This window comes from Brachyhypopomus gauderio, chromosome 3 (assembly GCF_052324685.1).
Source record: "Brachyhypopomus gauderio isolate BG-103 chromosome 3, BGAUD_0.2, whole genome shotgun sequence".
Taxonomy (NCBI): domain Eukaryota; kingdom Metazoa; phylum Chordata; class Actinopteri; order Gymnotiformes; family Hypopomidae; genus Brachyhypopomus; species Brachyhypopomus gauderio.
The window spans coordinates 7,118,156-7,228,784 of record NC_135213.1 but is presented as its reverse complement, the minus strand read 5'-3'; the positions used below and the strand labels follow the sequence as shown (position 1 = coordinate 7,228,784).

The following is a 110,629-nucleotide window of genomic DNA, read 5'->3' as shown; positions in this document are numbered from 1 at the left end:
AGATACCAAAAAAAATCTCCAATTCATACATTTGTAAACCCTGCTCTCTATATAGTTGGTTCTGGGGAGATGGTAATAGTATTGTATGTGATATACCATTATAGCATGATGGAAGAGTTTTAATAATTTAGAACAATTCTCTTGCACCAATAGATGTTTCTTTAGTGCATGTCATGCCAATTACTGGAATTTTTTATAGAGGAAAATTCCAGTTGCCATAGTGGAAATTTTGAGGCTTTTCATTAAGCTTAGTTTAATGTATGTATAGATTTCTATTAGCCTCAACATAAGGATTTCAGGTAGGATTTTCTATTTTATGAAACTGTGAATTCTATTTTATTCATAACCCTCATAACATAACCCTCTACAGGTGAGTGAAGGCATTGACAGCAATGAGAATCATAGGAATTTTTATGTTCTTGTCCTCGTGAAATTACTGGGAAGAATAACCATGTTGTTCAGGCAAGCTGAATATGTTTTATTTACTACAAAAAGTGACAGTCATGATCTTTGTTGCTCAGTTGCTCATACACTACAACTACAAAACAGAGCTTGCTATTACTGACCAAAAATGAAAGATATCAAACACTTTTTATAATATATTTATAAGGATATATTTGTATGTATAGGGATATTTTTAATTGCCAGCAGCTCTTTAGCTACCAGTTCCCAAACAATCAGAAGGCTTCCGTTCTTGAACATTTCTTATTCAAATTTAAATCTCAATTTTCTCATTCCAGTTAAGGAAAATACAAAACAGTAAGCCAGCTTTATGAATGACTCCTTAGGTTTATTTTAAACAGACAGAAACACACATATGATCTGTTCTTAAGATGGTGTAGCACTTATGTCAAACCCCAAAGAACTAAACAGTGCTGTTGGTCCTGAGCCTGTCCATGCCTAGTAATCAAGGAAAATGTCAGTGCAAAATCCTGAATGTTCATTTGGGACTGTCAGTCAGACCTTAAGGTAAAAGCACGTCCAATATTCGAGTCCAATCGTTGTTCCCTTTATCTGTATGAATCAATTATTATGTATGTCTACGGTGACAATGTGGAGATTTTATTCTTAATAAATAAAAGTGTACTCGCAATGTTTTCTTGTGTAAATGTAGCACTTGTTTTGTGAGAATATTGAGTTCAGGCTCTTTCCTCCAGCTATGACAAAGGTCCTGTGTTAATGCCAGATCAAACATCACGTCAACTGAAGGAATTTTTTTGCCCTGAGTTTAAATTTTTGAATGTTTGTGCTTGGGCTCCAGACCTCTGAGAGCAAAACCGAGATTGCTGGATTATCCCATCACTTTAAAAAAGCAGAGAATGTTTGAGAGAGAAAGAGAAATGGAAAGATAAAAATATAAATGATTAGGCTATTTTGCTACCATTATGATTAAAAGTGTGCTGGTCCGGCTTACCATTGCTGTTTGGAAATACAGCCAAGCAGTTCTAGAGATGAGAGAGAGAGTTGGACTCATTTTGGAGTGGCTGGCCTTAACCCATCAGGATATGGCTTGCACACAGGTGGGTTGTATTGCAGTAAACTGTGAGGCCTTAGCTGAATGAAATGTCAGTCACTTTTAACACTTATGAATATGATGCGAGTCTGGCCATCCCCGTGTGAGACAGAATGACTTAATCATGATTAAGATTATATAAGGTCATTCATTAACTAGATTTAATTCTCAGATGCTCATACTGACACAAAAATTAGGAGACTTTCCTATCAATATAAATTGATAGGAAAAACATATATGTAAACATATCTACCCTATTTAGCATTAAGGGAAACAATATATGAACATTTTTATACAAGAATATTTCTGATTACTGATTGATATTGCCATTCGACTTTTGGTCTGGTGCGTAATCATCTGGTAACATCAAAATTTCATTCTAGCTTCTTTGATGACACTGGTGTTTCCAGATCACATTCTAGGATATTTTAATTCTTGCACTCCTGGGTTTTTCTAGTAGCTGTCTTAACAAAGATGTGCTCCACAATGACTGAAAATTCTGGCATTTATCTTACCACAGTGCTGGATTTTTTCTAATTACTTTAAGCCATGATGTCATATTCCTGCACACTCATCTGCTGTGCTTCATACTACCATCACTCCTGTGTCAACCTAGACCACTGCCCACAGGACGACTCACTGTAGGACAGCACTGATCACTTTAGTGTTAAGTACCTTTGAGTCTGCGTGTGTGTACAAGTCTTCTCAACAGTAACTACAATCTTTTAGTTACACAGCGAATTGTCCCTCTTTTCTTTTTCCAAAATGGCTGTCCTCGTACCTGAGAAATACTGAGATGAGGAGAGACGAGGAGAGATGAGTTTTTGCTGCTCTCCACCCTGGGCCAGCCACCTCATGCCTAACCAGCTATGGATGAAACACATATATATAAAAAACAAACAAATATGACAATTATTTATCATTCCCATCACTTCTTTGTTTATGTATCTATCTAATTATTCTTGTCTTGGTGACCGGCGTTGGCCAGAGGAGGATGTGTTCACCCCCTGAGTCTTGATTCCTCTCAAGGTTTCTTCCTCATGCTCTTAGAGAGTTTTCCCTTGTCACTATTGCCCTTGGCTTGCTCAGTGGTGTCTTGAATTCAGACATTTGTAAAGCTGCTTTGTGACAACTGTTGTAAAAAGCATTATATAAATCAATTTTGATTGATTTGATTGATTGATTTTCAAAATAAATAATTTAAAAAAATTAAAAAAAGAAAAAAATGAATGAATTGGGTATGCCATATGTACAATGTAACACCATGCTGCCCTCTAGCACTTGAAAGGAGAGAAGTGCGGTTAATGTTGGCATACCACCAACAACCATTTACTCCCTCTGAAGCTGCTTTAAAATGTGCTCAGCCTACAGTCTTGATGCCCATTGCAAATGTATAGAATTTGTTTTTCTGCAGACCAGTATTGTGTGAGAGTTTGAACTCCCTGTAATGCAGCACAATCAGCTGAACACCTGAACATCACATTTATTAATCAAATCTAGGAAACCTTGCAACATGACACATTGCATAAGGTAGACAGGACAACAAATAAAAGTTTGGTGACATCTGCACTGCCAGTAGATGTTCGTGGGGCGGTCGCATTTGGCTACAATTTGAATGTCACCCAACAGATTAAAACCATGTGGGCGTGAGAAAGAAAGGACCAGCTTGAAGGGGTGTTTTTGCATGACTCTAGGTCTCTGCACAGCACAGCAGGTTACTGCTTTCATTAGGAAGATGTACAGTTGTGTCGTCCCTTTGCTGTGTAGATAATTCCCTTTTCAAATCCACTAACAAAATTACTGACTCAGCATGCTACGACGGATCAGATAGAAGAGGAGAGCTGCTCGAAGAGCAATGTCTATTAGTGTGTGAGGTCATCTATTTTTGAATGTTCCTAAAGAAATCAAGCAGATAGACACCAGCGATGCTGGCAGCCGCCTCTAATGGTGCCTCTCTGTGCTGTCCACAACCCCCGGCGCCAGGCACAGTGCCAGGTGCTCTCACTCACTGTTTCAGTGGTTCAAAGCCTACAGCACATAAATTTTCACCAATACTAGGTCACACAGAAGTGACCTAAAGAACTAAGTGTTTAGCTTGGCATTGACTGAGCATTCACAACAGGATACCATCAAGGGAAATGAAGACTGACAGAACAATAATAAATAGTGGTTCTGTGGGAGAATGCAATGTTATGATGCCAGAATGGTAGGAAAATTATCATTACAGCGTCAGCCATGACACAGGCACTTACCTGCATGTACAGTGATTTTTATAGTCACTGGTCTAGGACTGGGTTTGAGCCCAGTTACCTCTGTCTGATTAGTGGTGAGCCCTTGCACTCGGGCAGATCCAGATTCGAGTGAGGAAGGGAGTTGGAATTGTCTGGAATTACAGTCTCCTCTACGTTCGGTACCTGGTTTCCACAAATACTGCTGTGCAAAAATCCTCAGTGCCAATAAATGTAAAATTAACATGAATGCCTACTGCACCATTATTAATAAGGTCCATAAATTATGTTTGTGATGTTTATTAAGTGTCATGCATCACAAATGTTCCCTTTCAATAATTATGTATACTGATCAAAAAACTAAAATGTTGCTCAGAGATTTGAACAACTGAAATATAAATTCTAACGCATTGACGCAAGTCTACAATTCATGTTTACAGTTTAGAATTTTAATCTATACTTTCATTTGGTATAATGTTCATTTGGTAAAAATGTAAATCTGAAGCATTTTGTGATGGTTTAGATGATGATGAAAATACAGTATGTATAACCTGCTGTACTGTGAAATGTCCCAGGCCATCCAAATTAAATAAACTACAGAGAAGATTTAGACTGATGAGAGACTGATGTGAAGGGAGAAACACATCTCAGCCCTCTATCAGGGAAACAGTAAATTCGTCAAATTCCCCAACGCGCTTTCTTTTCTATGCAAGTTGCCTCTATGGGCAACTGAATGGCTGCTATATTGCAGAAGCAAGATTTAGGAAGCTTGTCACGGAAAAAACTCAAAATATTTAATTTATAGAATCAAAAGCTAGCAGCCACTGATGTGAATTATTAAAGTCAGTGAGATTAAGTCAGTGACATGGTGTTAGAGATCCTCCCAGAGGACAGTCATTGTGTGTGCAGCTTTAGCATGTGAAAAAGACTGGGGACTGGGATTTCCTTGGCCCAAAGCCTGAATAAAGCACTGATCCCACTATTGTCTAAACCCACTTAGAGCAGAACATATACACATATTATGCACAATTAAGATGAAAATGAACACTTAAATGACACATCGGATGTCAGTGAAAAAAAGAGTCATGTTGAAAAGCTGCAATAATGTAAATTGTGTACTTTGTTAAGAAAAAAAATACATAATAATGTTCACTGGATCTTGAGTCCACCTACACAGTGCTGGGCTGTGAACCAAAGATTTACTAGAGGATGTTGGATCACTCATGCCAGGTAGGTATTTCACCAAACTTGATCTACGCAGCGACTATAACCTGAGCACACAAACCAGATTCCAAAAAAAGTGGGACACTAAACAAATTGTGAATAAAAACTGAATGCAATGATGTGGAGATGTCAATATGTTATTCATAATACAACACAGATGACAGACCAAAAGTAAATGAGTAAATGTAACATTTTAAAGGAAAAATATGTTGATTCAAAATTCAAAGTGTCAACAAATCCCAAAAAAGTTGGGACAAGTAGCAATAAATGGCAAAAGTCACACAGTGTGACAAAAGCCTCCTTGAGTTTTTGAAACGCCTGTTCAGCCTCATTAGTCCATCTCACTCGTATTGCATTTCCTCTCAGTAAATCCATTAAAGGCTTGTTTCAGGTGTTCATTAACATATATTTATAGGAGTTGTAGCCAACCTACACGGCAGGGCCATATATTTATAGTGGCTTGTACACGTACTAAAGGCCATTCGTTGCCTTCACAGATATGGCTCAGGTTATACACGCTGCGTAGATCAAGTTTGGTGAAATACCTAGCTCCCCTGAGTTGTTCTAGCACTGCCGGTACTAATGGCAGGGGGTAGGGTAATTTCGTCAAGAGGGAATTGAGTCCTCGATAATTAATCTATGCAGAGTTCTTGATAATCTATGGTCTCAGCCTTGTTTTTCTTCACGGAGGAGGAGGGTGGAATGTAGCCTTGTGCCAATGCCTCGCGAATGTACTGTTGCATCACGGTTTCTTCATGCTGGGAAAAGGGGTAAACCCTCACTTAGGGGGGACAGTCCCTTCCTTAAGTGGTATAGCGCAATCCCAATATCTATACAAAGGTAGTTTGGCTGCTTTAGTAAGTTTAAAGACCTCCGCTAGATCTTGGTAGGGAGCAGGAATAGAATATGAACACAAAAAATTAGGTCAACAAGCTCTTTATTCTGTTGGTCTCTCAGTCATCAACTGGGTTGTGGTTCCTAAGCTAGGGTAAACCTAGTGTCAACAGTTGTGCAGGGGAAACAAACACAAAAAGGGGAACCTTCTCAGCGTGAGTGCCTATGGTGAGGTGAATAGCAGGTGTGATGTGAGAAATAAACACTGTGCCCACAAGACCGCCATCCAGTGCCTGCACACAGAGTGAAGGCAATTCCAGTAAGAGTATTTTCATCTTTAATGCAAAGTCTTGATCGATCGGGCTGTTCGCTGCCCCGCGGTTGAAGATGGCTGAAAAACAAGCAGAATGACCCCGTTGTGTGACCTTGACATTTAGTTTGAACAAACTACCACCAGAAGGTGTACTCTCCGAGCCACTCTCTTCTGCTGTGGTATGTATCTGTGGTGATTTGGCGATACCTTGCTGCATAGGCTCTGCTCGGGTTTCTACTGGAACGGCATGCGATGTGTATGTGCGCAAAGACTGCATACACGCGCCAGACCACCATGATAATGTCTATTAAGGCCAGTTTGTTCAAGCAGGTAACTGCCGCAAAAGCACGGAACTCAATGGTGAATTCTTGACCCTTGGTGGAGCCACACTGCCTTCCTTTATGAGGTTTTTATTAAAAACCACTTTTAGTTTGTTTTTGAACTCCTCATAGTCTGTCACTGAAAATGGCAAAGATAATATATTATATATATTGCATAAATATATATTTGGAGGCCATTCGAGTACGGTGAACTCATTGTCGTGTTCAAGAAATCAGTCTGAGATGATTTGCACTTTTTGTTGTAGTGATACATTGATTGATTGATTGATTGATAAAACTTTATTGTCCATTAAAATTACATAAAATGGAAAATTATCTTTGGCAGTCTGGCAGACATATACATACAGTTACACAAGTACATCTTCTGCATAGCTTCTCTGAGATTGTCGGGATTGGTGTTCCTGCGATAGAGAAGCAGAACTTCTCTACCGCTCTGCCTCTCTTCAAGACCAAGGATCTTGATTTGGATGGTTTGAATTACATCCTGGCCCATGTCATCAAACTCTCCAGTCATGCTAAGAGCCATCTGCCTCCATGCAGGTCGTCCATGAAGGCATGAATTGGTGGTTGGCGGACCCCAGACTTGGACTTGGGACCTCTACACTCTGGATCTGCAGCTTTCACAAGCATACTCATTGCCAGGGTAAATAGGATCACTGAGATGGTGCAGCCTGTGATGAATCCCCTCTTCAACCTGTGCTACTCCGATGTAATTGACCCTGCAGAGACCCTCAGACAGAAATCTCCATAGTACTCCAGGATGATGTCTTTTACTCTGCCTGGAACATGGCGCCTCTCCAGAGTCTCAAAAACCAGCTTGTGTTGCATTGAGCCATAGGCATTGTCCAGGTCTATCCAAAGCACCACCAGATTGCCCTTGTTCTCCCTGGCCTCTCTCAGGAGCTGAGTGTGTACTCTAAGCACCCTAGTATACCAGGGATGGCCCCTTTCTGCACAGAGGCGTCGATGTTCTTCAAGAAGAAATCAGCCAGTCGCTTAGCAACAACACTGAAGAAAATCTTCCCTTCAACACTGAGGAGGGAGATTTTCCTGAACTGGCTGATGTATTTGGAGTCTTCCTCTTTTGGTATCCATACACCTTCTGCAAAATGCCACTGGCGAGCTGTTTTGCCCTTCCTCCAGATGACCCTCAAGATTTTCCAGAGGCGATTCTGCAACCTGGGACAGTGCTTGTAGACCTTGTAGGATGTTCCACTCGGTCCAGGTGCTGAACTGGCCCTAGCTTTCCACACCACCTCCTGAACTCCTTTCAGGAGTGGCTCCCTCAGATCGAATGCCTCAGCAGGCTCTGTTGGTGTTATTAGGGCCTTGCACTGACCCAAGTCCTGATCTCGGATAGGGTCGCTGAAGGTGTCGTGGAGGTGTTTGTCAACTTCCTCCTTTGGGCAGTCTAGGCGTCCACTGCAACTTCTGACCAAAGAGTCCCTTCATGAAATGAAATGGGTTGTTGATGAAGGCAGCCCGCTTCCTGGTCCTCTCCCTTTGCCACCTACTGTGCTGTTCTGCTGTATGTAGCACTAGGAGCTTTCTCCTGAGGATGAGACAGAGCTCTACCAGTGGTCAGCGCTCTTCTTGGTCAGCTGCCTTGTGCTGCTTCTTCAAGGCTTTGAGCTCTTTCCTGATGTTGTGGATCTTGGCTGCTCTCTGGTTTCTGGTGTATGGTTGCTTGGCTGCCTTTTCCTGCTCATAACCAAACCTTTCAGCAGCCATGCTCACTATGATGGTTGTCAAAGTTTGAAGCCTTCTCTCTACATCCCTTTTGGCTGTTGCTTCCAGTACTCATCAAACTTCTGCCACTCTGCTGTTTTAGAGGCTTGAGGCCAATCACTGGCACGTGGCATGCTGGACCAGCATCAGCAAAAAAATTATAAATGAATATAAATTATTATATTAATGTATTATACTTTCGCGAGCAGCGGAGGCGTTTATACTTGGCGATCGATCGCAATATAATACTTAATTTGTGTCCATTTACACCTCCCCTCCGCTAACAATTTACACTGCACCCCCCCCCCTTGAAACAATTTAAACTCAATTTAAACAATGAGTCAATCACTACAGACTTCATGTGGCCTTCAGGTTAGCTCAAGAACAGTGTGCAGAGAGCTTCATTGAATTGGTTTGCATGGTTGAGCAGCTGTATCCAAGTCATACATCACCAAATGCAATGCATGGAGTCAGCTGTATAGCACCACTGGACTCCAGAGTAGTGGAGGCATGTTCTCTGGAGTGATGAATCGCGCATGTCCATCTGCAAATGCAATGGAAGAGTCTGGATTTGGCGGTCTGACTGCATTGTGCCAAGTGTAAAGTTTGGTTGAGGGGGGATTATTGTGTGGGCTGTTTTTCAGGAACTCAGCTTGGCCCCTTAGTTCCAGTGAAAGGAACCTTGAATGCTTCAGCATACCAAGACAATTTGGACAATTCCAGTCTCCCAACTTTGTGGGAACAGTTCGGACTTGGCCCCTTACTCTTCCAAAATGACTGTGCACCAGTGCTCAATGCAAGGTCCCTAAAGACATGGATAGCAGAGGCCAGTGTGGATGAACTTGACTGGCCTGCATAGAGTCCTGAACTCAACACGATAGACCACCTTTGGGATGAATTAGAGTGGAGACTAAAAGCCAGGACTTCTCGTCCAACATCAGTATGTGAACTCACAAATGTGCTTCTGGAAGAATGGTCAAATATCCCCATAAAGACAATCTTAAACCTTGTGGACAGCCTACCCAGAAGAGTTGAAGCTGTTTTAGCTGCGAAGGGTGGACCAATGTCATATTGAACCCTATGGATTAGGAATGGAATGTCACTTCAGCTCATATGTGAGTCAAGGAAGGTGACCTTTGGCAATATAGTGTATATAGATAATGATGATTTTTTCTGTCATGTGTGCGTGTGGTTAAGTGGATGTTTAGAAATCCTCTATTGACAAAAGGTTTAGTGTTTATCAGAAGCATCATACTTTCACAGCTAATGATGGACTTCCAAAACATACTTCAATTTTGTTTATCTCTCTCTTCTTATATATATATATATATATATATAAGTTATGCTCATAGTAGGGGTGGGACGTGTAACGGTTACAGCTACGCTGTGCCTTTAAGGGAGAGATAACTCTTGTTCATAGGGGGTGTGTCTTTGGGGAGGATCCTGAAGAGAGAGAGTGAGATATAGTAGAAGTCCCGGGGAAGAAGACGGTATGCTTGTACAACGGCTTTAGTCCGTACCTTCCTATTCTGTATTAGTGGACTCTCTATTACTACAGTAACACTGTTGTGAGGCTCAACGCTGTTTCATCCGTTTATGTGTAATTGGGTAACAGCCGTGTGACCTGGCTTCATATGGTCCGTGTAGCCAATAAACCCTCATGCTGCCCACCTCCGAGTGTATGGTGTCCTGAATGCTGACGGCTAATGCTACACCACACGACTTCCAGGCCTGGAGTTTCATGTTTTCCCCGCACTGAGGGTGAGAGTGTTACAAGTGGCGCCCGAACATCTTGTTAGAAGAACCAAGAACCCTCGGTGAGTGAGTAACGCCGCCTAAAGACTACCGAGGCACCTCCGTGCAGCTAGCGGGAAGCTAACGGCTGGCGCGACGCGAGTTAGCCGGACGAGAGTGATCTGCTGCTGGGGACGAAGAGACTGGCGGCCGCGTGAGCATATCGTGGAGGTATCCGTGTGTGTGGTGAACTTCCTTCATACGAGACTGTCGGTTGAGTTGGAGTGGGAGAAAGGAGACCGTTTCACGGAGTTACGCTGACGGTGAATGGACATAATTTCTTTCCCGCGCAGTGTGCGAGTGAATCGGCGGGAACGCGCGAGACGAGCGGTTTTTCCTCCTGCACCTCTCTCTTATTGTGGGACTTTCGGACTTCGCGTATTATGATTGGAATGGATTTTGACTGACTTTTTAGAGAGAGTTTAGACAGAATTTTGCTGTCTCATTTCACCCTGGTGGAGCAACGTTTTTTTTTCTTTCTTTCTTTCTCACTACTTCCCTCCAACTCTCCCAAGCTACAGCAAACTGAACTTTTCTCCACTATCTTTGCGCATGCGCTGTGTGCAGCACCGGAGTTCCTCCGTGTTGCTGACTTCTCAGAACTGACACACAAGAAGCTAAGTTCCTTATTGTGTTGTGCATCGGTGTCAAACGTAAACTCAGACTGTTGTAATGTTCTGTTTACAGGGCAAGTAATTAACCTAGTTTGCATTTTCAAAAAAAAAAAAATAATAAAAAAAAGTACTATTTTATTATTTTTTTCTACGTTGTTTAGCACTCCTTAACTATACAACATGTTTAGTGACCTCGACCCACAGACTGACCTTCCTGACCCTGAGACTGCCCCCAGACTGAGGTTACCACAGCAGTCCAGCAGAGGTCTAACTGAGCAAGTCCAATCACTGAGGTCTGAGGTAAGACTTTTACAACAATGTTTGTCAGACTCGTTGGAGTTACAGAAAAGCATGCTTGAGCAGTGGGGCCACCCAAGTAGCAGAGTAGAGATTGATCATCATACTGGGTGTGTCACATCCTCAACACCTTATACAGTGCCTGTACCAACGCATTCCCCCACGGATAGATGTGCCGCCCAAGACCCCCAGTCTAGTGGCGCTTCTTACACTTCTCCACAGTGTCTTGCAGAAATGAATAACACTTCTAGGATCCTGGCGTCTGTTCTACACCAGTCGAAGCTGGAGCCCACTGTGTTCGCAGCCGATGGTAAAGTCCAGCCAGACGACTGGCTTCAGTCCATGAACGCCTATCGGATGTCTTTCGACCTGACTAATACACAGGTTTTCCTGGAACTTCCACGCTTTCTGGCCAAAGAGCCACTAAAATGGTTCACTGTCCTTAGAGCACATATAGTCACTTGGACACAGTTCTGTGACCTGTTTAAGAAGGTCTTTCTTCCAACTGACTTTCAAGAGCTAGTCATGAGAGGGATTCTTGACCGAATTCAGGCAACCGATGAGCCACTTCCCACGTTTGTAGCCCACATGCTGAGCGAGTTTAGCAAACTGCGAAGCCCCCCCCCAGAGCGGGAACAGATTGACCTTATATGTAAGCACACTCTGGAGAGATACAGAGTGGCACTTCACGGTACACCTATTGCATCAGTTATGGACCTTCTCTTGCAAGCCCATGAACTTCATTCTACTCTGGGATCCAGTGGACATCACTGCCGGCGTGCTCAGGAAAGGGTTAAACCCTCAGATGATACACATTGCTTCAAGTGCTCTCTGCCTGGCTTCACATCACGTACCTGTCCACGCTGTAATTCCTTCTCCAAGAGTCATAAAAGCAGTCCCAGTATACCATCTGATGCTATAAACTGCCCCTCCAACTCGGTCACTCCTATTCCTGTCGTGGATATCGACAACTTTTCTGGTGGCAGAAGGTCTTCAGGCAGGCCGCAGGGAAACTTCAGAGGGGGGAGGGTGTTTCACAGAGGCACCCCTCCCCCCAAACAATAGACCTGCCTCACTCAGCTCAGCCATATCTAGGGCATGTGGAAGACATCACCTCTGAAGCCTTCTGGAACACTCCTTTTAAAACTAAAGTCAACTTTAGAGGGGAAGCGATTCCTGCCACCTTGGACACAGGCGCCTCGCTGTCAGCCGTGCGATCCAATCTGGTCCCACCTAACAACTCGGGCAGCCTCAAAACTCAACCATGGGCTGGTCCACCTTTACAGTTAGCTGACGGTGCTGCCTGTGAACCTTCAGGAATAACATGGCTCTCAATAGGTTTCCAGGGCAAACGCTTCTACCACAGGTTTGTCATTATTCCCTACTTGTCCTCACCAATGATTTTGGGAATGGACTTCATGCAACGCGCCTCACTGAGTATCCACATCCCATCCAGAACTGTAACGTTCAGTGATGAACTTGACCCCACTCCTGATTCTGATGACACATGTACCTCAGCTGACCTAAATGACTACATAATGGGCATTGAAGCCTCAGCTCCTGCTCTTAGTGACAAGGTGGAGGCGGCTGCACTGGGTCCAGAACAAAAAGTAAAGCTAAAAGAACTACTGGAGCAGTTCTATGATTTCTTTGATGGCCACCTTGGTCACACATCTTTGGCCGAGCATGTCATCGAAACAGGTGATTGTAGACCCATCAGTCTCCCGCCTTACCGCACATCACCTGCAAAAAAAATAATAATTGAGGACCAGATACGGAAGATGCTTGGGGAGGACATCATTGAGCCCTCTTTCAGTCCATGGGCCGCCCCAGTGGTCATTGTGAAAAAACCTTGTGGTGAACCAAGGTTCTGTGTTGACTACAGGGGACTTAACCAGCTCACAGTAAGAGACTCTTATCCTCTCCCAAGGATTGATGAATCTCTGGATTTCTTAGCCAGGGGGAAATTTCTTTCTACTATTGATCTGGCACGTGGATACTGGCAGGTGGCAGTTCAGGAGAGTTCAAGACCCAAGACTGCTTTCATTTCACATCAGGGTTTATACCAGTTCAAGGTGCTTCCTTTTGGCCTCAGTAACGCACCAGCAACATTCCAGAGGCTCATGAACACAGTTCTGGCTGGCCTCACGTACAAGATTTGCGCAGTATACCTGGATGACGTGGTTGTGGCTTCCCCAACCTTTGACCAGCACCTGAAAGACCTGAGCGAAGTTCTCTCCCGTCTCCAGTCAGCTGGCCTGTCTCTTAAACTAAACAAGTGTCAGTTTTGCCTCAGCGAACTTTCTTTCTTGGGCTACTGTGTCACACCGAGTGGCATTATGCCTGATCCTTCTAAGGTAAGCGGCGTGATGGAGTTCAAACCTCCGAAGAACGTGAAGGAGGTTAGACAGTTCCTAGGATTGACGAGCTACTACAGGCGGTTTATCTCCGGTTATGCCAAGCTTGCCGAACCACTGTTCAACCTCACAAAGAATGATGTGTCTTTCTCTTGGGGCAGCAGCTGCCAAACTGCCATGGATACCTTGAAGAACTGCCTAACATCCGCACCTATCTTGAGATTTCCTGACTTCTCAACCCCTTTTTTCATACACACTGATGCTTGCGATGCGGGATTGGGTGCTGCGCTAATGCAGAGAGACCTGGACGGTCGAGACGTCGCTGTAGCGTTTGCAAGCCGTACACTGCACAAGGCAGAAAAGCCATATTCCACACCTGAAAAGGAATGCCTAGCAGTCATCTGGGCCCTGGAGCACTTCAGGCCCTACGTCGAAGGTCTCCACGTGACCGTTATCACTGACCAAAGTAGCCTGAGATGGCTGATGTCCCGTCCTAACCCTTCCGGCAGACTAGCAAGGTGGTCCCTCCGGCTCCAAGACTTCGATTTCAGCATCGTCCACAAGCCAGGAGTTCAGAATAGGGTTCCCGATGCGCTGTCCCGCAACCCCCTGCCTAGCGTTGATGCACCTTTAGACATCCTTCCAGACTATGCCACCATAGCGGGACTTGACCTTCGTTCCCTCCCTCCAGTGCTACTGCAAGACCGCTCCCACCTGAGACAACTACAGCTAAATGACCACGAGACTGGCACCCTGCTGCGCGACTTGGAGAACGCTCCTGGAGGCAGTACGAGTGAGTCGAGCACTCCATACATTGAGCAAGATGGGCTGTTATACTTCCTTGACCCCAAATTGCGCTGTGGCCTGCATCCTTTGAGACAGCTCAAGCTGTATGCGCCTACTGCTATTAGGGGCACACTGCTCAAGTACTATCACGACCATCCCACAGCGGGCCACCTGGGAGTCACCAAGACTCTAGCACGACTGAGGCTCAGGTTCTTTTGGCCTAAGATGGCCTCTGATGTGAAAAAGTATGTGGTATCCTGTGCCGTCTGCCAACTCACAAAGCCAAGTCAGAGGAAGCCTGCTGGTCTCATGGTACCCATTACACCTGGAAAACCTTGGGAGTATGTCGGAGTTGATTTTGTGGGACCTCTGCCACGTACGTCTTGTGGGAACGTGCACATCATTGTCTTCATAGACTATTTCTCAAAATGGGTGGAGATTAATGCAGTGAGGGAGGCAACATCTCAGGTTGCGGCCAGTAAGTTTGTGAGTGAAGTTTTTGCTCGGCATGGTACCCCCAAATACCTCATCTCCGATCGAGGTACACCCTTTATTAGTGATCTTTTTGAACGTGTGCTGGTCGCCCTTGGGTCTGAACACAGACTTACAACGGCATACCACCCACAAACAAACGCAACTGAGCGTGTTAATCGCACCCTGAAGACAGCCATTCGTGCGTACGTGGGCGACAAACACTCTTCATGGGATAAGTATATCCCTCAGATCTGTTTTGCCCTGAGAACTGCCCCACATGAAAGTACTGGACTCAGCCCATCAGTGATGCTCTATGGAAGAGAACTGGAAACGCCGCTCGACCTCATCACACAGCCTTCCGGTGAGGGTGCAGAAGAACTTGAGGTCTCATACCCCGAGGGCCTAAGATCCTCGCTGAGGGAAGCACATGATCATGCTAGAGAAGCATTGGAGATGAGCCAGAAAAGGCGCAAACACTACTATGACCAGAAACGTAGACCTGTGTCATATCAGCTGGATGAGCTCGTCAGAGTCAAGACTCACCCTAGGTCAGACGCTGTCGCAAATTTAACAGCCAAGCTAGCCCCAGTGTACTGCGGACCATTTCGTGTAACCCAAAAACTTTCTGACGTGACATACAGGCTGGAAAAGGTGGATACAGGCCGAGACGCTGGTGTCTTTCATGTTGTCAACTTACAGCCCTTCCATACATGGGACACAGCTGCTCCTAACAAGCTTACACAGCCTCTCGTTGAGTGCCCAGATTTGGAGAGAGAAGAGGACTCGTCGGACCCTGACTGCAGTCAGCCAGACCAAGCCTTTCCGGAAAACATGCCTACTGAGTCCTCTAGGGACATTTTTGACTCATTCTGCACTCAACCACAGGACATACCTGACTATGACTCTGCCAATACTGAGCTGACCTTAACTGACCCGGTCATGACAACTGAAAGCCCATACCTTGAACAAAACCCACTGACTGACTGTGAGGTTGACCCTGACGCCTTTAGTTCATACAACCTTAGGCCTAGAAGGGTTCCCAGGGTAACATCAGGTTGGTCATCGTCTAGGTGGACCAACCCTTACCATACTGACAGAAAGAACATTTAGTCAAGTGATGCTCTAGGTAGAGCTCAAGGGCTGTTGATATTGTTACCATTCACTAATGTTCACTTATCAAAAAAAGCACGTTCTAATGTGGTTTACATCTGTTCTAACTGTTCGACATTTGATTGGGCATTACACAGAGAGGGTTTACTTGAGCGCTTGCATGTTTTTTGTTTAGTTTGTGGCATTTACTGACATGTATGCCAGTTGAGTATGCTTTAACGTGTATATTCTCTCAATATTGCTTTGACAATTCTCACCCTGTCCATGTATGAAAATTTTTGTTGGTCTGTTCCCCACTGTGTACGGCTGGGGTCAGCCTCTTTCTTGTAGAAAAATGTAGGAGGAGAAAATGTAACGGTTACAGCTACGCTGTGCCTTTAAGGGAGAGATAACTCTTGTTCATAGGGGGTGTGTCTTTGGGGAGGATCCTGAAGAGAGAGAGTGAGATATAGTAGAAGTCCCGGGGAAGAAGACGGTATGCTTGTACAACGGCTTTAGTCCGTACCTTCCTATTCTGTATTAGTGGACTCTCTATTACTACAGTAACACTGTTGTGAGGCTCAACGCTGTTTCATCCGTTTATGTGTAATTGGGTAACAGCCGTGTGACCTGGCTTCGTATGGTCCGTGTAGCCAATAAACCCTCATGCTGCCCACCTCCGAGTGTATGGTGTCCTGAATGCTGACGGCTAATGCTACACCACATGACTTCCAGGCCTGGAGTTTCATGTTTTCCCCGCACTGAGGGTGAGAGTGTTACAGACGCGATCAAAAAAATTAATCGAATTAATGAGTTGCTTTGTAATTAATCAAAATTAATCGCATTTTAATCGCATTTCAGTATTTAACATGAGAAATATTAATTTAAGTTTGATGAATGAATCAATGAACATAATCATAAACTTTAACATCTTGTTTATTTTTCCACCAGTCTACTACACAGACCAATAGATGAGTGCAGAAAACAGAGCAAACAGTTTTCAGAACACTGGAAATTCTGACCAAAAAATTAGTTTTGCTCAGGATTTTGGAAGAATAAGAAGAACTGAAGTAAATCAGAAGATGTTTTTAATACCATTTTAGACTTTCTTTAATTTCCCAGGCCTCTGCCACAGGCATCTCCATAGTGCCTAGAAGTGGTCTTTTGCATGCTCAAAGTAAATGACTGGATCTTCCATTCATCATCTATAATATGAGCTGTCACACCAAGATAATTCTTGTTACTAACAGAGGTCCAGTGATCCCCAATCAGAGCCGCATTTGTGGCGCTCTTCACAATAACTTGTTTTACTTCCCTTCCCTCATCATACAGCTGCTGGATTTTGTTCGACATTGTCTTTCTGGGGTGAGTTTCCCAAAACGTTCTTAGCGCTAAGTACTTTGTAACCTCGTTCTTACGTACGAGGTTAAGAAGTACTTAGCGCTAAGAACGTTTTGGGAAACTCACCCCTGGATGGCAGTTCGTAACTTGCATCAGCTGACGCAATTTGCAGCACTTCTTGTAAAGCCTGGATTATACTTTCGCGAGTGACCGTAGCGCGCGACTCCGCCCACTTCGCGCGAACCTCCGCGAACGGCGGAAACGTTTAAACTTGCCGCGTCTTACTTAAGCCTTCGAGCACAGAGAGCGGTCTACAGTCTACAGCAATCCATCTCGCCAGTGAATTGGTCAATTTGTCTAACGTGGACTTTGACATTTTGTTTCGTAATTTGAACCCCGACGTGTGGTCGAGTGTTGACTGGCGACACTGTTTGCTCGTACTAGGAATACATTTAGCAGCTAAGTTATAATTTCTGCGCGTTAGCCCCAACATGTTTTGCGTTGAGGAGGTAACGAAGGGTGGAAGTGCTCCTGTGATAAGCGAACTCCTTCCTAAATAAAGTGCAAATAACACTATTTTTGTTTGTACTTCCATCTGGAAGTTTCTTATATTTAAATTTCCCATCCACCACAGTAGCCTCTTCAGTCATCTCCATGGCTCTGTTCGAATTAGCCTACTACATACTGGATACTGCATACTGGACTCAGTATATACTGGATACTGCATACTGGTCCTCGTAGTAGTATGCAGTACAGTTTCCAGTATGCGACAAAAGCAAAGCATACTATGGGGTTACGTGAACGTAGCGTTGCATGATGGGATGCAGTACACCACGAAGATAGCTCTGTTCGCGTACTGGAATATTTTGCGGAAGTAGTAGGTCATCCGGGTATGTTTCGCGTACTGGAAAATTTCATTTTGGTCACATACTGCATATGGCATACTGATTTGGGGCTCGATCAGTACGCCAGTAGTATGTAGTAGGCTATTTCGAACAGAGCCCATGATGCTCATCTTATTGTGCGTCCATATAATCTGTCTGCCTGGAACTCGTGCACTGAGAAACATTCCACGGTGCAAATGTGTCTCATGCGTTAAATGCATTAAAATGCATTAATTTTTTTTGTTAGTTAATTTTCCTGTAATTAATTAATCGAAATTTACGCGTTAAAGTCCCCCCACTAGCTCATAAAGAAAAGTTATGCCCATAGAGAGCAAGAGAAAGAAAGAGAGAGAGGAAGAAGAGGACAACTTGTCAAAATTGTAAATCAAATTGTAGTGAAGTACACAAGGTTTGCAGAGGAACAGTATGTTTCAGACAGAGGTTCATCATCAGCTGTGTGAGAAGCACTTTGCTTGCTCAGCTGATAAACTTTGCGCAGTAACTGACTGACCTATGACCTACCTGGATTCATCTTTGTGAGTGCATGCATATATATATATATATATATATATATATATATATATATATATATATATAATCATGGCCTTTTTTGTGGCAGCTAAACATATTCATATTATGCATGAAAATATAATTGGGTGACTTGTCTACATATGTGTCATCATGCATGAAAGGTGTGCAGAATTTGTGCTTCTTCCTGATAGCTTTGCGATTATCTTGGGTGAATGAAGAATATTTTTAGAATAAGAGATGGAGCCTATTAGCTGGTCTTAGTGTTTTCACAAGGATGGAGACACCATATCTGAGGATGCAGAGCTGTGTTATGTCAATCTGTTTTATTTACACATTTCCTTTTTTTTGTATGCCTGAGAGTGCATATTGATGATTTTATGGGGATCAAACTAGTATGTTGCTTGAATACCCAAGAACAGTCTTATTATCTGAGTGTAGATAAACCCTGAAGTGCATTTTAAACCAGTTTCGTATCATGAATATAATACCTACAGTGCAGCCTCTAAATATTTGAGCAGTGCCACAAATGTTCTTGTTTTGACTGTTGTTTTACACTAGAACATCTACATTTGAGATATGAAAAAAGTGACAATTGACAGCTTTGGTTTAAGCTATATACATAAATATTAGAATGTATTGGAAGTTTTATTGTAGTCCTCCTATTCTAGAGTACCAAAAATAACTGCTCTTGTTGGTAAGTGAAAGCATACCATCCTGTGATAGATCCACACAAATGAAGATTTTTTCTCTTTGCATGCATGTGTGTGTATGTATATATATATATATATATATATATATATATATATATATATATATATATATATATATATATATATATATATATATATGTGTGTGTGTGTGTGTGTGTGTGTGTGTGTGTGTGTGCGTGTGTGTGTGTGTGTGTGTGTGTGTGTGCATGTATGGAGAGTAGTGTAGTGAAGTATACAAGGTTTCCAGAGAAACAAGACATTTCAGAAAGCGGTCCTTCATCAGCTATGCAAACAAAGTGCTTCACAGACAGCTGGCACAGGTGATGAAGTCCGTATTTGCTATTTACTGTTGACAGTTCTGACGTCTTGTGAGAAAAAACTGGTCAAGAAATGGGTGGTGTGTGCTGTGTTGCTTCCGAAATATTTTCCAGAGGGAAGAGGAGAGAAAAGGGCATGAGTTGGGAAATGTCTGTATGATCAGGCATTGCACTAAATGGACATGGTGGAGTTGAGAGAGGTCAGCATTTCGAGACAGTCCTAACTGTCCTTTGTTGGAGTTTAAATTCTGCGAGTCTGATTGATAAACCAGACAAATCAGACAACATGCTCTGTGGTAAAAGCCCATCCTAGATGTGTTCATTCTAAACCCCTTTAGCACACCTAAGAACAGTCCTTGTTGTGTATGTGTGTGTGTGTGTGTGTGTGAGTGTGTGTGTGTGTGTGTGTGTGTGTGTGTGTGTGTGTGTGTGTGTGTGTGTGTGTGTGTGTGTGGTGGGGGATACAGGAACTGTGTGTGTGTGTTTGTGGTTTTTCAACTTCTTTTTGAGAATCCTGTTTGTGTTCAGGCACCAAGGGAGGGAATCTCAGAATTGTAGTCATAAGAACAGACAACTATTGACAAGGAATAATTGCTTCAAGGCTAGTCTGTTGTTATGGCACCAAAAGAATAGTTCCTGTATCCCCCCCCCCCCCCCACACACACACACACACACACACATGCGGATCTGTGGATCATTATTGCTGATTAGTCTGATCACCATGTTATTGCCCAAAATTTGTGGATCATCGAATTCTTAGGCTCAGCGTGACTAAACATCCATTTTCAATGCTCCCTTTTTACAAAAGATTATAAAGATTATAAAGATTATCTTAAACATCTGTTGGCCTACCTTAAAGATGCATGCTCTGTCCAGTTATCCTTTGCCCTGATGCCTGTTTTCTGGGTTTGTTTTCTCTGATATGTGGTGGCTTTAAATTGTTGTAGGGTGGTGTGATATGTTTTTATGGTGAAGTAATCGACAGAGTGAACTGTTTTTGATTTTAAATGAAAATTTGAGGACATCAAACCAACATTTAAATATCTTTCTCTTTAAATCAATCTATTTTAGTTTTTTCTGCTGTTTTGCTCTTTTATTTTTGCTTGTTCAATTCTCCAGAATATAATACCACCTGAACCAAAGTGATCAGATCTTCTCTTAACTTGTTGGCTGCATCCTTCGAGCAATTAACACTGAAAAAGCAAGGCCCATTAGCAGTGATCCCATGTGACCTTTCCTCAGCCTGTGAACTGTTGCTGCTTAGTCATTGTTATCTCTGCCCTACATGCTAAACTTTCAGCATGAGACTGTCAGACTATGTAATTACCAGTTCTTCTCAGTGAAGGGTTTGAAATTAAGTTGACTGTGGAAAGAAATTAACTTCCCTAGAGAGGTTTTTCAGTTCAACAGATTGCTTTCATGGCACAGCAATTACAAGACCACAACTACAAGGGTACTGAAATTATAACAAATAAGATCCAAAGCTATACATTACTTAATACTTTTTTTCAAAATGAATTACACTCTCACAATAAAGGAAAACAGGCAACAATTCTATACAAACACTTAAACAACAGGTTCCGTCACATTAATGTAACACAGTTAAAAAAAAACACATAAATAAGACATAATTGTGATGAAATCTCACCAAATCCTAATTATATATGTATGCTGCACTAGTTTATATTCTTATGGATTTTGGTTGTCTTGTTTGGAGTTGTGTAATATTTGTACTGTCCCTTTAAGAGGCTGCTAAGACTGACATAATTTCTGCTAGCCTCAGTCCACCATTTGCGAACCGAGAGGAACTTGGTATTTTTCATATTCCTTATTAAAACTACTTTTGTAAAGTCTGAAAATGACTTTGATACAGCATTATGATGTTAAGAGAAGTTATAAAACTGTACAGAGTGAAGTATTTAGTTATTTGTGTCAAAGTAGTTTGAGTGGATGTTATTTTTAGAGATTTATGCGAGACGTGCTCAGCATGATTTCCACATGTGTTCTCTTCTGCTCGGGAGCTGTAGGCCCCCCTACGAGCATATCTGCAGACCGCCTGTGCATATGGAACAAATCTGCTGTGCACAACCTCTACAACAACTGTTCATTTATTTATTTGTATACATTAAACCGCCATTGCCAGTACCAGTGTATTCCCAGAGCGTCTTTATCCTCTCATCAATCTCAGGCTGCAGAACACAGCACAACATGGAAAGGGAGAACAAGGTAACGGTTGAGCAGACTGAGTACAATGAGACAGATGCACAACCTTGGAGGAGTGACACAGATCGACGCCAGGTCGTTCACCACGGTTTGCTGAATCTGGGCACATTCAATCTTTCAACCAGCTGGGCATGAGGAGGGTTTTTTTTCAATAGGTCCTGTGGTCCTGGGACACCAGGGCAGAGAGTCGAGTTAGGCACACCAGTATTAAGTTCCACACGTTATGTTGACCGAGATATGTCAGGACAGACTGATCAGTGCCCAGTTATGAGCGCTCTCATTACTCAGTTAGCTGAGAAATTAGGAGAATCTGAGCTCAGCGTAGCACTCAGCACAGTGGCAGTAACAGAGGTAGTGATGATGTGAAATAGGACTCAGAAGTCACACTCTATAATATTAAGCTTGTGATGCAGCCTGACGCAAAAGAGCCCCCGATATTCAGAGGTGACATTTCACACAAATGTTCAGTTCATGAATGGGAAAATCTCATGTCACTGTGAGAAAGTGTGCCGTTCCATTGCATGAGTATTCTCAAGAAATCTTGGCGAGGCTAATGGGTAAAGAAGGCTAGTGTTATGAAGATTAAGCTATGTCACACAGACACCGATCATCTTCACAATCCCACAATTTTCTTTGATATCCTGAAAGAGCATTTCAGCGACCTGACCTATTCTAATATGCCCTTGGCTGATTTCTACAATACACTGCTTCATCCAGGAGAGGATGCTATGGAATATTGGATACGACTTAATAAGATTGTAGATGTGACAGATGAGTGCCTGAAAGGGCAGGGACGCAGTACTGATGATCTGAGTCATGCAGTCAGCATGATGTTCCTCAAGCCCTGATGTGTCGCTTTCTAGGATTTTCAAATTCGAAGCTACAGCGAAATTGCTTGATGAGTATATGCAGGAAATGAAAACATGCACTGCTGCTCAGTTGCAGAAACACAGAATTTTGGAGCCTGCGGTCCACTCCCAGTCCTTTTTGCCACCATCTAGCACTTTCAGCTCTGGTGCTCCCTGTTCAGACGCAGCCAATTCAAAATACAACGAACAGTGAGTGCACGGGAAGTGTAGTGAGGTTGTTGGACAAACTAGTCACACAGCACACTCAGATACAGTCTCAGTTTCCCAGACATGATTATTCCTCACAGACACTTCCTTGTAAAACTTGTAGAGCATGCCGTGTCTATAACCATTTAACTCTTTCCTGACAATCTTTGTTTAAGGTGCTTGTCTCCAGGACATTGGAAGAAGAACTGACCATTGCAAAGTGCTCCACAGAGTCCAGCACCTAATAATGGTCATGTAGCTCAAAGTCAGCAGTTAAACTGATTTTCCTGCATCTTGAGAGGCGTGGTGTGGATGACGTTCATGAAGCCCTCACTCATGATGTGGATGTGGAAGCTTTGTTTGGTCAGAGCCATGCTGACATGCCCAATGGATGCAATTAAAAATTAGTTTTCCAGTCCAGTCAAAAAGTTTTCCAGTCCAGTCAAAAAAGTCCATGCTTTCAGTGAGCTGTTTTATTGTCCAGTATTAGTCAATGGGTTAGTTCAGCTTAGAGGAATGCTGGATTCAGGATCGATGGGGGCTACTATTAGCACAATTACAGAGCAGAGGCTTCCTGAATGTGGTGCACTGCCTAAAGAGATGCATTTAGTAAGTGACATTGTGTTGGTCAGTTGTTGTGGTGCACAAGCCCAACCAGAGGGTTTGTATGATCTGGAACTACAGCTGTATGACACCACTTGGCTTGTTCCAAACCTTCTCGTGCCAGGCCAATGTGATGACCTCATCTTGGGTTCAGATGTGCTCAAACATTTGCTCCATGTGTTGAAGGGTAACAATGACTACTGGAACATTGCTTCAAAGAACACGTATGGATGTGGTGTGGACGATGAACATTTCCTGTCTATGTTTGTGGGTGTGGAGAGGTTGAGGGGTGCTGTTATGCCCTATAGGATTGGGACCGTCAAGCTTATCCAAGCAGTCACTCTCACGCCCAGATGTGAACATGTACTTTGGGGGAAACTTCCACATAATGTGACCCCATGCAGCACAGTCATTGTGGAACCCACTAGTTTTAAGGTTTTACCCCGTAATATTCTTGTGGGCCGTGTCATTACCCCAACGTGGGGAGATAGGTGGATCCCCATGACCATTGTGAACCCAACATCGGAATCAATAACGCTTAAATGCAACTGCAATCTAGCAAATGTGTCACCATGTTTGGCAGCTGAGGATTTTGAAATATCCCAGGGTCTCCAGACCCTTATCAACAGACACCCCATTCAGCAGTTCTCCTGTGCATTCGGCACCCCTGAAATGCATGGCAGATGTGGGTTACAGGGATATTGACGATTCCAGCCAGCTCAGAGAGTCTTTTATGACAGAATTGATGGATTTACTTTGAGTTCCAAGACATTTTTCAAGACAAGCATTCATTGGACTGTGGTAAGGCCAAAGGTTTCACTCATTGGTTCCACCTTACTGACAATCGGCATTTCCGTTTGCCACACTGGAGAGTTCCTCTGGCACACTAACAGAAACTAAGGCAGGTTTTGTCAGAGATGGAGGAGAAGGGCATTAACAGGAAGTCTGTGTCACAGGGCCCAAAACTACATGCATTTCATTTTGTCTGGAGTCATTTTTTTACATCCAGCAGCCAGCCCCATACATGCATAAGACTAGGGATGGGGTTTAGGCGCGAAAAGATTTTGAAGCTATCCTAATAAATGCAATGCCATGTTGTCACAATGCCCAAAACTAGATGAGGTGATGCATTTAATGTCATCCTGATATCTGGTTGCAATGCTATACATGCCTGTATATGGTGGTTGTATGATAAGGCTAGGGTTGGAGTTTTCGTGAGCAAAAATCTCAAGCACTCCGGCTCCCAAAGTGGTCGGGAATAGGAAGTAGCTCAACTCTGGTTGTAGGTTCATGCCCGAGCCCTGATCTACAAAGTGGTCAGCAATAGGAAATAGCTCACTTTTTGTTATTATATAGTTGTTACATTGTAATTAGTTATTGTTATAAGCTCAGCTTTGGTCCTATGGTCACCATATTTGACAGGAGTCTTACGGAAGGCACCGGGAGCAACATACCCAAGCCCCGACCCCCAAAGTGGTTGGGAATAGCAAGTAGCTCAACTTTGGTTGTAGGTTAATGATATTTGATGGAAGTGTTGCGGGAGGCACCAGGAACGACATGCCTGAGCTCTGGGCCCCAAATTGGTTGGAAATAGGAAATAGCTCATTTTTTAATTATTTAGTTAATACAATGTAATCTCATTGTTATTACATAGTTATTGTAATAGGTTTAGTGGGTGTGTTCATTGAGTGTGGTTGGTTGTGGGTGTGTTTACTGAGTGTGGTTGGTTGTGGGTGTTCTGGTTGTGGGGTATGTTGATTTTATGTCGACAGGTTGTGGTTTCTGCTATAATCCTTCAGGCTTTGTCAGATATTCGGGGCCTGACTCTACTAACCCTTAAATACGGATATGAGGGAGTGTTCCTAAAATATCAGTTTGTAAGCCTAACCCACTCACATACCCACCAACACACACACACCCTCCCCTCCTCTGTGGTACAGGAGTATTAAAGGTGCCCCCTCCTTCTCCCAGACCAGACACACAGACACACTCCTGAGCACACGCCTGAGCACCAGCCTTCACTCTCCACTGCACACTCTTTCTGCAGGTAAAACCACTCTTACACATGGGCTTGGTAGGACCTTTTCTTCTAATGTAATGCATTTGAGGGTGGATGGGTAATTTTGCTTTTGAATTCAGCTCGTTATTATACATCAGTTTATTCATATCAGTTTAATTGTATCAGTTTGATTCTATCAGTTTTATCGGTTCAAATAATTTGCAAGGATAGTTAATGACTCAGTTTAGTCTAATCAACATTTTAATACACTCTTAAACAAACAGTACTGCTTTCTGTATATGTTCACAGACACTGTGTGTGTTTGGGTGTGTGTGTGTGTGTGTGTGTGTGTGTGTGTGTTGTCACTAAGCAGAATTATGAGCACATACACAGTGGAGTTACTGGGTCCTGCACCCTGGGGTTTCAGACTACAGGGGGGCAAAGACTTTAACATGCCCCTTGCCATCTCACGGGTGAGATACACACACTCACACACATACACTTTAATATGACCCTCACCATGTCATGGGTGAGACTGACACACAGACACACACACACTGACACACACACACACACACACACACACACTTTCACATGCTCCTCACCATCCCATGGGTGAGACACATAACACACACTGATGCATACACAAACATATCCACATATGCTTTAACATGTTAATATGTCACCATCTAACAGGTGAGGTAAATATGCACACATGTGTGTGAACACACACACAAAAACAAATAAACAAAATATGTAATTTCTTATGTAACTGCTCTCTGTTTTACTCTTTCCTGTCTCTTGCTCTCTGTCTCGCTCCATCTTGTGTTACTGTAAGTGTATCACTTACACTCACAGACTGATATACATACACTTATGTCACACACCCTTCTGGTCGTTTCTGGCATGGATGTTGTTCCCATGATGCCATCTGGCAGAGGGTCCATGAAAAAAGCTCCCTGATTGGTTTTCCTGATTCTGCTTTCCTTCCTCATCTTACCCCACGCTCAACACTGTTCATGTGTGTGTGTGTGTGTGTGTGTGTGTGTGTGTGTGTGTGTGTGTGTGTGTGTGTGTGTGTGTGTGTGTGTGTGTGTGTGTGTGTGTGTGTGAGTGGTGTGTATGGTGTGCATGCATACATGTTTGTCATTGGGTTTTCCAGTATACTAGTATTTTCAGAGGGAGGTGCTTTCAGAGAAAGCAGAGAGAAATGCAGAGAAACATGGGTTATAAATGAAGCATTTCAACCCTAAACCCAGTCCTAAACTCAGTCTTAAACCCAGTCCCCTCTGTCAGCTGAGACTGATCTACTGAAACCCAGTAGCCTTGGTCCATAACCAGCCACACACACTCAACACACCTACAGTGAAGATAGACACTCGCACAGGTTCCCCAGATGAAAAAATAGCACTTCTACATAGAAACAGACACTTACACATAAATACTGCTCTAATTTAACTAGACACATGAATACTGCTGTTTTGTTTATATTTTTTATGTTTAATCATGAATGATTGTGTGTAATCTAAGTGTTTGTGTGGGTCTTTCATGAGGCTGAATGGAGTCTATACTCTTCTACACACACCTGAATTATGTTTCTATTTCTGCACACCCCTCTGTATCACTTTTGAACAAAGCCACAAGCTGGAAATAGACCACTGGACATGCTACCTGTGAACCACAGTGTGTGTAGTTGTACTTATATGAGGATAGATGATGAAATGCCTGGCTGTATTGGATGGGCTTTTAATGCTAAGATAAGAGTGATCTGTAAGAATCAAGACTGTGGACTTCCACAATGCCCAATATTAATTCAGTTCAATTCAACCAATACCGAGTTGTACAATATAACAAAATATCTCCTTGCCATTCTCCAGTGTAATTGTATGAACAGGCAATACTACATTAGGGCAAGATAGTAGATATAAAGACACATACAAAGACATACGTAGGGTGTGGTTGATAGTTACAGAGTATGTGCAGGATTAGGATTTAGAGTGAGTTAAGGTTAGGGTGCAGACTATGGTACCCATAAATATGTAAGAATATATTAACAGTACATTGAAGGAATGAACAGTACATTGAGGTAGACAGGTCAAGTGTCCAGTTATAGTTGTAAACTAATGGATCACTGATGTTATATTAAAGTGCAGAGTAAAGTGACGATGTCAGGAGCAATGATGATGATGATGAAGGAGGGTGAGGATAGATTTGTGAGGGCCTGTGATAATGTTAATGTTCTTTGTGTTGGGTTTATTGTGATAATTTCTGGAATCTGGTTGTCCTGGGTAGTGGTGACCATCCTCTCCTTGTGTTCACCATCCTCTCCTTGTGTTCACCATCTTCTCCTTGTGTTCACAATCCTCTCCTTGTGTTCACCATCCTTTCCTTGTGTTCACTATCTTCTCCTTGTGCTCACCATCCTCTCCTTGTGTTCACCATCTTCTCCTTGTGTTCACCATCTTCTCCTTGTGTTCACCATTCTCTCCTTGTGGTGATCCAGGTGTGGAGAGGAGTTTTTATTTGGAACAGGGTTTCACCATTAACTCCCAGACTCCACACAGGGTGGTCTGTCGTTTAGGGAGCCATGCTAGTGAAAGGAGGAGACAGAGGCAACCAGGAAAGCAGAGTCCGGTCCAAATCCTAAGGGCAGGCTGGCGGCAAGGTCTAGGAGGGAAGCAGAAGTCGGTGCACAGGAAGACAGTCAGAAGGCTCAAGGGGCTGATGAGACACAGGTGTTCGGGTTAGAATTCAGGCGAACGGGACCACGGCCGTAGAGACAGGTTGCTAGGTGGCGGTGTTGAGTTCTGGGACGGAGTTGTAGGTGTGCGAAACGTGACACTCATCTTCTTGTGTGCACCATCATCTCCTTTTGTTCACCATAAGTTCCTTGTGTTCACCATCATCTCCTTGTGTTCACCATCATCTCCTTGTGTTCACCATCATCTCCTTGTGTTAACAGGTGTAAGCAACAGTTTTATATGTTCTATTAGTGTTCATTGGTGTAACTCCACTGTTCAAATTCAGCTTTTACTCGAATGATACAGTGACTGGAATCAGTAGTCAGAGATAATGACCAGTGACAGCAAATGAAGGTCTTCAACAGGGTAGTAGATGGGGTAGATGGGGTCTTTTACAGGGTAGTAGATGTGGTAGATGGGGTCTTTTACAGGGTAGTAGATGGGGTAGATGGGGTCTTTTACAGGGTAGTAGATGGGGTAGATGGGGTCTTTTACAGGGTAGTAGATGGGGTAGATGGGGTCTTTTACAGGGTAGTAGATGTGGTAGATGGGGTCTTTTACAGGGTAGTAGATGGGGTCTTTTACAGGGTAGTAGATGTGGTAGATGGGGTCTTTTACAGGGTAGTAGACGTGGTAGATGGGGTCTTTTACAGGGTAGTAGATGTGGTAGATGGGGTCTTTTACAGGGTAGTAGATGGGGTAGATGGGCTCTTTTACAGGGTAGTAGATGTGGTAGATGGGCTCTTTTACAGGGTAGTAGATGTGGTAGATGGGGTCTTTTACAGGGTAGTAGATGTGGTAGAAGGGGTCTTTTACAGGGTAGTAGATGGGGTAGATGGGGTCTTTTACAGGGTAGTAGATGTGGTAGATGGGGTCTTTTACAGGGTAGTAGATGGGGTAGATGGGGTCTTTTACAGGGTAGTAGATGGGGTAGATGGGGTCTTTTACAGGGTAGTAGATGTGGTAGATGGGGTCTTTTACAGGGTAGTAGATGGGGTAGATGGGGTCTTTTACAGGGTAGTAGATGGGGTAGATGGGGTCTTTTACAGGGTAGTAGATGGGGTAGATGGGGTCTTTTACAGGGTAGTAGATGGGGTAGATGGGGTCTTTTACAGGGTAGTAGATGTGGTAGATGGGGTCTTTTACAGGGTAGTAGATGGGATAGATGGGGTCTTTTACAGGGTAGTAGATGTGGTAGATGGGGTCTTTTACAGGGTAGTAGATGGGATAGATGGGCTCTTTTACAGGGTAGTAGATGGGGTAGATGGGGTCTTTTACAGGGTAGTGGATGGGGTAGCAGTTTTCTCTGTATTCTTAACACACATGTACATACACAAAACTATGTACACAAACACCTGGCCAGAGGTTTTTTTTTATAAAATGTCTGTATTATAAAGGGTCTCAGAGATTCAGCTGAGGCTTTTATTGCTATATGAGCACACAGGGACTGCATAACCAACAACCACTTTACATACAACGCAAAAATCTAGCTTTCTTTCTTCTGTGTGTGTACATGTGTATAAATGTGTTCATATGCATACATGTATAGTAATGTATTGTGTGTGTGTGTGTGTGTGTGTGTGTGTGTGTGTGTGTGTGTGTGTGTGTGTGTGTGTGTGTGTGTGTGTGTGTGTGTGTGTGTTTTAGGAAGTGTTTTAGGAAGATCCTTGAAGAAGTTGAGAAGGTTTAAACATTCTTGTAACCCAAACCCTCCTGGACAAAAGCCACAAACCTTCCTCACTTATCTCTAAACTGTGTATGTGTATGTGTGTGTTTGTGTGTATTGTCTAGCTGACAGATATTGGTAAGGCAGCTAAAGCAGGAGTTGCCGTGGGCGATCTGGTTCTGTCCATTGATGGTGTCAATACAGAAGAAATGAATCACCTAGAAGCTCAGAACAAGATCAAAGCCTGTGCAGGGAACCTACATCTAACGATGCAGAGGTATATGCACATACACAAACACACACACACTCTGTGAAGCAAACACACTGACGTTACTCGCATAATGAATAGGACAATCACTGTGTGTTTGGGGGTTTTGGTTGTGTGTATTTGTAAGTGAATGTGTGAGTCTGTATATGTGTGTTTGTGAGAGTGTATAATAGGTCAGAGTGCTTCTTTGATATTTACTCATGTTGAACAAATAAATTTCTCTTGGATTTAGTGTCAGTCTGTATTATTAGAACATATATTTCAGTGTCAGCACCATCTGATATGTGTGTGTGTGTGTTTGGGTGTGTGTGTGCTGAAGAAGATGCAAGGCAGAGAGAGAGCGAGAGAGCGAGAGATATGTAATGATATGTAAACTGAACTGTTCTTCTGGGGTGAGCTACTAGTCTTAAACGCACACACACCACAAACTCACTCACATTACTACACACACACATACACACACACACACACACACACACACATACAAGTAATATAATATAATATACACCTAAACACACAGAGACCCACCCACAAGTATACACATATATACAAATATACACTCTCCCACACAAACATATGCCCACCTACACACACACACACACACACACACACACCAACCCGCTCACAAGTCAATTTCATTTATATATATATATATATATATATATATATATATATATATATATATATATATATATATATATATATATATATATATATATACAGTGGTGGGACAATGAAACTGTTTAGACACAATAATTTATTACTAATGACACAATAATTTATTAGTATGGTGTAGGGCCTCCTTTTGCTTCCAATACAGCATCCTGCATACAGTTCCTCTTGTGAATGACATATACAAGTTCTGCACAGTGATCAGAATGATTTTACGTAAGTCATTCTACTTGCAGGATAGTGGCCAGGTCACTTCATGATGCTGGTGGAAGAAAACATTTCCTGACTCGGTCCTCCAAAACACCCCAAAGTGTCTCAATAATATATAGATCCAGTGACTGTGCAGGCCATGGGAGATGTTGAACTTCACTTTCATGTTCAGCAAGTCAATCATTCACCAGTCTTGCTGTGTGATTTGGTGCATGGTCATCCTGATACACGGCACCACCTTCAGGATACAATGTTTGAACCATTGGATGCACATGGTCCCCCAGAATGCTTTGGTAGTCCTTGGCAGTGATGCGCCCATCTAGCACAAGTATTGGACTAAGGCAGGGGTGCTCATTACGTCGATCGCGATCGACAGGTCGATTGCGAAGGAAGTGTCGGTCGATCGCGAAGGAATGTGCGTAGATCGCGTGACATTAAAAAGTAGTAGATGAATCGCCCATCTGCACTGACGGTTGTATTTTGATTGACATTCATGGTAGCCAATCTGCAATCCGCTCAACAAATTACATTCGCCACCCCCCCCCCCCCCCCCCCCCCCCCCTTCGCTCAACAAATTACAAGCTGAAATTTGTGGCCACCAAACAAATTTGCAAGCTGAAAACTTGTGGCCACCCCTGGGCTAAGGGAATGCCATGATATGGCAGCCCAAACCATCACTGATCCACCCCCATGCTTCTTTGGGGCTTCTCCACACTGTAACTATCCCGGATGTGGGGAAAACAGTAAAGGTGGGCTCATCAGAGAACAATACATGTTGTCCATAGCCCAAGATTTGCGCTCCTTGCACCATTGAAACCAACATTTGGCATTGGCACGAGGGACCAAAGGTTTGGCTATAGCAGTCCGGCCATGAATATAGACCCTGTTGAGCTCCTGACGGACAGTTTTGGTGGAAACAGGAGAGTTGAGGTGCACATTTAATTCTGCCATGATTTGGGCAGCCGTGGTTTTATGTTTTTTGGATACAATCCGGGTTAGCACCGAACATCCCTTTCAGACAGCTTCCTCTTGCATCCACAGTTAATCCTGTTGGATGTGGTTCGTCCTTCTTGGTGGTATGCTGACATTACCCTGGGTAACGTGGCTCTTGATACATCACAAAGACTTGCTATATTGGTCACAGATGCACCAGCAAGACGTGCACCAACAATTTGTCCTCTTTTGAACTCTGGTATTTCACCCATAATGTTGTGTGCATTGCAATATATTGAGCAAAACTGTGCTCTTACCCTGCTAAATTGAACCTTCACTCTGCTCTTACTGGTGCAATGTGCAATTAATGAAGAACCCATCCTCTATTGGACAACCCATCTAGTAACAGTCCATATTTATAGTTCTATATCTAGGCTGAGCAGTCTCGATCCCTCCAGTGTGGATGATGGGCCTCAGGTAGGGGAGAGCATCGCCACGTCCACTAGTGGCATCAACACATCCGTTTTTATGGAATTATACATCCATATATACAGTGCCCTCCATAATTGGCATACCTGGTTAAAGTGTGTTAAGCAGGGCTTAATTTGAGCCGGATCCTGCCGGAACAGGATCCGGGAACTCTTTCATTTTGAAGCGTGCGTTCTGGGAACTGTCTGCCTCGATCCGGCAAAATAATAAACCGCCAGTGTAACAATTTACGCTTTCGTTCCGGCAACGTTTGATTTACAAATTAAGCCCTGGTGTTAAGAGCCTTAAAAACTATTTATTATTGCAGAAGCATAATCTCACTCTGAAAAAAATGTTTTAAAAGCAACCTTCGACTCAAGTAAAAAAAAAAAAAGAAAAAATCCTTACTAAGAAATTATTAATTATAATAATTATATTTAATTATTTCCCATAAAATAACCTGTTCCACAATTAATGGCACTCTTAACAATTTCTTGGAAAATAAATGTACTTTTATGTCATACTGTAGTTTATAAATTGGATCAAAGTATCTATGAACTTTTAATTAGTAATTCATCACTTCCTGTTTCCCTGGGGTATAAATATGGCATTACAAAGAGGCCTATTTCTCTTACTCTTAAACATGGGAAAGACAAGGGAACACACTACTCAAGTAAGGCAGATGTGTGTCGACCTTCATAGGGCAATGGCTACGAGCAAATAACCACTCACCTGCAGATGCCCTCATCTACAGTCAGAGCAATCATCAAAAAGTTCAAAACAAATCTGGAACTGTGACAAACAAGCCTGGAAGAAGATGCAAGTGTATCTTGCCACCTTCTCACTAGTCACCAGTGAGAAGGATGGTAAGAGAAGTAAAAAGTTCTCCAAACCTCATTGTAAAAGTTTTGAATCAAATGGTAGCAACTCCCCCCCTTCTTCTTCGGCGGTCACTCGAAACAAGTATGACTGCCCTCCATAAACCCATCTAATTGTGGGTCCTAAGATGGCTGTAAGGTCCAATCCGGGACTTGCATATTTTGGTGCAGTGAGGGCCGGGGAAGTTGTTGGTGGTGGAGGGAGGCGATGGAGCCTTTTTGAGAGGTTCTTTACGGAATTGCCGCTTTGCCTCTGCAACACTCCGGAGGTCCCTCTCATGAGCTGCTACACCTTCAAGAACAGTTTTTCTCCACGTGCTCCTATCCATTGCCATATGCTCCCAGTTGTCCAGTGGTATATGAAACATCTTTAGGTTGAACTTGATGTTGTCTTTATAGCGCTTCTTTTGCCCGCCAGGGGTTCGCTGGCCTTCCTTCAGCTGGGAGTAGAAGATCTGTTTGGGGAGATGTGTACTAGGCATACGGATGACGTGGCCAGTCCATCTGAGCTGGTGCTGCCTTATGGTGGTAATGCTGCTCATGTCGGCCTCCTCCAGAATACTGATGTTAGTGCGTCTGTCCTGCCAGCTAATCCTCAGTATCTGTCGTAAGGCTCTTTGGTGGTACTGTTCCAGGACCCTCAGGTGTCTGCTGTATGTGGTCCATGACTCTGCTCCATAAAGCAGGATGGGGAGAATAACGACTTTGTAAACCAGGAGCTTGGTTTGGGCCTTTAAGTCACGATCTTCAAAAACTCTTCTCCTGAGTCTGGCGTATGCTGCACTTGCACTGACGAGACGATGGTTAACCTCAAAGTCGATGTCAGCATTGGAGGAAAGAAAACTACCAACTACCATCAGACACTATCTACATGCCAAAAAGCATGCACGAACAAAGCCTTTTCTGAGTTATACTCATTAACGTAAACAGGTGGAGTTAGCCAAGCAGTACTGGGATTTTAACTAGGACCATGTGCTTTAGTCAGATGAGACCAAGATAGAGCTTTTTGGCAACAAACACTCTAAGTGGGTCTGGCATAACACTAAGGATGAGTATGCAGAAAAACACCTCATGCCCACTGTTAAGTATGGGGAAGGATGGATGATGCTGTTGGCCTTTTTCTCCTCCAAATGATCTGGGAACCTTGTAAGGATACAGGGGATCAGAAACTCAGAAATATCAGGACATTTTTAATCAAAAGCTGGTGGCCTCTGCTGAAGATGGGTCATCACTAAACACGTGGCCAAATCTAATAACAAATGGTTCACAAGGCACAAAATCAAGCCCCTCTCATGGCCCCAGGCCTCAACCCATTAGAAAACCTGTGGTGTGAGCTGAAGAAGAGAGAGCATAGGGGAAGACCCTGGACTCTGGACAATTTAGAGAGGTTGTGCAAAGAGGAATGGGTGAAGATCCCTCTTTCAGTATTCTCACATCTTGTGAAGAGTTATAGGAGAAGATTAAATGCTGTCTTGTTGGCAAAAGGAGGTTGTAAAAAGTACTATCATCAGGGGTGCCAAGAATTCATTCAAAAGATTTATGTCTTAACGTGTGATTTTTCCCCACCAAATAAAGGCATTTGAATTAAAGCTCTATTTTTTTGCATTGTTATCCTATATTATTTAAATAAATAATTTATTAGAAGACAAAGAACACTTCTTAAACAGGGGTGCCAATAATTATGGAAGGCGCTGTATAGCACACGTGCCATTTATTAGCATGTGGCTCCAGCAGACAACAAGATGTTACTTTACAAAAAATACGGTCACAAAGAACAATGACTCTCAAAAACACTGACATAACAAACTCAATACTAACCACACACAGATGGGAATAATAATCTTGGGGTGGGATTACAAATGGCTTGGGAGTGGCAGGAGAAACACATGGGAAACCAAAACATAGACACATGGAGAACCACAACAAAGATGTGAGTGACATGTGGAGGCAGGGCTAGGCATGACAGCTCGATTAAATATGTGAATCTTAAGTCTAGATTTAAAGATTGGAACTGTGTGAGAATCTTGGATTGGAGTTGAAAGAATTTTCCATAATTGATGGGCTTTAAAGGAGAAGGATCTGCTTCCGGCTGTAGTCTTTCGAATTTTTGGAACTAAAATTTTGAGAATGCAGGTGAGATGGATTATGGTATGCAATGATTTCACTCAGATATTATGAGGCAAGACCATTTAATGCCGTATAGGTCAACAGAAGAATTTTTTAATCCAGCCAATATTTAACCGGGAGCCAGTGCAATGCCGAGAGAGTAGGACTAATGTGATCAAATTGTCTAGCCCTTGTTAGTGTAACGTCCGGGTGTAGGAGGCAGGCACCAAGACGATTACGGTGAACATATAACATTTTTTACAAAATAGACGTATAAGCTCCGGATGGAGCGCGAGCAGCACTAAATCACACTCACGCAGACACGTAGCTTTAGACAAAGACGAACACAAGACACTGCGCGAACGCACATTATATAGGTGAGTTACACAGACCCACGTGACCTCGAGACAAGGCACAGGTGTAACAAACGAACACGCTCACAAACAACCCACACCCACGGAAGTACAAACATGGACATAACCGCACGCAGACGACGATATGACACGCCCACAGGGAAGGGTCCGGAGCTGTTCCGTGACAGTTAGGCCTCTAGCATTCTGTGTTGAAGTTTCTTTAGGGACTTAGAAGAAACTTAGATAATCCAATTAAGGGACGATTACAGTATCTAATCTTGATGAGACAAAAGCGTGGACCAGTTTTTCTGCATCTGATAACCAAAGTAAATGTCTCAGATTAGCAATATTATATAAGCGGAAAGCCTAGCCTTAGGCAGCCTTAATGACATTACATGTGTGTGTACCATATGTAGGTAGGATGAATATTAGACCAATTGCATCTTGCAGTTTTGGGTTCAAGAAGTAACACCTCAGCCTTATCAGAATTTAGAAGAAGAAAATCAGGTAGTTTGATGAAACCCAAATTTGAATATAGGTAATTTCCTTTTGGTGTGGACCCAGTGAGAATTGACACCACCAGTCACAGACAACTGGCAGAGAAATTCATGTATTTTTCTTGGAAAAGGCTCGTGGCTACACAGTATATAAATGTACATCCCACCTCGCCTAGAATAGGGGCTCAATATAAGTGAGATTTGAATGAGAGTGAGCTTTGGATGAGAGTGAGGTTTAGATGAGAGTGAGTTTTGGATGAGTAAGGTTTAGATGAGAGTGAGGTTTGGATGAGAGTGATGTTTGGATGAGGGTGAGGTTTGGATGAGGGCAGGCTTGGAACAGGATTTGCAGTTCTGGATTGTTCTAGAATGTGCAGGGGTATCTGGCAGTACAGATAAAATATCAGTGTGTGTGTGTGTGTGTGTGTGTGTGTGTGTGTGTGTGTGTGTGTGTGTGTGTGAGAGAGAGAGAGAGAGAGAGAGAGAGAGAGAGAGAGAGAGAGAGAGTTAGGCATGGATTTCATGTGTCAGATTGGACTTCTCGGTGATTCAGTAACATATACTGTTACATTCTTCCAGCATTAAACACACACACACACACACTTTATGTGTACTTTGTGTTTGTGCATTTATGTATGTGTGCATGTGTGTGTGAGTGTGTGTGTTTACATGGGTGTGTGTGTGTATATGGATGTGTGTGTGTGGGGGTATGTCAATCAATCAAAACATATTTATATGGTGCATTTTACAACAGTTTGAGTCCAACAAGTGTTAGAGTTCAAGCCCCCAGTGAGCAAGCCAAGGGCGACAGTGGCAAGGAAAAACTCCCTAAGAGCATGAGGAAGAAACAATAAATCGAGAAATTGTTCAGTTCAATGTGTGTTTGTGTGTGTGTGTGTGTGTGTGTGTGTGTGTGTGTGTGTGTGTGTGTGTGTGAGTGAGTGGTGTGTGTGTGTGTGTGTGAGTGGTGTGTATGGTGTGCATGTTTGTCATTGGGTTCTCCAGTATACTAGTATTTTCAGAGGGAGGTTCTTTCAGAGAAAGCAGAGAGAAATGCAGAGAAACATGGGTTATATATATATGGGTTTAGGGTTGAAATGCTTCATTTATAACGTGAATGATATAATGTATAATGTGTGTGTGTGTGTGTGTGTGTGTGTGTGTGTGTGTGTGTGTGTGTGTGTGTGTGTGTGTGTGTGTGTGTGTGTGTGTGTGTGTGTGTGTGTGTGTGTGTGTGTGTGTATAAAATCTTTTTTGCTTGTTTGTTTTTATAGAGCCCCCAGTGTTCCAAAACCTGCAGAGACACCACAGGTATGCATGCACTTCTATCTCACACACACACACACACACACACACACGCGCGCACATTGAAGTGTGCAAATTTGTCATTTTTGTGAGCTTGTATGAAGCCTGTAGAGAAATTATCCATTAAGAGAGGGCTACTCATGACCCTCCTATACCTGTGTGACACCACACACCTGTATTAGACAGACACCACTCTTTGATACCACACCCCTGTGTGAAGCAGACACACCCCTGGGTGAAGCAAACATCCAACCTTCCAGTTGAAAAGTACACAGTCCTTTGACATTTTGGATAAACTTTAGCGAAATGGGAAATGATTAATACTATACTAAAATCAAAAGAATTCGACCCTAGTATGGTTATCCGTAGGGTTAAGGTTATCCCTGGTATTAGGTGAATCCCTAGGATTAGGGCTATCCCTGGGATTAGATGAATTATGTTTAGTATTACGTTTAGTATGTGCATTTGAGCATTTTGAGTGGTTGTGTATGTTTGAGTGTGTATTGCGTGTTTTTGTGTGTAATGTACATGTTTGAATGTGTCTTGTGTTTCATTGTTTTGTTTGTGCATACTTGTGCGTTGAAACGTTTTTTGTGTTAGTGTTTTTGTGTGCATGTTGAACTGTGTTTTGCTAAAGTCTTTGTAGTGTTAATGGTACTACCCTAAGGTTTTAATGTAGTCGGTTCCTCTGAGTACCCTTCTCACTTCCCCTTGAGACCACAAACCCCTCCACCACTAAGAGTGTGCACCTTTTAAGGGGGCGGAGCAATCCTACTCTTCTCTCTTTTCTCTTCCCGCCCCTCCATTCTACACTATAGCCACTATGCCCTACTCCCTCCATCAAGACTGACAGATGACTCAAAATATCAGCTACTTGCAGTGCATTAGCCCTCAGTCTATAACACTCCCATCAAGCTCTACTCTAATCAGAATGCCCGTGATGTGTCTCTGGGCCAGAGGCGGAGCCTGCTGAGGTCACAGGCTGAGACCTGGCAGCTGAATGGGTAAGAGATTTAATCCCATCAATCACAAAAGTGCAGGCTCAAGCAGTAACTCACCTTATTAATTTAGCTGAGCAGTGTTGTGAGGTTTATAAATATCACCGGACACAGAATTATTGTCAACTAGTCTTTAAAGTGATCAGTTAGGTTAGGGTTAGGATCAGGGTCAATGTTAGGAATTGGGGTAGGGTTCCGGTCAGAGTTAGGATCAGGGTTACAATGTAACAGGTTTGGGTTCAACCCAAAATGTAAGGTTTGGGTTCAGATCAGGGTTCGGGTTCGAATGTAATAGAAGGGTTAGGGTTTGATTAGGGTTAGGGTTCAGGTCAGGGTTAGGATGTAACAGAAGGGTCAAGGTTAGAACGTAACAGAAGGTAACAGATAGGTCAGGGTTAGAATGTAACAGAAGGGTCAGGATTAGGTTAGGGTTAGGGTTCAGATCAGGGTTAGAATGTAACAGAAGGATCAGGGTTAGATTATGGTTGGGGTTCAGGTCAGGGTTAGAATGTAACAGAAGGGTCAGGGATAGGATGTAACAGAAGGGTCAGGGATAGGATGTAACAGAAGGGTCAGGGATAGGACGTATCAGAAGGTTTCCCATATGTGGAGATACAAAACAGGAGGCTCAGACCCTGGCCCTTTAAATTAATCTTCTGTCTGTCTCTGTATGTCTAAGTCACTTTATTTCTGTATATGTCTCACTCTACATATACATGTGCATATAATTATGTGTGTGTGTGTGTGTGTGTGTGTGTGTGTGTGTGTGTGTGTGTGTGTGTGTGTGTGTGTGTGTGTGTGTGTATGTGTGTTTGAATGAGAGATATTGCTTTTGACGTATGTGTGTATATATAGAACTAAGTAAAATGATCTGTGGTGTGTGTGTGTCACTTTAAATGGGAGGTTTATGGAGGGATATTACTGGGCAACTGCACACACACACATTCTGAGATCTCAGACTACACACACAGACACGTTCTCACACACACATTCTCATACATATGCACATGCTAACTCATGCAAATAAAGAGAACACATCCTTCTTTTGGATCTCTCTTAATAGTTAAACATATTCAAGAGACTAGAGTATTGCCAGCCTAACCCTAACCTTAGAGTATTGCCCACCTAACACTAACCCAAGAGTAGTGCCAGCGTGGTGAATCTGGTGAACAAGACATTAGTTTGAAAACATGGTAATTCAGTTGGGTATGAGTATAAGAAAGGTTTACAGGTGAAAATTTTATATCTGTGTTGCCATCCAGCTATTTATAAAACCAATAAAGATGTGAGGCTCTCTGGAGAATGTAAGTGAGTCTGCAGTAGGTGAGTCTGCAGTAGGTGGGTCAGTAGTAGGTGAGTCTGTAGTAAGTGAGTCTGCAGTACATTACTGTAGTAGGTGAGTCTGCAGTACATTACTGTAGTAGGTGAGTCTGCAGTAGGCAAGTCAGTAGTTGGTGAGTCTGTAATTAGCGAGTCTGCAGTAAAACAGTATGTAGTAGGTGATTGCAGTAGGTGAATCTGCAGTAGGTGAGTCTGCAGTAGGTGAGTCTGAAGAAGGTGAGTGTTGAAGGTGAGTCTGAAGAAGGTGAGTCTGCAGTAGCTGAGTTTGTAATATGTTACTATAGGCAGTTGGTCTCCAGAAGATGAGTCTGTAGTAGGTAACTATTAGGTGAGTCTGCAGTAGGTAAATCTGCAGTAGGTGACTGTGTAGTAGCTGAGTGTGTAGTAGGTGAGTGTGTAGTAAGTGACTATAGTAGGTGAATCTGCAGTAGATGACTGTAGAAAGTGAGTCTGAAGTAGGTGACTGTAGTAGGTGAATCTGCAGTTGGAGAGTCTGCAATAGGGCAAACTGTAGTAGGTGAGTCTACAGTAGATGACTGAAGTAAGAGAATCTGCAGTAGGTGACTGTAGTAGGTGAGTCTGCAGTAGGTAAGTCTGTAGTAGGTAAGTCTGCAGTAGGTCAGTCTGCAGTTGGTGAGTCTGCAGTAGTGCAGTGTGTAGTAGGTGAGTCTGCAGTAGGTCACTCTGTAGTAGGTGAATCTGCAGTCGGTGACTGTAGTAGGTGACTGTAGTAGGAGACTGTAATAGGTGAGTCTGTAATTGGAGAGTCTGCAGTAGATGAGTCTGCAGTAGGGCGCTCTGTAGTAGGTGAGTCTGTAGTAGGTAAGTCTGCTGTAGGTGAGTCTGCAATAGATGAATCTGCAGTAGGTGAATGCAGTAGGTGAGTCTGAAGTAGGTGACTGCAGTAGGTGAGTGTAGTAACTGAGTCTGAAGTAGGTTAGTCTGCAGTAGGTGAGTCTGTAGTAGGTGACTGTAGTAGGTTAGTTTGCTGTAGGTGAGTCTGTAGTAGGTGACTAGGTGAGTGTGTAGTACATGAGTCTGTAGTAAGTGACTGTAGTAGGTGAGTCTGCAGTAGGTGAGTCTGTAGTAGGTGACTGCAGCAGATGAGTCTGAAGTAAGTGAGTCTGTAGTAGGTGAGTGTGTAGTAGGTGAGTCTGCAGTATGTAAGTCTGTAGTAGGTGAGTCTGTAGTAGGTGAGTGTGTAGTAGTTGAGTCTGCAGTATGTAAGTCTGTAGTAGGTGAGTCTGAAGTAGGTGAGACTGCAGTGAGTCTGTTATAGGTGAGTCTGAAGTAGTTGAGACTGTAGTGAGTCTGTAGTAGATGATTCTGTAGTGGATCTGCAGTAGGTGACTAGTAGGGAGAGTCTGTATTAGGTGAGTACAGTAGATGAGTACAGCAACCATAGTATATTTTAGTAACCACAGCATATCCTAGGAAAATGTAGGTTGTGTGGGATAGGAGGGGTAGTGTTATCACCTGTGAACGTGTGTAATGTTGTAGGCAGTGTTGTATAAAGTATTCGAGACCCATACTTGAGTAAAAGTACAAGTACTCTATCAAAACATTTACTTGAGTAGAAGTTGAAGTGTTCTTTAAAAACTTTACTTAAGTAGAAGTACAGAAGTATTCAGCATTTTTTGTACTTGAGTATTGCAAGTAGTTTAGTCTAAAATTTATTACTCAAGTACTGAAAGTAAAAAGTACAAGTATTGTGTTTTGAATTAATTAAAGAAAGCCATCAAAGTTTGATTATCAATTGTTTTTATATATCACTTACAAATCAAAGATGTCAAAGATCACAAATACAAGTGTTCTGTATGTACTTAAAAAACTGGGGTTAACACTTCGTACACAAAAAACAGATAACCTATGTCCCGCTACGTTGTAGGTTTGACGCAAAAGTACAAATTCTCCATAATTTAGCTGAGAAAACGAGGAAAACACTACACTATAAAATGGGCACATGATTAGTCAGCACGTCGCCTTTATTGCCAGCTAATGTTAAGTGAATTCTGCAGCACGCCATGAACATAATTAGGTTAGTTAGCTAAGATATCTAACCTACCTAGTGCTTACTGCGATCTTCTGCTGTTACCAAACACGGTACCATCTCTTTTAATGAGATAAAAAGCGAATTATTTGGAATAATTTCGAATATATGTGTATTTGTATAAATATGTAAATGAAGCTGAAGGTGCTGGAAAATACTGAAAATGGACCTTCAAAGTGCCGTACAAGTGCATGAATTCCACCTTGTAACTTCACACGCACAAAAATCGAGAGGTGCACGACCTCGCGACGCGACTGCGCGGAGCCACCGCGATTGCGTCATTTTTGCCGCGCGGACCCTTGCCGCAGTAACAGCGTGTCAAGTGAACCTAGATTACGAAGCTCAAGTGTTCAGTGAAGGCAGCAGCAGAGTTAACGAGACGCGACCGGAGCATGCGCAGTTTTCATAAGACAGCCTGATCGCTTGACCTGGTGACAGCGCCAGCTAACATGTTTATAATTGTAACGAGTAACTATACAGCACGTAAAAAATATATCGGAGTAAAAGTATTAAACTGATGGAAAATATGTAGTGAAGTAAAAGTGGAAGTAGGAGAAAAAAATAATACTCCAGTAAAGTACAGATACAGCATTTTAGTACTTAAGTACAGTATCGAAGTAGTTCTACTTCGTTACTATACAACTCTGGTTGTAGGTGTGTGTAACGTAGGAGAGCTGGTGTTATGATATGTGAAATGTTGTAGGATGTGTAGGTTGCAGGGGTGGTTAAGGTGTGTAGAGTGGTGTCATGTATTTTTGATTTCCTGGATAAGGGAAAGGTCACAGGGTCGTGGTTCAAAAGTCATGGTTCACTACTGAGTCATGTTTCATTCATGGGACTATTTGATTCTATTTTCTTCTGCAGTGACCTACATATGCTCCATACAGTCATTTGCCAAATGAGTTAGGGTTAGCAAAATGATTCATTAGTCACAGGGTGTTCATACCTGCACTTGATGTCATTAAAATCTAATAAAATAAAATAAAAAACACTGTAATATTCTCAGCTACCATCTGTCAAAATTATTATGAGCTAATTAAAGCTCCTTAAAGTTGAGTTTGGTTAACGTTAAGGTTAATGTTTAGTCATTTGTGCATTACGTTTCATAATAAGATGAATGTTTAATAAGGTATGTATCTGGTAAGGTAATGTTTAATAACTTGTGTTTGATAAGTTAATGTTTAATAACTAATTCTCTTCTTTTTGCTACTACACAGACTACCACAGAGACGATAAAGTTAGTATGCCAGGATGGCTGGTTGTTTGAATAAATGTTGCATGTTTGTATTAATTTTGTTGTGTTATTTTTGTACAGTTAAATTCTGATCCTCAGCGTGAACGCATGCTTAACTGCCTTGACATTAAACAAAAACAAAAGTAGATTTCAGATCCCAGACCTCATTCTTCCTTTAAGATTATTATTATTATTAGTAGTAGTAGTAGTAGTATCCAAACAATTTAATTAAAAAAAACACTAGCTCAAACATTACAACGCACCTTCTTCTGATGACACTCATACTTAACCATACCCCTTCTCCTGATGACACTCATACTTAACCACACCCCTTCTCCTGATAACACTCATGCTTAACCACGCCCCTTCTTCTGATGACACTAATACTTAACCACACCCCTTCTCCTATTGACACTCAAACATTACCACACCCCTTCTTCTGATGACACTCATGCTTAACCACACCCCTTTTTCTACTGACATTGGTAGTTAGCCACACCCCTTCTTCTACCTTCTACTGACACTGCCACCCCCCCAAATCCCAGTGAGTTGAATCAGCTGCATCAGCTGGTATCTGTGCATCAGTGACTTTCCACATTTCACATACAAAGACCTCATGTGCTTGCAAACACATACCGAGAATTTAAATGAAATCTGCTAAGTACGTTGCCAAAATGCCGCTTTTGATGTTGAATTGCTCAGTATGTTCCCGACTTTGGCATGATCAGAATGCTCTGCATGGGTTGTTAATATACACTACTCAAAAAAGTTAGGGATATTTGGCTTACTGGTGAAACTTGAGGATAGTTAACTTAATGTGACCTTCTCTAAACCTTTGTACATGTCCGATGTTCAAAACTTCAGTACATTTTGCAGAACTCGCTGTTCTCTAACAAGGAGTTTAACGGCAAAATTCACAACAGGTTTTTGATCCATGAATCGAGTAATGAATTCCTTAATTTCCTACTGCAGGTACAGTGGGAAAAATAAGTATTTAGTCAGTCACCAATTGTGCAAGTTCTCCCACTTAAAAAGATGAGAGAGGCCTGTAATTGACATCATAGGTAGACCTCAACTATGAGAGACAAAATGTGAAAAAGAATTTGAGAAAATCATTTTGTCTGACTTTTAAAGAATTTATTTGCAAATAATGGTGGAAAATAAGTATTTGGTCAATAACAAAAGTTCATCTCAATACTTTGTTGTATATCCTCTGTTGGCAATGACAGAGGTCAAACTTCTTCACAAGGTAGGCACACACTGTTGCTGGTATGTTGGCCCATTCCTCCATGCAGATCTCCTCTAGAGCAGTGATGTTTTGGGGCTGTCGGCGGGCAACACGGACTTTTAACTCCCTCCAAAGGTTTTCGATGGGGTTGAGATCGGGAGACTGGCTAGGCCACTCCAGGACTTTGAAATGTTTCTTATGAAGCCACTCCTTTGTTGCCCTGACAGTGTGCTTGGGATCATTGTCATGCTGAAAGACCCAGCCACGTTTCATCTTCATTGCCCTTGCTGATGGAAGGAGGTTTGCACCCAAAATCTCACAATACATGGCCCCATTCATTCTTTCATGTACACGGACCAGTCGTCCTGGTCCCTTTGCAGAGAAACAGCCCCAAAGCATGATGTTGCCACCCTCATGTTTGACAGTTGGTATGGTGTTCTTTGGATGCAACTCAGCATTCACTGTCCTCCAAACACAACGAGTTGTGTTTTTACCAAATAGTTCTACTTTGGTTTCATCTGACCATATGACATTCTCCCAATACTCTTCTGGAACATCCAAATGCTCTCTAGCAAACTTCAGACGTGCCTGGATATGGACTGTCTTAAGCAGGGGGACACGTCTGGCACTGCAAGATCTGAGTCCCTGGCGTCGTAGAGTGTTGCTAATGGTAGCCTTTGTAACGTTGGTCCCAGCTTTCTGCAGGTCATTCACTAGATCCCCCCTTGTGGTTCTGGGATTTTTCCTCACCGTTCTTGTGATCATTTTGACCCCACGGGCTGAGATCTTGCGTGGAGCCCCAGATCGAGGGAGATTAGTAGTGGTCTTGTAGGTCTTCCATTTTCTGATTATTGCTCCCACAGTAGATTTCTTCACACCAAGCTGCTTGCCTATTGCAGATTCAGTCTTCCCAGCCTGGTGCAGGTCTACAATTCTGTTTCTGGTGTCCTCCGACAGCTCTTTCGTCTTCACCATAGTGGAGTTTGGAGTGTGACTGTTTGAGGTTGTGGGCAGGTGTCTTTTATACTGTTAACGACTTCAAACAGATGCCATTAATACAGGTAATGAGTGGGGGAAAGAGGAGCCTCTTAAAAAAGAAGTTACAGGTCTGTGACAGCCAGAAATCTTGCTTGTTTGTAGGCAGTGATGGCTAAGTTACCTTGAGAAAGTAATCCGATTACTGATTACTGATTACTCCTTTTAAAAGTAACTTAGTTACGTTACATATTACTTGATTTTAAAAGTAACTACGTTAGATTACAAGTTACTTTAGTAGTTACATTCAGCAGCAAAATAAATTTTTCCAATACTCACTTTATTGGAAGTGCATTTTTAACAGTAACAATGTATTGAAGCAGGTTCGGTAACCGAGGCAGAAACTGCTTAATCCAAAAATCCCGAGGAGGGAAACTTTATTGATAACGCAACCCTGGCGCGCGCAGGCTCCGCCCCCCCAGTGTCACTTAAAGGGCAAGACTCGCCGTGAGGAGTAGGAGTCGCTACAGTATCTCCTGACATTACGTTTGTGTAGCTGCGCGGTATTATTTGTAAATTTATTTGTAAACGTAATACAAGCGAACTGGGGTGGGTTTCCCGAAACGTTCGTAGCGCCAAGTACTTCGTAACCTCGTATGAAACGTACGAGGTTAAGAAGTACTTAGCGCTACGAACGTTTCGGGAAACCCACCCCTGTTCAGTCAGACAGCTTGTGAAACGAAATACCATTACAATTTCAAGCATTTTAAAGTAGGCGACGTTAGTCAAAATTCCAGCACTTTTCAAACGTGGAACACAAAGCAACATTAAAATTGGTCAGGTAAATGTTCCTTCCCCTGTTTTTGAGGGGTGTTTCTTTACACTACCACATATCGTTACGGGAGGACACTGCACAGAATGACTTGTAAAACGTGCTCGCGCTCTCACAAGGTCGCGCGCAGCGTGCGGAGTCGAGCGCTATGGTCAGACGCAAAAGTAGAACTGAGCCAAGAAGAAAGCAAAAATATATATTTTACTAGGGAAAATATAAATAGTAACGCACAGTTATTTGGATAAGTAACTTTAATCTGATTACTGGACTGGAAATAGTAGCGCGTTATATTACTCGTTACCGAAAAAAGTGGTAAGAGTAACGCGTTACTGACATCACTGTTTGTAGGTGACCAAATACTTATTTTCCACCATTATTTGCAAATAAATTCTTTAAAAGTCAGACAAAATGATTTTCTCAATTTTTTTTTCACATTTTGTCTCTCATAGTTGAGGTCTACCTATGATGTCAATTACAGGCCTCTCTCATCTTTTTAAGTGGGAGAACTTGCACAATTGGTGACTGACTAAATACTTATTTTCCCAACTGTATTTAAACAGTCCTCCTCACATTATAACATCATGAGACCCTGATTACACCAAACAATTGATCTACAGTAACTCGTCATTGCGAGGCTTCAAACAGGATGTTCTCAGGCGGAAGTGACCATTGAGCATAGAGTGTCACAGAGTGTCATAAGCTTGTTGCAACAGAGATACAGAGAGACTGGAAGAATCACAGAAAAGCATAGAAGTGGACGTCCTTTCACCACATCTCACACATTTAAGGGAGATGAGAGGCACGCAAGTGTCATGTCAGACCATTCAAAACCATTTACATCCGAGTGGTCTGTGTGCTGGACAACCTGCAAAGGTACCTGACAACACCATCAGGGGTCATTGTCTTGCATGGGCCAGAGAGCATTTACGCTGAGCGAGGGACCAGTGGGCCTCAGTGCTGTTCACTGATGAAAGTCCACTCATGTTGAGCAGAAATTATGGCTGACAACGGTGTTGGAGACGTCAAGGAGAGTGCTATGCATCTGCCACTATTATCACAAGAAGAGCCTTTGGTGATGGTGGTGTTAGTTTGAGCAGGTGTGTCTAGCCAATACAGAACTGCTCTACACTTTGTGACAAGCTCACACTACATGAATATCATCATTAATCCAGTCATTGTGCCTCTACATGACAACATCTTCATGGACAACAATGCTCCAGGTAATTGAGGTTACGGAACGGCTGCTGGAGACAGGGGTACCTCAGATGGAGTGACCTGCACTTTCTCTAGACCTGAATGCCATAGAAAACCTGCAAGATCAGCTGAGTCACTGTGTAGAGCCTCATAACTCTGTTCCCTAGAACCTCAATGACCTGAGGGTCCTTCAAGAAGAGTAGGATGCTATGACTCAGCAGACAATAAGTCAACTTGTGAACAGCATGAGACATCGTTGTCAAGCTGTAATTGATGCTCAAGGGCACATGACAATTTACTGAGACATTAACATGTTTGTTGGGGTAAACCCACCGCTCTTGTTAGCTTTTGTTTCATAAATTGTTTGACATGAAGAAATACCCATTGCTTGCTTCTACTTAAATTCCCCACTTTCATGATATATCACTGTGGCATGATCCTTTTACATTTTTCCATAAATATCACCTGAAAGCCAAATATTCCTAACTTTTTGTGAGTGGTGTATGTGTAGTGTGAGGAAGTCTACCATTTAGAAGTGTAATACCACCCTCTAGTGTCCAAACGTGCATATTTAATTTGCTATGGCAGGGAAAAAGTCCTGTGAAAATCAAGGTCTTGTCCTTTTCTGTGTTTTCTCTTTATAGACCTTCTCTGAGTTTTAGGAAGCCTCCAGTGAACAGGTAAAAAACACTGCAAAATGTATAGACATGTTTTACAGTTTTTCTCGATTGTTTACACACATTGTCTGAAAGCATGCCTCATACTCTCAAAACTCTACACACAAATCAGAAAAACACACACACAATGGGCAAAACCCCTCAGTTCTCTTTCAAAATGAAACTTTACAGTCAGAACAATATTATATCTTCTCAAAATGGTATTTTGTTCTCAGATGACACACACAAACCATCATATGAATAGACATTTATAACAACTGGTTGAACACTGATGTGCTCAATGTAAAACACTATGATGAATGGAAAACACTTCTTCTCCATTCATCATAATGACTTAGGCCTTTTTTGTGCAGTGTTACACTTACTACAGACAGGAAATACATAAGTGCATTGTAAAATATTTTAGAATAGTGTTTTTATACTCAGAACACACATATACAGTAACAAATATATTTTATTTTTTCCCACAAAAGCAATGTACACAGTGTACATCCCACCCAACACAAAGTTGCACATACAGTGGTCTACATACACAACAACAGAAGAGTTTACTATATACAGTTACAATTACAGTAAAAAAAAACTATGTTGCATACAATGGCACGCTGGCCAATGATATTCCTTCCCCTCCTTCGTCCGTCTTTTTGTGAGGTTGAATCCAACCTCATCAATGAAGATGAATTGGTGCTCCACTGCATCTACCTCTAGCTCAAAGATTCTCTGAAACACACATGACAGTATCAGAAATAGACATGGAGGAGTCACTATTGTGAAGCACAATCATTATGATTACAATATTGAAATATGTATAATTTATACAGTGTTGAGGGGATACATCAGTTGTGAGATTGTATAGGGCTTACTTGCACATAGTTATATTTCAGTTCTTTGACTCTTTCTGAATTGCGTTCAAAAGGCACCCTGTAGACCTGCTTCATCCACAGATTATTTCTGCGCAAGACACGGTCCAGCGTTGATAATCTCACCCTATCAATATTTTGAAATATCTCGTTGTTTTCTATTATTTTTCTTTGTATTTTCCATAATGTTATGGCATTATTTTCTAGGACCATGTTCAGGATTTCAGTTTCCTATTCAGGAGACAAAAGACGTTTCCGTCCACCTCATGTTGGTAACCTTTCAGTTCTGCAATACAAATAGTAAAATACTGTAAATACTGTGTAGGAACACAAAGTAGGAATACATTTCCCAAATACTTGAAACATACTTTATATTTACAGTCCTACAGAACAGTCCACAGGCAATACTGTACTCATTGAGTACTGTATTGATATGCAGTACTGCAGTTTCCTACTGAGAGTTGATTTCTTACCTGTTCTCATTACGGAAAGTCCGGATGATGGATGCTACAGTGTACCTACTCACATTTGGCTGTACTCTTTGCCCAGCCTCCCTCATTGTTAGACCATAGACCACATGGTCAACCAAAGTGGCTGGGATCTCATCAGAGATTACGGTCCTTGGCCTTCCTCATCCTCGTCCTCCTCCTCTTGCTCTCACTCCTCTGGCTCTCCCTCTGTTTCCGCTGTTGGCATCCATTGCTCCAAAACAGAAGAGCTCACCACCAACAGAAGAGCTTTTGCCATTTTATGCTAAAGCTCTGATTGCTGGTTGTACACATGTGTGACAGGTGTTTGCTGATATGATGAGTCAGTGTGCATAGTAGGACAATTAACTTTAGAATTTTGAATAACAGTGTGTTCCTTGTGAAAACAAGAGATTTTCTTCATGAAAATTATGCCAAATGCAGAAAATTGTGTGTAGTGTTTTGAAAAAAGTGTGTTTTAGAACTGCAATTTGAGTGTAAAGCAGGAATTGTGCTTGTAGTTTAGTAGAATTGGTTCAGGGGGTTGGTGCAATAGTTACATGTTGTGGTCATTGTGTCTCAATTACCAGCATTAGTGTGTTAACAATCGAGAAAAACTGTAATTATCCTGACTCAGCTATTTAATTTTCACTTACCTGTTGAACACATTAAACATTTCTGTTTATTAGTAGTTACTCATACTCTTAAATCCTAATCTGTCTATCTGTCCTACATCATCTTTAATTCCTATCTCATCCATCAACTCTAATCCATTTTTCCATTCTAACTTGTTCACTTTATGTGTGAGTTCATTACATACGTTCATGTGCGTGTTGTTATGTGTGTGTTCAAATGTGTGTGTCTGTTAATGTATGTGCAGGCTTCCCCGTAAACCCATTCAGGAGACAGACATTGGCTTCTACCATGTGGCGACTCATGCCGATGCCAGCAGAAAACGCATTATGGAAGATACAGAGGACTGGCGACCACGAACAGGAACCTCACAGTCACGCTCCTTCCGAATCCTCGCCCAGATCACAGGCACTGAGTCTGAGGAAGGTTTGTGTCATCATCATCGTCATCATCATCGATGTTGCTGTTGGGTTCTGTTGCTGTGTTGTTGGTGTCTTTGTTGTAGCTGGTACTTGTTTGTGGTGGTGTGGTAGTGTGTTGAAATTGATATTTGTTGTGGTTGCTTGTGATGTTTTAGTTGTTGGTGGTGTTGTAGTTGGTGTTTGTGGTGGTATGTGTTAGTAGTGTTGTAGTTGGTGTTTGTGGTGTTGTAGTTGGTGTTTGTGGTGGTATGTGTTAGTAGTGTTGTAGTTGGTGTTTGTGGTGTTGTAGTTGGTGTTTGTGGTGGTATGTGTTAGTAGTGTTGTAGTTGGTGTTTGTGGTGTTGTAGTTGGTGTTTGTGGTGGTATGTGTTAGTAGTGTTGTAGTTGGTGTTTGTGGTGTTGTAGTTGGTGTTTGTGGTGGTATGTGTTAATAGTGTTGTTGGTGGTGTTGTAGTTGGTGTTTGTGGTGGTATGTGTTAGTAGTGTTGTAGTTGGTGTTTGTGGTGGTGGTGTTGGTGGTATTGTTTTACATGCTGATGCTGCTGTGGCTGTCTCACTCCCCAGACCTGACAGAGCCTCAGGAAGTAGATTCTGCCAGGAAGACAGGGTAAGAATTTCTGTTGCCACACTGTCTGGCTTTTTTGTTAAGAAAAAAAAACTTTTTTGAGGGCTTTAATTGTTGTTGCTTGTGCTTTCATTGAGCCAGATATTTGTATTACACAGTATATAAACACGTGTGTGTGTGTGTGTGTGTGTGTGTGTGTGTGTGTGTGTGTGTGTGTGTGTGTGTGTGTGTGTATTCTACTGTAGTGTGTTAACATAGCTTGAAAAATATATGTGTATAACAAGTAAACACATAAGATGAGAGAGGATCCAATTGTAACAAGTATTTACTCTGAGTCGGAATGAGTTCATTAGACTGGGAGTGCAAGAACCCAAGATATGAAGGATGGCAGTGTGACCTCCACAGGGGTAGATATAATAACAGGTATCCCAAGTTGCAAAAGTTGATTTCAGGGAGGTTACCCCCCCCCCCCCCCCCCCCCCCCCCGAGTGTAAGATGTTGGGGGGGGGGCGATGGCGAATGTAAGTTGTTGAGCGGGGGGATTCCCACTTGCGATTAGAGAAAAAAATGTCTGTCGCCTGTGTGCGCGTTTGTGTGGGTCACTCGTTCTGAATTCCGGGAGATTATATGTGACTCGCGGATATCAGGGAGCCACTTCCGAAATGCGGGAGACTCTCGCAGCTTCCAGGAGACTTGGGATGTCTGTAATAAGTTCCTTGAGATAATCATCATTCTGGCCTTACTCATAATAAAATAAGAAAAGTTAAAGTATTAATCTTGGATATGGCTGCAGAATTATGAGAAGGAACCTTTTATGTACCATGCCAACTGATAAGAGGAAACATATTTAGCAAAAGCAATGGAGCCAAGAACCAATATCGATGGTATTCTAGAGTATTCAGGGCATGTTGAAGACCTGAAGAACAAACTGAGTCCTTCCAGACATAACCCATCTCAAAGCAGATAGAGAAGAGTAGACCCAGCTCAAAGCAGACAGTTAAGACATGACTCAGCTCAAAGCAGATAGATAAGACACAACCCAGCAGTCTTATAAAGCACAACAGTGCCCTGTAGGTGCTTGAATGTTTTCATCCACAGTATCAAATGGAGAGCTGATGTCCAATGGGGTTTATAAACAGGGAGGACTGAGGACTATAGATGACCATAAATGTTCTTAAAACTTATCTCTAGGGTTAGGGGTTAGATTAGAGTTATGGGGTTAGGTTAGGGTCTAGGGGTTGAGTTAGGGGTTAGGCTTAGGTTTAGGGTTAGGTTATGGTTAGAGTTAGTGTTCTCTGTCTCCTCAAACTATGATAGTGCAGAGTGGCTCTATCTTGATGCTGTTAGATTCTTTCATTTATCTGCCACTTATCACTTCCTGTCCTGATTCATCCCCCACTGATTAATCATTTCCTGTCCTTAAACAATAGAAATGTATTTATATAGTGCTTTTTACAACAGTTGTTACAAAGCAGCTTTACAAGTGTCAGAGTTCAAGCCCACAATGAGCAAGCCAAGGGTGAAAGTGGTAAGGAAAAAACTCCCTAAGAGCATGAGGAAGAAACCTTGAGAGGAACCAAGACTCAGCGGGGGAAACCCATCCTCCTCTGGCTGAGGGGGGGGGGGGGGGGGGGGGGGGGGGGATCGGGATAGTGAGAGGGGCAGTGTGTACAATACAGTGTGTTGATCCTTCATCATAACTGGTTAGGCAGGAGGTGGCTGGACCAGGGTGGATAGCAGAAAAAGCTCGTCTCACCATATTTCTTAGGTTGGAGGGCAGCCATTTGGAAAAGAAAGAGGGACAATTATCTCTGTATGGAACAATATGTGGGACAAAGGAAATTTAAACATATCTGGAGTGTGGCAGCAACTCCGACAAAAAATTATTACAGCCTAGCTAAAAGGACAGAACCCAAAGATAACACAGACTTGGGAGCATCCTGAGAATGTCAATCAACTTGACTGATCACGTGCAATGACAGGATAACAGCACCAGCACCCCAGTTTACTATAAAACCTTTTGCCCATGAACCCCTGAATCTGTACCTTTATCTAAGGGGGCATATTAATTTCCAAATGCTAAATAAAAGAAGTAAGTTTTCAACCTAGACTTAAAGAGTCCCGGACAAATGCTGGAAGTGTGACGGGCAGGGTGAGCGAAAATAAATGGAAGCGATCACGCCAAGTCTCAGGGAAAAAGGATGGTTTAATATGTAAAGTGTGCAAACCAAAACCTGTGAACTGATCCGAATTAAGGATATAATAACCAGCGGTCAACTGGTACAAAGAAAAGACATATATAGACAAACAAACGACCCTCAGGTGAGACGGATCACGGGCTCCGCCCACCCGAGGGACGAGCACAACGCCATGATTGACAGGACATCTGCCGCTGTGAACGGGGGCGACCAGTAGGGGGCCCGCCGTATCGTGACAGGAAGGTTATTCCATAGTTGGGGGGCCATATTATTATTAGTTATGGTAATCTTATTAATTACCATAACTAATAATAAGACATCCTGTGATTTTAGGAGACATGGGAGCAGCCCCGTCGACAGGGGGGGACAACCGGGTCTGTTGTCCCGGGCCCTAGGGCCAGGGGGGCCCATCAAAGAGCCCAGCAATTTATTTTTTATTTAAAGTCTATAATTTTTTAATAATCTTGAATCTTTAATTAATATAAAATTCTGTACTCATAATAAGCTCAATGTCTAAAATATATATATGTTTTTTACCTATCTGCATATTTTGCATTAAGTGCATACACCCCCGCCTCCCTCTGAAAAATGGTTTGATCCAGCACCGACCGTAACCGGCTGGTACCCGCCCAACAGCGGGAAATACAGTGGTGGATAGTTAAAGTAAACAGGAATCTGTAGTGCAGAAAAGAAAGGAAAAACATTTACTTGACGAATTGTAAAGTTGCATGTTCCAGGTTTGAAAAGTGCTGGAATTTAGGCTAAAGTACTTGAAAATGCTTGAAATTGTAACTACTTCGTTTCACAACAAATAGCTGTCTGACTGAACAGTTCTCGTGAAGACGTTAAGATTGGGCGTTTTGAAAATAAACAACCATTAAATAATGTGATAAAAAGCGAATTATTTCGAATCATTTCGAGTATATGTATAAATATTTAACTTAATTAAGTTTAACGTGCTGGGAAATATTGAACTGGACCTTGAAAGTGACGTACAAGTGCTTTAATTCCACCTTATAAAGGTGTATGAACCCTGCAAACAGACTTTGCTCCTTGCGCTGAAGCGCGGCGCGCGAAGTTACAAAATTCGAGAGATGCACGACCTCGCGAATCGACAGCGCGTGAGGTCCTCGTACACGGGCGGTGCCACTGCGTTTACGTCATTTTCGCGCGAACCTTCGCGCCGCTCGCGACGTGTCAAGTATAAACCAGTCAGCTGTCAGAAACAGCTTTGATGTGTGGCTATATTATATACTATATGACCTAACCAATGACTGTATATATACAGTCAATGGACCTAACACAAGGATTGTCTGCTACAGAGGAAATTCAAATATGACGTGCGGGGGGGCACATGAAACTTTCTTGTCCCGGGCCCCAGCAAGACTGTCAACGGGCCTGCATGGGAGTTCATAATAGGAAATAATTTCTTGGAGGAAATCAGGTGTAAGCCCATGTAGTGCTTTATAGGTCAATAGAAGGATTTAAAAATTGATATGGATTTTAACTGGAAGCCAGTGCAGGGCTGATAAGACTGGGCTGATATGATAAAAATTTTTAGTTCTAGTTAGAACTCTGGCAGCGGCCAGTCTCTGCTTTCTTTGTGGTTGCTTCTCGTTTGAAGGTGTCTCGCCACCTCTCTCTGTTATGCTTTCTCTTTACTTATTCGAGTATCTATCTCCTGCGTCGCTTCCTGACCCATCTCAAGTTTTCCCAATCCTGTATTTCTTTCTATCCGTTTTGCCTTTATTTTTGGGAAGGGTTTTATTTTGCTGCGGCGGTTTTTTGCCTGCTGCCACTTACTTCCTCTGGCATCCTTACTTACTTCCTCTGGTTTCGTTTTCGCGTTGTATTTTTCTGCGCTGTTTTTTAGTTACTGTTGTTATTTTGTTTCTTTCTCCAATCTCTCTAAGGTTGAGTGTTATTTTTCACATGTATTTTCCACGTTGTTTTTTTGTTTCTATTTACTCCATGCCCTCATGGTTTGGGTTTGGTTGAGTCTTCCGTGTTGTTTTGTTTGTTCGTTCTGGGTCACTGTGCGCGTTTCCCTCTCACTAATACATTTGACAAGTGTCAAACGTCTTGCTCTTGCGAGCCGGTACTTGGGTCCACCCTTCTCTATATTATTTCACTTGGGTCCACCCTTCTCTATATTATTTCACGCGGTGTGTACATTCCAGTGCTCACCGCATTACACAAGCCTTGCACACGAGCTACACTGTGTCAAGTTCGGTCTTCCCTGGCATTCGGTAAAAACCAAAATGAACCCATATTTTTTGCCTTAAACGAAGACGGGACAGGTTGAATATCTCTTTCCTCCATTTGTTTTTGTCAGGGCTGGCCCTAGGGCGGCTCCTCCAGTTGCCACCAGGAGGAGCCCACGAGTCAGACCACAGGCTAATCAGCGATGATGGCATTCACCTGTCATCCTGTGTTTTTAAGGACGACAGACGCAGTGCCTCATTGCTGAGTTTTCTGCTTCATGTCGTCAACCTCACGCCATTTCCCTGTTGTCTCTGCTTGGTGTCTCGCCACCCTGCCTCTTGCTCGTTTCAGTTGTTTTGTTTGTTTCTCTGTCCATTCAAGTTCTTACCTCCTGCGCCGCTCCCTGGCCTCTCTCAAGTTATCCTCCCACTGTTATTCTTCCTGTCCGTTTGGTTTTGGTTTTTGGGAAGGGTTTTTTGTAGTGATGGGAAGATGATACCTCAAGGAGTGTATCGACACACTACACAAACTGTGTTTACACAGTATTGACACGGTGTTGGTCACTCAATAGTGACCCCTGCAGTATTTATAATATCATTGCAGGTAAACAAAATGAAAAGGTGAAAAAGCATCCTGAAAACACATCAACTCGTGAAATATTTAATCGACATTCGTTTACTTAAAATATCTCATCATTTTAAAATTTCATTTGCTCAATTTGTTGTGTCCAGAAGAGTCCAAATTTTGCTTAAAACCTTGTGTAAATGCTAAACCAACTCTGCAAAAGATAGCAAATTTGTCTTAATAAAATTCAGCTAAAATGTGCAACTTATGTAAGGATTTTCATTAATGAAAGAGTAAAATAATATAAAACACAAAAAATGACAAGAAAATGCATTCATTTATGTATTTTTATTGAGAAACAAAAGTTTTTGAAGTGTGTTAGCTCCAAGGCGATTTCTCCTCTTGGATACAAGTTCTCCTGCCTTAGAAAAAACTCTTTCACAGGGTACAGATGAAGATGGTGTGCATAAATATCTAAGTGCGAGTACATAAAGGTGTGGATATGTTTTGTGGTTATCTTTCCAATATTGTAATGGATCTTGTGTTCTGGGTGTGTTGCTTTCAGTCAGGTAGCGTTGGACCTCAATTATGGAATCTGCTGTAACATTAGTCATCTTCTGGTTCTCCTCAACCTCCATATCAAGAGGTTTCCATAGACTGTGCCCTAAAAACATTACAGAAATAAATCTTTAACAATAATGTGTTTATTAGGACATGCCAAACTGCTACAGAAATATACAAATAAACACAAAGAAATTTGATTTCATACCTGAACTGGGTTCTGGTCCACGTGACGTGCTAGGTTCTTCTTCTGCTGGGTCAGGCTCATGGCTCCTCATTTCAGCAGCACACTCGGACTTCAGTCTCTTGACAGCTTCAGCTGCTTTTGATGGGCTAAGAAAGCCAACAGTTTTAAACCTGGGGTCTAACAGTGTTGCCAGTGTCATCACACTGAGTGATTCCATATTGCAGATAGACTCAATTAGCCGGTTTCTCAAATTTTCAGCCAGTTGTTGAGCAGCTGCTTTTGTCACCTTTGAAGCTTGATGTTGAAGCTCAATGTGGATCATTTTCATCAATGGTATAACCTTTGACCCGGAGACTCTTTTTTTCCTCAGAGAGTTCTCTTGTAGCTTGGAAAAAAGGAGCAAGCACCCTGAGCATCTCTTCAATCATTTCAAATTCTTCTGGAGTCAGTGGAGTTATATCAGTTTTTAATGAGGCCAGTGACACCCAGACTGCCTCCTTCTGCTCATTCATTCTTTCCAGCATGTGGTAGGTGCTGTTCCATCGTGTCGGCACCTCATTTATTAATTTGTGGAACGGTGTTCCCAGCTGTTGCTGCATTTGAGTGAGCTTTTCTTTGGCTGTGGTGCTTGAACGAAAGTATGTTACAATTTGCAGTGTTTTGTTACGTATTTCTGTTAGTGTTGTGATCACATGACTTTCTTACAATTAAGTTCATGGAATGGGCAATACAAATAGTTTGGCGTATTTGCAGCATTCGAGCACATCATGTTTGCTGCTGCATCAGTGACGAGACACCTGACCTTGCCCACGATGCCCCATTCCTCCATGAGGCTCCTTTTAACGGTGGCTATGTTTTCTGCAGTGTGTTGCTGAAAAAAGTGCTGCACTCCCAAGACTGATGAATGGAGTTCATGGCTTTCTTTGTCTACATAGTGGCAGCTACCAGCAAGATATGCCTCCATATTAATGGATGTCCACATATCAGCTGTTAAACTGACAGCAACGGTGCTCTGGAGGTCCTTTATAGTTTTCTCTTTTTCCTCCTGATATTTCTGGCTCAGCAAGTCCTTGATGGCCTAAAAATAATCACACACACACACACACACACACACAAACACACACACACACATATATATATATATATACATACATGTATACAAATACACACACAATAAATATATAATAATGTTATAGTATATAATAATAATAATAATAATAATAATAATACATACCTTCCTGCTTGGCAGAACATATGAGGGTAGAATAAGCTTCAGGAGCTCCCTGAATCCCTCATTTTCAACAATGGAGAGGGGCTGACAGTCTTTGATGATCATGTTGATCACAGCCTTATCCACAGCTTGCTTGTTAGGAACTGTAAGGAAATGTTTTTTGGCCTTATTAAAGTACTGACAAGTTTACAAACAATATTACATATAGTTACACAAAGCATTTTGTGTGTAATAAACCATTTTAAATTAAAACATTTTCATTTTATTTGAGAATTTTAACACACCTGGGGTACTCTCAGCAGTATGTGCTGATTCTTCATTGCCATGCCGAGCTCTATAATGCCTCTGTCACGGTGAGGCGGCCCCCTACCGGCCGCCTCTGTCCACAGCGGCTGTGTTGTTGTTGTTGTTTTGTGACGTCGTGTACGCCCCTCAGGTGGGCGGAGCCCGTGATCCGTTCCCACCTGATGGTCGTTTGTCTGTCTATATATGCCTTGTCTTTGTACCAGTTGACCGCTGGTCATTATATCCTTAATTCGGATCTATTGCACGGGTTTTAGGTTTGCACACTTTATATTAAACCACCCTTTTTCCCTGAGACTTGGCGTGATCGCTTCCTTTTTGTTGCTCACACCTGCCCGTCACAGAATGACCAGCCACCCTTCGGAAGCCGCCGAGTCTCTTTTTCTTTCTCCTTCGTTCGTGGTCATGTCTCGTGGTAAGTGTTTGTCTGCGTGGTGTTTTGTTTGAAGAGCTCCGCCGTGCTTTTGTGTTTTGTGTGTGTGTGTGTGTGTAGCACGGCGAGGACCAGGGCAGTCTGCCCTGAGACAGCTCTTCGTGTCCGTTGTATGTTGCGGGAGTTTCGCCGTGCGCTTGTGTGTATGTGGCACGGCGAACACCAGGGTGTCTGCCTGGTGGACTCTCGTGTGTTTTGTATGTGTGTATGCGTGAACGGACGTGTCGATCGATATGCGCGCTCGTTGTGTTATATGTTACATGTGGTGTGTGACGCTGGTGCCGCTCCTCACCGTCGCCTCGCTCCCCTGTTGTCTTGTGTTTCATGTGGGGAGCGACTGCGAACGTGAGCGGCGCGTCACTGTGTCTGTTTATGGAGAGCGCGCGTTTGTGGGTCCCGTCTGTTTGTGTGTACGCCGTTTTTTGTTTGCTTGTCTAGTCTTTGCGTGTGTGTTGTGTCCTAACGTGTTGTCTAAGGTTTGCGTGTAATTCCACGCATGCTCCTCCCCCTGAATGTGTGTTTGGGGGGGGGGGGGACCGGCTGTGGTCCCGTGCCATGGGGTGTGGCACGGAGGGCGTCTCTCCCAAGGGAGGCCCTGAATAGGGTAAGGCGCGTTTGTGTTTTGTGTTTGTATGTGTGTGTGTGTGTGTGTGTGTGTGTGTGTGTGTGTGTGTGTGAGGGTGTGTTCTTTGTGCAGGTGCTTCTCCTTGGCAGTGTTCCTGGACCTTGTGGGGGTCTCCACCTGGCAGGAGCCCCCTTGTGTTGTGGGGTGACCGGAGCCCGGTCGTGAAGAGCCCCTCCCTAGAGGGCTGGGGCCCCCGGATGTTTGGGGACCATGGGGCTCCGGTCTGAAAAGCTCCTGCTGAGGATGGAGATCCTCCCTCCTGCCCGGGGTGACCAGGAGGCCCTTGGGGCTGCTCCCTAGCCCGCGTCGGGGGTGCTCTGGGCCTCGGTCTCTGGCGCTCCTGGGTTGGGTGGAGGAGTCCACCTTGAGATGAGAGGCCCCGGGAGGGGTTGGCTCCCCAGGAGGCTGGGGTGACCCCTAGCAGAAGGCAGGGGTCAGCTCTGGGAGGAGGTAGGTCCAGGAGGTGAAGTAGCCACGCCTTGGAGAGGTAGCCTGCACACCCACACACACACAAGGGACGAGAGAGGAGCCGTAGCCCCTCGTCCTCACACCCATGGGGCTTACCAGCTGAATGCCGGTTAGGGCGTGAGGGCCCTGTGACCGACTGGGGCGTGGTTTTGTGGTGTTAACGGCCCGGTCGGTCCAGGGTCCCGCCCAGGGAGGTGAGCTGACTAATGTTATGTGTTTTGTGTTTCAGCTCGTGGACTGCAGGAGGTGTGTCCCTGCCTGTCCTTGCCTTCCTGCCCCTTCGTGTTGTTGTGCAGCCGCTGTGTGCCACACACCCAGTGGAGGGGAGTGCGGCTTGGTGGGGGGGTCTGTCACGGTGAGGCGGCCCCCTACCGGCCGCCTCTGTCCACAGCGGCTGTGTTGTTGTTGTTGTTTTGTGACGTCGTGTACGCCCCTCAGGTGGGCGGAGCCCGTGATCCGTTCCCACCTGATGGTCGTTTGTCTGTCTATATATGCCTTGTCTTTGTACCAGTTGACCGCTGGTCATTATATCCTTAATTCGGATCTATTGCACGGGTTTTAGGTTTGCACACTTTATATTAAACCACCCTTTTTCCCTGAGACTTGGCGTGATCGCTTCCTTTTTGTTGCTCACACCTGCCCGTCACAGCCTCAGCATTGATGAAGTGCTCTTGTTGATGTAAGAAAGCTCCGTGGAGCAGAGTCGACACTTCACCTACAATAAAATCAAAAGTGACTTCATCTGAATACAATTAAAACCCTTACCAGAAAAGAGTACAAACATATTTAATAAAATAATGTCCAAAGGAGAAACAATACCTTATTTGGCGTCAAAAGATCAAAATGATTCCAGACAGTGGAAAACTTCCTGGTTCGATCCATGATACGTGAGGGCAAGCAAAAATGCATAATCCAAACGCAACAGCAAAACTCCATCCAACAAACCCGCGACATGCTGATACAGTTCGCTTCCTTATAAACACAATTTGGCGCGACACATCCAAACGATACACTTCCTGTATCGGTCACGTGATTTTTGTTTAAAGCAATACACGTATCGATACGGGGTTTCACTCTTGTGCGCTCGGCACAGTGTTGATGCACCAGTATCGTTCGTCCCATCACTAGTTTTTTGTTCCTCGCGGCGTTTGCCAGCTAGCCAGCTACCTCCCCTGGCGTCCTTGGTTTTCTTTTTGGTTTTCTGTTTTCCCCTGTTACACGCGTTGAGTATTCCGCAATTGTTTTCTGTTTTCCCCCTTTATACACGTCGAGTTTCTCCGCGATTACTTTCAGTTTCACCCTCTACGTCAGCACTGAATACCCAGCGCACCGAGTCTTTGTTCCCTCGCGCTTGTGCAATTATTCAGAGTACGGACAAGGCGCTTGGGTTCGCCATCATGAAACATCTGCGGGAGGTTCTGTCCCCTACATCTCCCGTTCTGACAGTTTTGGCTACTGTACCAGGTGTAATGGGGTAGTCTGCGAGATTTAGCATTAGATCTGGTATTTTTGGTCTTGCCACTTTTGGTCCCAGAATAAGAACCTCTGTTTTGTCACCATTATGTTGTAGCAAGTTTTGCTACATCCAGCATTTAACATCTCTTACGCAAGCCTCAATGTTCCCTAATCTGGATTTGTCATCAGGGTTGGCTGATATGTAAAGTTGGGTGTCATCTGCATAGAAGTGAAAGTTGACACCATGTTTGTTTATAACTATGCCCAATATATAATGTATATATGTATGTATATATAATGTAAATAATAGTGGAACTAAGATGGAGCCTTGCAGGACTCCATATTTTGGAGGGAATATTAATGAGCTCTACAAACTGATCATTTAAGTAAGAATTAAACCATGTTCCTGAGATTCCAACACAGTTTTCTAACCTTTCAAGAAGGATCCTGTGAACCAAATCACATACAACATCCTGACACTCTCCCTCGCTAAACAACTGGTCGTCTCGACTACTAATCCTAACCCCCCCCCCCCCCCAGATTCAGGGACTTGATCACATACCCGGGATACTTCTTCCTCAGCCTGCACTGCATCAGTGTTGGAACTTACCTCAGGCCCTCCCTGCCCATGACCCATCCATCTGGCCGGATACCAAGATGATTGCAACGAACAGTTCAGAAAGGGCTATCTTTACCTTTAGGGTGGATGACATAAGCCGTGGGGTGTCTAGAAAGTTGTTTTACCACCACATAGGTGCGGGTCTCCATCGACCACCCAACTTTCCTTGGGCCCGACGACAGAAGTCCCAAACTGAGTGCTGATTGTTTATTTCAGCATCAAAAAGGCTGTGACTGGCATAGGCAATAACCCACTCCTTCCCATCCTGGACCTGGGCCAGCACTATTATTAACCCTGGAAATAATTGTTCACACTCAGTAGTCCACTAGACTTTCCGCTGATTCCCTCTTACCCCTCGAAGCAAAGCTTGGAGTGGAACAGCCTTCTTGGAGAATGCCAGAATAAAACATCGGTAATACCCTACAAACCTCAAGAATGAAAGTACTTCTCGCACAGTGATTGGTACTGGCCATTCTCGTACTGCTTCTTTTGAGGGTCCATAGCTATGCCACCATAACTTACTACATGGCCCAGATACTTGACTGACTTCTGAAATAAACACTTCTGTGATTGTAACTTTAGCCCATGGTCTTGCAATTTCCCCCAAATCTGTCCCAAATGCCCCAGGTGGGTCTCAAAGTCTGCACAATAAATGATATCTAAATAAATCAACAAGAAATCATGTACCTGTCCTCCAAGACAGTGCTGCATCAATCTCTGAGAAGTGGCAGGTGCATTACACAACCCAAATGGCATTCTGTCAAATTGATATCGTACCACAAGGGTCACATATGCAGTCTTATGTGCCGGATGTACTACCACTTGCCAGTACCCACTGGCCAGATCCAATGTAGAGTGTCATGCAGCCTGCTTCAAACAGGTCAAAGACTCCTCAATCCTAGGAAGGGTATAGGCATATTTATGGGTTATTGCATTTAGCTTCTGGTAGTCTACACAGAACCGCCAGAAGCCATGCTTTTTCTTGACTAAAACTACAGGGACTGCCCATGGGTTCAAACTATCTCTAATAACTCCACCATCCAACATGCTCTGAAGCAAAGCCCTCAGTTCAGCATACAGACTAGGAGGTACTGGTCGATACCACTCATGAACAGGTGCAGCATCTCCTGTAGGAATAGTATGCTAAACAAATTAGTCAAACCATAATCTCCTTCCACTACTCCAGCAACTCTTGCAACTTCTGTGCTTGCCCCATCATCAATCCTTCAGCTTGATGGGACAAAGAGCTCAACTGAGTGGGGAGAGCACTACATACCAGTTGCACCTCCACTTCCACTACATTTTCATCCCTCTGATTTAGCACTTGATAAGGTGGGTGTACATAGTCAGGGTTAAGTCAACTTACTTGGGTCAGAGGGTGTCTTGGGGGTAGAGACACAGGGTAGGAATGTGGGTTACAAACCCTCAAGAGAACCCTACCTCCCTGAACCTCAGTAATTGCATGGCCCACACACCACTCTTGGTTGCCCCCATAGCCATCTTCCAATAACACACTCTCCTGTCCGGACCTTGAGGCTTGTGGAGCATGGGCCCATACTGCAGTCTTGGCCTGTGGAACCAGTATAACTGAACCCAGCTGTTGAAGTCTTGCTACACCAAGGCATACTTGACCTCTGCCTTCAATCGTCTACAGGCCACAAATGCTCGATCCCATGCCACTCTAGCTGCTTTGGGAAGAGAAGATTTAAGTAAATTATGGTCTCCCCTTTTAAAATCATTCCAGCAATGTTGTACAACATTCATGCCTAGAATCCCATAGGCCAGTGGGAGGTAGCAATCTTGTACAATCAGTGTGCCTTTTCCCTGTACCACAATACCACCTACCTCAAAATCCAATAAAACAACCCACATAAGGAAGTGCCAAACCATTTGCGGCTTTAAGGGCTAACCAGAGGACTTCAATAGCCTCCTTTGTCTCTGCCCCTTGCAAGTGGCGCTGAAACAAACTCTGACTAAACAAAGTCACTTGAGAGCCAGTGTCAATGGGAGGTAGCAATCTTCTGCAATTACTGTGCCCTTTTATGGGGAAAAAAGTGCCACAATACCACCTACCTCAAAATCCAATAAAACATGGCTATCTCCGGGTGCTTACATGGCCGCAACAGTTATCTGTGTTCAAATTTCTTTTACCAATTCTACCCACAGTGCTTCTTTTACTTCACACCAACCCTGTGAGTCAGCTTAAGGCACCCCTTGAGTTCAGCAGGTTTCACCTCTAATTCTTTTACCAATTCTATCTCTCTCTTAATGACTTAATAGCTTCTTTTACAACATCCTGAAATATCAACACTGGCTCCTGTCAGACTCACCGTTGCAGTTCCAGCTGTATACTGTAGGACCTGGATGTAGCCCCAACACCAACTGACTCCTCAGCATTTCATCTTCTGCTCCGACTGCTGGCTCCTTAATATACCACCTGAAATAAGCCTCATGGAGACGCAGTATGAATGGCACCACTGCCTTCCCAACATGCCGTTGACCAGAGGTGGGGACTCGAGTCACATGACTTGGACTCGAGTCAGACTCGAGACATTAATATTAAGACTTTTGACTTGACTTGAAAAAATATTCAGAGACTTAGACTTGACTTGGACTTTTACCAGAGGTGGGGACTCGAGTCACATGACTTGGACTCGAGTCAGACTCGAGTCATTAATATTAAGACTTTTGACTTGACTTGAAAAAATATTCAGAGACTTAGACTTGACTTGGACTTTTACACCAATAACTTGGGACTTGAATTGGACTTGAACCTGTTTACTTGCAAAGACTTGATTTTTTTACCCCAAATCAAAATTTTAAAACGCATCTTAATATTTATAAAGTGCGCCCCATTAATTTCATTTCCGTCCTTCTGACGCAGACCGGTCCTCTGCTTTTCCACACTCTGTACGTGTGTGTGTGTGTGTGTGTGTGTGTGTATGCATGAGCTGCAGCACAACCAATCAAATGGGGGGGGTCAGCGAACGTGAATTGTTACCGGGCGGGGTGTAAAATGGATACAAATTAAGTATTATATCGCGATCGAATCGTAACGTAATGAGCGTAACTCATTGAATCATAGATAAGGATCAGAGGTAAATAAACTAGATTTTTTTCCGGCATGAGAAATCGGATGTGTGGCGTGAGAGCGTGTGAAGACGGTCAAATGCGTGTGTCTCACGCTCAATGCGTGAGAGTTGGCAACCCTGGATTCTGTATCTGAACTCGGGGAAGAGAGCCTCTCTCTGTCACCATCATAATATCCAGTTCTATCTCAGCATGGATTGAGTATTTGAAGACATCTACGTCGAGAAAAAAATATATTGACAAAAGTGGAGCGAGTTTTCAGCTATGGGGACATCATTCATCGTGCACAAATGACATACAGACTTTTGGCCAGCAAATGCAATGCAGAATAGTTTACTGAAATGTCTAAAGTTGCAGATTCCTGTTAATTGTTCAGTTCTTATATTTGTTTGTCTTGTGTCACTCACACATGTTCTCCAAGAAACCAGATAAGAGAAGAGAGGGAAAATGCTGTTATGGTTCTTTGTATTGTACTGTGAAAATATCAGCACTTTTTATTTGAACATGGAGTTCTACTTATGACTTTTTCACAGAATATTTATTTCTGGAAAATTGTAGTTTAAAGTATGAATATTTTTGCAGCTAAGTTTAACAAATTGAACTGTGCAATAAAGAGGTGTAATTTTAATTTTTTTTTATACTTCGTGTTTTCAGTTGCACATGTTTTATCAAGATTTGAGGAGAATACAGATTTAAAAAAGAACGCATGTCTATTATTTACATTTAAAATATACCTGCAACATTGGTAAAAAAAAAAAAAGACTCGAAAGGACTTGAAATTCCAAGTTTCAGACTTGGGACTTGACTTGACTATTGCCTGTCTTGACTCGAGACTTGACTTGACTTGAGTGTCTTTGCTTGAGACTTGACTCGGGACTTGAGGTATAAAGACATGGACTTACTTGAGACTTGCAAAACACTGACTTGGTCCCACCTCTGCCGTTGACACTTAAAAAATTGTGCCTTCACCTTCACCAATTCTGACGGCTGCCATCAGAATATGTGACCCCACTGAATCTCCATGAACTATTAAAAAACAACCACATATTTCCAAGAGACTTACCATCCCTTAACCATTGCAGCCAACAAAAAATCATGAATGGGATAGACAGGTGAGCCTTTTAACAGGGGTCACCAATTCTGACGGCAGCCATCAGAATATGTGAAATATTCTTCTTTAAGTACATTTATGTAATTAAGAGACGATAAAATGTACATACAAGCATCTGTCATCTTTTGGCTCGCGGACAGCAGCAAAACTAGAAAAAAGAAAGTGCATCAGCAAAGTGTACGTAGCATTTGTAAAGCGTTCGTGCCTGTGAACAGAAACTGCGAAATAACGCCCTCTGTGGTCACAAAACTCGATGGTGTAACACTGGATTTACCCCTTGAGCCTCTTCAGAAATGGTGTGGTGTCTTAAGTTAAGAGAGATCCTGCAAAACTACACCAAATTGTTGTCGTGACCACTAAGCCACTGCCAAGATCTTAAATTTATTTCAATCTCTCAGAAACACAAAACACACAACTCTGGGTATTACTTCATTTATTAGGGTAATTTCATAAAGACACAATATATGCCTAAACTCCATAGGTAGGTTTTCCTTACCACTGTCGCCTCTGGCTTGCTCATGAGGGATCTGGACCCATACAATTGTAAAACTGCTTTGTGACAACATGTTTTGTAAAAAGTGCTATATAAATAAATTTGACTTTGACTTTGACTTAAAAGGGGGAATGCATAAAAAATGAGAAATGTTTTGGAGATGTCACAGGCCAAATGGTTTCACACACCCCAATCATTTGAGTTCTTCAACGAGATAACAATAACACGTAATTTGGCCTGTACCTTTATACATAAAATACCTCATAAAGTCACCATCCACCAAGGGTAAAACCACACAATAAGAACTGCTGGACCTTATCTCACTCACCCAACCCTTCCTTGACACACCCCTTTTTACTAGTAACTCTAAAACACAGGAGACACACAGGGAAGAAGTGAAAAAGAAACATTCGATCAGATTCCCCACAACGATAAAAGAAAACACATTAACAGAATAACTCACGGAGTCCCAAAAAGCAACCTGGCCCGGATCACTTTGAATAAACAAGTCTGCACTTTACTGAATGCTTTACCTGGATATAAATGATAGGTTTGAAATGGGTCAATAACTAGATAGTACAATTGGATCAAGATTTGGTTTCTTGATTAGAGGTTTAATGCCCACTAGTTTACAAGTTTTGGTAATGGATGAGTTAACTGCCATTAGAAGATGTTCAATTTGAATAATTTTGAGGGAATTGAGTCTAATGTGCAAGTAGTACAATTTAGCAATGAAATTACTTTATCTAATTTTAGTTGTGAGAGTGGGTGTTAAGCTTCAATCATTTCTCCTAATGCAAAATTTTGTTCAAAATCAACCAAACAAGATGTCGGACCAGTTGGATTACCTATAAAAGGTTTTATATTTAGTCTAATATTCTCTATTTTATGATCAAAGAAATCCATAAAGACATTACTTGGATTTACATTACAAGTTTCTTGGAATCTGAGGTTCATTAGAAATAGTACTAAAGAGAAATCTAGGATTGTTTTATTATTCTCAATCAATGAGGCTAAGTATGCTCAGTGTGCTTTAGTGAGTGCTCAATAAGACTTTTGTACTCAATAAGACTATCCTTCCAGGCACAGTGGAATACTTCCACTGCGGTTTGTGGGAGCACATTTAAGTTATCTACGTTGATACCAAGCGTCAAAATTAAATCTAGGGTATGATTGCAATAAATGAGTAGGTCCCGGTACATTTTGTGTAATGTCGACAGAGTTCAATATAGACGTAAAGGCCTTTTTCAGTGGATCATCAGCCTTCTCAAAATTTATTTTAAGGCTCCTTATTATTTTGTTACTACATCCCTCTAAACTTGCTGCAAAATCACTGAAATTGTTTAGAAAGTCTGAGTAGGGCCCTGGCAGTCTGTAAACATTAGTTACTCAGAATGTGTTCATATTTGTAGCCAAATTAGTTATATTAATAGATAGCATCTCAAAAAAATTGGAGATATAGTGTTTCTAATGAATTTCTAAAGAATTTTGGTAGATTACACATATTCCTCCTCCAATTGTTTCCTACAGTGGTGGCTTCATTTAGAGTTCACCAGATCGAATCCAAGTTTCTGTGAAACACAGAACATCAATTTTCCGATCGCTTATAATTTCGTTGACAATAGTTGCTTTAGAATTAAGCGATCAAATATTTTTAAGTAAGATTTTTTAGACTATTTGAATTTTCCTATAATTCAATTTAACCCAGGGCACTGACACATTCTCAATTCTGTTGGAACTAGGTGATGCCTCTTGGCAGTCGGTTTAGCCTGTTTGTCTGTGGCCTGGTCGCTGGTCGTGAGTCTGGATTGTCAGCAGCTCCTAGTACTACTCTGCCAACTAACTTACAGGCTATGGGCTATGCTGAAGGAAAGCAAGGCGTCACCATCTTGTGTGGGGTGGACACCATACCTACCTAAGAGACCAGGCTTGCCCTCGAACATTTTCCAATGATCAATGTAGCCCACTTGATTTTCAGAACCGCACTTGGACATCCAGCAATTTAATGCCATGAACCTGCAGAATTGCTCATTGCCGTGCCGCATTGGGATGGGACCAGAGCAGATTACAGCATGAGATATTGTCTGAGCCAATTTAACTATGAAAATTTAATATTTGCCTTAGTTACTTCAGACTGCCGTAAACATATATTGTTGGCCCCTACATGTATCACTGTTCTCGAATGTCTCCTATTATCTAACAGTCTAAGTTTGCCACTAATGTTGTGTACTCTGGCTCCTGGTAAACAGCTAACTAATCGCTGGAGCCAGGATTAGCTAATTTCACATGCCGAACGAATCACCTATGACCAAAATAGTTTTGTGTCGTTCGCGAACGGTTTGTTCAAATGAACGAATCATTTGAGTGAACATACTGAACCGAATAACTTCCTCAGCTGATTTGTTCCTTTCTCAGTCCAGTGGCAGCAGCAACCATGCAGGCTGGCAGGGGAATTGCTATCTGTTAACTGCTATCTAAATCTTTTGAAAGAATCTTTTTAGTGAACTGATTCTAATGATTCAGTTCATCTAAAAGAGCTGCTGTGCCCACTAGACCAAAGTCCATAAGACAGGTTCCTCAACGGTGCTTCACTAAGGGCGTACTCACACTAGGGTCTGTGATCCGGGCCCGGGCACGGTTCCCTGCCGAAGCACGGTTCGTTTGACTAGTGTGATCGCTCCGAACCGTGCCCGGGCCCGCTTGAAGAGGTCGGCCAGGGCACAATTCGCGTGGACTCGGGCACAGTTCGCTTCTAGTGTGAGCGCTATCCGTGCCCGGGCCCGCTTGGTGCCTCGTCTGATTGGTTCATTTTGCCCGAACTCAAACATGATGTCAGTGATGCGACGCTCACGTTAAACAGTCATGGCGGCAAATGACAAATGATCAATAAATCTGTGCTTGCACCGTGTTTCTGCACTCCCAAAACGACTCCAAAAATACAATAAAAAAATAATTGGAAACTCCATAGTGTTGTGCGAGCGCGCTTTTTTTTCCAAATAAAGCGGCGTTGTGATGACTTAAGCGTGCTCGGGTCGGCTTGATGAAGGCAGTGTGAGTGCAGGCCAGAGGGGGAGTGGGGAGGGGGGATAACCGGGCCCCAGCACGAAACGAGCAAACTGTGCCTAGTGTGAGTACGCCCTAAGTGGAGCAAACCTGTTAGACATGTAACAAGGAGTGATGTTTTGGTGGGCTAGCATTGGCGTTAGCATTAGCTGCAGCCCTCGCTCTCTGACTACACCACTGAGACGTCACCCATGTGCCCCGCTATGAGGGCTCTAACACTGGAGTCGCACCATGTTACTGATTCTTGCTTTCTATCCCATAATAATGAGTGGACTCAGCACTCTAAACTTTCCACTTTCCATGAGAGAAGTGGAAGTTTCCACGAGAGAAGTAAATAACTGGCACCTCTCACAAATACTATCGCTATTAGTGTCAGTAGCGAAAGGGTCTAAGCTAAACATGCCACACTCAGAACAGGAAAACAAACTAACACCAGCCATAGATTAATTAAAAACTTTTAATTTTAGCCAATATTAGGGACTTATGCTAGCAGACGTTTTCGGTAACAGATAGTCTGTGGCAGAACAGGTAACTGCTCGTCTCGACTATGGTAAAGCTACCTGTGAAAATAGTCTAGGAAGGCAATCAGTTATGAATAATACAAAAATGGTACAAAAATACAAAAAAACTGCAGCAGCATCAGCAGGTTGCTTTCTGTCAAGTTCTTTCTTTGTATTTATCTGTCATTTTGTATCTTTCTCTTTTTTCATGTTTCTCTCCCCCCCCCCCCCCCCCCCCCCTCTTTTCTTCTGGGAGAACAGGACGATGAAAATTAAGGTGGGCCCGCGGTATCATAAATTACGAGACTGGCACCATGGAGTGTCTGCTCAAACCCTAAATGTCCTCAGCCTGGTTTAGCTTAGCCATTGTGTGTATTTGATTGTATTTATTGCATTTGATTGTGTGTGTGTGTGTGTGTGTGTGTGTGTGTGTGTGTGTGTGTGTGTGTGTGTGTGTGTGTGTATTTATTGCATTTGATGTGTGTGTGTGTGTGTGTATTTATTGCATTTGATGTGTGTGTGTATGTGTGTGTGTGTGTGTGTGTGTGTGTGTGTGTGTGTGTGTGTATTTATTGCATTTGATTGTGTGTGTGTGTGTGTGTGTGTGTGTATTTATTGCATTTGATGTGTGTGTGTATGTGTGTGTGTGTGTGTGTGTGTGTGAGTGTATTTATTGCATTTGATGTGTGTGTTTTTGTGTGTGTGTGTGTGTGTGTGTGTGTGTGTGTGTGTGTGTGTGTGTGTGTGTGTGTGTGTGTGTGTGTGTGTGTGTGTGCATGTGTGTGTGTGAGATGCCCGGTGGTTAAGTGACAGATAGGCTGTTAGTGTGGCTGTAGTGTTGGTCCTGTAGTGTGTTAGTACAGTATTATATTAGAAATGTTTAAATACTGAAGCTGAAATGAGGACACACCTCTTGAGTTTGGCTTTCACATTTAAACTGTTAGTAGCCCATTGATACATTATGAAGCTGTTATTGCTTATGACTCTGGTTGTTGTGTATTAATCTGTTTTAGATTAATCTGTTAATTAATTAATATTGCATCACCAATAAAGTGATTACTTTAGATTTCTTTCACATTAACCTTCTAGAAATGTCCAGTTTTTGATTTCTTTTGTGTGAATATTTTTTTCTCTGATATTCTAATAAAGGGTTAAAGTCACTGTAGTGTTTTTCCTGGTCTTTACTTCCACAAAGACCCATTGTATAAAAATAAATATTAGTATTGGTCAAGCTAGTATCATGTGGAACTCTCTCTCTCTCTCTCAATGTTCACAAGAGTGTAATACACTCCCTACCGGCTCACAACTGTTCACAAATAATACTCCAGTGTTGCCAACTCTCACGCATTGAGCATGAGACACACGCATTTGACAGTTTTCACATGCTCTCATGCCACACTTCCGATATCTCACGCCGGAAAAAAAAAATCTAGTTTATTTTCCTCTGATCCACATCTATGATTCAATGAGTTACTAGTTCGCTCTGGCACCAACCACCGGCGATCGATAGATTGCGATATAACACTTAATTTGTGTCCATTTTACATTTTCCATCCCTGAACACATTAGTCATGGCCTGGTGGTAGGGAACTGGTCTTGTGACCGGGGGGTCATGGGTTCGATTCCCAGACCTGAGGCCATGACTGAGGTGCCCTTGAGCAAGGCACCTAACCCCAACTGCTCCCCGGGCGCCGGGCTAGGGCTGCCCACAGCTATGGGCACATGTGATCCATAACCCCCTAGTAATCACTAGTGTGTGTGTTTGTGTGTGTGTGTGTGTGTGTGTGTGTGTGTTCTAACTGCACAGGTGGGTAAAAAACGGAGGACAAATTTTGATTACGGTGAAAAAAATCACAATTGACAAAAATATGGCATATTTACATTTTAGTGTTATACAGATGGCTTCACTAGTGTCATACTACAGTGTAAGAAGGTTGCACTAGGGTCACACTGAAGTGTAAGATGGTTTCATTGGTGTCACTCTACAACAGGGGTAATCAATTAAATCTTTCCGCGGTCCATTTTTGGCAGATAGCTCAGACCTTAGGTCCGGGTCGAAAGTTGTTGAGCGGGGGGGCGAACGTAACACTCAAATGGGTGGTGAACGTAACACTCGTCTAAAAATAAATTCTCCGGTTTAAAATATAGTCTCCCGTTAAAAAAATTTTGGCATTTGGGTCCGTATCCAGTTAATCAGGAATGTGATTGGGTCCGGACAGGACGGCGTTCGGGTCCGGATCCGGACCGCAGTCCGCCATTTGGTGATACCTGCTCTACAATGTTAAATGTTTTCACTGGTGTCATACTGCAGTGTAAGACGGCTTCACTGGTATCACACTGATCAAACAGCAGTGTAAGATGGTGGCACTGGTGAAATACTGCAGTGTAATATGGTAGCACTGATGTTAATGAACCAACTCGGAATACCCAAGCCAAGCCTAACCCAAATAATCAAACCTAACCCAGACAACTTTACAGTCTGTCAGGGCTGGCTCGGATGCCACGCTTTCTACCTCCACAAGAGGCACCCGAGTCAGTCCTGTGTTCGAAATAGCCTACTACAGGGATGGGCAACTTCCATGATAAAGAGGGCCAAAATTTTTTCAGCACTATTATTGGAGGGCCACATGACCACACACTTATGAAAGACACTACAAATTATTCTCAATTAGAACACATTTTAAATGAATTCAGATCTGTATGTTTATTGCACCAACATACATCTATTTTCTGCATATAAATGCATTAACATGTCCTTAATAAGCAACAAAGACAAAACATTTGCTTAATAAAAAAGTGCAAAAAGGAATTTGGACTCCTTCATATCAAAGAACTGTAACACGTAGCGCGCTGCGGAGCGAGGAGGCGGACACAAACGCTGAGAAGAGCGAGATTTAATAAGGGGAATCCCATAGGCGAAGTAGTTTGTACAGGCATGGGTCAAAACAGGAGAGCCGTCCAAGTGGTCAACAGGACAGGCAGGAGTCCTAACAGGAGAACAACGGAGAAACACAACGGAGACGGAAAATACCAGAACATCGATGACAGAGATAATCCACAAAACCGAACAAACCACAAATAACCGACAACGGGCGAAACACAGAGATACAAGTACACAGGACTAAACTAGACACAACTGAACACAATGACGACACGGGCGTGGCAGACAGAATGAAACCAGCGCAACAGACACACAGGACGGGATAACCGGGCAAGGAACAACACCGACACGGGAGAGGGGGGCATAGCACTACGTGACAAGAACAAAAAAGTCCTGCTTTATCGGTTTTTTTTCTTTTAATTATTAAATTATTATCGATCTATTTGCGGGCTGCCAGTTGCCCATCCCTTGCCTACTACATACTACTGGCGTACTTCTTGGGCCCCAAATCAGTATGCAGTATGCGAATAAAATTTATTTTTCCAGTACACGAAACATCCCTGGATGACATACTACTTCTGCAAAATATTCCAGTACGCGAACAGAGCGATCTTCGTGGTGTACTGCATCCCATCATGCAACGCTATGTTCACGTGACCCTTTAGTATGCTTTGCTTTTGTCACCTACTGGAAACTGTACTGCATACTACGAAGACCAGTATGGAGTATCCAGTATGTAGTAGGCTATTTCGAACACAGTTCTTGACAAGCTGGGCGCAATCAGCGGTGATCCGTTTCAGCCGTTTCTAGGGCTTCTTAAGGAAGCTTGGTGAAACGGATCACTGCTAATTCGTTTTGGTCTCATGCCGTCACACTCTCAGCCTTTTCTCTTGTCTTCTCCCAAGTTGTGTTCCTGTGTTGTGGTGTCTCGCCACCTTACTCTCTCTTTCTCTAACTCTCTCTTGTCCTCTCTCTCTTCTCTTCGCTACCTTTTACTTTGACTTATTCGAGTATCTACCTCCTGTGCTTTATTTTTATGCGTTGAGTTTTCCGTGTCCTTTTTAGTTTCGTTTTGCTACCGTGTGTATGCAGAGTGGTTTTCTGCTGTTCTTTCTGTTTGTTCTCATGTGTTATTTCATACACACACACCTTGTTATAAGCATTTATCCCTATTGGTTTCTAACGGCATTTGGGTTCAGTTCTCCCTTCATTTTCTTACGCGGTGTGTACCGGTCTGTACACTCCGCGTTACATTTCTAAATGTTTTTTTGTTATCTCAACATTTAAAATGATCTTTATGCAAATGTTTTTTTCCATACCGTGCATGATATAGTTAAACTAGTTTCTCTAGTCATCATACGTTTGCATGGTCCTCATAGTTTAAATCATTAATGTATTTATTTGTTTCGATGCATTGTAATGTTGTGCATTCTAACTCCGGCAGATACTGGGCTGGAGTCCAAGTATTCATTGCCTTTCCCTTCCTTGACTATCATACCTTTACACGGTACCATCCCTGCCGGGATTAATATGTAGCATTCCCTGTGCGAGGCGTGGTGTTCTACTAATTTTGATCTTTCTATTTGATGGAGTCCTGATTTGCATTTTGCATTTACAAACATTTCAGAGCTTGGCATCCAAAACCTCAAACCCAATAAATATGTCTCTTTAAAGAGGTCATTCAAATGACTATACACTGTTGATTTTTGTAGAATGACACATTTAATATACACAACAATGTGTGTGCGTGCATGTGTAACCAGGATGATCTGTCAGTTGTGTATAATTACACAAAATGTACTGTATTTGTTTATCTGTTTATCTAGTTGTGAATATGTGGGATCCAGACTCCTCCCCTTTCTGTTTTCTTCTTTTGTGGTGTTTCCCCCCCAAGTATAAATAGCGACCACCCATCTTAACTCCCCCCTTTTCATTTTAATATCGTGGGAGAGAGTGCTGGAGTGAGTTTGTCAGCATTGTTCAATGCACTTGTTATGTATCAACAGGAGTGGCTGATCGAATAAAAAGAAGATCGCCCTACAAAGATTGCATGTGGCACATAATTTTTACACAACGCAGAAACACACCGGTCACACATGCATGAAGCACACTCAGGGAAATAAAATTATAACATCATACCACAAAACCCAATAACAGTTCATATATGTATACAGAAGTCCAGATACACATACTTACACACTTACTCAAGCTGACTCATAAAAATGAGTTTTTATATAAATAATTCTGATCATTTACAGTTGATTAACAGTATTAGGTTTTTAATCAAAAACAAGCTCCCATAATGACATGAACATTTTGTGGACAAGTTCCAAGTTCCACTGGAAGATATAATCACCCAATGAAAGAGACTGGGGGACCTTTAATCAACCATTAATTTACATGTATTAGACGTGTTTTCAATGCATAGCACAATAACTTGTTTGTGTGTTCACAAACTTCATCTTCTTTATAACTGCTCTGTGATTGTGTGTGTGTGTGTGTGTGTGTGTGTGTGTGTGTGTGTGTTATACAGTATACATATAATAATGGCGTATGTTATTGTGTAACATTCCCCGTTGAAGAACAAAGTACTCCTTGAGAATGCCAGGAATTATGCATGTCGAGGGTCAGGTACAGAGTACGAGGTTCATCAGATCAAGGGCACAGGATACCTCCATTGTGTTATTTAGTGTTCAATTTATTAATAAACAAAGTGAAAGTAAAAAGAGAAAAATCCAAGTATAAAACAATTGAGTAAGCTCTTATGTCTACTAGACATGAATCAGCAATTGTACAGCTCACAACCTTACTGGACTAACTTCAGTCAGCAGGTCACTTAACATTCTCTTACCGTGGCGTCCCCCTTCTAGCCTACACCATCCTTAAATACACTGAGCCCCGCCCTGGGCTAAACCAATATACTGGGTAGGTGTGTTGTACAGAGGAATAATACAACACTGCAGCGAGGAATAATACAGTCTTAATGATTTGTTCAAATGGCCATTGTCAATCTCTTTTACCGGTAAGTATATTTAATGTCCAGTTCTCTTTTAATCCTGGGTGTCCTTCTGCAGCTCCCCCTACCCTTACATGGTCATGGGCCCTTCTGACCTGTATAAGGGCTGGAGCTGTTCCACCCCAAGCTCTTTGGTAGGTGTACTTGGTAAGTCCAGTCTCTAAGATGACATATAGTGTGGGGCAGATGTCTGACCTCATCACATATTGTGACTTCTAGCCAGTAAATGCTGCTGGGTATGAGGAAGCAAGCCCGGTGCTAAGCTTATACTGTAGTCATTGCCAGACAAGTTGGACCAGTTCTGAAAGATAATAGTGAAGTCTTGTCTCTGGCTTTGAAGTCTTCTTTCCATTTCCACAACAGGTTTCTAAGAAGAGTGGTTTCATTTTAGATTTCAGGGCATTGTACAAAAGTCAAGTAAATCTCTGTAAAGTTTACCTCAGGATGACAATAGTGGGAATACCCTTGTGCCATTGTAATTGAGATATTGTTCAGTAGTTTGTAGTTAGTCTCTGTTTTTACCTCAAGATTTTACACAATTTATAAGACAGTATTCCTCCATTACAGCTCTCTCTTTTCAGAAACTTATCACGTTTAACATTTATCATGTATTTGATGGGCTTTTGCAATGCACAATATTGTGTCACCATAATTATTCCTTTAGCTTAAAAGAAATCTTATCTTTTTGTTAGATTAAATAAATATTTTAAATATTTACTGATGTAAATAGTATGAGTGGTGGTATGTATCTAAAAAAAGAACAACACGGAAAACTTGTGAAACTGGAGTGTGCGGGGTTGCACTCACTCTATGTGCAGGTGTGCGTCACCTTCGTTGGGAGTTCCTCTTGCAATCTCCATCCTGCACATAAGCAATTAACAAATGAAGAATCTAATTTGCATTGGTTAGTCCCTTGACTCCTCACTGACATTTTGAGGAGTAATGCAAAAAAGTATTTTTTACTTATATGTCTAATGCAAATGAATAAATCAATATTCATAACATGGATGGTGATTGGTGTACTGCAGCCATGACAAGCTTACACTTTTCCCATGTCCATGTAGCAGCTGGAGTCTGTCTCTTCACTTATATCCTTCTTCACTTCTTTTTCATCCACCTGCTCTTCCTCCTCGTCATCCTCATCTTCACTTTTCGGAGAGTTCTAGGATGACGTTTGTGGTTTATTTTGGAATGCATGATTTTTTAAAGTTAGTATCATTGGTGATAGTTTGTGGGTGCGTGTGTGTTTGAAGTATAACCTACTGGTAATGCTGCTGCTTTGTAGCTCCTGGGATAATCATAGTGCGAGTACAGGATGTTGAAGGACTCTGAAGCAGATTGCCTAGCTATGGATGATGATGATGATGGGCTGTGATCATCTGTTTCCTGCAGATGAGAAACATGCCATGTCTTTAGGACTCGCGCTAAGAGCTGGCTGTAAGATGGTAGATCAGACTGCACTAATATCTGGTTGTCCAATGCTAATGACTCACTTTTGGGTTTCCTCCAAATTTTTGAACGTATGTTGACATGTTCAGAGGCTCAATTATTGAACTTGATTTTTTGTTTTCCTATGAAAAGTGAACCATTTCATTTGAGCGTATGGATTTCCTCTGTAAGATGGCAGATCAGATTGCACTAATATCTGGTTGTCCAATGCTAATGACTCACTTTTGGGTTTCCTCCAAATATTTGAATGTATGTTGATGATTCGTTCAGAGGCTCAGATGCTGACCTTGGATTTTTGTTTTCCTATGAAACATAGGAAACAAAATAAGTGAACCATTTCATTTGAGCGTACAGATTTCGTCTTATTGCATGAACAAGCAGATGATTTTGAACAGCTAGGTTATTTGTCTACACAGTGACGTTACCTCCAGGGTGAGCCGGGGCAGTGAGCATGAATTCAGGGCTTTGAATATGGCTTTAAACCAGCTGTCCATTTCACCACTGAAAACAGGACAAACAAGCAAAATGACACATTGCTGCTGTTGCCTGCAGAAAGGAGTGATTCTTTTCTTTTAGCTCAGTGAAACATGGCAGCTGAATTTATTTTATGCTAATTATGATATTATGATAACAACTGATATTATGCTAATATCAGTTGATCAAGTGTTTGGGTGTATGTTAAAGAACACTGTTTAAATGCACAGAGGTTAGTGTAAATGCAAAAGATTTGAGCTGCATGGTTATATAATTTCATCAACTCCAGATAAAGGAAAACTTTCATGAGGGCTTTTGCCAAATAACATGACTAACCTGTTTTCTCCAATGAGGAAATAGTCTCTGTCTGGAACTCTCAGGTACAAAACACAGGATGGAGAGCACTTGAGGTTCCTGTGGATCCATTCCCAAGAAGGGTGTGTTTCTGGGTGCAGGAAAAGTAAGGAGATCCTAGAAAATGATGTTTTAGCAAAACCATGAATTATGAAGCAGAGTACACAAAGGTATAAGTAAACCATTGATCAAATAATGTGATGACCTGTCTCAGTGGAAAGTTCCAGTTTCATGGTATTAGATCTTAAGAACAAACAGTTCTAACCAGAGTGTGGAGATTGTGCACATACTTATATAAGTTGATTTCTCCCACAATTTTGTCTTTCTTAGTTTCATCCTTGAAGTATTTCAGCTCATATTTCAGCTCATTTCCACCAGCCTTACTGAGCACAAAGAACCTCCGCTTCCAAAATTTCTGTAGTAGCAGAGAAAATCAAGATTTCATGTCACAAAAGTCCCCAAATGCAGATTTCTTCATAATTAATATATCTCTTAATTGTTGACGTACCGAGGATTTGAACAGGATGTATGATGTGGGGGACTTGAAGAGGTAACCAGACCGCACCTCATCCACCGTCACTGGTGGTCTGTAAAACTTCGCATTTTGAACATCTAGAGCAAGAAAATAATCACATTTGTTTGTTTTTTCCTCCCTCCTAAGCAGATGAAACTCTGGTGTGAAGTAAACACCCTGAGCAAATGCCCAAGATTTTTCTCCATGGGAAAGTACTGTGATGCGTCTCTGCTGTTCTCAAAGCTGTCAGACGTACCTGAATTCCTCCGGCCAAACATTTGGATATTGTGAAGCCTGTGCTGAAAAAAAACACATCACTGCTGTTATTTCACTGCTCATAGACATTTGAGAAATTGTATTCTGAGAAATGTTGTCCAAGCAATTAAAAAACACAGCAGAAATGAAACCTTTCTGCCTTTTGCTGGTTTTTATTTAGCCATAAAGGCTTTAATTAGCAGTGAAGCACGAATATCCTGAATATTTGAAAACATAGAGAAGACAGCAACCCAGGTGCCATGGCTGCACCTGCGAAGCTCTGCGCTTTGAGGACCAGACACTAAGAAGCAGAACGAGAGCCCTTCTGCTGTACAGCACACACACATCCAGCTACCGCACAAAGTAACATGTGCAATTAACACCACCACATGAGCAAGCTCCCTCTTCTCAGCAAACATAGAAACACTACATGGTCTCAAAAGACCCAGTGATAATCGTGCATAATATATTCACAAATGCAAATGAGGCACGTTTGTATTTAGCATATGCTCTCGCATAGATTACCTGACGTGAGAGGTGCTGCGTGTCTGACTGCGTTCATCAGGCTGTGGGAACTGAGCAGTGCTTGGCCTTTTGTCACCATGTGACATCATTAGGGCGTGGGGGTTGTTTTGGTTTTTTTATTGACTCTGGAAAAACGCCAAGCCCTTTGGTCAAAATTCTGTCTCTAATATCTGTGTGTGAGGCAAAAACATATCTGGAAATGAGTCTAAAACGTATAGTCTTGAGGAAGAATAACTAGAGTAATACATAATGAAGATTCTCCTCTTACATCTATGCAATGATTTTCCAACAAACCGTTCAAATTTAGTGACCCATTTTACAGTAGATGTCCTCTGCACACTTATGTGCATGAACTTGATGTTGCTCTATTAAGTGGCTACAGTCCTGCAGAGGGTCCTGACTCTCATTCCACTGTTGTAACTACAACTGTTGTGTTTTAGATGAGTTGTTACTGAAGAACTCACAGCACATACTGAATATTGACATTTTGAAATATAAAAGGGCTAATAAATTAGTAAACTAAGACAGGGTTGTTTTAATCTTGTAACTCACCGCTCTGATTGATATGTAAACACAGGTATAAATGTGCTCTTTTCCAAATGTGAGTTGCACTGAATCACTGTCTTATATGTTTTTGTATTAAATTACAGAACAATCTAAGGAATGTCCTCCTTCCTCCTGCCAGTAAGAAATAAGGCTTGAGTGTCGTGTCCGCAAAGCCCATTCTGAACTCGGTCTGATGCAACCACAGAACATTCATTGGGGATTTCAGCATCAGATTGGAAAGGTACCATGGTTTCTAGCATACTTTCACTGTTTCCTGTCAGGGCTGGCTCGGATGCCACAAGAGGCACCCGAGTCAGTCCTGTGTTCGAAATAGCTACATACTACTGGCGTACTTCTTGGGCCCCAAATCAGTATCCAGTATGCAGTATGCGAATAAGATTTATTTTTCCAGTACACGAAACATCCCTGGATGACATACTACTTCTGCAAAATATTCCAGTACGCGAACAGAGTTATCTTCGTGGTGTACTGCATCCCATCATGCAACGCAATGTTCACGTGACCATTTAGTATGCTTTGTTTTTGTCACCTACTGGAAAATGTACTGCATACTACTACGAGGACCAGTATGCTGTATCCAGTATATACAGAGTGCAGTATGCAGTATCCAGTATGTAGTAGGCTATTTCGAACACAGTTCTTGACAAGCTGGGCGCAATCAGCGGTGACCCGTTTCAGCTGTTTCTAGGGCTTCTTAAGGAAGCTTGGTGAAACGGATCACTGCTGATTCGTTTTGGTCTCATGCCGTCACGCTCTCAGCCTTCTCTCGTCTTCTCCCAAGTTGCGTTCACCTTACTCTCTCTTTCTCTAACACTCTCTTGTCCTCTCTCTCTTCTCTACCTTTTTCTTTTACTTATTCGAGTATCTACCTTAGGGGTGCACGATATGGACTAGAATTGCGATGTGCGATAACATTGTTGGATATCCCGATATCGATGTGAACCACGATAAATTAAGATTAAAATACAGAAATGTAGTGTCTCTCTGAACAGCAACACGTTAATTTGTTTTGTTTTTTACTGTGTAATGAATCCAGAATAATTCCAAATATTTTGCAGGTTTATTCAACAACAGATTCAATCTAGGTTTATACTTTCACGAGTGAGCGACTCCGCACACCTCGTTAACCTCCGCGAACGGCGGAAGCGTTTAATCTTGCCGTGTCACATTCTTTGCAGTGTTGTCCGAAACGATATGTAGGCCTAGTAGTATAAAAAAACACCCCTCAAATACAGGGGAATGAACTTTTACCTGACCAATTTTAATGTTGCTTTGTGTTTCAGGTTTGAAAAGTGCTGGAATTTAGGCTAAAGTACTTGAAAATGCTTGAAATTGTAACTACTTCGTTTCACAACAAATATCTGTCTGTCTGAACAATTCTCTTGTATTACGTTAACAAATACGAGCCTCTTGTAATTCCAGGACGAAACATGAGAGAACGTGAAGACGTTAAGATTGGGCGTTTTGAAAATAAATATCCATTAAATAATGTGATAAAAAAGCGAATTATTTCGAATCATTTAGAGTATATGTATAAATATTTAATTCAATTAAGTTTAACGTGCTGGGAATTATTGAAATGGACCTTGAAAGTGACGTACAAGTGCTTGAATTCCACCTTGTATAGGTGTATGAACCCTGCAAACATGACTGTTCTCATTGCGCTGAGACGCGGCGTGCGCGAACTTACAAAATTCGAGAGGTGCACGACCTCGTGAATCGACAGCGCGCGAGGCCATTGCACACGGGCGAAGCCACCGTGATTACGTTATTTTCGGCTCCCGGACCCTCGCGCCGCATCAAGTGTAAAGCCTGGTTTATACTTTCGCGAGCCACCGTAGCACGCGACTCCGCCCACCTCGCGCGAGGACGTACAAGTGCTTTAATTCCACCTTATAAAGGTGTATGAACCCGGCAAACATTACTTTGTCCATCGCGCTGAAGCGCGGCGTGCGCGCAAAGTTACAAAATTCGAGAGGTGCACGACCTCGCGCTGCGACAGCGCGCGAGGCCCTCGAGCACGGGCGGAGCCTCAGCGATTACGTCATTTTCGCCGCGCGGACCCTCAAGTATAAACCAGGCTTTCACCAGGCTTAAACCAAATCGCGTGTCTGATGAGCGTGTTCACCTCACTCCAGGGTTGCCAGGTCCTACAAAAATTTTCCGCACAAAATCTGCGAGTGTAAGTTGTCGGCGGGGGGTGGGGGGAGGGGGGGGGGGGGCGGTGGCAAGTGTGAAATGGAGACAAATTATGTATTATATCGCGATCGATTCTTAGTGTTGACTTGTAACTTCCGCAGTAGCCCAACTCAAAAGTAGCCCTAAAAACCGCACCCCGCGGCCCCAGAATTTTTACCCGCGGCTGGATTTTCAAACAAGCCCAATTTGGCGTGAAAACCGTGAACCTGGCAACTCTGCCTCACTCTGCCTCTTGCCTACTTACGTCACGTGATCATAGTCTGCAGCGCGAATAGCTCCCTCTATTGCTGGACGAGGATAATGCAATTTGAGTTTGCTGTTATTCAAGGAGTTATCGTGGCTCTTTCGATGTGTTTATCGTGAAACTTCACATCGCGATAACGATAAAAATACGATTCATCGTGCAGCCCTAATCTACCTCCTGCGCCACTTCTGGTCCTTCTCAAGTCCTAAAGTCTGGTCCTTCTTTCTTCCTGTCAGTTACTATTTTATTTTTGGGAAGGGTTACTATTTTTTATGGCGTTTGTCTATGGCCAGCCTCTTCCCCTGGCGTCCTTTGTTCCATTTTACGCGTCAAGTTTTGTCCGCGTTCTTTTTTTTGTCGTTGTTTTCCTCCCGTGTCTATTCAGTTTAGATTAGCCTTTTTACGTGTTGAGTATTCCACGTTGTTTTCTGTTGTTTTTTTTTCCGTGTTCTACGATTGTGCTTCATTTTTCCATGTTTTCCGCGTCATTTTTGAGTTTCCTTTTGCTACGGTGAGTGTATGCAGAGTGATTTTCTGCTGTGCTTTCCGTTTGTTCGTGTGTGCTTATATCATACACACAGTCTTAATTATAAGCATTTATCCCAATTGGTTTTTTTTGGTTACCCCCCCCCCCCCCCCCCCCATCTTTGGAGGACAACTTTGTTTTTATATCAAATAATGGATCAAATAATAACAATTTTATATAATATAGTGTGAAGTGATAATTATTGGGATTAGGTGGACCATAAGAGGATAGAGTATAGAAAAGAGGGGAAAAGAAAAGAGAGGGAGAGAGAGAATAAAAAGGGAAAAGACATAAGGGCGGGGAGAAAAAATAAATAAATTATATACACACACACATACTGTACATATATTCAAATATACACACACACGTACACATATATATATGTATATAAAAAAATGACCACTGCAAAGAGCAGAAAGTGTACCCAAGACATATGGCACAAATGACTGATGTATATGTAATATAATAATAATAATCTTTATTTGTATAGCACCTTTCATACATACATGCAACTCAAAGTGCTTTACAGTATAAATAAAATAAACATTAAAAGGAGATAAGACAAAAAGACAAAAAGAAAATGTTAAAAGAAATTAAAGATAAAAATATTAAAATAACATAAAAAGTAAAAAAGTAAAGTAAATAAGATAAAACTATTAAGATAATTGGATTTAGAAAATAATAGACAACATAATGTAATAAAGTAAATAAGATTGAGAATTTCTTAACTAAAAGCGGATCTAAACAGGAATGTTTTGAGACTGTTCTTAAAACTATGCAGGGATGAAATGCCTCTGAGCTCTTCAGGAAGAGAATTCCAGAGCTTTGGGCCATAGTGGCTAAAAGCACCCTCGCCAATCTTTAATCGGCTTTTAGGAATCACCAGTAGATTACTGTTTGAAGACCTGTGAGACCTGACTGGAACATATCTAACCATCATTTCACTGAGGTAAAGAGGGGCAGGACCATGAAGACATTTAAAAACCATGACTAGAACCTTAAAATCTATTCTAAAGCTGACAGGTAACCAGTGCAGTGAGTGGAGTGCAGGTATAATATGATCTCTCTTTCTCCTGCGGGTCAGAACCCTTGCAGCCGCGTTCTGAACTCGCTGTAGGTGCGAAATAGAGCTCTTTGGAAGAGCAGATAGAACAGCGTTACAATAATCTTGTCCATTCATTTATGTGATAAATGCATGGACAAGTTTTTCACTGTCAGCAGGAGAGAGCATATCTCGTACCTTAGCGATGTTTCGAAGGTGAAAGTAAGCTGTCTTGCATGTAGTCATGATGTGTGATTTGAAGTTGAGCTCATTATCAAAGGTGACGCCCAAGTTCTTAACACATTGTCTGGCATTCAGATTCATTTGATTTAAATAAGTCTGGACATCATTCCTTTGTGAATCACTGCCAAGAATAAGATCCTCTGTCTTCATTTTATTTAACTGTAGAAAATTGTGTCAGTATATCAACTCTATATCATCTATGCAGTCAAAGAGTGAGCAAATTGATTTTAGGGCTTTAGGTTCTAGCGAGATATAAAGTTGAGTGTCATCTGCATATTGATGATAACTAATACCATGTTTATTAATGATGTGTGGTAATGGAAGCATATATAGGTTGAATAGTAACGGCCCAAGAATTGATCCTTGGGGGACGCCACAAGTTATTTTTTGACGTGTGGAGGAAGAGGTACCTAATGCTACATAGTAATCACGCCCAGTTAGATACGATCTAAACCAGTCTAAGACTAAGCCACTAAGGCCTACCCAGCTCTGTAGTCGATCAAGAAGTATTTCATGATCAACGGTGTCAAAAGCGGCACTTAAATCTAGCAGAAAAAGGACTGAGAGTTTGCCTGCATCCTTATTCAATCTCAAGTCATTTACTACCTTAACTAGGGCTGTTTCAGTGCTGTGGAGAGCTCTGAAACCAGATTGAAAAGTGTCATTTATTTGATTTACTTTGACATAGTCATTCAACTGGATTGACACTACTTTTTCAATTATTATTCTGTTCTTTAATACTGGTTTAACCATTGCAGTTTTAAAAATTTTAGGGAATTCACCCAATTGCAGAGACTGATTAACAATCGTTAGAACTTCATTTGCTAATGAGCTCAGAACCTGCTTGAAAAAGCTTGTTGGTAAAGGGTCCAGTTCACAAGTAGAGCATTTTAGTGATGAGATCACATCAAGTAGTGTTACCATGTCAACTTCTTGGAAATAAGACATATTAAAGTTAGGCTGAGTAACTGATGTAAGGGTTGATGGTCTATTAGTGCTTGTTGTTATGTTCTGCCTTATACTAGTAATCCTAAAAAATATAGCAAACTCCTCACATTTTTCAACTGAAACAGTCTCAGGGAAGCCACAGGAGGTGGGGTTTACTAGCTGATCTATGCTTCTGAACAAGACAGCTGAGTTATTATTGGATGAATTGATTAAGGTAGAGAAATAGTTTTTCCTTGCTGATTTCACTTCACTGTTGTAATTCTGCAATGTTGTTTTATAAATATCAAAATGTACTTGCAATTTTGACTTTCGCCATCGTCTCTCAGCCTGCCTACAATCTTGCCTAAATTTTACAATAGATGGAGTGTTTCTCCAGGGCATCTTAATTTTACCAGAGATTATTTTAGTTACCTTTGGTGCCACAGCATCAATACAGTTCCTAACTCTGTGTGTGAATGTTTCAACTAGCTCATTCCCATTTTCTGAGAGGGGAGGGAGGGACTGTATCATGTCTGTGAAGGCCATGGCACTGCCAGCACTAAGATAACGCTTGGTTATTGTGCGCTTTTCACTGAGTGTTCTAGTAGATAATGACATATTGAAAAATACACCAAAATGATCAGAGATTGCAACATCATAAAATGTGGCCATGCTTATGAGTTGGGCCTGATACATGCTGTATGAGATCGAAAGAGTTAAGCATCCTCATGAATTCTGAAGTGATTGGATTTGTGGATATATCCATGTGAATATTTAAATCCCCAGCAATTAAAACATAATCAAAATCAATTAAAATCCTTGAAAGCATTTCTTCAAAATCTTCAAGAAAATCTGCATGTAGTCTGGGAGGATGATAGATAACAATCAAAAGAACTGAATAAGTACTGTTGAGTTGTACTGCCAGATATTCAAACGTAGGATGTTCCCCTAATGAGATCTGTTTACAGCGGAATGCTTTATGGTAAAAACATGCAACACCACCACCTCTCTTATTTACTCTGCAGACATTAAAATAGTTAAAGTCGGGAGGCGAAGCTTCATTTAGCACTATTGCTCCATTGCTATCAAGCCAAGTCTCTGTTAGAAAAAGAAAGTCCAGACAATAATCTTCAATTAATTTAGCTATTATAAAAGACTTGTTTGTGAGTGAGCGGACGTTTAGTAAGGAGACTTTGAAGACTTGATGTGTTTGATCAGCATCGCCTACATCACTTGTGCATTTCACTGGGATCAAATTTAGTTTGTTACAATGTTTTGTACCCTTATGTTTTCTTCTGATTACATTTTTATTTTGATTCTGAGAGCCATGCCACCGGCTATTTAAAAGTACTGGAATGTAGCACTGACTAGGAGCATGGGTTCCAGTGTGTCAGACCTGAGAAATCACTGAGTGTGCAGGAGAAGTAGGTGAGTTCCTACAAGACTGCAGACTGTAGTGTTGCAGAACCTCTTCAATCTCCTGGAGTTTACCTCTGAGACTGTGGACAGATTCTCTGACAGGAGATGGTGGGCTCCTTTGACTGACATTACTGACGTTACTGCTGGCGGTTGGGTGCAGATTCCGCATGTGAGTGATTCCATACATTAGATTATCCACAAGCATTTGAGTCCCAGCCCTGTTAGGGTGAAGCTGATAAGGTTTAAAAAGCTCAGGACGCCTCCAAAAGATGTTGAAATTGTCAATGAAGTTTACCTTCCGATGAGCACAGGCTGTAGTGAGCCAGCTGTTTAGAGCCAGCAGTCTGGTAAAGTGACCACTGCCTCAACGTGCAGTTGGTATCAGTCCAGAAATGAACACTTCACACTGGGAAAACTCCAGAATGTCGAGCAGACTGTTAGCATGCTTGTTAGCATGCTGCTGGCTAACACAGTTGGCAGCCTGGTGGTTGGTCCGCAAATGGCCAAAGTTATTTGCATGCTTAGCAGCCAGACTGGAGTCGGATCTCTGATGCTGATTGGGGTGTGCTTGATGTCCTTGATGTCCTGGAGAGGGAGGCAGTATGTTGTGATGAGACTGCTCAGTTTCTGCTACTTCTGTTGAGGCAAGAGCTTCATATCTGTTATCGAGAAGAATGTTCTGTTCTGAAGATTGCTGCTTGCCGCCGCTGCTGTGCTGGTTTCTGCTACGTTCCTTCCCCCGAACAAGAGTCCAGCCCTTATCATTGTTGTTGTTAACGGGATTAGGAGTTGAGGCTAAGATGAGCTTAGGCTTTGCCCCCAGTACATCCCAGCGACAATGGAGAGAAACGTCTTTTTCTTTGCCAGTCACAGGGACGGTTTTGTCAGCGGTTTGTGTGGCAAGAATCGAGTCCAGATATTCTTCCTCTTCCCTTATAGAATGTAAGGTATGGATTCTTTCCTGAAGTTCTGCAACCCTCTGAGACAGTTTAATACACTCAGAGCAAATAGATGATGTGAAAGCATAAGCCATAATCGCAAAAGCACCGGGCACACAAGGCTCAAATATCCAAGTTAAAAATCCAAAGTGCAAAATTTAACACCCAAGAAGTTCTGGCAGGTATTTCACAGCTGAAAACAATATTAGCTGCTGATAAAACAGTGGACAAAAACCACTCACAAGGTTGAGGCGCAAAAAACAGCTCACTCGCAGTGTCGGACTGTCTGAATGTAAAAAATGCTAAATTATCCTTTATAGATGAATGTAAAAAAGCTTACTAAGTGAAGTAAAGAGTAATGGATCCTTTTAACTTGTAAAAATAACTTTAACTTGTAGATATAACTCAAATAAATGAAAGGACAGGCAGAGCTGACAGAAAAGCGTCTGCACAGGAGGAAAGCAGGAAGTAGAGTCGGTGTATGTGTGAATGTGTGTTTATGTGCAACACAAAAGTGCAACATAGATAAATGTACAGAATGTACTTGCCAGCGAGGGTAGAAAGCTGCGACAACATTCCCCCAGAGGCAAGCAGAGAAAGACCCAGGAATCCCACCCGCCCTCGGCCCCCCCAAGAGCTGTGGAGCCCCAGGGCAGCACTTCCCAGTGACCCTCGCATGCCCGCCCCCACAGGCGGGAGAGGGAGACCCCGGACAGCGCCCCCCCCCCCCAGCCAAGGAGCGCAGGACCAGGGGAACCAGACAAAACAGAGCCCCCCCCGCCATGGGCCCCCGGGAACCTCCCCCCACCCGGCAGGGCCCCCCTCCCGTCGAGGAGTCCCGAGCCGCCCCGGACCACAACCGCCCAGGGGAGCGGGCCAACCGCCGCGCCGGAGCACCAAGCCGGGCCCCGAAACCCCAAGGCACCCCTCCTCTGGAGTAGAGCAGTAATCACAGGGGAGAAGCCGGGAGTGGACCAGGCACGACTAGCCCCCGACCCAGAACCAGCTGTCCTCATACATACACTCAAACTAATATTTACATTCACCCCCATATCTACACCCCTACATACATATACACACACCCTTACCATGTATACACCTACACCTATCCTTATACACATACATACACACACACACCCCCAAACTCACACTCTTTTAGATCCTCACATATATACACCTGCATGTACATCCACTCCAACATACATCCCCACACACATTCACCCACACCAATATACACTCTTGCGGACATATATACCCCCATACCCCCCCTCCCCCCCCCCCCCCCCCCCCCAACACATACTCATTCATCTACCTATACAAATAGTGACAAAGACAAAAACACACATTCATCCAAACTAACACACTCTCCGCGGTGGGGGCAAATGGCTGGACCAGCAAGGATCAACAGCAGCCCAAGGACGCCCCCAGCCCAGCCACGCGCTAGCGACCCACCCCTGCCCCAGCAGGGAGCAGTAAACGGGTGAAGGAAGGCCTTCCCACCCCTCCACCCCCAGTGCAGTGTTGTGTGTAGGTGTTGGTGTATATGCATGTGTGGTAGTGTGTGATACTATGGTGCAGTTAAAATTGAGAGGACAGGTGCTAGGACAGACGTGGACAAAGCCTCGGGCCACTGGCCAGTGTTTGTCCACACCGTCCCCTCAAAGGCCCTCAATGTCTAAAGTGCAGTAAAAACTGAGGGACAGACAGTGGTGAGGAGACGGGTGAACCATGGTAGCAGGCCCACCTCGTCAACCTCTGGGTACTTGCCTGCCCCCAGGATCCTAAATGTAAAAGAACTGTGTGTGTGTGGGGGGGGGGGATGCTTAGGTCCAGAGGAAAGGGTCCTCTGGAAGAGGAGAGCCTGCTTGCTAGCTGGCTCATTGGGCACCGAGCTTCGCTGCCCCCCCCCCCCCGCTCGAGGCAGGGAGTGGGAGACCAGGGGGACACCCCACTCCGCCACCGCATCCAAGCCCAGAACCCCACCACCCCCGCCGCAGAGTAGCCGGTCCGGACATCCACATACACCTAAACACATATTCTCTCTCACGCACGTACACACCCACACACATTCATCCCATATGTACACCCACACACATATACACCCACACACCTTCTGCTATATGTACATCGCACCCATGTAGGCACCCACTACCATACCAATCTCGCAATAATCATACAACAATAGACATCAACACGGTGAAGATATGCTGGTCTGAGTCCGGAACCCAGCGCCCCCCTGGCCCACCCCAGATCCCCCCAACAGTCACCACCCCACCCCCACCACCCAGGCACCTCAGAGCCCCAAGGCCCAAACCCGACGCCCCGACACAGGGCAAACGACCCACCCCACCCAGCGGTGCGCCCGCAGCGGCACAGGTCCCCCCATGCGGGCAGAGCCCCAGCACGAGATCGGGTGGCCCCAGGTCACGCCACCTGGCCCTGCAGGGGAGGCCAGCCACCCCCATAGGGGGGCAGCACCTGCTCCCCCCGCACCCCCGGCCCCACACCACAGAGACCAGAGGCAACGCCACCCGAGCCCCACCCCACCGCCGCCAGCCAGGGCAAACACACAAACATCCCAGGTCGGCAACCCCGGCCCCCCAGCCCAGAAAGAGGCCGGCACGAGCAGTCCCCCCAGAGTTGACCCCCAGCCACCCACTAGGTCACCCGGGAGCTGATCCCCCAGCCCACCACCTCAACTAGCTAATGGAACTGATCAGTGGGAACCAAAGGGAATTTAATTCCTCCAACTGGTCTTTAGAGGAAGCAGACATTCTCTCCAGACATATGTGATCGAGTAATAAATTTTTGTAATGATTAATATGCCAATTCATGAGAATGGTTTTCTTGGCGATGCATAGAGCAGTAGGAACTATGTGTGATGTGTTTGCCTCTGTAGTCAGTTCACTGACATCTCCTAGGATGCACAGTCTGGGTGAAGTTGGGATGCAGCATTTAAACTACGTGGATAGGTTTACACATACCTTCTTCCAGAATTCCTGAACAGGCCTACAGTCCCATATAGCATGCATGTGTCGTCTCGTCTCGTCGCGGTGCGTCTCGGCAAGTAGGCCTATAAACATTTTTTGTTGTTGTTTGCTTTTAAACCCCGTTACTTGAAACTTTCCTTATATTTTTTGCTGTTGTGTGGCAATTTTTTTATATTTTCAGGTAGGCATATTTTATTTAAAATATTTTTGAGATTTTGCACAGTTCGATATGCGCAATGCACACTGACGGTTAATGTTCTCTAACGTTTCATAAAAAAATTAATAAGTAAATAAATAAAAGCTGAATAAACCAACCTACCGTGTTTATTCATTTATCTGAGTGTTTTAGGTTTTTACTTTCAAGAGGAAAAAAAGTCCTAATTTGTTAACTGTGCAGTAATCTATTATGTTTATTAGTCTGCGTGTATTGTTGGCAGATTGTCTACCCTTGATAAAACCTGTTTGGTCTGGATGTATTATAAGTGGGGTGATTTTCACTAATCTTCTGGCAAGTGTTTTGCAAATAATTTTAAGATCTACATTTATGAGTGAAATGGGGCGATAGCTGGAAGGAAGTGTAGGGTCTGTGCCTGGCTTTAGAAGTACACTAATGTTAGCAGAATTCATGTCTGGGGACAGTACGTGATCATTTTGAATTTGATTTACCATTCTAAAAAAGGTTGGTTCTAGCACAGACCATAATTATTTGTAGAATTCTACCGGAAATCCATCTGGTCTTGGAGCTTTGTTATTTGGTAGCTGCTGTAGGGCTTCATGTAATTCGGGCAGATCAAGTGGTGAATCCAGTGCATCAACTTGTTCATTTTCCAGCTTTGGGAGATTTATATTATTAATAAATTCTTCAATAGCTGAATGAGATGGACTAATCTGTGATGCATATAAAGCTTTATAAAACTCTTTAAAAGCTTTATTTCTTTGTTGTGGGTCGTGAATAATGTTACCTGTTGAGTTCTTAATAGAGGAGATAGTTGTTTTTTCCTTATTAAGCTTTAACTGATTGGCAAGGAATTTTCCGGATTTATTGCCATGTTCAAAATTCTGCCAACGCAGTCTTTGCAGTAAAAATTGTGTCTTTTTTATCTATTATTTCATTTAATTGCAGTTTGAGTTTCCTCAGCTTGTCCAGTGTGTGTTCTTGAGGTGAAGCAGCATGGGCAACTTCTAAAGATTTTATTTTTTCTTCCAATTCTACCTTTGTTTTTTTTTTTAGAATAGACAGGTTAAGTATTATAAATCTACCATCTGGATCTGCTATATTGTTGCTAATGGAGAATTTTATCCTTCTGTTAATTAATATGGCCACCCCCCTTTGTTTTGAATTGTAACAGGCGTATAAATGTGGGAACTGAGGAGAGGTCAGTGTGTATGTGGGTGTCTTGGACATATGTGTTTCCTGTAGAAAGACAATATCTGCTTGTAACTTGTTTAGCCGATTAAAAATTTTCAATCTCTTTTCCCTCGAACCAGTTCCATGTACATTCCATGTTACGAACTTCAGTGAACTCATGTTAAAACTACTTGTTTGAGTGTTGGATGGTTGCTAAAGGTGTGTGTTGCACATCTGTGTTGTATGCCTGTGTTGTATGTGTAGGTACCATGCTAAACCAGCAGGTGGCAGTACCACTGGCAACACATGGAACAAGCTTGCTTTGACGGAAGTAAGGGTGTGTCTACAGTTCAGGTGTTTAAATACCCTGAACAGCCATTCATCTCTCTCTCTCTGGTTTGACTGACACCGAGGTTAGACCTATCAAAGAGAGGCTCCGTCATTTCTCCCTCTCTCCGGTTTTTCTTTGAGAACACGCGAACTTTGCAACGACTAACAGCAAACAGCTGAAAGTCGTATTACTTCATTAACGAGCCCGAGTTACGGTGTAATCTAACCAGCAACCGATCAACGTTACCGCGACAACAGATTCACCGAACTACTTCAATCAAGCTTGTTAACGCGGCCACACGGACTGAAACAAAGGCGATCAACTCCCTGTTGTTAAACCGTGAACGAGACTCGCGTTCCTGGACGATTCCCCAGCACACCTGGACGACGTCGTTTAATCAACGAGGAGCCTGCGGTGGAAATTCCCTCCCAATTCCAGGAGAATTCAGGGAGGACGACAAAACCCCAAATCCTCAACACGTGAGACTCTTAACGCTGGGCATAGTTCATCAAAGGGCATAGTTATTTGAACTACAGAGTTAACTAAGTTTTCTGTAAATACATTCTGAATGTGTTTAACTTTATTTTCATAATCCTCATTGATTTGTACACACAAAGTCCATGTTTTTATTTATCTAATTAATGAACAACTTGTAGTCTTCCCCATTTTCAGACGCACCACATTAATTTTTAGTTAGTAAGCCAGCGCCATTACTCTTTGTTCTGACCACGTTGGAATAAACCAGCTGAGCTCATTAACATAGTCGCGCTGCTCTACTGTTAAAGTCGGCGCCATTTTAGTTGCTTTGTTCTCCATAGGAGAACTGAGATTACAACTCCGCCTCCTCACACGCGCACAAGCGCGCACACTTACTCCTCCCCTTTTTTTTTACACACACACACACACACACTACATGCTGAGTCTTCACTGTAAATATACTGATCCATGTTGATGCTCTTTGTGTTTTAGAATAGTTGGTTTTAAATAAATGTATCATTTATTTTCACCAAATTGTCTGTGTTGATGTCATTCAAAAGTGGTTGTTGCCAAAACCTCCAAAGAATTCATTGTTAAATCCTTCAGATACCAAACCATTCATTACCTTTAGTTGATAACTAAACTTGTGGTTCTGGTATAATTAGAATATGAGACTGATTCTAAAATTAATGAGACTGATTAATAATTAAGGTAAAACAAATTATATCTACTTTAAAGGATTAGTAGGTGAAACCCCTACATAATTGGTGCCCCGTGTGAGGGAGATTTCTGGCTCAACCATATTTGTTTGATATCAACCATATTTTCATATCACAGGCTTTCAAGCCATTAGAATAGGACCATCTCCAAATTCGCCAGAAGAGGGCGCCAGAGCGCTTCCCAAGTCTTCCTATAGAGGAAAGCTAGTACTTGGTAACTACAGTTTGGTGATAGTGTTCTAATTTGATTACCATTTGGTTACTATTCACATTCATTGAGCAATCAACTGAAGATCAGCATATTTATTTTACTCATTTAATTTCTGATTACTTCAATAGTAATTCAGTTGCTTTAATTTGTGTGGCATCCCACTGATTTCCCCTGTACTGCAGAAGTATTAGGATAATTATTTAGCACAGTTATCAGACTTCACTGTCTTTGTATAACTTCACTGTTGCAGTCTTTGGTCCAGTGTGCTAGTGTTTAGTTTCAGAGACCATAATCACCTTTGGCACAATTCTTTTTACCCCAGTTTCAATTTGGCTTGTCCACCTAGGTAATTACCCTTTTTACCTGCCCAGACACAAGGTCCTGGCACAATAGCTAAGCCAGATTGTACTGAAGCTGACTTGATTTTGTCCCTTTTTTTTGAGCTAGTCTATAAGTACATTTAGACTAACCATGGCTTTTCTAAAGCAGAATACTTGTCCATCTCTGGTTGTTCAGCTCTTTCAGATGCTTGAACAAGGTAGAAAGGAAGTTGACAAACCTCTAAAGGACTCCTTTGAGGAGACCTGTCACGTAGGGCAACGCCCCCTCTCGTAGCTGTCACTCTGGGTTCCCTCATGTCCGTGTTTCCTGCCTGTTTGTCCCGCCCTGCTCGTTTATTTTGATGATTCCTTGTTTGTTGCCACGCCCCAGTGTCATTGCCATCACCTGTCCCTCGTTAAATGTCATTGTATAAAAGTCCCAGTATTCCCCCTGTCTAGTATCCATGGTTTTGTTTGTCTACCAGTCGGCCTATGCTTTGTTCATTCTGTATCGTGTTCCTGTTACCCATGCTTTCGTGGTTCTCCGTTCATGCCAGTCATCCTGTTGTTCGTGAGTACTCCCCGTTTGCTGCCCAGTGTTATCTGTTTGTTTTAGTTATTCTACGTTTTACCCGTGTTTTGTTTTCCTAGTCCTGAGTTATGTCAAGTCGTGTTTCGTGTTCGGATTGCCCCTACGTTATGACCCCTGCCTGTTCTTTCGACTCCGGTTTTGGTATTCCCTGTATTAAATCTCGCTCATCTCTGCATTTGTGTCCGTCTCCTCGCTCCGTTGCTTCTGCAACGTTACATAACCATGGATCTAACCAGGACACAGCGAGAGAGCGAGACTCCGGTGAGTTTAGTCGCTGTAACGAGTTGTTGGCTGCTTCCGTGCAGTTTAACTCTCATGTGTTACAGCGCGAACGAGCCGGAGACAGGAATACCCCTGGCGCTGTGGGAACAAGGAAGTCTCGTCGCTCACAGAAGAAAGTGCAGTCACTTTTAACTGGCTTTCGCGACGAGACTCCTATCGAGCGCTACGTGTCTGCCCGGCTTGGCGAACACCACAGGCGTGAGCAACCTGTGGTGCAAGCAGCGGGCAGACGGAATGAGCGCACAGACGAGCGTTGGCTTAACCCTCGGTTTGCTCTCGGTGGCCACTGCGAGCTCCCGACGCCTCGGAGGAGGCGGAGCCGTCGCAGAGAGAGCAACCGAGAGGCTTCTGTGTCTGTGTGTTCTTCCAGGCTCAACCCGGACACTGAGGAGGAGGACCTACCGCCGCTGATCCAGCCAGCTACACATCACAACACCCCCAAGTATTTTTTGGGGGGGAGTACAAGCCACGTCGGCTTGGCGGTCCCGCCCCCCGATGACGTCAGTATGGCGGCTCCGCCCCCCGAGGACGTCGGCTTGGTGGCTCCGCCCCCCGAGGACGTCAGTATGGCGGCTCCGCCCCCCGAGGACGTCGGCTTGGTGGCTCCGCCCCCCGAGGACGTCGGCTTGGTGGCTCCGCCCCCCGAGGACGTCGGCTTGGCGTACACGCCCCCCGAGGACGTCGGCTTGGCGTACACGCCCCCCGAGGACGTCGGCTTGGCGTACACGCCCCCCGAGCGCATCTCCTCACCCCAGGTTCCTGTCCCCGCTGCCCGTCGGCAGTCCACGCCGGTTCCTGTCCCCGCGACCCTGGAGAGGTCGTCCACGCCGGTTCCTGTCCCCGCGACCCTGGAGAGGTCGTCCACGCCGGCTCCTGTTCCCGCTGCCCGCCAGCGGACCCTGCCTGTTCCCGCTGCCCGCCAGCGGACCCTGCCTGTTCCCGCTGCCCGCCAGCGGACCCTGCCTGTTCCCGCTGCCCGCCGCCCGGCTCCGCCTGTGCCCGCTGCCCGCCGCCCCGCTCCGCCTGTGCCCGCTGTCCGCCGCCCGGCCGCGCCTATGTCCCCAGAGACTGTGCTGCCCTCTATTGGGCCCAGACATTATGTGCCCTCTGCTCTGCCCTGTACACCTGCCTCTGTACCCGTGTTCCCCTTGCTCCCGTGTTCTGTCCCTGGATTTGTGTTGGTCCCAGTTCCTGTGTGTGTGCCTGTTCGTGTCCTTGTACCCGTCCCTGTGTTTGCGTCTGGTCAGTTCCTCCAGGTCCCTGTCCCCGTGTCTGTTCCCCAAGTCACGACCCGCTTTGTGCCCGTGCCTGTCTCTGTGGTCCATGCTGTCTTCACCTCAGTGTTTACCTCTGCCCTGTCCCCGCTCCAGTGTCTGTCCCCGGTCCTGTCCTGTCCAGCCCTGCTCCTGTGCCTCGCCCTGGCCCTATCCGGTCTCCCTGTGTCCCGTGTCATGCCGTGTCCCAGGTCCCTCGTCCTATTTTGTCTGGTCCTGTCCCTCCGGTCTGTCCTGTGTCCGCTGTCCCGGTCCTGTCTGCCCTTGCGTGCCCCGGAGTGGCACGCTTTGAGGGGGGGTTATGTCACGTAGGGCAACGCCCCCTCTCGTAGCTGTCACTCTGGGTTCCCTCATGTCCGTGTTCCCTGCCTGTTTGTCCCGCCCTGCTCGTTTATTTTGATGATTCCTTGTTTGTTGCCACGCCCCAGTGTCATTGCCATCACCTGTCCCTCGTTAAATGTCATTGTATAAAAGTCCCAGTATTCCCCCTGTCTAGTATCCATGGTTTTGTTTGTCTACCAGTCGGCCTATGCTTTGTTCATTCTGTATCGTGTTCCTGTTACCCATGCTTTCGTGGTTCTCCGTTCATGCCAGTCATCCTGTTGTTCGTGAGTACTCCCCGTTTGCTGCCCAGTGTTATCTGTTTGTTTTAGTTATTCTACGTTTTACCCGTGTTTTGTTTTCCTAGTCCTGAGTTATGTCAAGTCGTGTTTCGTGTTCGGATTGCCCCTACGTTATGACCCCTGCCTGTTCTTTCGACTCCGGTTTTGGTATTCCCTGTATTAAATCTCGCTCATCTCTGCATTTGTGTCCGTCTCCTCGCTCCGTTGCTTCTGCAACGTTACAAGACCCCTACCGTTCCAGATGTAGTTTTTAAAATGTTCCTTCTATGTCAGCAGCAGGCTCGCTTAGAAGTAGAGGCACTAAGCAAGGAAAATAGACTCCTCAAACAGGATACTGCTAAGCTCAGTTCTGAGGTTGAGAGCCTTCGCCACAACCTCCAACTGACCACTCATGCGCTGAATGACGTGCTCACCGTAAGTGAACGTCACACGGGCTTAACAGAAACTGCCCGCCTCCAAAGGGAGAGTGAACTTGCCCGTGCAAGAGCGCAGGATTTCCTTGTAACTAGGTCCGACACCTCTAGACCTTCTAAATTAGTTACAGTAGAAAGCCAATATAGTCAGCACTCCACAGGTGATGATGCACCTGTTGTACGTCCTAAGGCCCCGGCTCCAGTCCCCATGAGCCTTAGGTTAGATGTAACTAGTTCTTCCTCAGAGTATCCATATGATACTACTGACTGTTCAACTTCTGAAGCTCAAAGTGAAGCCTCTGTGGAGAATCACCCTCCTAGAGCAGATGCCCTGTCTGCATCATCTTGCTACGAGTCAGCAGAGCCCTTTTACTCGTCCCTAGCTTCTGCCCCCTTACTCTTGAGTAACAAAGAGAGTAATACTAATCCTGCTATGTCTTTTGGCCCTCCTTATTCTCTGCATGATGTCCAGACCAGGGACAACCCGTCAGGTACAACAGCTAGGAAGCCTTACTTAAATGCTGAGCATCATTCCACTGACCCACGCACAGGCTGGCGCAGTGACGTACATGTTCCAGCTTCTTCCTCAAGGAGAAATGCAGGTATTTCTCAACTTGAGATGCGCAAAGGCTCACTGTTGCCCCCTATGGACAGAGACCAGGAAGGTAGAAAGCATGCTGGTGACCATTATCCTCCGCATGATGTCCAGACCAGGGACATCTCATTAGGTACCACAGTTAAGAAGCCTTGTATGAATGCTGAGCATCATTCCACTGACCCACGCACAGGCTGGCACAGTGACGTACATGCTCCAGCTGTTTCCTCAAGAGGAAATGCAGAAATTTCCCAACTTGAGATGCACAAAGGCTCACTGTTGCCCCCTATAGACACAGAGCAGGACGGCAGAAGGCATGCTGATGTACACCACTGGCAGAACGTACAGACAAGGGACGTCTCACCAGGTAGAGCAGATAACAGGCCTTACTTAAACGCTGAGCATCATTCCACTGACCCACGCACAGGCTGGCACAGTGACGTACATGCTACAGCTTTTTCCTCAAGGAGAAATACAGATATTTCTCAACTTGAGATGCATAAAGGCTCATTACTGCCACCTAGGCACAGAGAGACAGGAGGCAGTAGGCATCCTATTGACCAAGAGTTAGACCACTTGGATAGTGAAGGTCCACCTTCCTATTCTAATAGACATGTCCTTGAACATTTCCCTCGGTTAAAGTTACTAGATTCACTAGCCAAGGACATGGAGCCATTCGACCCAGCAAGGTCAAACTACCATGTTGAAGACTACCTCAAAGAAATTGAGTGTAGCCTCTCGGACTTGCCTTATGCAACAGAACGAGAGAAAGTGAAGCTGATTTGGAAAACCACCTCTAGATCAGTTCGCACATTCATAGAATCACAGCCGTTTTCCATTAGGGACAGTTACACTCAGCTATGCAAAGCCCTCGCTGAGGAGTATTCCCCTTTCTTTGACGAAGCGTCAGCATTCATGTCGGCCATTAAAATTAAGCACAAGCGTTCAGAGCATCCCAGAGATTACTTTAATCGCTTGAAACAAACATTTTTCCAGGGAAGAAATGGACCAGGTCTCACAGAAGACCGAACCTTCAAATCCCTATTTTTGCATAATCTCCACCCTTGTGTGAGAACCCATGTCACACTTTTAGCACGCCAAGGTGACCTGTCGATGCGTGAGATCAGAAAGACCACGCAGACAGTTTGGGAGACTGTTTTGCAGCCCAGTCTGCCTGAAGGAGACTCCAAAGAGCTCCAAGATCCTCCCTATGCTTTCCCTGTAAATTCAGAAACTGTTCTTTCTGCAGGCCCCTCTCACTACTCTCGCCACAGGGACAGAGCCAAGAGGTGGAAAGAGAGGCAGAACCAGTGGAAGGGGGGACAGCCATAGATAAAGATCAGTTAGTGGACCTCCAGCCTGAGCCAGGGGGGAGGTAGAACTGACTTTATATGAAGTTACATGTAAACCTTCAGCCTGTAAACATGTAGCTATGTTTCCAGATCTCTAACCCTTTAAAGGGAGATGTTCCTGGCATCATCTCTGCTCACAGTTCTGCATTCTCAATGCAATAGGTTCTTTACTAAGGGGGGTGTACCCGGCGTTACCTCCTAACTTCTACATTTTACCCCTCACACAGATCTTATTCTCTCCTCTACCAGTATAGCAAGTGTGAGATACTTAAATACTTGTCTATCATGGGATAGGATGAGGCATTACACCTCAGTTAAACCCCCATTTACATTTTACTAGATCTCACAAGAAGCCACACTCTAACTGGACATTAACCCAAATGTTTTAGTCCAGCAAGATCTTTCCTTTAAAGCATTGTTAGGTTTGTTCCAGCCAACAGACTAACACCAACATGTGCTAACTCCACACCTTTCTCCATGCCTGATGTATTTCCTCTTTTCCATCAAAGGCATTTAATCCTGCATGTGACCTTGTTTTCTTATTGTAAAGCCAAGAGAAATCTAAGCCATGCATTAGTATCCTTTCATTGTTTTTCTTGATTTGGTTAACCTTAGTTACTGTTCAAGAACTGCCCAGTAGTGAACTTGTTGCCCAGATGTGTCTCTACAGCGTCTCCCAGCCATCTCATGGATTATGCTATGAGCGGGATGGACAACTTGACTCATGGAATTGATCACCTTCCAGTGGATGCTACAGGGAACATGGACTGCAGGGATAACCTTTTGTGCTCTTCAGGACTGTGACATTGGCCCCAGTCTGAAGACCAAGGGGGGAATGTAGGTACCATGCTAAACCAGCAGGTGGCAGTACCACTGGCAACACATGGAACAAGCTTGCTTTGACGGAAGTAAGGGTGTGTCTACAGTTCAGGTGTTTAAATACCCTGAACAGCCATTCATCTCTCTCTCTCTGGTTTGACTGACACCGAGGTTAGACCTATCAAAGAGAGGCTCCGTCATTTCTCCCTCTCTCCGGTTTTTCTTTGAGAACACGCGAACTTTGCAACGACTAACAGCAAACAGCTGAAAGTCGTATTACTTCATTAACGAGCCCGAGTTACGGTGTAATCTAACCAGCAACCGATCAACGTTACCGCGACAACAGATTCACCGAACTACTTCAATCAAGCTTGTTAACGCGGCCACACGGACTGAAACAAAGGCGATCAACTCCCTGTTGTTAAACCGTGAACGAGACTCGCGTTCCTGGACGATTCCCCAGCACACCTGGACGACGTCGTTTAATCAACGAGGAGCCTGCGGTGGAAATTCCCTCCCAATTCCAGGAGAATTCAGGGAGGACGACAAAACCCCAAATCCTCAACACGTGAGACTCTTAACGCTGGGCATAGTTCATCAAAGGGCATAGTTATTTGAACTACAGAGTTAACTAAGTTTTCTGTAAATACATTCTGAATGTGTTTAACTTTATTTTCATAATCCTCATTGATTTGTACACACAAAGTCCATGTTTTTATTTATCTAATTAATGAACAACTTGTAGTCTTCCCCATTTTCAGACGCACCACATTAATTTTTAGTTAGTAAGCCAGCGCCATTACTCTTTGTTCTGACCACGTTGGAATAAACCAGCTGAGCTCATTAACATAGTCGCGCTGCTCTACTGTTAAAGTCGGCGCCATTTTAGTTGCTTTGTTCTCCATAGGAGAACTGAGATTACAACTCCGCCTCCTCACACGCGCACAAGCGCGCACACTTACTCCTCCCCTTTTTTTTTACACACACACACACACACACTACATGCTGAGTCTTCACTGTAAATATACTGATCCATGTTGATGCTCTTTGTGTTTTAGAATAGTTGGTTTTAAATAAATGTATCATTTATTTTCACCAAATTGTCTGTGTTGATGTCATTCAAAAGTGGTTGTTGCCAAAACCTCCAAAGAATTCATTGTTAAATCCTTCAGATACCAAACCATTCATTACCTTTAGTTGATAACTAAACTTGTGGTTCTGGTATAATTAGAATATGAGACTGATTCTAAAATTAATGAGACTGATTAATAATTAAGGTAAAACAAATTATATCTACTTTAAAGGATTAGTAGGTGAAACCCCTACATAATTGGTGCCCCGTGTGAGGGAGATTTCTGGCTCAACCATATTTGTTTGATATCAACCATATTTTCATATCACAGGCTTTCAAGCCATTAGAATAGGACCATCTCCAAATTCGCCAGAAGAGGGCGCCAGAGCGCTTCCCAAGTCTTCCTATAGAGGAAAGCTAGTACTTGGTAACTACAGTTTGGTGATAGTGTTCTAATTTGATTACCATTTGGTTACTATTCACATTCATTGAGCAATCAACTGAAGATCAGCATATTTATTTTACTCATTTAATTTCTGATTACTTCAATAGTAATTCAGTTGCTTTAATTTGTGTGGCATCCCACTGATTTCCCCTGTACTGCAGAAGTATTAGGATAATTATTTAGCACAGTTATCAGACTTCACTGTCTTTGTATAACTTCACTGTTGCAGTCTTTGGTCCAGTGTGCTAGTGTTTAGTTTCAGAGACCATAATCACCTTTGGCACAATTCTTTTTACCCCAGTTTCAATTTGGCTTGTCCACCTAGGTAATTACCCTTTTTACCTGCCCAGACACAAGGTCCTGGCACAATAGCTAAGCCAGATTGTACTGAAGCTGACTTGATTTTGTCCCTTTTTTTTGAGCTAGTCTATAAGTACATTTAGACTAACCATGGCTTTTCTAAAGCAGAATACTTGTCCATCTCTGGTTGTTCAGCTCTTTCAGATGCTTGAACAAGGTAGAAAGGAAGTTGACAAACCTCTAAAGGACTCCTTTGAGGAGACCTGTCACGTAGGGCAACGCCCCCTCTCGTAGCTGTCACTCTGGGTTCCCTCATGTCCGTGTTTCCTGCCTGTTTGTCCCGCCCTGCTCGTTTATTTTGATGATTCCTTGTTTGTTGCCACGCCCCAGTGTCATTGCCATCACCTGTCCCTCGTTAAATGTCATTGTATAAAAGTCCCAGTATTCCCCCTGTCTAGTATCCATGGTTTTGTTTGTCTACCAGTCGGCCTATGCTTTGTTCATTCTGTATCGTGTTCCTGTTACCCATGCTTTCGTGGTTCTCCGTTCATGCCAGTCATCCTGTTGTTCGTGAGTACTCCCCGTTTGCTGCCCAGTGTTATCTGTTTGTTTTAGTTATTCTACGTTTTACCCGTGTTTTGTTTTCCTAGTCCTGAGTTATGTCAAGTCGTGTTTCGTGTTCGGATTGCCCCTACGTTATGACCCCTGCCTGTTCTTTCGACTCCGGTTTTGGTATTCCCTGTATTAAATCTCGCTCATCTCTGCATTTGTGTCCGTCTCCTCGCTCCGTTGCTTCTGCAACGTTACATAACCATGGATCTAACCAGGACACAGCGAGAGAGCGAGACTCCGGTGAGTTTAGTCGCTGTAACGAGTTGTTGGCTGCTTCCGTGCAGTTTAACTCTCATGTGTTACAGCGCGAACGAGCCGGAGACAGGAATACCCCTGGCGCTGTGGGAACAAGGAAGTCTCGTCGCTCACAGAAGAAAGTGCAGTCACTTTTAACTGGCTTTCGCGACGAGACTCCTATCGAGCGCTACGTGTCTGCCCGGCTTGGCGAACACCACAGGCGTGAGCAACCTGTGGTGCAAGCAGCGGGCAGACGGAATGAGCGCACAGACGAGCGTTGGCTTAACCCTCGGTTTGCTCTCGGTGGCCACTGCGAGCTCCCGACGCCTCGGAGGAGGCGGAGCCGTCGCAGAGAGAGCAACCGAGAGGCTTCTGTGTCTGTGTGTTCTTCCAGGCTCAACCCGGACACTGAGGAGGAGGACCTACCGCCGCTGATCCAGCCAGCTACACATCACAACACCCCCAAGTATTTTTTGGGGGGGAGTACAAGCCACGTCGGCTTGGCGGTCCCGCCCCCCGATGACGTCAGTATGGCGGCTCCGCCCCCCGAGGACGTCGGCTTGGTGGCTCCGCCCCCCGAGGACGTCAGTATGGCGGCTCCGCCCCCCGAGGACGTCGGCTTGGTGGCTCCGCCCCCCGAGGACGTCGGCTTGGTGGCTCCGCCCCCCGAGGACGTCGGCTTGGCGTACACGCCCCCCGAGGACGTCGGCTTGGCGTACACGCCCCCCGAGGACGTCGGCTTGGCGTACACGCCCCCCGAGCGCATCTCCTCACCCCAGGTTCCTGTCCCCGCTGCCCGTCGGCAGTCCACGCCGGTTCCTGTCCCCGCGACCCTGGAGAGGTCGTCCACGCCGGTTCCTGTCCCCGCGACCCTGGAGAGGTCGTCCACGCCGGCTCCTGTTCCCGCTGCCCGCCAGCGGACCCTGCCTGTTCCCGCTGCCCGCCAGCGGACCCTGCCTGTTCCCGCTGCCCGCCAGCGGACCCTGCCTGTTCCCGCTGCCCGCCGCCCGGCTCCGCCTGTGCCCGCTGCCCGCCGCCCCGCTCCGCCTGTGCCCGCTGTCCGCCGCCCGGCCGCGCCTATGTCCCCAGAGACTGTGCTGCCCTCTATTGGGCCCAGACATTATGTGCCCTCTGCTCTGCCCTGTACACCTGCCTCTGTACCCGTGTTCCCCTTGCTCCCGTGTTCTGTCCCTGGATTTGTGTTGGTCCCAGTTCCTGTGTGTGTGCCTGTTCGTGTCCTTGTACCCGTCCCTGTGTTTGCGTCTGGTCAGTTCCTCCAGGTCCCTGTCCCCGTGTCTGTTCCCCAAGTCACGACCCGCTTTGTGCCCGTGCCTGTCTCTGTGGTCCATGCTGTCTTCACCTCAGTGTTTACCTCTGCCCTGTCCCCGCTCCAGTGTCTGTCCCCGGTCCTGTCCTGTCCAGCCCTGCTCCTGTGCCTCGCCCTGGCCCTATCCGGTCTCCCTGTGTCCCGTGTCATGCCGTGTCCCAGGTCCCTCGTCCTATTTTGTCTGGTCCTGTCCCTCCGGTCTGTCCTGTGTCCGCTGTCCCGGTCCTGTCTGCCCTTGCGTGCCCCGGAGTGGCACGCTTTGAGGGGGGGTTATGTCACGTAGGGCAACGCCCCCTCTCGTAGCTGTCACTCTGGGTTCCCTCATGTCCGTGTTCCCTGCCTGTTTGTCCCGCCCTGCTCGTTTATTTTGATGATTCCTTGTTTGTTGCCACGCCCCAGTGTCATTGCCATCACCTGTCCCTCGTTAAATGTCATTGTATAAAAGTCCCAGTATTCCCCCTGTCTAGTATCCATGGTTTTGTTTGTCTACCAGTCGGCCTATGCTTTGTTCATTCTGTATCGTGTTCCTGTTACCCATGCTTTCGTGGTTCTCCGTTCATGCCAGTCATCCTGTTGTTCGTGAGTACTCCCCGTTTGCTGCCCAGTGTTATCTGTTTGTTTTAGTTATTCTACGTTTTACCCGTGTTTTGTTTTCCTAGTCCTGAGTTATGTCAAGTCGTGTTTCGTGTTCGGATTGCCCCTACGTTATGACCCCTGCCTGTTCTTTCGACTCCGGTTTTGGTATTCCCTGTATTAAATCTCGCTCATCTCTGCATTTGTGTCCGTCTCCTCGCTCCGTTGCTTCTGCAACGTTACAAGACCCCTACCGTTCCAGATGTAGTTTTTAAAATGTTCCTTCTATGTCAGCAGCAGGCTCGCTTAGAAGTAGAGGCACTAAGCAAGGAAAATAGACTCCTCAAACAGGATACTGCTAAGCTCAGTTCTGAGGTTGAGAGCCTTCGCCACAACCTCCAACTGACCACTCATGCGCTGAATGACGTGCTCACCGTAAGTGAACGTCACACGGGCTTAACAGAAACTGCCCGCCTCCAAAGGGAGAGTGAACTTGCCCGTGCAAGAGCGCAGGATTTCCTTGTAACTAGGTCCGACACCTCTAGACCTTCTAAATTAGTTACAGTAGAAAGCCAATATAGTCAGCACTCCACAGGTGATGATGCACCTGTTGTACGTCCTAAGGCCCCGGCTCCAGTCCCCATGAGCCTTAGGTTAGATGTAACTAGTTCTTCCTCAGAGTATCCATATGATACTACTGACTGTTCAACTTCTGAAGCTCAAAGTGAAGCCTCTGTGGAGAATCACCCTCCTAGAGCAGATGCCCTGTCTGCATCATCTTGCTACGAGTCAGCAGAGCCCTTTTACTCGTCCCTAGCTTCTGCCCCCTTACTCTTGAGTAACAAAGAGAGTAATACTAATCCTGCTATGTCTTTTGGCCCTCCTTATTCTCTGCATGATGTCCAGACCAGGGACAACCCGTCAGGTACAACAGCTAGGAAGCCTTACTTAAATGCTGAGCATCATTCCACTGACCCACGCACAGGCTGGCGCAGTGACGTACATGTTCCAGCTTCTTCCTCAAGGAGAAATGCAGGTATTTCTCAACTTGAGATGCGCAAAGGCTCACTGTTGCCCCCTATGGACAGAGACCAGGAAGGTAGAAAGCATGCTGGTGACCATTATCCTCCGCATGATGTCCAGACCAGGGACATCTCATTAGGTACCACAGTTAAGAAGCCTTGTATGAATGCTGAGCATCATTCCACTGACCCACGCACAGGCTGGCACAGTGACGTACATGCTCCAGCTGTTTCCTCAAGAGGAAATGCAGAAATTTCCCAACTTGAGATGCACAAAGGCTCACTGTTGCCCCCTATAGACACAGAGCAGGACGGCAGAAGGCATGCTGATGTACACCACTGGCAGAACGTACAGACAAGGGACGTCTCACCAGGTAGAGCAGATAACAGGCCTTACTTAAACGCTGAGCATCATTCCACTGACCCACGCACAGGCTGGCACAGTGACGTACATGCTACAGCTTTTTCCTCAAGGAGAAATACAGATATTTCTCAACTTGAGATGCATAAAGGCTCATTACTGCCACCTAGGCACAGAGAGACAGGAGGCAGTAGGCATCCTATTGACCAAGAGTTAGACCACTTGGATAGTGAAGGTCCACCTTCCTATTCTAATAGACATGTCCTTGAACATTTCCCTCGGTTAAAGTTACTAGATTCACTAGCCAAGGACATGGAGCCATTCGACCCAGCAAGGTCAAACTACCATGTTGAAGACTACCTCAAAGAAATTGAGTGTAGCCTCTCGGACTTGCCTTATGCAACAGAACGAGAGAAAGTGAAGCTGATTTGGAAAACCACCTCTAGATCAGTTCGCACATTCATAGAATCACAGCCGTTTTCCATTAGGGACAGTTACACTCAGCTATGCAAAGCCCTCGCTGAGGAGTATTCCCCTTTCTTTGACGAAGCGTCAGCATTCATGTCGGCCATTAAAATTAAGCACAAGCGTTCAGAGCATCCCAGAGATTACTTTAATCGCTTGAAACAAACATTTTTCCAGGGAAGAAATGGACCAGGTCTCACAGAAGACCGAACCTTCAAATCCCTATTTTTGCATAATCTCCACCCTTGTGTGAGAACCCATGTCACACTTTTAGCACGCCAAGGTGACCTGTCGATGCGTGAGATCAGAAAGACCACGCAGACAGTTTGGGAGACTGTTTTGCAGCCCAGTCTGCCTGAAGGAGACTCCAAAGAGCTCCAAGATCCTCCCTATGCTTTCCCTGTAAATTCAGAAACTGTTCTTTCTGCAGGCCCCTCTCACTACTCTCGCCACAGGGACAGAGCCAAGAGGTGGAAAGAGAGGCAGAACCAGTGGAAGGGGGGACAGCCATAGATAAAGATCAGTTAGTGGACCTCCAGCCTGAGCCAGGGGGGAGGTAGAACTGACTTTATATGAAGTTACATGTAAACCTTCAGCCTGTAAACATGTAGCTATGTTTCCAGATCTCTAACCCTTTAAAGGGAGATGTTCCTGGCATCATCTCTGCTCACAGTTCTGCATTCTCAATGCAATAGGTTCTTTACTAAGGGGGGTGTACCCGGCGTTACCTCCTAACTTCTACATTTTACCCCTCACACAGATCTTATTCTCTCCTCTACCAGTATAGCAAGTGTGAGATACTTAAATACTTGTCTATCATGGGATAGGATGAGGCATTACACCTCAGTTAAACCCCCATTTACATTTTACTAGATCTCACAAGAAGCCACACTCTAACTGGACATTAACCCAAATGTTTTAGTCCAGCAAGATCTTTCCTTTAAAGCATTGTTAGGTTTGTTCCAGCCAACAGACTAACACCAACATGTGCTAACTCCACACCTTTCTCCATGCCTGATGTATTTCCTCTTTTCCATCAAAGGCATTTAATCCTGCATGTGACCTTGTTTTCTTATTGTAAAGCCAAGAGAAATCTAAGCCATGCATTAGTATCCTTTCATTGTTTTTCTTGATTTGGTTAACCTTAGTTACTGTTCAAGAACTGCCCAGTAGTGAACTTGTTGCCCAGATGTGTCTCTACAGCGTCTCCCAGCCATCTCATGGATTATGCTATGAGCGGGATGGACAACTTGACTCATGGAATTGATCACCTTCCAGTGGATGCTACAGGGAACATGGACTGCAGGGATAACCTTTTGTGCTCTTCAGGACTGTGACATCGGCCCCAGTCTGAAGACCAAGGGGGGAATGTAGGTACCATGCTAAACCAGCAGGTGGCAGTACCACTGGCAACACATGGAACAAGCTTGCTTTGACGGAAGTAAGGGTGTGTCTACAGTTCAGGTGTTTAAATACCCTGAACAGCCATTCATCTCTCTCTCTCTGGTTTGACTGACACCGAGGTTAGACCTATCAAAGAGAGGCTCCGTCATTTCTCCCTCTCTCCGGTTTTTCTTTGAGAACACGCGAACTTTGCAACGACTAACAGCAAACAGCTGAAAGTCGTATTACTTCATTAACGAGCCCGAGTTACGGTGTAATCTAACCAGCAACCGATCAACGTTACCGCGACAACAGATTCACCGAACTACTTCAATCAAGCTTGTTAACGCGGCCACACGGACTGAAACAAAGGCGATCAACTCCCTGTTGTTAAACCGTGAACGAGACTCGCGTTCCTGGACGATTCCCCAGCACACCTGGACGACGTCGTTTAATCAACGAGGAGCCTGCGGTGGAAATTCCCTCCCAATTCCAGGAGAATTCAGGGAGGACGACAAAACCCCAAATCCTCAACACGTGAGACTCTTAACGCTGGGCATAGTTCATCAAAGGGCATAGTTATTTGAACTACAGAGTTAACTAAGTTTTCTGTAAATACATTCTGAATGTGTTTAACTTTATTTTCATAATCCTCATTGATTTGTACACACAAAGTCCATGTTTTTATTTATCTAATTAATGAACAACTTGTAGTCTTCCCCATTTTCAGACGCACCACATTAATTTTTAGTTAGTAAGCCAGCGCCATTACTCTTTGTTCTGACCACGTTGGAATAAACCAGCTGAGCTCATTAACATAGTCGCGCTGCTCTACTGTTAAAGTCGGCGCCATTTTAGTTGCTTTGTTCTCCATAGGAGAACTGAGATTACAACTCCGCCTCCTCACACGCGCACAAGCGCGCACACTTACTCCTCCCCTTTTTTTTTACACACACACACACACACACTACATGCTGAGTCTTCACTGTAAATATACTGATCCATGTTGATGCTCTTTGTGTTTTAGAATAGTTGGTTTTAAATAAATGTATCATTTATTTTCACCAAATTGTCTGTGTTGATGTCATTCAAAAGTGGTTGTTGCCAAAACCTCCAAAGAATTCATTGTTAAATCCTTCAGATACCAAACCATTCATTACCTTTAGTTGATAACTAAACTTGTGGTTCTGGTATAATTAGAATATGAGACTGATTCTAAAATTAATGAGACTGATTAATAATTAAGGTAAAACAAATTATATCTACTTTAAAGGATTAGTAGGTGAAACCCCTACATATGTTTCGTGTATGTGTCTGCGCTATATGTCTGTGTGTGTGTGTGTCTGCATGAATCGGTCGTGTTTGTGTGTCTCCTGTGTGTTAGTGTGATATTGTGCTGTATATGTCTATGTGTGTCTGTTTTGTATATCTGTGTATGTGTGTGTGTGTGCATCAAGGTTATAATCGTTAACGAAAATGAACGAAAAAACGAAAACTAATATTGAAAAAACATTTTCGTTAACTGAAATAAATAATAATGGTAATTAATACAAAAAAAACGATAACTAACTATAACTATATTACATGTTTAGAAAACTAACTAAAACGTACTGAAATTATAGATAGGATACCCTTCGTTTTCGTGTTTGTCAGTTTATTTATAAGTCTTGTGAACTGATATGAGATCGATCTTTTTCAGTAGTAGTTTTACATTAGCTGGCAGAAGCGCACGACACCTCAAGCCTGGTTTATACTCGACGCGCCGCGAGCGGCGCGAGGGTCCGCGCGGCGAAAATGACGTAATCGCTGTGGCTCCGCCCGTGCGCGAGGGCCTCGCGCGCTGTCGCGGCGCGAGGTCGTGCACCTCTCGAATTTTGTAACTTCGCGCGCGCGCCGCGCTTCAGCGCGATGGACAAAGTCATGTTTGCCGGGTTCATACACCTATACAAGGTGGAATTAAAGCACTTGTACGTCACTTTAAAGGTCCATTTCAATATTTCCCAGCACGTTAAACTTAATTAAGTTAAATATTTATACATATACTCGAAATGAATCGAAATAATTCGCTTTTTTTATCACATTATTTAACACTAGAACTACCAAGCCGCCTGCTTTCGACAGTACCCCACTAGAACTACCAAGCCGCCTGCTTTCGACAGTGTCCCAACTAGACTCTTGGTCTCTTGGCAGGTGTGATAAGCCCTTCTTACCTCCAGTGTTATGTAAATGAGGTGTGTGTCAGCTGTGGGTGGTTGCTGTTGACACACCTTTCAATACACACCTTCGGCTGCCTCATGAGACTGCAACCTCTCTTGCAAGAAGTTTGCTCATCTACAGGACCATATGTTTGAGATTTGATTTGTGGAAGGTTGAAATAATGTGAAATTGACACAAACATAATATTTGAATTATAGCGGCACATTGATTATTCAAAATGGCTCTGATTTTTTAACCTTATTTTAAGTAGTTAAAACTGTCAATAGGTATAGGTAAAGATATTTTTACATAAATTTATAAAACCCTCAGCTACTTGAAATAGAATAATATTCTTGAGCAATTTTAACTTATCAAGATGGTACTTTTTGCAGTGTGTCTCAAAAACACAACAGCCATAACTGGCAAACAAAAATAGAAAATTTACTTTTCTCTCCCTACTCTTTTTTTGGCCTACCTCCACCCCCCCACACCTTCTTTGGAGGACAACTTTATTTTTATGTAAGGATCAGAAAACAATTCTGTACCACCACCATCACCACACAGAGAGTAGCCTGTTCAGCCATACCAGTGTTATGAAAATGAGGCCATTACATTGATTCTAAATGTAGGAGTACTGTTTGTGTGTTTGTATGGGGAGGGGTGGAGGTGGGAATATGCAGGTCCAGAAGAAATGGTCCTCTGGAACAAGGTGAAGGTGAATTGGTGAAGCCACCCCCCACCCCCCAAAAAAGTCAACATTGCCAGAAATTTATATTCAAGTTA

General features: G+C 43.6%; 2 protein-coding genes across 2 annotated transcripts; one reads left to right on the top strand and one right to left on the bottom strand.

Moving 5' to 3' along the window:
* The first annotated feature begins 25,180 nt into the window (after positions 1 to 25,180).
* Positions 25,181 to 71,094, top strand: LOC143510145 (PDZ and LIM domain protein 5-like). The gene is made up of 9 exons (XM_076999191.1): positions 25,181 to 25,303; positions 25,629 to 25,728; positions 29,788 to 29,939; positions 37,322 to 37,358; positions 42,959 to 42,978; positions 47,849 to 47,884; positions 50,089 to 50,267; positions 50,828 to 50,870; positions 70,196 to 71,094. Exons 2-9 carry the CDS (start codon positions 25,633 to 25,635, stop codon positions 70,290 to 70,292), a joined length of 660 nt encoding a protein of 219 aa, XP_076855306.1. The 5' UTR covers positions 25,181 to 25,303; positions 25,629 to 25,632; the 3' UTR covers positions 70,293 to 71,094.
* Positions 71,095 to 74,765: 3,671 nt separating this feature from the next.
* LOC143510144 (uncharacterized) lies at positions 74,766 to 79,442 on the bottom strand. Its single transcript, XM_076999190.1, has 12 exons — positions 79,403 to 79,442; positions 78,879 to 78,916; positions 78,617 to 78,720; positions 78,399 to 78,523; positions 78,091 to 78,225; positions 77,706 to 77,781; positions 77,503 to 77,583; positions 77,325 to 77,402; positions 77,095 to 77,217; positions 76,875 to 76,993; positions 76,639 to 76,692; positions 74,766 to 76,198 (listed from the first exon to the last, which is right to left on the bottom strand). The coding sequence occupies exons 2-12, from the start codon at positions 78,898 to 78,900 to the stop codon at positions 76,096 to 76,098; spliced, it is 1,020 nt and encodes a 339-aa protein (XP_076855305.1). The 5' UTR covers positions 78,901 to 78,916; positions 79,403 to 79,442; the 3' UTR covers positions 74,766 to 76,095.
* Between the last annotated feature and the right edge of the window lie 31,187 nt (positions 79,443 to 110,629).

Bases quoted from the DNA above. Each gene is read 5' to 3' on its own strand.
- LOC143510144 (XM_076999190.1), bottom strand. From the start codon at position 78,900: ATGTTTGGCCGGAGGAATTCAG. The intron at 77,584-77,705 runs GTAACGTCACTG...TATGTTTCATAG, and splicing joins TGCCCCGGCTCACCCTGGAG to GAAAACAAAAATCCAAGGTC. The intron at 77,218-77,324 runs GTGAGTCATTAG...TCTCATCTGCAG, and splicing joins AATTTGGAGGAAACCCAAAA to GAAACAGATGATCACAGCCC.
- LOC143510145 (XM_076999191.1), top strand. From the start codon at position 25,633: ATGAGCACATACACAGTGGAGTTACTGGGTCCTGCACCCTGGGGTTTC. The intron at 25,729-29,787 runs GTGAGATACACA...TGTATTGTCTAG, and splicing joins TGCCCCTTGCCATCTCACGG to CTGACAGATATTGGTAAGGC. The intron at 29,940-37,321 runs GTATATGCACAT...TTGTTTTTATAG, and splicing joins CTACATCTAACGATGCAGAG to AGCCCCCAGTGTTCCAAAAC.